Below are 137,620 nucleotides of genomic sequence, written 5' to 3' on the forward strand. Positions count from 1 at the left end.
GAGTAACCTTCTCGCTTTGTAATATAATGTCAACCAAATTAATTGACGCCGTCCAAGAAGCTGCTATCACAACCTCCATCATCGCCGGTATTGGCTGGGTAGGTAAGAAAGTCCTAAAGGAGGACCTTACTGAGGACCCAAGTAAAAACCTGAGTAACTTTGCTAAGATGACCGCTGCCGTATGCGGGGCTATCATGCTAAGAAATTACCTACAGAAGGAAAAGTACCTGCCTACGGTGTAATATATAATGGCTAGTTTAATCGCAGGTGGAGTTATTGCAGCTTTAGCATTCACTGGAGCTAATTATGGCGGTCAGTATTTGGATAGATTAGTCAGAGGCGACAAAAACGGAGATTTGGCCGCCGAAAGAAAGAGACACGACTTAGCGCTGGAGAAATATCAAAGGGACGTGGCAGCTTGGAATGAAAAAAGACAAGCTTACAGGGATTGGTTGGATAAGAACTACCAAGACAAGATGCAGGCGGATAAGAACTTCGAAAACACGGACTACGCCTTTAGACTTTATGCACAGGCACACCCCGACTTTAGGTTAAGAAAGCCCCAGTTCAAGAATTACTACCAGCCTTCTAAGAAACAAAAAGACAATGAATTGGTCTTTGTAGGAGTCGCAGGGCTGGCCGGAGGCGTGGCTTTGGCGTATCTAATATAATGATCGTCTTTTTGGAAAGCGACAAGAATGACTTTACTACTTATCTGAATCCTCCCATCAAAGCCCATAAGGTTCGGCTGGTTAGTTGCTCTTTGTACAATTCTTGGTATAATTTAATTAATGGCTTTGTCATCGGAACTTCCGGCACCAAACCAAAGTTACCAGATTCCCATTACACCCCCATAACACTGGCTAAGGAGCTAGCAAAGCATGGATATACTCTTACCACAGGATTACCCCATGAAATGAAATTCAAGAAAAATAGTGGAAGCGCTAATCTAAAGGACAGTTCATTGGTAGAACTCCTGGGCCTTACTAGTACCACGATAAATAGCGGTAATACATATGATGTGAAATGGAAAGTCGCATCCTCTTACGAAGTCTATTGCGATTTAGTCCATAGTTACAACAATGGAGAAAAGTCTTCTCTTATGTCCAAGTTCCTGCCCAAAGGTAATCCATTCGATCTGGTAGAATACACTCCCATTTCTTTGAGCTATGATTTGTCTAATTTGGTAGAAAGCATAAACATCACCATTAAGGTGGACGGAAAGATGGTGGACTTTAACGGACGTAAGATCAATCTTGTTTTGGAATTCATATAATGGGCCGCGTAGAGGACAAACTTAAAAGGATTTACTACGGGCCTGAAGGCTATTGGAAAGGAGCGTCGGCCATCAAGAAACTCGCGACCGCGGCCAGGGTATCAGAAGAAACGGCTAAGAACTGGCTAAGAAAACAAACCATCTGGCAGGTTTATCTTCCCGTGCCTAAGTACATTCCCAGGCCCAGCTTCACCGTAAATGCCCCCAATGAAGTTCATCAGGCGGATTTGCTTTTCTTACCGCACGATAAGGTGAGAAAAAAGACCTATAGATACGCTTTGACCGTAGTCGATATCGCAAGCAGATACAAGGACGCCGAACCCATAACCAGCAAGGATTCTGGGGAAGTCGCAGAAGCCCTAGGTAGGATTTATAAGCGCGTCTTGAAATGGCCTAAGCTGCTGCAAGTGGATGCGGGGACAGAGTTCATGGGCGTGGTTACTAAGACCCTGAAAGACCACGACACCAAGATTAGGAGAGCCGAAGCTGAGTACCACAGGGGTCAGAGCATCGTCGAAAGATTCAATAAGACCTTGGCCGAGCGTCTCTTTGGGTACCAGTATTGGAAAGAGCTGGAAGATCCCTCCAAACGCAACAGGGAATGGACTCAGAGGCTCCCCCAGGTCGTCGCGGCTTTGAACAACGAGGCGGCCAGGGCTACGGGAATGAAACCCAGGGATGCCATAAAAAAGAAACACGTGGAACACAAGTCCTACGTCAGAAGTTCGAGGGCGGTCGGACTGAAGGAAAAAAAGCTACCCCGCAACATAGTGGTTAGATACCTCTATCAGCCGGGGGAACTCGAAGGTGGCAGTAAGAGAGCCACGGATCCTAACTGGTCTTTGGAAACGTATGAGATTTCGAAGTCCGTCACCAAGGAAGGGCAACCCGTGTTGTATTACCTAAATGGCCCAAGTCGCGGATTTGTCAAGGAAGAGCTGCTCATAGTCCCCAAAGACTCAGAGTAGTGCTGCTCCACGCGCCCGATTACACTCTAGGCATGTCAGTCTTACGTTGCCTCTGCAATGACCGCGCTTGTTGTTGATACGATCCACGGAGAACTGCTGATCGTCATTCGGGTCAAACCTCCATAGTAGCGGTATGTTACATTTGGCACACCTTGCCCCTTTCTTATAGACGTCGTCCACGCATAGGTCGAACGTCATATTTTTTTCTTCGTCGTGCCGCTTGTAGCGAAGGAGTTTCTTAGCAATGTTCTCTTTGGCTACGTCCTCTGGCGTCTTATCGTAACGCAGTTGCGGACCCCAGGCTCTTTTTAACTGTTTGGCATATTCTACGCGGCTTACGGCGGTGTAGATAAGGTTGCTCCAACACAACCGCTGGTCTATGATCCATGAGGTCTCTTTTATGGTAAGTCCCTGCGCGCTATGGACTGTTATGCAATAGCCCAAGCGCCAGTCTGGATGGGAGGTTATTTTTTCCACCTTTGCTATGGGTACCCAGGCTTTATCGTGCGTTACTGCGTTCTGCAGTTGGATGTCGGTACCAGGTACCCAGACGTCTCTTTTTTGCATGCGGGTGTCGTGGGGTTTGTAGCAAACAGGCACCAAATGACTAGGAAAGCGCTCCTGGTGTATTTCGAACAGGTCTTTCTGTATGCGAGACTGTGCCGCGCGCTTACTACTTAGCACCAGATCCTTTGGATGCCATGTGTAAAGGACGTCCTCGTATTTCTTCGCTCGTATGTGCTTACGTAGTATCTTGTTTTGTTCCGCGTCACTAAGGCCCCTTAATTCCGCCTTTAATTTACGTACTTGGTCTTTGCTGCGGTAGTCGGCGTTGATTTCTTCACAGTGGTCTACCATTCCTTTTAACCATTCGTGGGGCATTTCTCCGGCTATTGGAGGAGGTTGGCATGGATCCCCAGCAAATATCACCTGGCATTTCCCTTTTAGGAAGTCTACGAACTCCTGCAGTATTTCCAAGGGAACGGTGCAAATCTCGTCCCAAAGTATTACCGGAGGTATGTCGTGTACTGCCTCCGGTACCCACTTTTGGCCATTCCAGCGAAAGAAGCTGTGGTAGGTTTGCGCGTCGTAACCCATCTCCGTTAATTCCCTTTCCAAACGATGCGTAGGAGTTAACACCTTTATCTTTGGAAAGAGTTCCAAAACCCTGGTGGTCTTACCACTACCACCCGTTCCGTAAAGGTAAGAGAAGCGTTGGTAGGAAATGGGGTCCGTAACTAACGGTAATGGCTCTTCTGTGGGGGTAATGGCGCCTTTTGTGTGTCCACCATGATATTCCACACGTTCTCTCCAGGCTTTTATCTCTTCGTCTTTAACGCGCCATTGACCACTTTCCGCTAACTCGTCTTCGGTGTAGAACTCCTGCATCTTTTCTAACACTTCGGGCTTTACGTACAGGGAATCCGTGGCTACACGTGGTATGTCCTCTTTGTCGAACCGTAGCAGCATCGCAAGAAGGTTAATGTGCGCATAGGCTAACATGCTGGCACGCAGATGATAATACTGCGGTCTGTGATCTTGGTAGTAACACAAAGCGTTCCATTTGTGTAGTTTATCATCTACAATGTAGTCCCATTTCTCTACGGATACCATTGTTCCTTCATCATGTGCGCGCTTTATAAGGAAGCTTAGTTCGCCTTCGTCCGTTATTAGGCGCCGCTGCATATGTTTTTCGCCTTCTTTTGCGCCCTGCGTGAATTTACCTATGACCACCCGCGCTGTGGGGTTGTGCTCTGGGAGCCATTGCGTAAAGGCGCTGTGACAAAGTATGGCTTCATGCGCTGTGTATTTTAAAAGTTTGCGCTCTTCAAAGAACTTCAATAGGGGTATGGGTATCCATTCTTTCTCCTGCAGGTGCTTTCCGTACCACGCATAGATTATTGGATGTAAGTCTTTTGTAAATTTCCAGCTGGTTAACCTTACGAACCCCGTTGCTGGGGCGTCGTAGTGACCATCCAACGCGACACGAAAGAACTGCGAATCTGGATGTCCGTAACGGTCGTAATATTCCTTACAATCTCCTAGACCTTTGAAGCTTGCGGGGTAACAATGTTTCATATCCAGCGACACGTATTCGTCTTCGTCGTACTCCATGTTCCACAGACCACCGTGACCGTGCTCCACGCAAGCTTTAGCTATGTCTTTGAACTCCTCCGGCGTGGATTTCCACCCATTTCTCTTTTTGGCCGCTAAGAAGTCCAAACTGCGACTGCTAAGCACTTCGTCGGAGAAGTCTTCTCCTAAAGTCTCACAGGCGCTTCGAATGCGCAGCTGTTCCACTTCAGGACGATACAAAGTGCCGTCTTGCGTCATAAATTGACTTCCCTCCGCATCCATTAACCAAATAGAATTCTCGTGCATTAGTTCTGCAAGCGGCGACTCCTTGTAAACGCGCGTCTCCTTCTTCTTTGGGAACCTCAACTCCCTCCACGCATGTGCGTTATGCTGGTAGATGACTATAGGCGCACCGCGGCCCCCATATTTGTGTGTTCCGGAGTAAATAAAGCCGTCGGTGATATCTTTCACGTGTATGCGCCTCTCCAGCGCCGTTTCTAACTTCTTGATGTTGTCTATCGACCCTCCGGTCCTATTAGTATCTTTTTCCCATTTCCTGATGGCTTCTCTTCTCCTTAAAGTCAGTTTACCGCCCCGAGAGGAGTCTTCAAAGAACTCTCTTACTAACTTCTCTACGCAGTTACCGGGATGTCGCATCGGTTTCAACTTCTTAACGTCTGGCGTCTTTATCTCGTACGCACCGTAAATGACTACGGTAACCGGGTAAGCAACCTCGTAGAACAGCATGTCTATTCCTACCAATGCTCCCGGGCGTGTGTTTTCGTTTAAGACGAACAGGTCCTTCTTACCAGACGCCCTGATAGGATTGCGCCCCTTTTCTATCATCCACTCGCCGTCTAAATACTTTATGAACGTTAGCTCCAACCGGTAGTTACCTTCGGGTATTAAGTTAATTATTCTTTCAGCCCTTTCTTCGCTCATCGTCTCATCTGTATCTCCCTCCATAAATGTTGTGAAGGCAAAGTCCGCATCCAGGCGATCCAACACCTGAGTTCGCAGTCGGCGCACAGTTTTGTTACGAATGCTCGTGATGGTGTCCATCTATATGTAAGGAATATCTTAACCTCCGTTTACGATTCCCAACACAGCAGCAGTAAGGACTTGTCGCGCGGGTATTTCCCGCTGCCGGCGCGTTCGGAATAACGCGGGTAAAACCCGTGAATATACGACATCGATCGCGAGTCCCCCTTACTGCTGCTGTTATATATCACAATGGACATAAATGACCCCAAAATCGGCAAGGTTAACGTTGGGGCGGGTCGGTAATTTCAAAAATACAAGTGGGACATTTATCAAAGTTGGCAAGAATATCAAGGCTTACCAAATTTTAGTGCTACTAATATGGATATGACGCCATAATGACGTCAACGCATCGTTTTTAATGGTTTTCATTCTGAGCCTAATTCCTGCTTCGTAAAATATGTGTTTTTAGACGATTCTTGAGATAACCAACATGGATTTGAAAACCGTATCCCACCGATTGCTCAAGGCATTCAAAAGTTATAGGAATTTTACAATTACAGTATGACCGCTGACTCCAAACAAGGCCACCTCGACACGAATTTTTGACAAATTATCCAATAGTGTTTGAGTATTTATACGATAGACTAGATTACGAGCCATGTTTTAATATCTTTTCTTCGCGAATTCATCGATTATTTTTAGTACGATTACAAACCACTGCCGTGGAATATCGGCAAATTTTTCATTATAAAAAAAGCTATATAGATTGCAAGCGCAAGCGCCATGACACTTTTTAAGGTTAATACCAATGATCGCTCGTCCCACTCTTCCATTTCCGATTTCCGGTCATTCCCCATTCCCCATTCCTCATTTCCTGCTTTAGTAACGTCCCTGACACTGTTTGATTTTATCACAGTGTTGCTATGCGACAGCACGTTAACTTCGACAACAAAGGTGCCGGCAGTCTTTAAGAAAAAAAAAAGAAAAAAGAAAAAAGAAAAAAGAAAAAAGAAAAAAGAAAAAAGAAAAAAGAAAAAAGGCGCGGAAAGAGATTTGAAATGCATTGATAAAAACTATTGCTTCATTCATCTTTTCGAATCATAACGACGTCGCTCTGAAATTTCTAAGTAAAACTACACTAGTAATAATCTAAGATCGTATCTTGAAAAATAAATGAAAAAAATAAAAATTCCACTCTTAGTTGGATCAAGAGAACATCTCTTGTTGGATGGCACTGAATGATAAAATGAATAGGATTTCTTTATTTTATATTCCTTGGTTTCGGTAGTAGGGTTTTCCAGAGCCCCTGAGTGAGGGCAGGGACGACAACCGAGGAGGATCTGGGAACGAGAATGGCGCAGCACGGATAGTAGTAGCTCCTAGTAACTCATTCATTTTGAAACCTCTACAGGTTTAAAACAGAACTTACTGGGGACATTAATTTAGATTTCTTTTCAAATTCTTTGCCTTGGGATTTTTTTCTCTTGCTCAAGCTAGAGTTCAAGGATATACAAGCCGGATAGTGCGTCACCAAACTAATGATGGGCATGTGTTCCAATAGCGCAGCGCGCTGATTCTAAAAATAGCTTAAAGATTCGGACAAACATTGCATTCTGTTTAACCGCTACGAGGATTATACGAACCGATTTTATCATTTTTACTTAAAGTTACAACAATAACCCATGTAAATTAAGATCAACTGCGATCGGCTATGAAAGTTATCTGCTGAAAGTAAACTTGTAAGTTTGTTTGTCCGAATTTCGCCTTTGTCTTCGTTTTTATGACGTCACGGTTGCGCTGCGCTATTCAAACGCATGACGTCACCATTGACCCACACTGCGCATCTACCGTGACACTGCTGTGCAAACAGAAGAACGATCAAAAGGCTGACAAGGCTAAAAGTATGAGCTAAATGGTGCTTCCATCAGTTTTCTGATTGACTAAAAGCCACCTTTTTCCTTTAATAATTCAGATCTTTTGAAAGCTCGCATTCGTAGTTGTGATTATAAACCTTGTGCTTCATAATTCGAAGCCTCACGCATGTAAATAGCTCCATAAAGCTTGGATGTTTAATAGATCGTCTGAGCGACTAGAGAGACAACAATGAGTTATCCGCCTCAAAACCAAGGTTACCCTCCTCAAAACCAAGGATATCCACAAGCACAGTACCCTCCTCCACAAGGTGTAGCATATCAGCCATCTCCACAGCCACCGTACCAGCCGCAGCAACAGGCCTATTATCAACCAGGCCAACATCAAGGATATGTTCAACCAGGACAACCACAGGTTCGTGTTTGATATAATAATTAGAGCCCTCAATAAACCAAATTTATAAATATATTGATTATGAATTACATTGGTTCACATCCATCCAACTGTAGATTCTGTTGTAAATGTTGTTTGCAAAGATCACAAATAAATGTCAAATGTCGTGTTCATGTTTACATTTGGACATTACGAACTATGTATGTTTTGCCTAAAATACTAAATAACTAATAAATATGTTTATATGACATTGTCTAAAGTTCTTTTGAATTTTTTATTGTGTCCTGAAAATATAGTAATTAATATAAACCTGTACTATTTAAAATCTGTAGTGGCTGAGCTAGCTATTAGGGGTCTAAAAAAAACCCCAAAAATGGGAGGTGGCTAAGTCAATTTTCAACCTAATTTTGTGTATCTATTTATTTGTCCAATGTGTAGCTTTAGACTAAATAAGTATACCTCTCACCTTTATGGTTTGAGTCAACTTAGACCATTCGGGCTTCAGATCTAGCATATTCTTCGATTGCAGGTTACATCATCGCGGCCATGTTGGTATCATTTAACAAAAGATTTCTCATTAGCATCCATTGTTAACAGTACCACAATGGCCGCCATGTTTTTGTCTTATAACTCTCTTGGGAATGCTTGCAACCCATCAATTGCTAAATAGCCGCAATTAAATTCATATAATTTTTTTACATCTAGGCACCAGCTGTATTCGTCCAACCCCAGCCTATTAGATTTGAACAAGCATCAGTCCGATGCCAATGTCCTCATTGCCATGCAGTAGTTGATTCAAAGGTTGAGCGTGAAATAGGAACAACAACGTGCATTCATTGTTTATTCTTCTCTTTTGTTTGGTGGGTATTTAAAAGATTGTTAACGTTCAAAATTTTTAAAATGCATCACACCAAAATATCAACATTTAATGATCGATTACTATTCCTCATAGAGTATCATAAAAGTCAGACATATATCTATCACTTGCTGCAGGAATTACCATTGTTTTTATTTGTATGTATGTTGATTGAGATCAGCTGCTAATGGAGTAGCTGTCTATCAAATCAATCTCTAGAGCATTTGATTTACCTATCACAATTTTAATCTTGATCAGTTTATTTCAATTGAAATGGTGGGATCAAAGGATTTTGTTGAAATACTATCTGTGTAGGACCCACCATAGTGTGGAAAAGCTTGAAAAAAAACAACATACCATTGCACGCTCCGAATATCAATATATTCAGCTGCCATTTTAAAGGCATGTGCAAATTGGAAACATTGCTGAAGTTTTTCTTTTCTTTTCTTTTTCTCTCTTTTCCTAGGTTAATACAGGCTGTCATGTTATTTTTGTACTTTATGTTTATTTTATATTTGCTTTGTTTGTCCTTTGCGATTTCATTAACCATGGCCTAAAAAGGCTCCTAGTTTGCTCTTTTCTCATACTGCTGTGAAGTAATGACAAACATGCTTGTGAGCAAGACCATGGCATGTCTTTTTTTCTTTCTTTTGCATTTCCATGCTACAGTTGATTCAGTAGTACTAGTTTCAACATTGCAGAAATACACTCAATAGACCTTTACCTTCATAATAAGTAAATTGCCCATTTCAAACCATGTGATGTTTACATGATGTTCTTTAGAAAATTGTTCCTTTACTGTATCTTTCTGAAAATTATTCATTCATATTAATGTGGATATGAAAATCTTTGAAAGAACATTTCCCAGAGAACATCATGTAAACAGCACATAGTAGGTGATGTAACAGAAGTAGAAATTACTTTTACTCCTACAACGTCGCTTGCAATATCCCACCATGTGTCTGCACCCTTTTTCGCCATTTGGCAATCCTGGACTTATCAAGGACCAATAGGTCTGTTATCTTTTGGCTTAATTCTGAGATGTGTTGATCCCTGTGAAAAATATCACAGGCAGACATGAACACTAGGCAATTTCAGGCACTAATGTAGACAAACAATGTATTCTTAAATTGATTTGTTTTGGTACCTACCTGGAATACCATGACAGTGATCATTAAATATAGGTCGTGAAAGTAAAGCTTTAAAGGCCTGCCCTTTTGAACATGGACAATTTATTTAATTTTTTCTTTTAATATTCTAAGTATGTTGTTCTTTATTTTTTATTTTAGTTGTTGCTGCTTGCCATTCTTCATGGACTGTTCAAAAGATGCCTCTCACTTTTGTCCAAACTGCAAAAAACATCTTGCTACATTCAAGCAACCTGCGATTCAGTCAGGCGGTGGTGGTGGTGGAGATGGATTTAGACGTCCCAGTCGTGAGGGTCCAGGTCCTGGAGAGGATTAAGGGTTTGGGGGTGGAGGAGATGATTAGACTTTACGCTCAACCATACTTCATCTTTGTAGAGGAGACTTACTTACTTAGTATTATCCTGAAAGGATAGGATTCTGCATATATTTTTTAAATCAGTTTTTCTGTGATCTGTTTTTATTTCCTGAAAATTAGTTGTACCATAGTTTTAAAGGGAACAGGATTCATTATATATCTATGGCCAGAGATAGAGTGAGATTAGAGGGGGTGCTATCTATAGTTTACATTTTTCATGATCCAGGGGCAGATTCAGGGGAGGGGTGCAGGGGGTGTGCACCCCTCCCTGGTTCCACTTTGTGCCCCTACTTTGAAGATAACCAATACTATTTTTCCCTTTGGTTCTAAGGGGTGCACCCCTCCCTGGGTTAAATTTGTGGCCTCCCTGAACAAAATCCTGGATCCACCCCTGTGATCTAAAAAAAAATGAAGGTTAGGGATGCAGCTCCATTGACATATTTTGATATATTCAAGACTTTCTTTTTGGAGGGTTGGAAATGAATATCCCATGTTTTTTCTCAACGGGATCATCTATGTACAGTAGAAGGTCTCAATTTTACTTAGGCTCTGTACCTATATTATCAGAATGATGATTATTACATCTTTGTACTATAGAATGACTGGTTTTTGCAATGAAGAGATACAGCAAAAACAATGCAGTTGCCCACCTACATATATACTGTTGAACATAGGGTCGCATCTATAAACACCTGAAACAACTCAGAAGCATACAAACGCGTAATCACTAAGATCAAATAGCTCACGCTTCTCATAAATTTACTCAAAAACTCAAAGAATTGCTGTACATCAGTTGGCATAAACCCTGGCTCAACCAACAACACGAGCATGTTAATCATAGCTTAGGATAACACACCAGTTCTTTTGTTATTCTTGACCATATGTATAATGGCAGGTTTACCTTTCCTTTTTTCCTCACAACTGATAACATTAATTAAATTGCCGCGAAACATGTCTAGGGAAAAAAATCTAAGGAGTTTTGTACATACTGTTCGAGTAATAACATTGAACTACTTTATAGGCTTAATGCATACACCTAATTGGAAAAACTTAGTCGGGTTCGAGAAGGTCATATCATCGAAGCTAAGACCAAAATGGATTTTGGGTACTCCGAAATGTGTATTACATTTATAGACATGTAAAAATGCACAGTAGAGCAAAGTCGGTCGACCTAGATTAACAACATGCCAAAACCATGATGCATAAAATGTGCACAGGAAGGGAAAATCTGCAATATGCACGAAATTAGCATAATTGTTTGTCTTCCCATGCTCCCCTTTGGTCTTAGCTTTGATGATAACCTTGTTTTGAACCCGACGTTTTTTAATTAGGTGTATAATGCATCCTGATATGCTTATGTCTGTGTCCGACTGGCGAAAGTCATTTAGCATCTCATCTTTAGCATAGTTTAATTGGCATTAAGATATAATGATTAGATTTGGTATTCTTGTTTTTCAGTCTTCCTTTTTAAAATGATTCCAAAGAAGCTACATGTATGCATTCATTACATATATAGTGACATAAATTATTCATCCATAGACCGTTCCCGAGAATTCGCTTGACTGGCATGGTCAGGGACGATGGCGGGTTTTTTCAAGTCGAGGTTAAACTTAATAAGTATTTGCTTCAATCCACTGGTTTGTCGTTATGCAAGGAATTAGTTAACTCATCTTACAGTTCCATGTAGTTTGGAAAGTACGCGCGGGCTGATTGGTCGAAAACTGTGCTTTATTAGTGAACGAAGCACAATGCTGACGCCATTCGCGCGGGCGAAGTGCTGCTAGATGCTGCCGGCCGTCTTCTTTTTTTTTTTTTTTTTTTTTTTTGCGTAAATAGATTCAATACCCTTAAATGATATTAAAAATATTTTACCATTCAACAACTATTCACTTCTTGTAGAAACAATAGTACAAATATAAAATATTGATTTAGGGGTTAAGAAAGGTACTCTAATTTAAAACACCGTGTTCCAGGGTCTGCCCAACCAATTGACTTTTTTCGGTACACGCTATCCAACCAGAAGCTGGGACATCTGTTTTGTAGCGTTCACTATGTCACTTAAATTGCAAAACTACGGGAATATAGAGTATGGTTAATTTGGCTGGTCACGGTAAATGACAATTTTTTTTGATTTTTCGAGTAATGCATACGTAAAACAACAAAAGAGTGAACGGGAACTCGTTCTCAGGAGATCTAGGAAGGTAAATAGTGAAGAGAAATTAAAAGGAAGAAGAATGAAGATTTTTCTCACTTCCACTTTCTTTGCTAGAAACAAAGTTATCACTATTTTGAATTGCAACCCCGTTACGTTTTTTATTTACATTTAGCAAAAACTGAAAAGCAAGACGTTGAAGAAAGTTTACGTTCTTTAACTTGACTGAACTGCGACGTTGTACATTGCACGGATCATATTGACCCTTGGTTGCGTTTAATGGTAGCATTATACAGTCCTTTGACTAAACGTTGTCGTTGATCGGATCATCCCTACGCGCCTAGACCGAAAAGGATGCCGTAGGCATGGTTTCAGCAAATTAAATGGGATCGAAAAAAGCGAGCTCAAGACGTGTTAGATAACATGTGCGGCAAGTAGTAACTGTGAATTAATTATTCCTATGATCCTTTTCGGTCTAGGCGCGTAGGGATGAAGCCGATCAAACGACAACGTTTAGTCAAATGACTGTATACACTGCAATGCTTCACTATAACAAAATCTAAAATCCGATGGACAAACCGCAGACAAAAAATGGCTGCAGTGTGTATATCAATGGCTGATCCAACAGTTAGGCAAGGAAAACAAAAGACTTGTCCACACCTTCCACAACGGCTTACTCTACTGTCATAAAGTTTGCCTCTCATAAATAACCATTAACTAAGAACCAATGACAGCCCAGGCGTGCGAATAACAAGGAAGCATTTTTCTTTTGATGTAAATAATTCAATATCCATAGATTAACCGTATGTACAGAACAAATAACGATGCTATGTGGGACTCTATGGGCCTGTGATGCAATTCAACTATACATAACAAAATCGTAAATTGTAATATAATACATATTATTGTATAAATTTCCCAAATTCACTTGAATGATCACAAGAAGATGACTTCAAGTTGATGTTGGACTTGATCAAGTGCAGTAAACGTATAAACATAAGAAGCCCAGCCTCAAATTGGAGCCATTGTTTTGGGGTCACTCAAGTAAATTGGGAAATAACTATTGGGTGTGAGGTCTAAGCCTTAAGCCTTTTAAGAGAAAATTTCAATCAAATTATTTTGTGGATTTACGGCCGCCATAAAACAAAATAATGTACAATTTGTCCTTTATATCTCATTATATGTTTGGGGTGATTTACAATGTTTTCCTCGCATGTCATATAATGTGCATGGAAACCTATGAATACATTAATGATGCATTCAGAATAAACTTGTGATATTTTATTTTTTGCTTAATTTTTGAAGGAATCGATAAATTAATATTTTTTCAGTGTCCTTTCCCTTCGTTCTTTTGTGACAATTATATCTACCATGACAACCTTTTCACCATAGGTGTAAAAGTGAATAACACATTTCTTCGTGTTAATCTTACTGTTGGTATTGTACGTCCTGTCACTACAAACCAGGCAATGTCATAATGCAATGAGTACTCTGATAGGCCCTTTGCAGTTAACGGTCACGTACCTATATTGGAGGGCAAAATTTTTGTTTTTATATTAAATTGGTGAGTCTTTTTAGCTACTTGTAAAGAACTGAATGAAGAGATGTGTATCCAGTGCGTTACGAAATGCAGTTTTATTACGATCTCTCAAAACAGGTTGTAGAAAGTTTGTTTGCTCTCCAGTAAATTTCACCCATGGGAATCAAAATGTTTATTCATCTGCACTCAGTGAATTAATCAGCACGTGATTGCTTAGCTGCAAAGGGCCTATTGGCTGGTTGAACTATTTCGGATCCGTAAATTTACCATTTTTACAAGCGGGGTTAAAACGTGTGCCTTATATGCCATGCGAAAGACTTTTAAAGCTAAATATTTATCTAGGTAATGTACATTTTAAACTTAAACTGTGTTTGATAAATAAATAATTAGAATTAGAAAACACCTGGGGCTGGAGGATCTTGACCATGTCCCTACGACAGAAAAAAAGAAGAAAAAACATAAGAAAGGATATGTGAGATTTCTTAGCGTTATAAGCTTTAAATCTGTACGTAATTGAAACTGGGTAAAAAAATACAACAAGGGCCCGGTTGTACGAAGCCTAGATAGCGCATCCCACGGATAAATCCTTGTCCAGTGGATAAGTCGATGCTGTTTTCCAATAAATTTATCCACCGGATAAGATTTATCCGTCAGATAGCGCTATCCAGGCTTCGTACAACCGGGCCCAGTTGATTTGAAATCTGGGTGCGCAATGCATTATTTGTCACAGCCAAAATTCTCCAAGTATTTTTTATTAGGTTTTAGTCAAAACGAAGTATTTTCCACCAACAACTATGAAATATGCTATTTCTAAAAGATAATTCTAATAATGATAATCGTCTTTACTTAGGGGGGGGGGGGGGGGGGGCAGACAAGTTACAGTTGCCAACTTAGCAATGATAAACGTGTGGGACATCTCTGCTTCTCGTCTCTAAAGTGAGACAAAATATCCATTTTAAACGGTCATGAAGATTACGGCCAAGGTCTTAAACCATATGCAGATATTTTTATAGCAAAGGAAGCACCTTCTACATAGATATTCTAAGACCCTGAGTGTTAGTACAGCCCTGGAGGTTTGAACTGCCAACCTCCCACATAACAGACTGGTATCCAACCAACTGAGCTGATTAAGGTGGTACCAGATATAAGGTGCCATATTTTTGCACAAATATGTTTATTTACTTTAATTTTGAGTAAAAGCTGTTGTTTACAATTTATTGAGCCAAAAACCTGGAACAAGGAAATATTGAACTACGAACAAAATGTTCGCTGAATGGCTAAGTGGCTTGGGCTGTTAGAAGCAAAATCCCTGTGGTATGGGATGGAACTAAAAGATTACCTTATCAAAAAACAATTAAATCCGCAAGAGTATAATTACACTTACATCATGACTTGATGGCTTGTCTCCTCCTTGTCTTAATCTCTGTGGCCTAAGATGTACAACAAAAGATACATAATCAGAGGCACAGCCAAAATTTTCCGAAGGGGGGCCCGAATTCATAAATCAGCCATTTTGTTTGGCCACTGGAACCCCAAAACAAACAAACAAAAACAAAAAAAAAACTGGCAGTGATTTTATTTTTGCACAATTAAGAAAATTAAAATTACTGTATAAATTCTAAAAGCACTGCCATTGCCCCCTCCCCCTCCCCCCCTGCCTATACCCCCTTGATAATTTGCATATTTCAACTTGAGATTTGCTTTTCAGTCATTCCTTTCCTTTTCCTATTTATTGCATGACCATGGCTTTCTTATGGGGTTTACGTACTCAGCTGATTCAACCCAACTCAGTTTGATGAGGATTAAAATTTATAATGACATCCTTACTAAATGATATTATTTACCTCAACAAGAAAAGAATAAATGCAATGGCAATCCATATCATCACTATAAACAGTGTGGTATTGGTCTCTGGTCCTGTGTCATTGCTCTGTGGTCCAGGTACTACAAATAACAAGAAAATGCATGTTTAAATACATCTGTGAACAATAGAGTTATACTGCTAGAGTTATATTATTAGGTTGTATATGGTTAACTATACCTTTTTAATATACAGGGTTCGTGCTACATTTTCGTTATAAAATTCAAGGACTTTTTAGGCACTTTTCAAGCACTAAAATTCGATTTTCAAGGACAAGGTTTTTTGTATTAGAACATGTTTTTAAACATTGATTCAATGTCACAGTGCAGCTAATTCAGCCGCAGCCACTAATTAAGATAAATAGATCTTTAATATACGCAATCTTACCAGATATTCAGCTAGGCTATTTACGAAATATACGCAAACTCTTCCATCAATTTTATTTGTTATTTATTTTAAAAGAAAAGTTAGAAATAGCATTAAGTTTGCATAAAATTCAAGGAGTCTTCCAGGAGTTTTGGCGTTTTTCCCTATTTTCAAGAGCTTTTCAAGCGCCCTTAAAAACGTGTTTTCAATTCAAGGACTTTTCAAGGATTTCAAGCGCTTTTCAAGTGCCCTTAAAAAAGTGTTTTCAATTCAAGGACTTTTCAAGGATTTCAAGGAGTAGCACGAACCCTGAATATAAGTATTTTTTCATATCTACCATAAATATATATAGATGCTTTGTATATTTGCTGTGGGTGGGCTTGTTTCTTGTAAAGCTTCCACATATTTTCTATTTGTGGTGGCTCTATGGATGCTGTGTGCATTCTTGGTGGGTGTGTGATGTATAGACTATATGATTCAATCGATCTACAGTATTTCACATATTTAACATTAATATTTCTCATAACTACAAATAGGTATTTCACAATATCTTATATATATCACAGTACGTTTGTTTTTTTCTCATTATCTCCCTACAGAACTTAGATATCTTGACTTTGGAAGTTCTTCAATAGCGCCATAAAGATTTACCTATGTACATGATCATGCAGTGCCACATAGTGCTAATGTAACAATGACAAACATTAGAGTTAAATTGCATTTAGGTATATTCTCGATATTTACAACATTTCCTTCAATTATTAATAACAAGTTTAATATCATGGATAAAGAACTTCGCTTATTACAAGAACATCTCAACTTAATCTCTTAGAAGTATGAATGTTTCACATATTTCCTGTGGGTGTGCACGGCTTTTATAAAGCTACTTATATATGTTGTGTGGTGGCTGTATGGGAGTCGCTTTAACCAAAAAAATTGTGTGCTCATATGATTTATGAAGAACATCGTCATTTTCCAATCCTAAGACTTCAACAAAAAGAACTCAGTTAAGCTTTATAAATTTTAACTTATGCAATTCATACATAATTTAACATGCATAATTTAGTAAACATATGGATTTTAAAGTACATGAATTTTTCTTATAATTTTAAATTTCTATTATAATTTGAATTTGTAGTCATCAGTTGCCTTATAGCTGTAATTTTGAATTATTTGAATTTTATTTATTATATTCATATGTAACATAAATACAATTCAACCTATGGGCTGCAGTGTTTTCTGAATAAATCTATCTATCTATCTAATTTATCTAATATTCATATTTATATATTTTTATATTAGATTTTATATCAGCATGAATGTGTTCATGTGACTCATCGTACATCATATTGACGTTAAATAAAGTTATCTATCTATCTAAAATACATCTTTTTTAAACAATGAACTTTTTATTTGTATTGACTACAACTAGAGTTGAAGATTGCCTCTCAGTTCAACCACATTTTACTAACCCAACTGGGGTGCATTATGCCTATAAAAACAATTTATTTCATGAGTAAATAAATGCAAGGCATGTTTAGTCAGTCTCCCGACACTTATGCATATGACTACAGTTTAGTAAAGCACCAAGTGGGAATGAAATTAAGAAGTCAGTTAAATAGTAAGAATATTGCATTAAAAAAGTAGGATGTGTATTTTGTCAAACTAATTGGAATTTCCATTCCTACTTATAATATAATAATTACAAACACAATTTTACTAATACCCTAACAGCCTAGCTATCAGAATACTAACAAAAGGAACAAGGTGAAAATACTAACACAGCTTGTATTTATATTTTTAGAAAAACACGCTTGTATAAATAAAGCTTGTATAAAAATGATTTTGATATTTTAGGAAACTAGTATATTTGTAAAGAGGAAAGCGATAGGATAGTTTTTACTTCACGACGTTTCGGTGTCATCTTGACTCCATTATCAAGTGATAGTGAATTACAAGTGTACAGTAGTTTACGATCAATCAAATTAACATATAATTACTTGTATATTCGAACAGTAACTGGTTTAAAATCTTTTGCTGTCATACCATTTCAGTAAAAAATAGTAATTAAATTTTATTGATTCAAGAAATAAAAGGTCAATTTTGTTTCAATTTTTCTCAACTCTTTTCTAGCTGTATTAATTAAAGGTAAGAATGGAATAAGAGATTGGGAAAAAATCCAGTTCATGTAACTTTGCAATTACTACTTACAGTATAGACAACAAGTATATATGGCTTTTTTGACCCTACATATCAATTAGGAAAGAAGCAAAAGCTCACTGGACATCTTATTCTGTATGAAAACATCCATACAGCTGCAGTCAGTAGACATTCAATTTATGGATGGACAGGCAGACAGACAGACAAGTATACATCAAGGAAATTAAGAGCATACAAGCCAGTAGGTGCAGTTTTGCTTAAAAATAAAAACCAAAAATCCTATGGCAATTATCATGTGTTTACAATATTATATTTTAAGATATATTTTTTAAGTTTCACTCACAAAGCATATTTTGGATCCCATGTTTTTGTTGGAAACTATCTATGATTTGTTTAAGGTCATCATGATTAGGTGTGGTTGATCTTCTTCCTTGTAATGAGATACTAGGCAGAATGCACAGTGAACACTTCATTTATTCATTTATTTATAATAACTTAATTTGCAAACAAATTATAATATAAAAAAAGTAGCAAAAAGGGTGCTGCCAGGGAAGAACTGAATCCTCATATACGGCAGCCCTCACTAACTAATAACAATGAAATCACTGCTAGAAAAGAAAAGAAAAAAAAATTAAAAGAAAAAAAACAAATAAATAAAAAGAAAAAAAAAATTAGCCATGAAATTCCTTTTTAAATAAAGAGTCTCATTTTTTGTCTTATAATTTTAATGCTGAAAATGTCTCAACAAACTTAGCACATAACATTCTAACCAACTGTTGACATCATATCATGGTAAATAAATCTAGGGAATAAGGCATGCTAAACCGACTGAAGTTTGTTGAATAAACGCTTGTAAAACAGTGTTTTAAATATCAAATTGAAATAGCCTTTGCTTGATTCTTAGTTCAACTTAGTAAATTGATTTATACTTTTTCAATTACAACTAGATTGAAAATCTCAGTATGTATATATAATAAACAGAAAACACCATGTAAAATTGCTTTGTACAGCTTTTATATTCACATTTTTTTCGTATCATAAACCTCCATCACTTGGCGACTCACTGACTTTAATTGGTTTCATGATACTTCACAACTTATTCTGTATATAAAGGTATTTGAGTGACGGTAGTCTAGAGCCCTATTTCCCAGTGGCGACTGTTGTCTCAATCAGCCCTAACTTAGCCAAAAAAAAACAGTGGCAATGTTAAAAAATTCAATTAGGCTTTCCGAAATACCTGACGTTAAAGTTCCGTTCACTGACCACAAATAAAAATTCCAAGCCGAGGCTGGAGTTGCCGCTTATGATAAACTGTAGTTTTGCTATGCACAGAAACTCCAGCCTCAACTTGAAACTATCATTTGTGGTCACTGAATGGAACTGTAAACAGGAGCACATATTCTCTCTTATTTTTTGCGACTTTAAGACCCAGTAGGTATTTATTCAAACATGCCCAAACTCGGTAATAGTACTTCTATAGTATGATCTTTTTTGGGATGGGCATCATTTATTAATAGATTAATATTTCCACTTTGCTTCAGTCCCTTTCTCAATGCAAAGACTAATATTCTAGCCACACTGTAGGAAAAATATAAACTCGTAATGATGTTTTCCTACCATTACCAACTTGTTTTAACAATATAAGCTTAGACTTTTAGTAAAATCATGGCACTCGAGTTAAAAAAAAAACATTTAAAGGTCTTGTAAATTATCCTGAAATCATTTGCATTTTAAATAGCAATTTATGATTGATTGTATCTTATTATTATTATTATTTTTAGAGTGCACTAATAATAATAATAATAATGAATTTTTAACATCGTGCAATAGTTTTTTGACATCCAAAAGATCTCTTCGAAAAATCTGGTCTTAGCAATGGAGATTATTTGTAAACCTAAGAAAAAATATTGCGCAAAATATAACTCAGATAAGAAATAAATAAGACATAACAAACTGAGGAAAAAAGTAAGCAGTAGTGAAGCAAGGCCTGTCAAAATTATGATGTCTAGACTTAAAAAGGGAGAAACTTACACTCTTGTAAACACTGATTATCTGTGCAGTAGCTCTGTGAACTTCTTAGCTGAAAGGAAATATAAATTTTCTTGAAGCAAACGTTAGGAACAACGATAACAAACAACACCTTCACTCGCAGCTGTAAACATTGGCTTCCTAAGACAAGTAATTAGAAAGAAATTCGTAAAATAACCTTTGATTAATTGCAATGGCAATGACAAGCGTATAGTAACTTACCAGAGAGATAAGTCTTCGCATAGCTCCATCATAAGTACAGATACATTCACAAGGATCAAAGCCGCCATCACCGGGACCTCCTCCTCCGCCGTCCATCTTCGAAAATTTAACCAAGAAGTCTCGCTTAAAAGCGAGGAATTTCACTGAAAGATGACTTCTTGTGTCCTCAGAAGACTAGAAATAATATAATTAATTATTCTTAGAGCTTTGGACCTTGTTCTTGAGCAGTATTTTAAGGGGAAAACTGAGAAAAGTTAAAATATTTTCGTCTCTCGACACGTACTGTTTATCAACATTTTTTCTCTTCAGCAGAAACATAGGGACCCGGATGAACATTAAGATTGCCGAAGTGGGGGAGGGGACGGGATGGAACGAGCTTTCTGATATGTCGACTCTAGAAAATGGAACTTTACAATGCATCAGATCTCTAAATACCTCGATACGAAACCGCCAAACTCTTTGCCTTCTTCTAAACGAATGAAATACTTTGTTGAATTGTTCATCTAGTTCTCGCCGAGACAACACCTGCCCTCGCTTCAGCTCCAAATTATTCGAGTGTCATGAACGACGGTCACGTGACGATAACATAATGATAATGGGACGGTAGCTCGTGGTGATCGCTGAATGGACGAAATTTCGTGCGAATTCACGTAGCAACTTCTGACGCAATATTTAGGCCCATTTCGGATATAATTTTCAAAAAAAGTTCTTTCAAAAATAGTTCTTTCTAAATCGTATCAATTTATGACTACTTTTTGAACAATTTCGGTTAGCAATATATTTTAGACAGAGTCATTTTTCCTCGTTATATAAGCTTGTATTTTTCCTTCAGACAGATGTTTCATGCAGTAAACATGAGCTGTGTTCGTCACTGCTACCAGCAGTGTGCTGTTTTAATCTATTTTTTGTTTGTTTCCAAGCTTTCAGTTTTTACTCTGCTGGAGAAAAATAACCGTATACAATTATAGCGACTCCGGTTACCTTCGAAGGAATTCAGTGGTCAATAGAAATACTTCTAACACAATAATAGTATATATAAAGGGAAGATTTTATTGATATGAAAACTTAGTGAGGTCACTGATATAAAGTCAACTCTACAAACACGCAATATGATAATGTTGACCATCGTACATTCATGAAAGAAAGAAAGAAAGAAAGAAAGAAAGAAAGAAAGAAAGAAAGAAAGAAAGAAAGAAAGAAAGAAAGAAAGAAAGAAAAAGCCTACTAACATCGCACATGATGGGAAATTAATGATAACCATTGGAAGTTCTTATGTAGCACATAATTACGGTGGCTCACACTGCAAACAAGTAAAACTTGCTGCAAATAAACAAAAGGCCAAGGGCTATTTTAAAAGCAAGAAATACTTATGCGCATTGTCTAGTTTTGGATTATTATTGTATCATTATATCATGTAACTTGTATAATTCATGTAGTGTTTATTTACTTTGTAATCATATTTATTTTATACATGACTCTATTTAAACTAGCCTGTGCTAAATTAGATGTTCCTGTTGAAATATTGAATAAAATAAGATAAACAAATCAAAGCTACTGCAAGTAAATCCAAATTGCTGCAAATTAATAAAAGTTGCTGCAAACCGTAAAAACGTGTGCGCAATATGCGCAGTATCCAAGAAATTGTTGCGAAAGTGTCATCGCCTCGTGAAACGTCGCCTCGTGAAACGTCGCCGTCTCGGGACCACAAAACACACTGTTTCCCTCTGTCCAAATCAATAAGTGTTAATTATTAGCATTCAACAAGTAGACTGGCAAAAATTGTGACCAACTCATAATACTGCTTGGGCTACCTGTAGTTAGAGTGGCAGAACAATAAAAATCTCTTTGCTCTTAAGAATTGAATTATTTCTTATGCAAGACCTCCTGCCATGTAGCATGCCGTCACGTGAATGGCACAAAACCTCTATAAATAATGTGCTATCCCCCACCCTTCGTACAACTGGGCTCAGGTCGATATCAGCTGGACTAGTAATAGTTTTCGAATCTGAGCATGCACACGATACTTTAACAGCGCTCGCGCATCTTGAAAAAGATCGATTGACATTTGTTGCGTCGGCTTTTATGACGTCAATACTGAGTACGCCATTAAGAAATTTTACGTTATATTCAAAGTTGAAAACAATTTGTTTAGGAAATCGCACGGTCTCGAGTACAATTTGGAAATTAATAGACACGAGTAATGTTTTGAAAGTTCTTGTAATTGCACGAGCCTTTAGGCGAGTGCAATTAAAGAACTTTCAAAACATTACGAGTGTCTATTAATTCCAAATTGTACGAGAAGATCGTGCGATTTTTTGTTTATAGTTCACTCAACAAAATTTCAGTAAAAAATGCGAAGCGACGCCATCCATCTTTGTCTATTTGGCGGCCGATTTCCAGTCCATCGTGCAACTGAAATGCATAAAAAAGATCAGTTCTTACGGCTTTTTAAAGTACAAAATGATAGAAAATAATTGTTTTGACATTGTTTTGGCCGTGTTGCCACAGCGACTTAATTCGGTACTCCTACGGAGTACAATTAACGCTATAATTGTACTCCTCTCGACCAATCGGAGTCGAGTAATTTTGTTGAGTGTACTATAAGATCTGAAATGTTGAGGTAGAAATTAATGACGTCCCTGCAAAGCTTAGGTATCATGAAGCGTATTTTGAAAGTTCTCAACTGAATTGGACACGTCTAAAGGCTCGTCCAATTTCGAAAACTTCCAATAAATTTATCTCATAGTCTATAAATTCCGAATTGTACTCGAGATAATGCGATTTCCAATAGTTATTTTTAATTTTATTTTGGTGACCTGGAAATTAAACAATGTAAAGAGCAAAATTGAAAAAGAGAAAACAAAAAACAAACAAACTCAATACTACGAATTTTCTCGATTCTGATCGACAAACAATTTCTCTCAGATCAGCTGGTTATAACGTCAGTAGTGCGTCATAAAAGAAATTTTAAGTGTATAATTCAAACCAGTCGATCTCGCCCTCTAGGAAATTAAAATTTATAAAAACAAAGCAAAAATGCAATGAACCCTGGAGCAACCGATTGGAGCAGCCCAGAGTGGGAGCAACCTAAGAAAATCATAAATATAGAATATTGGTTGCGTCGGCCTTTATGACGTCAGTGTTACGTCATAAACGAATTTAAGTGATTGATTCATTTAAAACCTGGAGCAAGCAAGTCATGAATAACATCTTTGCTGACCGATATCAAGGGTAATTGCATTTATTTAGTTATTTATGTGCACTGCTAGCTTGAATAATTCTCTACTTTATCTAGTTACCGACAATAAGTACGGTAGGCACCTGGGCGGGAAAGGTGAGATTGTTTTAATAACTTGGAATTACTGAACATCAACTCGAAATGGTTTCTAAAAAAAATTTTCCTTCTAAATCTAGAATGCTTTGCTCATTGAATGCAATGTTCATTTTTTTGACTTCGAAAGGAAAATAGAACAAAAAGAAAAGAAAACATGCAAAAAAAAAAAAAAAAAAAAAAACTACAACAACTAAACCAAACAAAGTCTTGTATCACTTCCTGCAAAGCTGCATCTCTCATTTTTTAGTACAGTACTTGCCCAGTGGCTTTAGACAATAGACATTGCACAACATGAACAACTACTGACTAAGGCTCTTTGAAGGTCGTCCTATAACAATTTTTTTCGTGGATCTTTAATCAAACACTTTTTCACGTTATAGATTTCTTGAACTGAATTCAAGAGCTACTGCAGTTGATGAACAAGCAAAGAAACAGGTAAATCAGTGAGTCCATGTGATTTTTAAAGCACATATTGACAGGTTGCCAATCAGTGAAAATTAATATCGGTGTCATAACACAGTATACTGGATCGTGAAGTCCCTCTATATGGTGGTACTTTTTAGTTATCTTTCACGACAAAATCGTAAAGGTTTGAGTGTAGTATAGGTTAAAATAAAATGAACAACCATCAACGATTATGAGGGTGTGAATGGGATTTACCACTGTATGCATTGCTGCACGCCCGCCAACTTCAGTGTTGCGTTTGGCGATCGCGATTGGCGGTTTTCAGCCGTCAATCAAATCAAATCGTCCTAATTACATGGTAATAATTACTAAGTGAGCAATATAACTGACGACACCGTTTTTCATACTTTCATAATACTGTCTAACTGTCTTGCTTTCCCCCGCCGTTTGGGATACTCGACAGAGCCGGTGTTGAAATAAAGCCGTCTTATTTTCTTGACAGATTTATCGCTGACTTTTAGGACAGTTGTGATCTCTCGGCAGCTTGAATTATCTTGAATTAATAAATACACCACTCTCCATCGTAGAGCCGTAGGGTAATTCGCGACCATTTTGCCGTCGTAAACAAAATGGCGCCCCACGTACTCCACAAAGGCTTGATTTGACTGACGGCTGAAAATCGCCAAACGCAACAATGAAGTTGGCGGGCGCGTAGCAATGCATACAGTGGTAACAGTTATCTGACGCTTGGCAGTAGTGCCGGTTGACTGCAGTAGTTGACTAAAGGCCCCGTTTTCAAGAAGAAGGATGCAAACGCACATTTTTTTTACCCGGATAAAAAAAAATCCGTCTTCCTGTAAACGAGGCCTAACACGAATAACCTAAAATTGCTAGTATAACATTTGACATTTAACCGATATTTTAACTATATATATTTTGGTTAATATTATAGTCAGCGCTTGTAAAATTATTCAAGTAATAGTTAACTGACAATTGACCTAACAATTATTAGTTAATTGGCAATCGGGCACCCTCATCTTAACTCCCTATTATCAATGGGGAGGAGTGCGAGGAGCACGCATCACATTCTTTGTCCTTTTTTTCACGAGGGTAGCACTTAATAGCCAGTCGCTAACAAACCTGTGGCCCTCATTCCGTGATCGAATTGGAATTTAGAAGTTGATTTTTGCGGAGGGAGGAAAACCAGAGAACCCGTAGGAAAACCCTCGAAGCACAGAAGAGAACCAACAAACAACTCTACTCATACAACACCGAACCCGGTGGGACTCGAGCTCGGGTCGCATGAGAGGCGAGCGCACACACCTCGTCGCCGCCCACAAATATTCATCTAAAGAAGAAGAAGATAAAAAGGAAAGAAAAAAAATCAACTACAACAACAAAAATAAATAAGTAAATAAAGTGAATCATGCTGTTCCGCAAGGTCCCTGTCTCGGTCCACTCCTGTTCGTCATCTACGCAAGTAAGCTGTTTACCATCTTGACGACGCATCTTCCAGACGTCCACGCATATGCCGACGACACTCAGTTATACATTTCATAAGACCATCCTCTACTACTGAACAAGCTGCCGCTATCATGGCAATGCAAGACTGCATAGCAGACATCAGGAGGTGGATGCAAGCGGATAGATTGAAGCTGAACGATGACAAAACAGAATTCATCGTAATTGGAACAAAGCAACAATTGGCAAAAGTAAGCGTCGAGTCGCTGTGCGTCGGAAATGAAACCAATGCACCATCTGATAAAGTGAAGAACCTTGGCTGTTGGTTCGACACGCACCTGAAAATAGACTCGCACATTCATAACTGCTGTAGAGCAGCTTCCTTCCATTTATTTAACATCAGACGTATCAGGAAATTCCTTAGCTATGATACTGTGCAAACTCTAGCTAATGCTTTAGCTTACTAGTCGACTAGACTATTGTAATAGTCTCCTTTATGCTCTACCGGCCAATCAGTTATGTAAACTTCAACGAGTACAGAATGCTGCGGCCCGACTTATCTGTAATATCAGTAGATTTGATCACATAACTCCTGCTTTGCACAAACTACATTAGACTACCCGTTAGATACAGAATAGACTATAAGATATTACTTTTACCTATAAGGCTATTCATGGGCTATCACCTGAACTATATCACTGAACTCATTAAGTCTAAGGCAGAATCACGATACAATTTAAGATCATCCAAAGAGCTGTTGCTCGAGAGACCAAGAATTAAATCTTTAACCACTCTGGGCGACCGCGCATTTGAAAGTTGCTGCGCCTAAGCTGTGGAACGCTCTCCCAGCAGAAAAAAGCACTGCCATCAGCACGCAATTATCCAAAAAGCTGCTTAAAACGCATTTATTCAATAAGCATTTTGCTGATAAGGTTTATAATTAGATTGAATATATATATATATGTATATATGTATACATACACACCCATGATTATTATTATCCATTGACCCCTTGCAACAACTCTTGTTGGGCGTGATTTGGTGGCAAGAGCAATAGACACTACCTTATGGCCAGTTCGTTGCTTGCCCTCCTGGTTGCGCTGCTTTGGAGTTGATGCAACGGGCCTACATGGTATATGTTCAGATCATAATTTATATTTTTAAATTTCTATATCAGTTTGTAATGCGTGTGTGAGCATCTTCCTATGTAACACGCAATATAAGTATTAAATTATTATTATTATAATTATTATTATTCAGTATTATTATTATTAGATATTAATTACTGATTATTAATCCTTCGACTCAGTCGGCAGTGGCCGGCTTCTTGGAAAGTCTAATAGTAAGATCTTTTTATTTTATCTGAAACTTGATGTTTCTAGGAAATAAGTTCGAGCCAAACCATGTGGATCAGATATATTACTTAGTACGGCGTGCAAGTAGAAATAAAATATAAAATAACCCTCAAAAAAGTAAGCTTCGTTTACATGACGCACGTTTCCTATGTGCAATACTGAGTATGATGTAATGAAATGATTTCGGAAAGATTGACCAAATAGACAGTATTCTTTTAAATCGCCAAAAAGAAAAGAACAATTTCATGTAATTTTATGTTGCTGTCCCAATACTTTTGTTCAGGATCAGGATTGTACGTGTAGCGAAAGTATTTTCGAGAATACTGGGATTTATACCAATAATTATAAGGGGTCAGGAATTTGACAAAGGCTTTACTTTTACTTTTAAAGCATGACAAGGATTACCGAAGTTTCGGGAAATATGACTATAACCCATGGCAAGATATCATTCCAGACAAAACACACCGAATACCTACCCAAGCATCAGATGCAGTTGGTTATGATATTTTGATCAATATGGATAACAAGCTATCCTTTGATGATTTGAAAGAGGATAACATCGTCATGGACCCACTAGAGATAGAGCGCTGTACATACCAATGGAGCAAGCCGCATGCGCAGAAATCCGCTGAGCAAGCGAGCACTGATTCAACTTGCAGTAATAAAGCATCGCAGCTCAATTGGGGAAATAGAGCTAATGAGTTGAGAAGCCAACACGAAGATGCTCTTGCCAGCGGTATCCAAAGCAGAGTTTGTAGAGAACAGGCTTCAGTTGTTTCAACAGACAGGAAAAGAAAAAAGGTCAAAGCCAACGATTATCCTCAATGGACGATTCAAGGCACTACAGTAAGATTATCATTCATTATTCGTCAAGCTATATATATGAAATGTTTCACTTAATTGCAACACAATCCGGCCGACCTACATTTTACATATGGATACAATTAACAAAGAATGTCAAAAATTGGACGCTCAAAGTTGGATTGAGATGGCAGTCAAAGCTCCCGAAACTTGATTGCAGGGTATTCTCTACTTTCCCATAGCGCCATAATGCTTTGCTTCATGGGGTAACCAATAAGAAAAACTGTCCAAATTGAAACGTGCTTCATGATCCAATTGAATATATACTATACTTGCTTTTATCTGTGCAATACTGCATGATTATGAGTATATTCCGAGTCAATTTTGCGCGTACAGAACATCAAGAGGTAAGGTGTTGGTTGGTTTGGTTTGGAGGCTTCTTCAAGCTTATATCTTTTTATGTTATTTTTTTCCACTTGTCCATTATATCAATTTCATATTTGGATATCAAACGAGGTATTTTCAATATTGTCTGATCAAAGCGTTTTTTTTTTTTTTTTTTTTACTCTGGTTATCTCACAAAGCCGCAAAGTATTATGGGTATTGGAAAGTAGAGAATTAAAAAAAGAACGTATGACAGTTTTGAGGTTTTGAGGTGTTGAGTGTCATAGAACGATGAAAGTAGATGTAGTGTGTGGGATTACATGGAAACGTGTTCCGATTAGTGCGGGTTTGAGAACTACAACAATTAGTAGAACTTATATATATAAAAAAAGGAAAAAAAAAGTCACCAATTACGCGTCCAAAATCTAGAAATCTTATCTAAACCGCGAAAGAGGGTGGGGGACTGTCAATATCACCCAGTAAATACTTTTCTATGTCTTAACATCTGTTGTAACAATAATGTTTCAGGATGACGCTGTCCGCGAAAAGAAACAACGCAAAATAAACAAGCATAATGCGAGGGAACACAAACGAAAAGTCAATAGTAAAGAAGATGTTGAAGGCCCGTGTTCACAGTGTAAACGTAAAAATTTGATTAGCATGGATGATGAAGAGGTTTTCACTGATGGTAACCACTGGCTGCCAGCGTAAAAATATCAGTTAACTAGCTGTTGTAAACAGATCGGGTCCAAGCGATGAAATATTAAATAAAGAGTAAAATATATATTAAAAATTATACACTTTTTTTAAAACTTTGATTTTTCGAATTGAAATATAATGCTGATTCCAAATCTGGACAGAAAAATTGGGTGTCCCGAGCTTGTCTTCGACATAATCAGCATTTAATGGAAGCCTACGCGCGAGCTTTTGGAGCAAAACTTGCGCCACCGGAAGTGATTAGGAAAAAAATTAAGATTCATAAGATAATAGTTATTTGCAGATTATATGATTACACGAATCACGGCTAGTCAATCATTCTACAATAATACATGGATATTTTCGACAAAAAGACAAAGAAATACATTGATTTGTCATATTTTGTAGTTTCGGTGCTCTTAAAAAGTCTCATAGAGTCGAACAAAAATCCCTACAAAAATTCATTTTTTCATGTGTTAGAAATATGAACTTTTTCTAAAATATTGATATAACCTATAACCTAACCGCGTATGGTTCTTCAATATTCAGTGGTTTTAGTTGAGCGTGCGCACATCGTGGGCTCAAATCGTAATCCGAAGCTATCCGATGATTAGCCGAACACTTCCGGTTTCCAAAAACAGTTTTGGCGGGCTTTTTGGTCTACGCATTCGGGAAGGAGGAGAAGAGAACAGCAGGTAGGTAAACTCTCTTATTGCTAAAATAAGGCTTTTTACTGCGCAGGAAACTACCAATGATTATAAATGAACTCAAAACAGGCGAAATGCGACTGGGATCGCTTTAATTTTTCGTTGGATGAAAGAATGATGATGAAAACATTCATAAACTGAGCGAAAGGTCTATTAAATAAGTTTTCGTTTGAATAATACGCTCTAGCAATGACAAAGTTTAGGCTTGGGGGCCCTTGTGGGGAGACCTTGTGTCGTTTGTGATATTTATTGTGAGTTCTACATCTTTACATACAGCTAAGGTCAAATCCGACTAAAGTTATCAAATATATTGCAATCACTGATTGAAGCCCAAATATGCAAGTCTAATAGCATCACTGATGTATAAACTTCTAAAGTTATGATTATCATTAACCTCGCATAAATACTTGCGCATACTCAATTGGTGAATAATATCAAACTGGCCAATATAATAGAAAGAAGCAATCAATATAGTATTTAACAATTATTCGCTGAAGGCGAAGTGAATATCGGGGAATATTTACCGAGACGCGATTTGATCTTTATCGATGTTCTTTTACACCAATTAAGTTTAATGTTTAATTCGTCTATGAAGAATACATGGTAGTTTGATTTCCACTTTTTACTGATTTTGAAGGCATTTTTCTTGTCGGAAACTATAATTAACATTTTTCGCTCACATTGAAGTCACCACATCTCTGAACGATCAGGAATCTTATGCTAAAAATAGCTCAGCCTTGCGCGCGGAGCTAAAAATAGATTTTCAAAAAACTTAATTTCATGGTTACAGACCCATGTATGGGAGATGTGCTCTCTTACTTAATATTCTCTTTCGTGCAAATGATTGACCGCCGTGGCGCACACATAGATTCACATGTAAGCACGAGTTCTAGCAAAAGCAGAATAAAGAGAGTTCAGGAAACCATAGTTGAATTACATGATCAAACCAAACAATTTTCTTTCTATAAATCATTGAGTATATGACGTAACTATACAAACAAGACGCTAATTTAATATCACTTAATCACTTTTGTTATCAAGAAAGTGAAATTATAATTTATAGACTTTCACTAAAACGTTAAAAGTTTAGTGGTTTTTGCTGCATGCCTGCTCAGTCACAGGCTTACCCTATCAGACCGAAATACGTGCATTCCTTATGTTTGTTATTGTATTGACCTGATTTTTTTGGCGAATGCTATCTCTCAAGACAATAGATTTTGCGACCTAATAGTTTTCCGAATTAAGTTGCATATATTTTCATTATTTTCGAATGTTTTAATGAAAGAAGTTGTAAGTGCTCTAATTAACAATTAGACTACGATGACGAGTTTTCTATGAGTCTATACGACGGCGACGTCAGCCGGAAAAGTAAAAACAGTATGAAACTGCAATGGAACAGTATGGAAGGCAATGGAATGGAATGGAATGGAATATATTTCGTTTTTTCTTTCTTTTTCCTTTTTGTCCCTCCCCCCCCCCCCCCTTCAATTTTGGTTTCTCATTTCTTTTCATGTTTATATTCTTCATCCTTTTATTTTCTCTTTAAATCTTCATTAGTCGACTACTCTTTGAAGTTTCTGTCTTTGTCAATCAATAATTGGATGTCTTGAAGGCCTTGATAGTTTAACGGCTTCGGTCATGCATCGAGTTCAAGTATGGGAGTATTGAAAGTTAAGATCCTTACACGCTATAATTGAAAAATATCATGAAAGAAATTTCAAATGAAAATGGTTAACTACGCCAACTTTTCACCATGATTTTTGTAACTATGAGAATAATAATAGGAATAGAGATAGAATTGGTTATAAAATATGGATTAGGAAAGACAAGGATATGAATAATGGGATTTACGAAAGGTACGTTGGCGTGCCGCCGCCCTCTTCATTCTACTGACTTGAAATAATTTGGTAGCTCTCTGCGCTCCATGACGACAGTAAAACTTAGGCTTAGGAGTTTGTCAGCAAAAGGCCGTGTGTACGGAGTGGTCTTGGCGAAGGGTTAAGAAGATCAAGGCAACTTTCTTGGTTTCTAATATGGGCTAAAAGGTAATTTGGAGGTCCTTCACCAAACTGTAAATTTAATTGGACAAAATGTTCGCTTTGTATTCTATCTTCATTAAGATATTTAACTCCAAATGGTTTTCGTAGTGGAAACGTATCTACACAGGTACAACGATCTACGGATATATTGAAACGGATTTGCGATTAAACCAGCCTAACGACCAAGAAATGATAATAAATGATATGATTCCATACAATATGATGACCATCTTATTGATAACCGGTTTGTTGCGTATTTTCTTAGCCTTCCTGGCAGGATCAACTCGCTTTAGATTCGAGCGTAAACATTTAATCCATAAATTGTTAGTATTACATCTTTATTTTACTTTTTCATAATTTCCTTTTTCTTAGATGCACCAAAGCGGGCTGACACCTAAGCTTTGTTGCCTTTTAAGTACATGTTTTCATATATATTTCATACTATTTACAATATTAGTGGCGATGTGTGATATACGATCACGAGCCGAAGGCGATGAATAATTTCGATCACTTCACCGATGAATCTCCTTTGTTTTGAACATGTTCGAAATTATAATGCTATTGTGCGGCTTCTTTCCTGCGACATTGGCTAAAAACAACTTGCTAAATGCACAGCATTCGCTTTAAAATTTCGGCTATTAAACTTTTGTAAAAAAACGTTTTTACACCTGTTGTTACGTATAGAAATACCGAAAGATAACAACACAATTTTTTATTCAAGCTTATATTTATATTTATATTTACTCTATTTACGATGGAACCCCTTTCCGAAATCGATATGTCGAAAGAAAGCTCAGAGGAGAATGAAGCCAAAAGAAAGGCAAAAAGTAAAAGAGTTTTTTCGGAAGAGGAAAAACTCTGGAGGCGTGAAAAAGAAAGGCAAAGACGAAAGAATCTCACCAAAGAAAAGCGGCAAGCAGAGAGAGAGAGAAAACGCAAATCCAGGCGGGACTTCGATTATGAACAAGGAGAACTTGATCGTGAAAGAAAATGGAATATGAGGCAAAACTTGACGGATGAACAAAGAGAAAATGAACGTGAAAGACAAAGGAATTCTTGAGGCAAAACTTCACGGATGAACAAAGAGAAAATGAGCGTGAAAGACAGAGGAATTTGAAAGAAAACTACTAGATAAGGCGAATCTCAGATGCACAGAAAAAATCGCTTTAGGGCAAGTTATAGACTTAATACTTTTATATATTCAAAGATGGATTAAGAAGTGTTCTCCAAGAATTCAGGTGTGTGTTGTTTAGCAAACAATCGTATATATATTTTTTTGGCAAGCATTTTTTCTCGACGAATCGACAAATCAAAGACTTTCCCTCAAAACTTTTAATATTTCTGTAGATAAGCTTAATTTATTTTAATGCTGGAGGAAATATAACATGAAGAGCATATTACAACAAATATTCGTCCTTTGTTTAGCTTTGTAAATCATTAACAATTCGGTTGTTTTTAACCAACTATCATATGTTTTTCGTTCAAGAAAAATTCAGCATTGCTTGCCTCCTATCGCGGGTCCCATCGGCAAAACAAAACTGAAGACTTTCATTCAATAATTTTATATCTTTCTACAGATAATTTATTTATGTATTGAATGAAATGTAAAATTACACCAAACATTCAACTGTTTATTAAGTTGTTCGAGCTAGCCATGATTATACAAATGAGCTTATAAATTTGTGTTGTTTAGAGATGATATTGTATAAAGACCTTGTCTTTCACTTTATAACCAAGCTAAAAAATGTTCAAAAACATTTACAGATGCCAATTTACTGACAAAGAAATTAGTCATTTTGTATTTTGCATTATTTTCTTTGTCTCAGTTGTTCGTGTCAAGTTTAATACTGAATGTAAACTTTGCTTTTCGAAAACTTTTGTCGTTCGTGATTTTCATATCTTTCTCACACATGAAAACAGACATGAAAACTGGTAAAATCGAATCTCAAAATTTAGTAAGCTTAGTTTTCAAGCTTAAGTAGTTAAGTAGTTAATTCTCATATGAAAGGAATAAAATTATTTCAATGAAGTAATTAAGAAAACTTTTTCCTTTTAACTGATGACACATTTGGTTTTAAATGTTCAGGGCCTTCATTTCTCAAGTTTAGTTAGTTGATGATCTCCAGGCAATTTTCTCTCTGATGCTACCAAAGCATTTGTTATTTTTTTATTTTCATTGCGGTAAAAATACATTTAATATAAAAACATCAAAATTCTTATGGTTTTAGAAAACATCGTTATGTGAAAGACGCAAGTAAGCTTTAGTTTTTTCTCACCTTTATTACATCCATTTTGAAATCACAAGCAAATCCTGCAATCTGATTGGTTCCCTGCAGCAGTGATTTCAGCATAAATCGCACGATTTTGAGCTCTAAATTGCACGATTTTGCACATCAACTGATATGAACCAATCACAAGAGAGACATGTCATTTTCTAGCCAATTATATCAAGGAATCCATCTGAGTGTTGGGCTCAACGCTTCTTGCGAAAAAAACAGCCACGGCTCAAAAAAATTTTCTAAAGAACGATTTTACCGTCAAAAGTCGTAAAACAAAAACTGAAAAAGCCATAAAAAGGACTTAAAAAGGCCAACTGATCACTTAAAATTGTCAAAAGCATCTTTGTAAAGTAACTGCTTAAGTAAGTTGAAGATATTACAGCGAAAAGCAGTGGGGGAAAATGCAATCGGCATCTTTTGAATGTGACTTCTTGGCGATTGATCGTGGAAAGTGGTTTCCTTTCAATCTGTAAAGCATAACAACACATCGAAAATACAGTCATTAAAAGAAGTTTTTCTTAAGAAGAAGATTTTTGCTGCCTTTAGGACAACCGAAGGACTAAACAACCTTTGAATTTTGCTGTTTTCTCGGCACAAGTGTGATCTTAACATGTTGAACAGAAATCGTAAAAACACAAGCAGTGAGCATTGGCTGTATGGACAACAGCCAGTTCATTACAACCCTTTTGGGCAGGATTGTTTTGCTATTTAATGTAAGTAAACGATTCTTAATACATGTAATGCCTTTTGGTCCTATATAAATTCATTTTAGTTTTGGATTGAAAGTGTTGGTTTTCAAAATGAGAATCATTGCTCGATCAGTATAAACAAGTTCTCTTGACAGCATGTTTGAATCGACTGCTTTTAGATTGTAAGTCATATCGGTTTAACTGGAAAAAACGTCTTTTTCAAAAAAGATTTCAAAATGGATATAATAAAGTGGTAATTGAACTTCGTGTCGTGCAATTTTGGTCTGAAATCAAACTTGCAATTACAAATCGCACTCCCGCTACGCGGTCGTGCGATTTTGTAATCGCGCGTTTGATTTCAGACCAAATTGCACTCCACTCAGTTCAATTACCATTATTAACCAGTTTTCAAGTCTGTTTTATAGTCCTGATTTGTCCTAAAAGAATCGGGAATCTCCAAAATTTCGATTTCAATGAAAGACATCCAAGGTAAATTTCACTAAACCTGATATTTTGTTGGATTGTCTGTAGTTATCTTTCGTTTTTTTAAAGTAAAATTAAAAAGGAATTCAAAGCTTAAAAATGTAGGCCATGAAAAAACTTTGTCGAAGAATCTTCAAAGAACAAAAATAGCCCGTGGGGTGGCTGGTGGTGAGTTGTGTTCAAAATTCCTAAGTGGGATGGTATATCGCGCATAAAAAACAATTAGTGCATTTTGATTCGATTTCAATGCATGGTTTTTATTATGGGATACGTTATCTTCATCTCGAATGAAAATAATTAAAGATTTTTTTTCCCGATCTTAATTTTACCTTTCAGATTCATTCAAATTGGGCTCCCTGGCTCCCTAATTTCGTATCGGGAATTCTGCTTTTAGGCAGTGCCTAAGTATATATATTATTCCAAAAGTTTGGGAATATGTAATTAGAGGCATTGTGCCCTATAATAACAAAGCCCCTATACTATACACTCATTTGAGCATTTGATTTTCTTTCATGATTTATTATGAATCAGAGAAGCCTAATTGCTTTAGCATAAACCTACTAGCTAATAATATAGTATTGAAAACAAAGAATGACACTTAAAACATAACTGAAAACTTAACTGAAAAACAACTATTTGAATCAAAAAATGAGAACGAGCTGAGTAGTGTAATTGTTTTTTCATAAACCTACTAGCCAATATATCCAGCTGTCCGAAAGACTACGCGCGAAAAGGATTGTTGGTAGAAATACGTTTAGCTAACCAAAACAAAAATTATTACTTTAGTTAATACAATAACATATAACTAGTGCGAGTAGAAATTCCTGGCCCGCCCCCCATTCAAGCTTTCGGCATGAAAAACGTTTTTTTCTTTTTCATAAAAATATTCGACTAGAAATAAATATGTTTTGCTAATCAAACCAAATATCATTTTTCTAGCTAATAAAATAATATAAAACTCGTGCGAGTACTTTTTTACATCAATGACGCAGTAGAAATTGCTGGCGGCCTGTCCATTTATAATCTTTTGTTTACGTAACTAATTCGAGTTGTATCAAAAAACAAAAATCGCACTTTAAGTTTCTAATTTAGCTCCAGTTTCTAATTATATTATCTGCTAAGAATACTACCAAATTAAGTTCAAAGTAAGTTGGATTAAGGCACTCTTACCACGAAAACCACATATGTTCAATCTCTTTCAACTCTTCCGTGTTCCGATCTTCCAGATCTCGACGTGCATTTTCTCCTCGTGTTTCGATATAGGTCTCATATTCGTAACACTAAATTCCAATCATACCTAACTCACCAAAAACAAATGTACTGTGCCCATAGGCCCAGCACAAAAATAAGATCGGGGAAAAAATCTTCAATTATTTTTTATTCGAGATAAAGATAATTTCTCTTATACTAAAAACCATGCAGCGAAATCGAATCGAAATGCACTACACTGTTTTTTGTTTGGGAATTTTGTACACAACTCACCACCACCCCCAGGGGCTAGTTTTGTTCTTTGAAGATTCTTCGATAACGTTTTTCAAGGCCGAAAGTTTTTGGGCTTTGATTGAATGTCTTTTACTTAAAAAAAAAACGAAAGATAACTACAGATAATCCAATACAATATTAAGTTTAGTGAAATTTACCTCGGATGTCTTTCATTGAAATCGAAAATCTGGAGATTTAGGACAAATCAAGACCAAAAAACAGACTTGAAAACTGGTTAAGGTGAGCAAAAAATAAGGTTTACTTAATTAGGTCTTTTACAGTTTTCCAAAAGCAAAGCTTACATTCATTTAAACTTGACAAGAACAACTAAGACAAAATAGAAAATAATGCAAAGGGCAATGCAAAATACAAAATGACTAATTTTTTTGTCAGTTAATTGGCGTTTGTAAATGTTTTTGAATATTTTCTAGCTTTTGAAAGTGATAGTCTAGGACTTTATACAATAACATCTCTCAAACACACAATTTTTTAAAATTTAAAAAATTTTTAAAGCCCATTTTTATAACCATACTTGATCGAACAGCTTAATAAACAGTTAAATATTTGGTAAAAATTTACATTTCATTCAATGATTGAATAAATTATCTGCAGAAAGATATAAAATTATTGAATGAAAGTCTTCATTGTTTTGCCGATGGGACCCAGCGATAGGAGGCGAACAAAGCTGCATTTTTCTTGAACGAAAAACATACGATACTTGGTTAAAAACAATCGAACTGTTAAAGATTTAGAAAGTTAAATAAAGGACGAATATTTGTTGTCGTAATATGCTCTCCGTTTTATATTTCCTCCAACATTAAAATAAATTAAGCTTATCTATAGAAATATAAAAAGTTTTGAGAGAAAGTCTTTGATTTGTTGATTCGTCGAGAAAAATGCTTGTCAAAAAAAAAATATATATATATATATATATATATATATATACGATTGTTTGCTAACAAACACGCACCTGATTTGAAGAACACTTTTTGATCCATCTTTGACTACATAAAAGTATTTTTGTGCTGGGCCTTATGGGCACATTACATTTGTTTTTGGTGAGTTAGGTATGATCGGAATTTAGTGTTACGAATATGAGACCTATATCGAGGATGCCATTGGTGGACCTCGTTATGATTGACATTGGTGAAACACGAGGTGAAAATGCACGTCGAGATCTGGAAGATCGGGAAACGGAAGAGTTGAAAGAGATTGAACATATGTGGTTTTCGTGGTAAGAGTGCCTTAATCCAACTTACTTTGAACTTAATTTGGTAGTATTCTAAGCAGATAATTAGAAACTGGAGCTAAATTAGAAACTTAAAGTGCGATTTTTGTTTTTTGATACAACTCGAATTAGTTACGTAAACAAAAGATTATAAATGGACAGGCCGCCAGCAATTTCTACTGCGTCATTGATGTAAAAAAGTACTCGCACGAGTTTTATATTATTTTATTAGCTAGAAAAATGATATTTGGTTTGATTAGCAAAACATATTTATTTCTAGTCGAATATTTTTATGAAAAAGAAAAAAACGTTTTTCATGCCGAAAGCTTGAATGGGGGGCGGGCCAGGAATTATATGTTATTGTATTAACTAAAGTAATGATTTTTGTTTTGGTTAGATAAACGTATTTCTACCAACAATCCTTTTCGCGCGTAGTCTTTCGGACAGCTGGATATATTAGCTAGTAGGTTTATGAAAAAACAATTACACTACTCAGCTCGTTCTCATTTTTTGATTCAAATAGTTGTTTTTCAGTTAAGTTTTCAGTTAAGTTTTAAGTGTCATTCTTTGTTTTCAATACTATATTATTAGCTAGTAGGTTTATGCTAAAGCAATTAGGCTTCTCTGATTCATAATAAATCATGAAAGAAAATCAAATGCTCAAATGAGTGTATAGTATAGGGGCTTTGTTATTATAGGGCACAATGCCTCTAATTACATATTCCCAAACGTTTGGAATAATATATATACTTAGGCACTGCCTAAAAGCAGAATTCCCGATACAAAATTAGGGAGCCAGGGAGCCCAGTTTGAATGAATCTGAAAGGTAAAATTAAGATCGGGAAAAAAAATCTTTAATTATTTTCATTCGAGATGAAGATAACGTATCCCATAATAAAAACCATGCATTGAAATCGAATCAAAATGCACTAATTGTTTTTTATGCGCGATATACCATCCCACTTAGGAATTTTGAACACAACTCACCACCAGCCACCCCACGGGCTATTTTTGTTCTTTGAAGATTCTTCGACAAAGTTTTTTCATGCCCTACATTTTTAAGCTTTGAATTCCTTTTTAATTTTACTTTAAAAAAACGAAAGATAACTACAGACAATCCAACAAAATATCAGGTTTAGTGAAATTTACCTTGGATGTCTTTCATTGAAATCGAAATTTTGGAGATTCCCGATTCTTTTAGGACAAATCAGGACTATAAAACAGACTTGAAAACTGGTTAAGGTGAGAAAAAACTAAAGCTTACTTGCGTCTTTCACATAACGATGTTTTCTAAAACCATAAGAATTTTGATGTTTTTATATTAAATGTATTTTTACCGCAATGAAAATAAAAAAATAACAAATGCTTTGGTAGCATCAGAGAGAAAATTGCCTGGAGATCATCAACTAACTAAACTTGAGAAATGAAGGCCCTGAACATTTAAAACCAAATGTGTCATCAGTTAAAAGGAAAAAGTTTTCTTAATTACTTCATTGAAATAATTTTATTCCTTTCATATGAGAATTAACTACTTAACTACTTAAGCTTGAAAACTAAGCTTACTAAATTTTGAGATTCGATTTTACCAGTTTTCATGTCTGTTTTCATGTGTGAGAAAGATATGAAAATCACGAACGACAAAAGTTTTCGAAAAGCAAAGTTTACATTCAGTATTAAACTTGACACGAACAACTGAGACAAAGAAAATAATGCAAAATACAAAATGACTAATTTCTTTGTCAGTAAATTGGCATCTGTAAATGTTTTTGAACATTTTTTAGCTTGGTTATAAAGTGAAAGACAAGGTCTTTATACAATATCATCTCTAAACAACACAAATTTATAAGCTCATTTGTATAATCATGGCTAGCTCGAACAACTTAATAAACAGTTGAATGTTTGGTGTAATTTTACATTTCATTCAATACATAAATAAATTATCTGTAGAAAGATATAAAATTATTGAATGAAAGTCTTCAGTTTTGTTTTGCCGATGGGACCCGCGATAGGAGGCAAGCAATGCTGAATTTTTCTTGAACGAAAAACATATGATAGTTGGTTAAAAACAACCGAATTGTTAATGATTTACAAAGCTAAACAAAGGACGAATATTTGTTGTAATATGCTCTTCATGTTATATTTCCTCCAGCATTAAAATAAATTAAGCTTATCTACAGAAATATTAAAAGTTTTGAGGGAAAGTCTTTGATTTGTCGATTCGTCGAGAAAAAATGCTTGTCAAAAAATAATAATATACGATTGTTTGCTAAACAACACACACCTGAATTCTTAGAGAACACTTCTTAATCCATCTTTGAATACATGAAAGTTTTTTTAATTGTCTTTGGTCTATAACTTGCCCTAAAGCGATTTTTTCTGTGCATTTGAGATTCGCCTTAGCTAGTAGTTTTCCTTCAAATTCCTTTGTCTTTCACGCAATTTTTCTTTTTTTTCATCCGTGAAGTTTTGCCTCAAGAATTCCTTTGTCTTTCACGTTCATTTTCTCTTTGTTCATCCGTCAAGTTTTGCCTCATATTCCATTTTCTTTCACTATCATGTTCTCCTTGTTCATAATCGAAGTCCCGTCTGTATTTGCGTTTTCTCTCTCTCTCTGCTTGCCGCTTTTCTTTGGTGAGATTCCGTCTTCTTTGCCTTTCTTTTTCACGCCTCCAGAGTTTTTCCTCTTCCGAAAAACTCTATTACTTTTTGCCTTTCTTTTGGCTTCATTCTCCTCTGAGCTTTCTTTCAACCTATTGATTTCGGAAAGGGGTTCCATCGTAAATAGCGTAAATATAAATATAAATATAAATATAAGCTTGAATAAAAAATTGTGTTGTTATCTTTCGGTATTTCTATACGTAATAACAGGTGTAAAAACGATTTTTTACAAAAGTTTAATAGCCGAATTTACCTTTATGTGTACCCGGATGTTGCAACGCGTCGACATTCCCGCCAAAAAAAAAAAAGATAATCTAACCAGCCAATCAGGATTCTTGCGTACACGGACGGACGTACGGACGGAAGTGACGTCAGCCAAGCCATGAAAAATCAATTCGATGGTTTACCATTTCTTCTTAAGTATGGGGCACCGCTCCGCTCGGGAGTTCCGCTAAAAAAATTGAGTTGTTTTATTTATACAAAGTAAACTTCTCAATTCCAATTCGATCTTGGGCTTTCAGGGCTCCATTAAACTAGCTTTTCTAAACTGGATGCTCCTCGATAAATATCGATTCCGTTTGTTTTTTCGAGTCTTTTATATAAATTAGTTCTCAACCCAAAACTATCAACGATTTCACTATTAGCTTAGTTAGCAAGGCTCTAGAATATCGCGCCAGACGTGCCCAGTTCGAGTCACCGGACTTTAGTTACGAATTACACCGAATGTTAGGAAAATAATTAGGTAAGTATACGTAGGTAAATAAAAAAGTAAGACAGGTAAAAAAGGAGAAGGCAGTGGAGAATAAAAGGGAAAAAGAGAGTGAAGTGTAGTGGAAAGAATGGGGAAATACTTTTATGCTGACATCCAATGACCATGAATAGACCATTTCGCAGATCCCGCGGCTTAACCTCGAGGCTGAGTTTGAGTAACGGGATCCGTGAAATGACCTATTTGGATATCTCATCCAAACCCATGGGTTAAGGTATTAGGATACGAAAAATGACGAATTGCTCGAAAAAAAATATTTTTTTTTAATTTCGTAATTTTAAACTTTTATCTTTAATATGCTAGTGAAACTTCTTGCAATTTTTGATTGGAAAAGCCAAAATTTTGGGAAAAATTGAAATCGTGACTTTATCAAGACCGGAAATGTACCGTCGCGTAATATATGCACATCTGTCATGCTCCTTTTTCATTGTAAAAAGATCCTACATTGCGATCGTCCAGAACACCAGATAGTTTGACAAGTGATGACAAAATGGAAGGCTGAAGGTGTTTTGGCCAACACCATCGTGGCTCCCTGCAGCTTCCGGCTCCAAACAAAGAAGTGTGTTTTTCTCGAGTTTTTTTTTTTTTTTTTGCCGCTAAAGCCTCGATTTCAAAAAACTAAAAGTCCCTTGGATTTCATTCGATTTTTTAAAAATTTGGTGAGTTTATAGAGTAGCTCATGATACAAAAAAAAAAAATGTCTCCGAATTTTGAAATTTCTTTACAAAGTTATGACGCTTTTTACTCTAAACAACACTCCAAAAGCGATCGCTGAACTTTGATCAAAAATAGCGAGAGATAGAAAACAGATATAAAAAATCTGTGACACACTTTTGGAGCTTATTATCTCCTGAGTATTTTAAGCCATTTTTCCCAAACATAGCTTAAAATGTACGTGTCCGTTAAGGTTTTCACTTAGGCATAGTCAAATTTCGCTTCGAGGACAATAATGTGAACAACAATAAAAAAATCGTATTTTGAAAATTTTTTCATAAACTATATTTACTCAGCTTTCAGAAAATGTATATTTCGTTTGTGTTATACTATAAATCTAGCGCGTTATTTAAGTTTGCGCGCATAGTGGTCGTAAACGTATCCTAATACCTTAAGGCCCCGTCCACACGTATCCCGAAATTTTTGTGTCCGCATATTATTTTTTACGGATACGAAAATGTTTGCGTCCACACGCAGCGTATTCGAATCGTTTTCACCGTCCACACGTATCCGTTTTCGTAAAATTTGCGGATACGGACAAAAAAATTTGCGGACTCGTGTGGACGCAACCCGTTGAATATTTTACATATTTTCGTCTAGCTTTCTTTTGTATTTTTTTTCATCTAGGTTATTAATAAGTATTAGTTATCAATTGACACGGTTTTCTTTGTTATTCATAAGGCTTTATTTTATTACAACCCTCATAAACAATGGACAAACTTAAAGCCCGGGGAGGGAATTGAAATGCAGCAGGGAAGAGCGGGGCTGATATGAATTAATCTGATTGGCTCATTATGAATCGAAGGTCAATATATAGTTATAAACCTGGTTTATAACTATATATTGACCTTGAATTTATAATGAGCCAATCAGATTAATTCATATCAGCCCCGCTCTTCCCTGCTGCCTGACGAGTAAACTATCTGGGGAATAATACTATTCTACAGAACTTATCTAATTAATGTTTACATTCAAAAAAACTATAGAGATATGTTTTCTAAACATTACATTATCAAATCGTTGCTAGTGCTCATAGTTTATGTGTTAAAGTTTACAACACAGTTTTTAAAATAATAATTCTTACAAACTGGGTTTTGCTTATCCTTTTCACTACATTTCTTCTTGTTTTCCTGCGATGTAGATCAGCATGGGAAACAACGGCAATGTCCCGCTTCGGTTCTTGTATCTCTAACTCATTATTTTTCTCTCCGATGTTGGCTTCTACTTCCAAACAATTTGCATTATCAAACAAAAAATCATGCAACTGCAAATTGAAAATTGGGCTCGAATGCTGAGAAAAGGTATTCGGCGTTATAAAAACTGCCTCTTCGTCACTACTCTCCAACTCCATTGCTATACAGCCACATGTGATTACGAAACCCTAAAATCTATGGTTTTCTATTATCATCTGCACTTTTGTTTAATTAGCATCATAGATTTCCAGAACATTAAAACTATGTGCCACATTACCTCTGTAGGGACTAGAGGGCATTAGTAAATCCCTTTATAATCAACTCACATTGTTCATGCTCTATAGACAACAAGGGAAATATAAAAACAAAGCGGAAAATGTTTACCCTTTTGTATACATTCTAAACTTCCAACTGAACCACGAATATTTTTTAAAATTCTTTTTATTTTCATTATCTTAAAAGTCTAACATCAGAATATTATAGAAAACCTTCTTAATTGATAACTAAAATAGTTAGTTACCTCGAACGTCTGCAATAAGCCATATACATCCCTCGGGCCTGCGGCCCTCGGGATGTATATGGCTTATTACCTCCGTTCTCGGTAACTAACTCTTACATAACAGGATTTCTCGTTCAATTTGGGATAATTTGCACTCGTGAGTTTTTCAAAGAGCTGAAATTGCACTCTACCTACGGTCTTCGAAAAACACACTCGTGTGCAGTTAATCCCAAATTGAGCTCGAAATAAACCGTGTTATTACCTATGCAAATACTTCAAGTTGTCATTCAACCTATTCAAAGCCATGTTTACATTTCGATTATTGGCATCTTGTCAGTTAATTCGCACTTATTTTAGAGTTTTGTCTGTTCTTACCATTTAAGTTCTTCTTGAATACATGTGAATGAGTTGTAGTCCGGAGTTATTTTGTTCGTCTAGGAAATCCCCTTGCAATCGTTCACTTGTAGTCAGTTGTTCAGTCTTAAGATTGCACATAAAAATTTCAGTGAGATCTGAAGGCCGCTTTTTTGTTAAAATTGCCATAGTTACGTTCTAAGTTTTTTATTTATCTGTACCGTCCAAAACCTCCATTCCTTTTTTTGATAGTCTTGTAGTTTCTACTATTTTACCCTCCAGAAGCAAAAATATTGCCAAAAATTGTTATTTTGTACCGAAACGCCTACTTCGGAATATCAGACTTTAGTAAAAGTTTAGTGTCATAAGTTTCGTGTTTTATCAGAGGTTCCAAAACACGGAAAACTAAACGAATATTGCTTTGCTTACCGTTTAGATCAGCTTGCAAACAAAGATCAAAGAAAAGGAATTCCTTGTACTCCATCGTCGTAATGTCTCCATCTCAGAAGTCACAAGAATCTGAATATGTTGAGCCTGGTTTTCTTCATCGTCTATTTCTTACTTGGTGGCTTGGTCTTCTCAAGTTGGTGGCTCAAAGACCGCTCAACCAAGAAGATCTTTATTCACTGCCAGATGAATATAAGGCAGAAAACCTGGTTCCACGACTTGAAGAAACTTGGTCACAAGAACTAAACGACGCAAACAGAGAGGGTAGACTGCCCAAACTATGGAAAGCTCTTCTTCGTGCCTTGCCAATAAAAAACTATTTAAAATCGGCGACCTTGGCACTGGCAAACGTGTTCGCGTCGTATGCGTCAATATTCTTTCTTTGGCTGTTTTTTGAATATCGGCAAGGCGAATCGCATATGGAGAAGTGGCATCTTCCTGTTATTGTATTAGGTATTGGTATTTGCAGCTATCTCAGGGCGTTTACCCTCAACCATAGTATATATGTTTCCTTAAACATTGGCATGCAGCTAAAGGTAGCTGTTATGGGGATCGTTTATAAAACGGTAAGCAAAGAATGAAAAAAAAAAAAAAAAAAAAAAGGAAAATGCTAAAACTTAATATACCAATCCCAGCTTCAAGTTGAGTGACCATCAAAAAATGCAGAACTTCCCAATGAAATATAGAATATTTGACAGACAAGCTCGAATTGAGACGGATTATTTAGTGTATATTGAGTATTTGCTATACCATTAGAATGTATTTATTCTTATACAGACATTAACAATTTTCAGCAATGTCAGCAATCGGTGTTTGTTCCATTATATATCAAAAACGCATTTTTTAATAGCCGGACCGACGCAGTATTAACAGTAACTAGGAACGTGGAACAATGAATTTGGGATTGGTGTATTCTGCCCAGCCCATTCTAAGTTGCTTGTTTCTTTTGAAGAATTTCAGAAAATCTATTTTTATTCCAAGTCCTGCATAAAAAATCGTCAGGATATCAATAAAATTTGATGGTTTTGATGTCAAAAGAGTACAGCATGCAAAAATCTACTCACCCCCCCCCTCCCCCACCCCCATGCAAATAAACAACCTTGTCAAAATGAACATTTTGAACTATATATTAGTAGGGTGGCCGAAGTCATTCAAACAGTTTTTAAATCAACTTTTCTTCTAAGCGTAGTTTGAAAGAAAACAAATTTTGTACGATATTTTACACTCCTTTAAAACGGAAAGTGGAAAAGATGTAGCTTTTAATTTCCCTTACCCTTGCACCACATCGTCAAAAAATAATTAGCGTAATAAAAAAAAGTCGTAAAAGAGTAGATAATGAACTTTGAAAGTGAACCCGTTGCATTCAGAAGCCACACGTGGATATACCGTCAAAAAAGTGCTGTTTTTGCCGTCAATCAAATGCTATGAGCCAATCACGCGCGGCAATTCCTAGCCGATAAAACGGGTTTATATTGGCGATCCGTCTCCCGATTAAGGTATCGAATATCAGGGTACCCCTAGCGACCATTGTGCATTCAACTCTTAATAGCACAAAACCTTTTAATCGAAACCTCAACAAAGTATACATTTTCTGAAAGCTGAATAAATGTAGAAACTATTCCTTTTTTTTTTTTTTTTTTTGCTTTTTGTAAAATAAATTTATCCTTTTAAGCTGGAGCAAATTATTTAAATATTCACCGTGTCACCTTCGCGGAGTTTGATGACAGCCGGTAATGATCGGAAACCACTTGCTTATTACCTTTCCGAGATCACAAGACATCACTTGTCAAAAGTTAGTGTGTCTCCGATTTTTGATTAGTTGCCCCGTTGCTTTTTTATACGCTCTTAAAGTTATGGCGCTGCTATATCACCGGTATGCAAGCCAAAATCCACGATAACTTTGGAAATAAGCAAAAAATAAAAAATCGGAGACATACTTTTGAAGAAGAACTATCCAAGATGACTTTATCAAAATTTCAGTTAAATCAGTCAAATTCCCTTTGACATCGGAGTCAAAATGTACGGTTAACTGAACGCAAAATCACTTCCGAGAAAAACGCAAAAATGTTTCTCAGTGAGCGGAAGCGCCTTTGTTGACACAAACCGTATTTTTTTATTACTCGCTATTAAATAACTATCAAATTTTTTTGGGTGAAAAATCGAAGATTATTACATATTTTATCGCAAAATGTGAAAATGTAAAAATCGATACTATTGAGCAATTTTGGGGTACCCTGATACCTTAAACATATATAGGAGATACGCGATACATAAATATATGTAACTGTAATTTATATTTCCAGATACTTTCAATGACAGACAGTGGTATAAAAAGAGCTACCTCAGGGACGATCATGAACCTAATATCGAATGATGCACAACGGATGGAAGAGCTAATATCGAAATGTTTCTTGTGTGCCAGTGGCTTTTTGTCAATTCTAACTGGATTTCTTCTATTGTGGGCACTAGTTGGTTGGCAGTCTTTATCAGGAACATTGGTTTTAGTTCTATTTGTACTCGTTCAAACTGGTTTACTAAATGCTTATGGAAAATTACGCTACAAGCAAAAACAAGCAACTGACCATCGTCTAGTAGCAGTCAAGGACGTCATCTCAGGAATACGAGCTGTCAAGATGCATGCATTGGAATGGAAGTTCAGCGATAGAATCATGTCTATAAGAAGGTAAAAATGGAATTGTTGTTGATAGCAGTGACTTTTGAAGAGCTGGGTGGAAACCAAATGAGTCCTCAGTTTATTCATTGTATCTTAACAAGTGAATATGAACTCATGAGCACTCTTCAGTGATGCTTGAATGCATGAATACCAGAGTTCCTTCTCTTAGTTCATTTTCTCTTGATGTTAATAGATCGATAAAATGTAAAACAAAAGAAATTCGGTTTATAAATATAAGCCCAAACCCCGTGTCTGCTAAGGCAAATACCTTTCCAGAAGTCCATGACTAGAAGTCGGGTCCATCTTTCGTTATTCAAAACGACCTGTGTGTTTCTGGAGTGAGCTATTTTTAGCTATGCCAAATATGGACATCTTAACCGGAAGCGCGAGCAAGCAAAATATTGTGAACTCTTCCTGGGGTGAGATTTCGCACAGCAGAATAAGATTATAAAATATATACTATATGATGTATGGCAAAATAATGAGACATGACAAGGATGCGGAGCTAGAGAAATAAAACTAAAATGAATGTCCATGAGACGCATGCTAAACGAGAACTTCATTGAATTGCTTCCTGTACGTGCCAAAAGTCATGCACATTTGAGTCGACCAGATCCCAAGTTTCTAGTTTTTTTTTGTTTTTGCTTTGGAAGAAGAGTTTAAAGTATTTATACCACTTTGGCTGAAGCTGGAGCCTTTGGTCCGTCCCAAACTCAAAGCAAATACTACATCGAAACAAAACTGCTGTGCTTAAAAAAGAAGAAGAAGAAGAAGAAGAAGAAGAAGAAAAAGAAGGAAAAAAACCCACTCGTCAATCGTTAAAACTTCGGTTTTGAGACTTCAAGAATCACAACCAAGATGAAAAATGCAACTCTAATAAATAAAATCTAGAAAATACTTTAAATTACTCTGATACTCTACAGGAACGAACGAGAAGCTAGACGTTAGGTTTGCATTTCCACGAGTTTTGCAGTTTTGTATCACGCGCTAAATTTACAGAACCGGATATTATATTCTTGTTCGAGGGGGCATGGTAATTAAATAGATTCTAGCGCATGCTCAAAAAAGAAGCGACAAGTGTTTCGGCAGTCTCCTTCCCTTCTTATCCGTTGAGGAGGTAAAAGACTAGAGAGGTAATAGACTGCGCTCGCAGGGTATGTCGTGGTGGACTATTTCAAATCTCTGAAATGACTTTATTTAATTTGAAAAACCTAATCTTTGAAAAGTTTTTTTTTCATACTGTAAAACAATTCCATGCAGAAATATTTTGATAACGAAGATAACAAGCACAATTAATTTTGTTTTGCTTTTACCGGCTATAAAACATTTCAGACGCCACCATAATACAAGATGGACAATTCTAGTAATTATGGAATTCTACTTTCCAGTTTTAAGGTCCCACAACCACCTTTCCACCCCCCCCCCCCACCCTCCCCCCCCCCCCTTCCTTCCGCCAAGTGGACTCTATTTCCTCCAGGTTGTTCATAAGCCTTCCTCCTATCCACAGAATATAATTGTTTAAGGCTATAAGTCCATCCAAAAATCTTGTAATTGAGTATTGATAAGCAAAGGACTTAACCGGAAATTTACATGGGCCTTTGTCTTTTTTTACAGAAAAGAAATTAATCTTCTTCGTCTTCTTGGTGCATTCTCTGCCCTCCCAGGTTCACAGATCTTCACACTGCCGCTGTTAGCAACGCTTGTATCTATTGCAACTTTGATCTACTCCAGTGTTCATACCAATATCGTCAACGCCTTCACTGTACTTTTACTGTATAATATGTTAGGAATGGATGTTGCCTTTTCGTGTAACTATGATTTAATAGAACTGGTACATAGCTTTACATCCATAAAGAGAATCCAAGAATTTCTTATGATCTTGAGCGATTCGTGGGACCACCAAACTATGGAAGATAATAAAAGGTTGTTGTCCAAGGCAAGCGTAATGAAGTGTCTCCATAACTTTTTCAGTGAGAGCATAGCTCAAAAGCAGTCCAGTACAAGCGCTAAATATTCTTTGTTAACCAATGATCAGAGATATAATAGCAAGGTAGAGGCGCCAAATGATGCCATTGAAGGTATTGCACCAAATGTCACAGTTAAGAAGATGTCAGCAGGCTGGTTTGAAGATTACGAACAGTGTACCTTGCACGATATTTCCTTTAGTACAGAAACAAACCAGTTGCTAATGGTTACAGGACCTGTGGGGAGTGGCAAGTCCACGTTATTAATGGCTATCTTAAGAGAGATTCCTATCAAGTCGGGAAATATCTCTACTCACGGAAAAATCGCTTATGTCAGTCAATATCCCTGGATATTTACTGGCACAGTACGCGATAATATACTCTTTGGACAAAAGTTTGATAAACACAGATATCAAAGAGCCTTAGATGTGTGTGACCTTAATGAAGATATCGGCCGTTTTCCCAACGGAGACATGAGTTTGACTGGGCAGCGAGGCGTCACTTTGAGTGGTGGCCAACGTGTACGTGTTAGTTTAGCACGAGCAGTCTACTCTAATGCTGATGTTTATTTGCTTGATGATCCACTGAGCGCTTTAGATGTCAAGGTCGGTAAATACATCCTGGATGAATGTATCTGTAATCATCTGTCAAGTCGGATACGAATTCTAGTGACGCATCAACTTCAACATCTCTACCGAGCTAACAAGATCTTGTTGATGAAAGAAGGTCGTTTAATGGCTCAGGGTTCGCATAAACAGCTTATCAGTGAGGGTTTGATTGGAGATGATGTGGAATATGATACAAAATCAGAAAACTTGAAAGAAAATGCAGAGGATGAGGTAAACGTGAAGTGCAAGACAATCCTAGAAAACTCTTGTAGAGATATTGAAGAGGAAGATGAAGATAGACAACTGGGAACAGTAACGTGGCAGGTTTATTGGAAGTATCTGAGGTCAGGACTACATCCTGTGCTGTTAACGTGCTTTGCATTGTTTTATCTGGCAGTCCAAGGTAAATAATTTATTCTGTCTTAATTTTTTTTTTGCAAAAATTATATATAGAAATATATATCATAAGTTTTCTAGCTGCAAAGTGTAACTAAAATATACTGTCGCCTATATATCCTTAATGCAAATTATTGATTGCTTACATCTGAGGAAACCCACTCACGCTCGGCTGAACGTTTATAAGGGATTTTTGCCGTTCTCTTGCAAAACAATATGTTGTCCCCAAGTCTGCTTTAAATGTATGTCTATCATTAGTGAATGAAAGATCAAATAATGGCAAAGGTTTTTATTGTTGCAAGGTCTTAGAAAGAAAATTATACACAAATATCATAAAAGTGGCTTTCTTTTAATAGGGGAAGTAGCGCCCCGATTAGTGTCCCCAGAATTTCAATTGCCGTATTTTACTATGACGTCACATCAAAACAATATATTGTTTAAACGCAAAGAATCATGGTCGTCGGAAGGGGTCAAATCAACGCAAATTCACCGAAAGTTGTTCTAAAACCCGTATCAATCCACGAAGAGAAGTAGAATAGCCAGTGAACGCTCAGAATATTTTTTAGTACATATTAACACATATAATATCTGATAACCAGGCCATCGCTAGGAGCAAATTTTGTTGAATTTTCTATTTGATTTGGCGATTCTATCCCCCACATAAACAAGCGGTGACATCATAGTGAAATAGGGCAATTCAATTTGAAGAATAGCCGTGGTAAGCCAGTGGCCGACTTACTTGTTATTATTAAAACTTATCATGACTTTTCTTTTCTTTCTAGGAAGCATACTGGCTCCGCAGTTGTGGCTTTCCCGAATAGTCAAATTACCAAAACATCAACAGAAGGGCTTTGAAGCTCTTGGAATGCTCGCTATACTTGTTACTGTTGCTTTTGTCTTGTGTTATTTAAGAGAGCTGTGGTTCTACAACATCTTAGTCAATGCTTCCAAGAACCTTCATGACAAGATGACTCTGGCAGTTTTGAAGGCTCCTGTCTTGTTCTTCGATACAAACCCTCTAGGACGAATAATCAATCGTTTCTCGAAAGACATTGGTTACATGGATAATTTGATGCCTGAAAAATTTTTATTTTCAACCGCGTTGTGTACAACTGCTGCTGGTGTGGTGGTGCTGTCGTTGATCACCAACATTTGGATTATTTTTGCTGTTGTTCCATTGTGTTGTTTATTATTCTGCATCTGCTATTATTACCTGAGAGTAATTCGTGACTTGAAGAGAATGGAATCAATACAATGCAGCCCAATCTACGCCCATGCTGCTGAAACTATCGCAGGGCTAGCAGTCGTTCGAACATCACACATGCAAGAGAACTTTCTGGAAATAATGTTCAGGTAATTAATTCCTATTAACATTTAGCGTTATAAGGATTTGAGTAAACTTCGAAAAACTGAGGTAGCTTGGGAGTGAAAGGCACAAAGCCACTTCGCAACACCTCATCATAAAGTATAAAATAGTCGGAACACATGAATAGTTACATGATCGGTAAAGCCAACGGTACCATTGTTTTGGTTCACCATCATTTTTGCAAGCTGCACCATAGCTAATGGAGCGGAATGGTTTGGAAACTCCATAGAACAAAGCTATCGTTTTGCGTTTGATGTTGAACAAAAATATAGGACAATAGATTTCGCAACCATTGCGCTTCATTAACTATGGCTGCTAATTTTGTTTTGCGCTGCCGTCAATCAAACCTAATCATTCGGTACCCTCCATATTTTTTGACTGGCGGTAGCGAAAAAATAAAAATTTCAGCGTGCAGTTTCCAGACCAGAAGTCGCATGTTTATGTAAATTGAGTAATGTAAAACTTATTAAGCTCATATGTAAGCGATTACTTTTTCGCGGTGAAGAAGCCAGTCGTTTCTTTCGTTGACGTTCAGCAGTTCTAGGTTCTTCCGATCTTGCAGTATTTTTATATTTCATAATATTGCATGTCTACTTAACTTGAATTTGAAATGCATTAAGCTGTGGACAGAAGAGATGGCAGTACCATTACATTAAGGTGATCGGAACGTCAGTCAATGTGAATATGGCCGGCTTGCTTCAAACACTTCAAATGCCGAAAAGTGACTGGCAAAATAACTATGTTCAGTGAGTTGTAATATTCTAAAGTTTCCAATTCATTCCTGGTGGAGAGATTTTGAGTTGTTTTTTTTTTTTTTTTTTGTTTTTTTTTTGTTTTTAACAGAAAAGACAGGAACACGTGGTGCTTTTAGCCTTGTTGTGAAAAAAGTTTGCAGTACGAAAGTTTCCTTCTTAAAGCTTATGCTGAGTTTTTTTAGGTCTTCTTTCGATGCTTTTCTTGTTTTGCATTCAAATGCATGTTTTACGAAAGACAGGCCTCACTTTCGGTAACAAGTATTTCGATAAACTTTAAACTAAAGCTAAATTCCTTATTTAAAAGATAAACTAAAACCTCTCTTTCTGAGCGACTCAAACATACATGATTTTTGGCACTTGCAAGAAGTTCCCGTTATACATGCGTTTCTCAATTTTTGGAGTTATGGGTGAAAGATGGTAATATGATTTAAAGGGACTCTGAGGTGCCAGACACATCATAGTTTAAAATGTACATCAAACCTTGTTGATTTTGAAAATCGAAATGAAAATTTCATGAAATGCGTTTTTTGGGGTGATATCGTCCGTCAAAGTTGCGAAATAACTTAAGCTGGGCTCCCTGTGGAATAACACGGATTTGATGGCTTGGGATGCCTGGGCTGTGATGACGTCAGATAGTGGAACATGTTGGGTAGCTGGAGTTGAATCAGCCAAATTTCGCTATGGAAGTATGGCTGTTCTTTATCAATTTGAGCCGGAAATTGCTTGAGGAGAAGAATATAATACACCCGATGAAAGTGTGAGCGAGGAAAGTGAGCTAGAAGAAGTGGCGAACGAGGAAAGGCTTCAAGGAATCGATGTGGTGTACGTGTCAGCAGCTTCATCTTCACTTCCATCTTCTTTAAAGCCATTATCTTCCTCATACATTCAGGGAAGGTAGATCTTATCTTAGATACCACGCATGCTGAGATTACTCTTCTGATCTTTTTACTAAGATAACCATGCACTCACCATGTAATTTGGCAATATAAACTAGCACAGCGTAGAGGGCTGAAAAAGCATTTCAGCGAAATGAATATGCATTAAACGCATATTAAATAGAAAATATCGAAAAAAGCTCACTTATTTGGAATATAAGAACGTAATAGAAAATACAGAAAAAACTCACTTATTTGTAATATTTGTTCAATTTGGAATGAGCCTTCTCTGTCATGAAGAGAAACTATTAAACGCAGTCCTGAGCACATATCTCGATTCAGACACAATACTCGTGATGCATGTTATGTCTAAAAATTACGTTGAGTTTAACATCAGAAAATATTGAAATCTTGCTTGATATAAAATGTTTCATTTACTTAACAATATTTTACCTAATAAGCTCATTTAACAACATAAACACATATCAGCTAGCTGGTTCCATCACGACACATTTCTGACTTTAATCGATACCTTGAAGCCTTTTTTTTCGTTCACCACTTCTTCTAGCTCACTTTCCTTGCTCACACTTTCATCGGGTGTATTATATTCTGATCTCCTCAAGCAATTTCCGGCTCAAATTGATAAAGAACAGCCATACTTCCATAGCGAAATTTGGCTGATTCAACTCCAGCTACCCAACATGTTCCACTATCTGACGTCATCACAGCCCAGGCATCCCAAGCCATCAAATCCGTGATATTCCACAGGGAGCCCAGCTTAAGTTATTTCGCAACTTTGACGGACGATATCACCCCAAAAAACGCATTTCATGAAATTTTCATTTCGATTTTCAAAATCAACAAGGTTTGATGTACATTTTAAGCTATGATGTGTCTGGCACCTCAGAGTCCCTTTAAGTACGGGTGTTTCTACTAACGAATTTTCGAGAATAAGTTCTGAGTTCCGGGTGTTGGGTTTGGTTACTGAGGGAATGGAAACCCCTAAGCCAGAATGTTACTCCCTTTTATGTAGACATAGGGTCTAGCTGTACAACGCGATTCGATTTTTTCCCATAACTCACTATTCACTTTATTGGGAGGCATTTTCGCTTGCCAATCATAGAATACTATTGGCATTCTTGTTTTATTTAAGTGTAAGCTGGGGGGCAAGGGAATCTCCGCCCCTGTATTGTTATTATAAGCTCACAGTATGGTATCGTTACGAGTATTAATTAAGGACCGACGAGCTTGGTTATCAGTCCGATTTAAGAAGGCAATTGTTTTGTTTTTTTTTGTTTTTGTTTTCCTGTTTTTTCCTTCGTTCAATAAAACGTTTATAAAATGTTTTAAATTGTAGGCTTCAAGACGAATACTCTAAAATTCTTTATGTGACCATAGCAGCTAAACTGTGGTTTAATATCAACACCGACTTGTTGTTTGCAACACTTCTTACTGCGATTGCTGGAATCGTCTGGGCCACTAACATGGACAAAGGTAAGAGTCAGTAACATATATATGTCATACTCAGGTAGATGAAGGGCTTTTCACATATAATGTGAATTTTTAATCCAAATTAAAAATTAAATGCGAACAGTTTCGTTTTAATTCAACTTTCAGCGAGAGCACACCATTCCAATTACAACCGGCTCCCTCACTATCATGCAATCCTTATGTACTGACGGGCTTTCACATTTTTATCATTAGCTTTGGCTGCAATGTTGCTTAGTCTAGCACTTGGCCTTGAGTCCTCGGTTGCATATGCGCTCATGCAGATTCCTGAGATAGAAAACCAAATGACGTCAGTTGAGAGAGTCTTGAGCTACACCAACTTACCTGAAGAACCAGGATACAACAGGAACGCACAGCCACCTGAGGACTGGCCTACGAACGGGGCTCTGAGTTTACGCAATGTCTCTTTAATCTACTTTGAAGGCGGGCCTCGTGTTCTTAAAGATATCAGCCTCGATGTGAAACCTGCTGACAAAGTAGGCATTGCAGGACGAACAGGAGCGGGCAAGTCGTCCCTCGTGGCATCGTTGTTTCGTATGCCGGATCCTGAAGGTGGGGTGTATATTGACGGCGTTGATCTTGGCACCATTCAAGTACAGGCTGCTCGACGTTCCATGGCTGTCATTACACAAGATCCTGTTTTGTTTATCGGAAGCCTCAGGCAAAACTTGGATCCATTTGACAGCCTGACAGATTTGCAACTGTGGACCGCTCTCGATGAGGTCCAACTAAAGCAAAAAGTGCAAAGTCTAGATGGCCAGTTGGAATACCCAATAGGAGAAGGAGGGTCAGGTCTCAGCGCTGGAGAAAGACAACTCCTATGTCTTGCTCGGGCGCTACTACAGAAGTGTCAAATACTTGTACTGGATGAGGCCACGGCTAATATTGACTATCAAACAGACCAAATGATACAGCAAACCATACGAAACAAGTTTACTAAGTGTACTGTGCTGACTATTGCTCATCGAATCAACACCATTGTAGATTATGACACGGTTGTCGTCCTTGAAGACGGTCAGGTCGTTGAACACAATGATCCCCGGGTACTGACAGTAAAGCAGAACAGTATATTTGCTAAGTTTCTATCAAACAGTCTTGTTGCCGATGATATGTGAACATAAGAAGTGTAGCAACAATGTTTTATTACCGGTAGTGTATATTTCACTATAATTACTATTTATTGCTCAGGCCCGCATTGTTTTCTTTTATGCACTTACTAACCATGTTACAGACCATCATCATCCATAAAGGACACTTCATTAATACTAATATTGCTTTCTACTCAAATTAATATCTATAATGCTTTCAGCAATGTCAGCACACACATTATTAATTTTTCAAAAACGTATGAATGATTAATGAGCATTTTAACCAATTAGAGCGACCAACATGTCACGTGAATAGACCGTTAAAACCAATGAAGGTCTCTTCATTAGTATTCATCTTATAAAGCATACTAATAAGACTTTATATAAAGTCTCATCCTTATCAATATTCTTTATATATAAAGTCTTATCGTCATTAGTAATCTTTATGTAAAAAAATACGACGACCTTATCATGGGGGAGCATCCACGTTTAGATGAAGACTTAGAGCCTCACCATCTAGTGCCCCTGTCCTGAGTTGGGCATGTTGTCTTCAACTTGTGGAAGCCCTTTTTGCACCCTACCCCATGGCAGTGACGTACAAACTTCACTGCGCATGACAATGCAGTACAAACGACTATCAAAAGTATAATAGTAAAGGCTCGCGAAGTATCTCCCTCGTTTGTGTATTATACCTAAGTTTTTGAAGTCGCTCAATAAACTCGCAGAACGTGGTTTATCAGGTCTGAAACCACTCGGCTACGCCTTGTGATTCTAAACCAAATAAAACACTACTGCTCGTTTATTAAACAGTACATAATATTACGTTGAGTAGACAGCAATATTATAAGTAATGCTAAAATAGCCGACCACAGCATTAACAATAATAATAAAAATAACTTGTCGTATGATTTTGCGCTCAGCAATAATCCATGATATATTACAGAGAGAAAACAATAGGCTGGGACATTGAATAGTTAGAATATATATAAATTAGTATATAGTTATTAATCAATCATGTTTTAAAAGGTGTGTTTTGAGTGTTTTCTTAAATAAATCTAGAGAGGTTAAGTGTGTAATGTATTTTGGAAGGTCATTGATCACTTGATGAATCCGGCTTTTTGAAATTAGCTTATGTTCAGATACACTCACTAGCTTTGTTTTGAAATGAGTAAAATGCTATATCGTGATACTATTCCAATTATTTTTTAAGCCCATTATGGCCTGACCTTTTTACAGGTTTCCTGTAAAATTTGAAAATTTTGAAGAATTTGTTTACGTCATTCTTTAATTTATGTCATTCATATGGCTAGAACCATTTTATTTTTCTTATTTTGCCTATATTTACTCAATCCTTACCAAAATTGGAATTGGCACATAACATTATGAGGATGATTATAGGATGAAAATGTTTGAGAAATTTTTGATCCACGCTCCAGTGCATCCAAATCTTTGGACTAAAATGGAGGGACGGTTATAATCTGTACATTAAATGATACGGCACATTTTCACTTTTCCCTGTAAGATGTATATGAATTTGCCCTAACACCTGAACTACCAGTGCTCGTTTATATAGGTCACGTGACCTTGTTCAATCAAACATAGGCAAATATCCCCTAAATGAGCAACGGTAGCTCAGGTGTTAGGGCAGTTCGATATACCCTTTAATAGGAATAAGTAAAATGCAAGTTTTTGTACAGATACGGTCACCCCATTTTAATTTTTTTTTAAATGGGTGCAAGGAATTGAGGATCAAGGTCACCTGACCACATTATCTAAAAAACATTCCTTATGGAACTTTAAGCCCATAAAGTTATGTGGATATGCCGATTTTGACGTAGCCTCCTACGAAGACGTTCTTACTCACCTGTCACAACGTTTCCTACCGTAGGAAACGTTGTGATAGCAAGAACGTCTGCTTACTTGAGCAGAATATTCCTTTCCAATTGTTATCATGGGCCATCGAAAACGGTTTACTTGAGCTTGCTAAGCCGTTCTCGTGCTCCACAGCTCCCAGTTTGTTAATATAACAGTACGGAGACGTGCGCGCGTTTTATATTCCTTAATGTACATTATGCACGAGTTGCAATTTTAGGGAATGCTTTATTATATAGTTAGGATAGTACGCGCGAGCTGATTGGTCGAAAACTGTGCTTTATTAGTGAACGGAGCACAGTGCTGACGCCATCCGCGAGCGTGTTCTTCTCCTTACACTTCTTTCGTGTTTACGCCACTTCCTGCGTGCTTTATTACTGAACGGAACACGGAAAAAGCTGCTTTATTTGTTAAGTACAGAGGATCTTCCTTCATAAATTTGAAACACTATAGAAGAATATTACTAAACTAAGGGGTCGTTTCTTATATAAAAGGAATAAAAACATTTTATCTATGGCCAGGAATAGGATAACTTTTATTTTTAACTCACAATCTACAACTAATATAAAAAAATTCGGAAATATTGCATAGGATTATCTAGATCTGTATACGTAGTTATCTTAATAAAATTAAACAGCAAAAAGTGAAAATCTCGAACATGGAAAACGTTGTCGAAGACTTTACAAGAAAAAAAACTAGCATCCTTAATTTTTTTCACTAATTTTCATTATGGAGGAAATTCTCAATTCGAACAAAAAAAAAAAAAAAAAAAAAAAAGAATGATTCGATCAGTTCTATTTTTTCCCGATTTTATTTTCACCTTGCAGTCGTATCTAAATTGGGCTCACTGTGGATAACAAATTGAAGCTACGCTTTTAGGCAGTGCAGCCATTTAACTTTCTATTTGAAAAGACGCTATCTGTAGTAAGAATGGAATGGGAAAGTGCTCTAGATTGCAAACAATATAACCGCATGAAACATTAGAGTACACGCACTAAACCCGTGAATCAAATACTATTTTTTTAGTACTAAATAGTGGAAATCAAACAATAGAAAACAGGATTCTGTATGAATTACTACTAATTAATGCTAAATATTGTTCACGGATTTAGTGCGTGCACTCTAGTAATACAAAATAGCACAATTTCATGCAAATTCCATTGTTTTCTATTGTTTAATTCGCACAACTTAGTGTTTCACGGATTAATTGTTTGCACTCTATTATTTTAGTAACTATGAGAATGATAATAGGAATAGAGGTAGGATTGGTTATAAAATATGGATTAGGAAAGACAAGGATAGGAATAATGGGATTCACGAAAGGTACGTTGGCGTGCCGCCGCCCTCTTCATTCTACTTAAAATGATTCGGTAGCTCTCTACGCTCCATGACGACAGTAAAACTTAGGCTTAGGAGTTTGTCAGCAAAAGGCCGCGTGTACGGAGTGGTCTTGGTTAGGCTAAGAGTTATGAAGATCAAGGCAACTTTCTTGGTTTCTAATATGGGCGAAAAGGTAATTTGTAGGTCCTTCGTCAAACCATAAATTTATTTGGACAAAATATCCGCTTTATCTTCTATCTCCATTATGATATATAACTCCAAATGGTTTTCGCAGTGGAAACGTATCTAAAAGTACTATCTACGGGTATATTGAAACGGATTTGTTGTTAAACCAGCCAAACGACTAAGAAATGATAATAAATGATATGTTTCCATACAGATGATCATCTTATTGATGACCGGTTTGTTGGGCATTTTTCTAGCCTTCTTTGCAGGATCAACTTGCTTTAGGTTCGAGCGTAAACATTTAATCCATAAATTTTAATTATTACATCTTTATTTTACTTTTTCATTTCCTTTTTCTTAGATGCACCAAAGCGGGCTGACACCTAAGTTTTGTTGTCTTTTAAGTACATGTTTTCATATATATTTCATACTATTTACAATATTAGTGGCGATGTACGATATACGATCACGAGCCGAAGGCGATGAATAATTTCGATCACTTCACTGATGAATTTCCTTTGTTTTGAACATGTTCGAAATTATAATGCTATTGCGTGGCTTTTTTCCTGCGACATTAGATAAAAACGACTTGCTCAATTGCGTAGCATTCGTTTGAAAATTTCGTCACTTAAACTCATCTCATATTTGATGGCTAAAAATTTATACACGGTTTTTGATCGCTAGAAGCGCAGCAAAAATCGCTCAATAACTTACTCAGCTCTTTTTTAGTGTTTACTCTTTTTTAGGAAATTAATTAAAGTTTTAAATACATTAACAGGACTGAAGAAAACAAGAGGAAAGAGGGAGCTAGAGAAGGACTAGAAAGGAAGGAAGGAAACAAATAAATATATGAATATGATACCAGAGGGCGAGGTTGAATACAATGCTTAATAAATCTAGCTAAAAGATTTTTCAAAGGGCCAAACTTTACCGGCTAAATACAAGATCTTTCCATTCTTGTATCGAAAACGAATTTGGACAGTAAACTATATTACGTGTCTACTTTTTTATGGTACGATTTCCAGGGATGGAAACTACCACTTTAATGGCTTGTAGAATCTTGGATGTTGTTTTGATCTTCATGTCGTAGAAATAGTCAATAGTCTAAGGACTTATTTTGACAGGTTTGGCCTAACATCCGCTAGTTGCCCCTCGATCAGTCAACCGCTTGTTTGCCCCAAGTCAACTCCAAAACGTCGCGTGATTGCATTGATAGTAAGCAATGGGAACCTAATTCCCATTTTAGACCAGTTTTATGCATGTGTAGCTATGAATAAATTTTATAATTTAGCAATATTTTTTAATGAATCACCATTTTTTAAATATAGGTTATAAGAATACCTATATTGTCAAGTTCTAGTGAATAACAAGTCATGTTGAATGAATTTTTTGATATTGCTTTATTGTAAGCCTGGTTCTTGAAACTATTGTGTTCTCCTTACCGATCTTCGCTCGTTCAAAAAAAAAAAGCTTTTGCCTATGAAATTCATTGATAATTCTTATAAACATTTCCTTCGAAGTAATCGCTTAGAAGTTGGCTCTAAATCCTTGTTTAAGAGTATTTCTAGTGCGGCTGTCTTGAATTACAGCAGTCAACGAAAAAGAGAATGCCGGCGTAGACATAAATTTACGTCACGTAATCGGCTGGCTCCGCCCTCTCTTAATCACTTGGCAACTGGTGACATTGATTGACAGCTAGTACATGCTTATTGATCGCACTGTAGACCAGAACTCTATAGCAGAAGCCCGCAAAGATCTCTTGGGTAATGTCTTGAAGACCCATGACTACCATTGCGCAACTTGTCTATTTTGTAGGGGAGAAATCAGGATGAAAAATAAAAAACCCTGGAAGCAGGGTAGACCGGTTTACCTGGTTGGGAAGGTTTACTAGTATCTGAGTCTATGAGGAAATAAGTTGCAAAAAATGCAGAGCGTTTATGCCATACTGATCAGACCTAGAATAGCTCAATCTGGAGCTCCGATTCCAATTCCGGTCGTGACTTTGGCAAACGTAATTAGGCAGTCGCAACGAGTTTCACGGACATGTACAATCGCACGGAAATTTTATTACTGGCTTTAAAATCGAAATGCTTCATTTAAAACGTAAATACAGGCTAATATTTGAGCAAGACCTCTCTCAGAATTGCGGAGCACCATACTTAAGAAAAAATGGTAAACCATCGAGTTGATTTTTCATGGCTTGGCTGACGACACTTCCGTCCGTACGTCCGTACGTCCGTCCGTGTACACGACACAGGAATCCCGCTAGTAGTATGTTATGTTGCGCACGATCCGGATTTTGGACGGGCAAGGGACGGGCAAGGGACGGGCAAGGGAAGGGCAAGGGACGGGCAGTGGTGGGCTAGCGGTGGGCTAGTGGTGGGCACATTAATTATTCATCGCATATTAGCATAAAACGACGGGTAGGTATTGTTTCGGGTTACCATGACGACCAATTGACGTCATAAGACTGTTGTTGAACGGTATGAACAAGTCTTTGTTTCGGGAATGGTGGGCCAGTGATGGACACATCCATTGTTTATTAAATCGTTACCATAAAATGACGAGCAGACTATTGTTAGACAAGTTTGGGCAAGACTTTTGTTTAGCAATCCAATTTATAGAGTGCGGGGATTTTGAGTTTTTAACTCCAAAACTCAACCAACCAACCAAGCAAGCAAGCAAGACCTAAAAATTTACTTTTGAGAAACGCAATGGCTACGTTATTCTAGTTAGGCTCTCGAGGATATTACGCTACCGTCAATGAATTCAAAAGACTAATGAAAATAAATGTTTTTTGAAACAATATTATGTGTTGAGCAAATTCATGATAACATCCTTCCATAATTCTTTTAAAAGCAAACACCAAAGTTCAGCAATCAACCAAGTGTATATCTTCCAAACTCATCAAACTCAAGAAATACTTTGAGTATTTGCTGACTTTTGTATCCAACACAATGCACTTAATGACTCATAAACGATAAACAATAAGGCCTACTAAGTTCTTCCTAATTATGCAAAAATCAGCTGAAAATGATTAGTTCTGTTATCTTGTTCTTTATTATATAAACAGCAATCGTTCTATTTCATACTGGACCATAGTACAATGATTCTGAGTTCCCTTGGCATTCAAGCTTATTAATGCTGTCATATCTCTTTCCTTCAATCATTTTTTGTCACGTGATAAATAAGACACGGCATCAAAACAATTTTATGAATGCACAAATCTACAGGAAGCCCATATCCGATTTAGTTATTGAAAAACACAGGAAGCCCATGGCCAATTCGTATTTCCACAGGCAGCCCATCCGATTTAGTTATTGAAAACACAGGAAGCTCATGGCCAAGACCATTTGAAATACCTAAATTAATAACTGATTACATAATGATTTTATATTTGCTTATTTTTTCTATGATTGAGAGTCAGCTATCAGGCTATCAGGCTATCAATAGCTTAGCTATCAGGCTATCAGGCTATCAATAGCTATTAACCCCTCCTCTCCTCCTCCTCCTTCTCCTCCTCTCCTCCTCCTCCGCATCCTCCTCTCCTCCTCCTTTTCCTACTCCTTCTCTGGATGAAATAATAAGCTAGAACTATTAGCTATCAAAGTATCCGGCTAACAATAGCTTAGCTACCCGGCTACACGCTTTAAAATTTCATTCACTCATAGTTCTAGTTTATTATTTCATCCAGACGAGGAGGAGGAAAAGAAGGAGGAGAGGAGGAGAGGAGGAGGAGGAGGGAGAAGGAGGAGAGGAGGAGGAGTGAGGGAGGAGGAGGGAGGAGAGGAGAGGAAGGAGGAGGAGAGGAGGATGCGGAGGAGGAGAGAGGAGGAGGAGAGGAGGATGCGGAGGAGGAGGAGAGGAGGAGAAGGAGGAGGAGGAGAGGAGGGGTTAATAGCTATTGATAGCCTGATAGCCTGATAGCTAAGCTATTGATAGCCTGATAGCCTGATAGCTGACTCTCAATCATAGAAAAAATAAGCAAATATAAAATCATTATGTAATCAGTTATTAATTTAGGTATTTCAAATGGTCTTGGCCATGAGCTTCCTGTGTTTTCAATAACTAAATCGGATGGGCTGCCTGTGGAAATACGAATTGGCCATGGGCTTCCTGTGTTTTTCAATAACTAAATCGGATATGGGCTTCCTGTAGATTTGTGCATTCATAAAATTGTTTTGATGCCGTGTCTTATTTATCACGTGACAAAAAATGATTGAAGGAAAGAGATATGACAGCATTAATAAGCTTGAATGCCAAGGGAACTCAGAATCATTGTACTATGGTCCAGTATGAAATAGAACGATTGCTGTTTATATAATAAAGAACAAGATAACAGAACTAATCATTTTCAGCTGATTTTTGCATAATTAGGAAGAACTTAGTAGGCCTTATTGTTTATCGTTTATGAGTCATTAAGTGCATTGTGTTGGATACAAAAGTCAGCAAATACTCGAAGTATTTCTTGAGTTTGATGAGTTTGGAAGATATACACTTGGTTGATTGCTGAACTTTGGTGTTTGCTTTTAAAAGAATTATGGAAGGATGTTATCATGAATTTGCTCAACACATAATATTGTTTCAAAAAACATTTATTTTCATTAGTCTTTTGAATTCATTGACGGTAGCGTAATATCCTCGAGAGCCTAACTAGAATAACGTAGCCATTGCGTTTCTCAAAAGTAAATTTTTAGGTCTTGCTTGCTTGCTTGGTTGGTTGGTTGGTTGAGTTTTGGAGTTAAAAACTCAAAATCCCCGCACTCTATAAATTGGATTGCTAAACAAAAGTCTTGCCCAAACTTGTCTAACAATAGTCTGCTCGTCATTTTATGGTAACGATTTAATAAACAATGGATGTGTCCATCACTGGCCCACCATTCCCGAAACAAAGACTTGTTCATACCGTTCAACAACAGTCTTATGACGTCAATTGGTCGTCATGGTAACCCGAAACAATACCTACCCGTCGTTTTATGCTAATATGCGATGAATAATTAATGTGCCCACCACTAGCCCACCGCTAGCCCACCACTGCCCGTCCCTTGCCCGTCCCTTGCCCGTCCAAAATCCGGATCGTGCGCAACATAACATACTACTCCCGCTTGGTGTCAAAGCAAAACTACTCACAAATGCGGCTCTCAAATGCACAGAAAAAATCGCTTTAGGACAAGTTATAGACCAAAAACAATTTTAAAAATACTTTCATGTAGTCAAAGATGGATCAAGAAGTGTTCTTCAAGAATTCAGGTTTGGGTTTTTTAGCAAACAATCAGTATATATATATTTCTTTGACAAGCATTTTTGTTTTTGTTTTTGGAAAACTGTAAAAGACCTAATTAAGTAAACCTTGTTTTTTGCTCAGCTTAACCAGTTTTCAAGCCTGTTTTTTGGTCTTGATTTGTCCTAAATCTCCAGAATGTCGATTTCAATGAAAGACATGCGAGGTAAATTTTTCTAAACTTGATATTGTATTGGATTATCTGTAGTTATCTTTCGTTTTTTTAAGTAAAAGAGATTCAAATCCTAACTGTCGGCCTTGGAAAACGTTGTCGAAGAATCTTCCAAGAACAAAACTAGCCCCTGGGAGTGGTGGTGAGTTGTGTACAAAATTCCTAATATGGGAGAGTATACTCGCGCAAAAAGAACAAAAAACAAAAAACTATGTAGTGCATTTCGATTCGATTTCATTGCATGATTTTTATTATGGGAGAAATTATCATCATTTCGAATAAAAAATAATGATTTTTTCCCCGATCGTATTTTTACCTTTCAGTTTCATTCAAATTGTTCTCCCTGTGACTTCCGTATCGGGAGCTCCGCTTTTAGGCAGTGCCTAAATATATGTATATATATATATAAGAAATCTGTGAATCAATTTTCCGTAAAATAGTGCTCAATACATCGATAGAAGTAGAGCAGAATATTTGTAACCTTTGTCTTAAAGAAAAGTTTCTAATAATCTATCGACCGGAACTCTCATCATTAAATAAGCGAAACGAACTTGTATCTTCATGCCGCCACAGAAACAAAGCATTACTACGCAACAGCTAAACTACATCCACTAATTAAGTATGCATCCTTTTTCTATATAAATGATAGTAACGAATATTCTTATCATTAAATCCCCTGAAGAGTGAAGCAATTCACGAAACAGGCTTGTCGGGAAAAATGTTGTCTTGACTTTTTCTTCTCAAACAAATATATATATATATATATATATTAATATATATATATTAATATATATATATTAATATATATATATTAATATATATATATTAATCCATATGCTTTGTGTTTTATCAGAGGCTCCAAAACACCGACGGGAAACTAATTGCGAAGTTTGATTTCTCTTAGATTATTTTGTAAAAAATATCCAAGAAAAGAAATTCCCTATACTCCATCGTCGTAATGTCTCCATCTCAGAAGTCACAATCTGAATATGTTCAACCTGGACTTTTTCATCGTCTATTTTTTACTTGGTGGCTTGGTCTTCTCAAGTTAGTGGCTCAAAGACCTCTAACCCCTGAAGATCTTTATCCACTGCCAGATGAATATAAGGCAGAAAACCTGGTTCAACGACTTGAAAAAACTTGGTCACAAGAACTAAACGACGCAAACACAGATGGCAGACGGCCCAAACTATGGAAAGCTATTCTTCGTGTCTTGCCAATGAAACACTATTTAAAAACGGCGACCTTGGGACTGGCAGAAGTGTTCGCGTTGTATGCGCTAATATTCTTTCTTTGGCTGTTTTTTGAATATCTGCAAGGCGAATCGCATATGGAGAAGTGGCATCCTCCTGTTATTGTATTAGGTATTGGTCTTTGCAGCTATCTCAGGGCGTTTACCTTCCGTCATAGTATATATGTTACCTTAAACATTGGCATGCAGCTAAAGGTAGCTGTAATTGGGATCGTCTACAAAACGGTAAGCAAAAAAAAAAAAAAAAAAAAAAAAAAAAGAATGAATAAAATCTAAATTGATATTGACCATTCATCCAGCTATAAAGCAATACACCAGTCCCAAATTCAAGTTGAGTGACCATCGAATAATGCAGAGTTTTTTCCCAATGAAATATAGAATGTCCGATAATCAAACTTAAATTTAGAAACGATTTTTCAGCTGGTATTGTTTTTTATTTTCTTCTGTACTTTAGAATGTATTTATTCTCGTACAACCATGATAAATTTTCAGAAATCGGTGTTTGTTCTACGTTATATATCAAAAATGCAGTAACTATGGAGTAGAACGATTCATGTGGGATCGGTGTATTCAACCCGTTATAGTCTAAGTTGCTTGCTTCAACAATTTCAATTGTTTCGCAAGTCATAAAAACAGGTCACCAGAGTATCAATACAATAATTTTTTGATGTTTTTGGTGTACCGCATGCAAATGATCAGTGGTTTTTCTTCTTTTTATCCTTTTTTACTGCATACTGTGCGCGTTTCGTCGGTAACCGAATTATTTATTGTTTATAAAAGAAAACATTGTTTCATGTTGGCAAAAGCAAATTGTCTGATGAAAGAACGCCTCTTCTCCTGGTGCATTGAGAAAGGAACATCTTCAGTTCTTCTTGTTTAAAGGGTTTCTAAGTAAATATATGCAAATGTAATTTATGTTTCCAGATTCTTTTAATGACAGACAGTGGTATACAAAGAGCTACCTCAGGGGCGATCATGAACCTAATATCCAACGATGCACAACGAATGGAAGAGCTAATATATACATTTTTATTGACTGTCAGTGGCTTTTTGTCAATTCTAACTGGATTTCTTCTATTGTGGGCACTAGTTGGTTGGCAGTCTTTATCAGGAACATTGGTTTTAGTTCTATTTTTAATCATTCAAACTGGTTTACTAAATGCTTATGGAAAATTACGCTACAAGCAAAAACAAGCAACTGACCATCGTCTAGCAGCAGTCAAGGACGTCATTTCAGGAATACGAGCTGTCAAGATGCATGCATTGGAATGGAAATTCAGCGATAGAATCATGTCTTTGAGAAGGTAAAAATGGAATTGTTGTAGAGCGCAGTTACTTTTGAAGAGGCTGAGTGGAAACCAAATGAGTCCTCAGTTTATTCATTGTATCTTAATAGATCGATAAAATGTATCATAAAATCCTCTCTCCCCTTTCCCCGTCCCTGTCCCCCTCCGGAAAAACGTTTTGCACTTCGTTCTGGACTGTACTTCCTCCCGTTCATAAGATCGCCCGGGATTTTACGGTATAGAAAATTATATATCTTCTAATGAATTTGCTTTACCCGGACCACTACTGACATAGGCCTCTAACTTTTGTTATAGAAACGAAGTTATTCAGCTTCGTCTCCTTGGTGCATTCTCCGCCCTCCCGGGTTCACAGATCTTGACACTGCCGCTGCTGGCAACGCTTGTATCTATTGCAACGTTAATCTACTCCAGTGTTCTTACCAATGTGGTCAATGTCTTCACTGTAGTTTTAATGTATAGTGTAATAGGAATGGATGTTGCCTTCTCGTGTAACTATAATTTAATAGAACTGGCACATAGTTTTACATCTATAAAGAGAATACAAGAATTTCTCATGATCTCGAGAGATTCGTGGAACCACCAGACTATCAAACATCAGAAAACCATATCGCTGAAGGCGGGCCTCATAAATCGTCTCAATGACATTTTCTGTGAGAGGATAGTTCTAAAACAGTCCAATACATGCACAGCGTATTCTTTGTTAAACAATGATGTTAGTTACAATAGCAAGGAAGATGTGCCAAATGATGTCACTGAAGGTATTGCACCAAATGTCACAGTTAAGAAGATGTCAGCAGGCTGGTTTGAAGATGACGAACAGTGTACCTTGCATGATATTTCCTTTAGTACAGAACCAAACCAGTTGCTAATGGTTACAGGACCTGTGGGGAGTGGCAAGTCCACGTTATTAATGGCTATCTTAAGAGAGATTCCTATCAAGTCGGGAAATATCTCTACACACGGAATAATCGCTTATGTCAGTCAATATCCCTGGATATTCACTGGCACAGTACGCGATAATATACTCTTTGGACAAAAGTTTGATAAACACAGATATCAAAGAGCCATAGATGTTTGTGACCTTAATGAAGATATCGGCCATTTTCCCAAAGGAGACATGAGTTTGACTGGGCAGCGAGGCGTCACTTTGAGTGGTGGTCAACGTGTACGTGTTAGTTTAGCACGAGCAGTCTACTATAATGCTGATGTTTATTTGCTTGATGATCCACTGAGCGCTTTAGACGTCAAGGTTGGTAGATACGTCCTGGATGAATGTATCTGTAATCATCTGTCAAGTCGGATACGAATTCTAGTGACGCATCAACTTCAACATCTCCACCGAGCTGACAAAATCTTGTTGATGAAAGAAGGTCGTTTAATGACTCAGGGCTCGCATAAACAGCTTATCAGTGAGGGTTTGATTGGAGATGTTGTGGAATATGATTCAAAAACAGATAACTTGAAAGAAAACACAGGGGAGGAGGTGAAAGTGAAGTTTAACACACTCATACAAAACTCTTGTAGAGATATGGAAGAGGAGGATGAAGATAGACAACTGGGAACAGTAACGTGGCAGGTTTATTGGAAGTATCTGAGGTCAGGACTACATCCTGTGCTGTTAACGTGCTTTGCATTGTTTTATCTGGCAGTCCAAGGTGAATAATATATTCTGTCTTATATTTTTTTAGAAAACTTATATATAGAAATATATACTATAAGTTTGCTAGCTGCAAAGTGTAACTAAAATATACTGTCGCCTATATATCCTTAATGCAAATTATTGATTGCTTACATCTGAGGAAACCCACTCACGCTCGGCTGAACGTTTATAAGGGATTTTTGCCGTTCTCTTGCAAAACAATATGTTGTCCCCAAGTCTGCTTTAAATTTATGTCTATCATTAGTGAATGAAAGATCAAATAATGGCAAAGGTTTTTATTGTTGCAAGGTCTTAGAAAGAAAATTATACACAAATATCATAAAAGTGGCTTTCTTTTAATAGGGGAAGTAGCGCCCCGATTAGTGTCCCCAGAATTTCAATTGCCGTATTTTACTATGACGTCACATCAAAACAATATATTGTTTAAACGCAAAGAATCATGGTCGTCGGAAGGGGTCAAATCAACGCAAATTCACCGAAAGTTGTTCTAAAACCCGTATCAATCCACGAAGAGAAGTAGAATAGCCAGTGAACGCTCAGAATATTTTTTAGTACATATTAACACATATAATATCTGATAACCAGGCCATCGCTAGGAGCAAATTTTGTTGAATTTTCTATTTGATTTGGCGATTCTATCCCCCACATAAACAAGCGGTGACATCATAGTGAAATAGGGCAATTCAATTTGAAGAATAGCCGTGGTAAGCCAGTGGCCGACTTACTTGTTATTATTAAAACTTATCATGACTTTTCTTTTCTTTCTAGGAAGCATACTGGCTCCGCAGTTGTGGCTTTCCCGAATAGTCAAATTACCAAAACATCAACAGAAGGGCTTTGAAGCTCTTGGAATGCTCGCTATACTTGTTACTGTTGCTTTTGTCTTGTGTTATTCAAGACAGCTGTTGCTCTACAACATCTTAGTCAATGCTTCCAAGAACCTTCATGACAAGATGACTCTGGCAGTTTTGAAGGCTCCTGTCTTGTTCTTTGATACAAACCCTCTAGGACGAATAATCAATCGTTTCTCGAAAGACATTGGTTACATGGATAATTTGATGCCTGAAAAATTTTTATTTTCAACCGCGTTGTGTACAACTGCTGCTGGTGTGGTGGTGCTGTCGTTGATCACCAACATTTGGATTATTTTTGCTGTTGTTCCATTGTGTTGTTTATTATTCTGCATCTGCTATTATTACCTGAGAGTAATTCGTGACTTGAAGAGAATGGAATCAATACAATGCAGCCCAATCTACGCCCATGCTGCTGAAACTATCGCAGGGCTAGCAGTCGTTCGAACATCACACATGCAAGAGAACTTCCTGGAAATAATGTTCAGGTAATTAATTTCTATTATCATTTAGTGTTAAAAAGATTTTAGCAAGCTTCGAAAAACTGAGGGAGCTGGGGAGTGGAAGGCACAAAGTCACTTTGCAACACGTGATCATAAAGTATAAAATAGGTAGAACACTTACATAGTTGCATGATCGGTAAAGCCAACGGAACCATTGTTTTGGTTTACCATCATGGACTGCAAAGTATAGTAGTTTTTAATCCTTCTCCAATACTAAGATGGCACATCCTAACTGGATGATCGTCGAGATTAGATAAATTAAATGCTGCTCCGGAGGGTATAAGGTAAAGATTTTCTTTCTTTTTGTCATATCGAGAATTAACTTTGTTTATTTTTTCACTGTCATGTTTTTGATTGGTGAACTAGTTTTCTAGTCTTCAGAGTGGATGATAACTAGTAGAGAACTAGTCTAGTCTTTAGTTTGCCGTTGGTATTTGGGCTTGCGTATTTAAATGTTGACGACGAGCTTGGTTATCCAATTTAGGAGGGCAAATAGTTGCTTTCAATTAAAAAAAATTAGAATGCTTTTAAAACATTTAAATTTAAATTTAAATTAGTACAGTAATTAGTAATTTGTCTGGATCTCTTTTCTGTAGGCTTCAAGACGAATACTCCAAAATTATTTATGTGACCATAGCAACTAAAATGTGGTTTAATATCAACACCGACTTGTTGTTTGCAACACTGCTTACTGCGATTGCTGGAATCTCCTGGGCCACTAACATGGACAAAGGTAAGAGTCATTGTCAGTAACATATATAGATCATACCCAAGTTTAAAGGGCGTTTTACGGTGATGTGTGCGGTTTTTTTTCAAATTCAGTTTAACGTATTCGAGAACTTTTTTGGATTTCGTGACGTACATTTTTGTTGATATTACAAGATTATAATATAATTGTGTGACTATCGGTGAATACTTAACGAGCCTTGAGTCTTCGCGCGGCGAGGTAGATATTCACCATAATCACTGAGCTTGGGGGGAATAATTGATTTAGTATTATTTAGACTTCAATATCAGAGAAAAAACAAAACATACGATTTTAAAAAAACGTTTTAGTATTACTCCCGCTCTGGCAAACATTGGCAACTCATAAATCACCACTGATTATCCTCTCAGAATCACTGGCGTCTTGATCAATCACAGCGCACGAAACTCTATATTCCGGTCTAAAGTCATACTTAATACCATTAATTATTGTTTCAAAGGCCAATAGTTTTGCTATATTTCAAGATTCAACGAGAGTACATCATTGCAACCCAAACCTCCTTACCTGTCATTAACATAGAGCGGCTCGCAGGCTGCACATGTATTTTTTTTCCTAGTCGCTTTTCTTAATCTTTGTTAACCAGCAAGTTCAATACGGTAATCAATTATTAACCTATTATTGATCGTTATTTATCCGACCTTGGTAATGTGTTGGATCTGATGTAATTCCTCCGGTGCCTGCTGTTAGAAACCTTGGCGCATGGTTGATATTCTCAACTCCCTATGCCAACCATACATCAGCAACATCTGTGGTTCACGCAATTTTCTCTCATATACACAAAATTAGACGAATACGTACGTTAGTACTTATTCGTGGATCGTATCGACAACGCTGATACCTGCTCTGATAACAAAGCAGTCGTATTGATTACTGGAACAGTCTGTTGTATGGATTGCCAGTTGCACCATAGTTAATGGAGCTCCATTAACCATTGTTGCACCCGCCGACTAGACCGCTTGGTACTGCTGCTAGACTTAGTATATAGTAGTATTTATCAATATATATTTATCATTCTTATATGTAAATAGTTATATAGTTATATATATTATATTATTATTGTAATGCGCGCATGATCATTGTATGGAATGCGCACACAATAAGTGATTAAATTATTATTATTATTATTATTATTATTATTATTATTATTATTATTCGACTTATTCAGAGTGCCCCAAAGCTAAGTTTTGTAATATTACACCTCTATTTACGTGAGCTGCACTGGCTTCCAATTGCCGGTTTTCACATGACGTCATCAAAACATCAAAATCTAAACTATAGATCGTGTAAAGGCATTTCTCAAGTATGTTTTAGAAATCAATGTTATAAGTCAGATGTTTGGTTCCCGAGTTATGAAGGCTGAGTTTATGTCACGCAAAACCGTCACGTCTAGCTAAATAGCGATGAAAATATTAAAATAATTGACTCTAATTGAAAGAATTTCCCTTAGACACGTTTAAAATATCTATTTCAAGTATGTTTAAGTGAAATATAGTCAAACATATTAAATCATCCATCATTTTAAGCCTTTGGAATTTCGTCCGCCATGATGGTGTACCAACTTGAAACAACAAAATGGCCGCTTCATACATTTTAACCAAAAATTGCTTCATGTTTACTCGCCTATAGTTCCGCAACGAAATGCTTTACAACCTTAAAATTTGGCCAGTATATGTAGTTTGGACCACTTTACAAGATTATGAAACTTGAATTTCATGATAATGCGAATTTACGATTTGAAAACGCCGGCTAGCCGTATTAGTGTGGACGGAGAACATTTCGTACCCGAAATTTTTCGAATATGATGACGTCATGATTGTCATGGGAATACGGCGGGAAGGCTAAAAATTCACCGCGGGCTCAATTTCAGCTTCGATGCACATGCTCAGATGTGCAATAACGCGTTTTGCCGCCTCTGATCGGACTGGTGTGGACGCAAAATATTTTCTCCGTTTTCATGTGTGGACGGAAAACTTTTTTTTCGGTTTCGGTGTGAAACTTGCAGATTCAAATTTATCCAGCATAGTGTGGACGGGGCTAAATATAGCATAATTTTTTTTCCTTTTATCATTGTTATGTATCTTTTTCAATATTGTAAGGCGCAAAATAATAATAACAATAATGATAAAATAATAATAAAATAATAATAATGATAATTATAATGATAATAATAATAATATAATAATAATAGTTGTAGCTTTATCAAAGTGTCGATATATTCATAACTAATTGGTGAAGCATTGGATCATTTTATGCATTTTCAGCAAGATAAGTTATTATATTAAATTCAATTTTAAATTATGCAATCATTTTGTACTGACCGGCTTTTATATATTCATCTTTAGGTTTGGCTGCAATGTTGGTTACTCTAGTCGTTGGCCTTTTGTCCATTGTTACATATGCCTTAACACAGATTCCCGAGATAGAAAGTCAGATGACGTCTGTTGAGAGAGTCTTGAGTTACACCAACTTACCTTCAGAACCAGGCTACGACAGTGACATTCATCCACCAGAGGATTGGCCAACAAATGGGTCACTGAGTTTGCGCAATGTCTCTTTAATCTACTTTGAAGGCGGGCCTCGTGTTCTTAAAGATATCAGCCTCGATGTGAAACCTGCTGACAAAGTAGGCATTGCAGGAAGAACAGGAGCGGGCAAGTCGTCCCTCGTGGCATCGTTGTTTCGTATGCCTGATCCTGAAGGTGGGGTGTATATTGACGGCGTTGATCTTGGCACCATTCAACTACAGGCCGCTCGACGTTCCATGGCTGTCATTACACAAGATCCTGTTTTGTTTATCGGAAGCCTCAGGCAAAACTTGGATCCATTTGACAGCCTGACAGATTTGCAACTGTGGACCGCTCTCGATGAGGTCCAACTAAAACAAAAAGTGCAAAATCTAGATGGCCAATTGGAATACCCGATAGGAGAAGGAGGGTCAGGTCTCAGCGCTGGAGAAAGACAACTCCTATGTCTTGCTCGGGCGCTACTACAGAAATGTCAAATACTTGTACTGGATGAGGCCACGGCTAATATTGACTATCAAACAGACCAAATGATACAGCAAACCATACGAAACAAGTTTACCAAGTGTACTGTGCTGACTATTGCTCATCGAATCAACACCATTGTAGATTATGACACGGTTGTCGTCCTTGAAGACGGTCAGGTCGTTGAACACGATGATCCCCGGGTACTGACTGTAAAACAGAACAGTATATTTGCTAAGTTTCTATCAAACAGTATGTACCGTAAATCCTCTATTTAGTCCCCCCTCTCTTTTTATTCCCCCCTCTCCAATAAGCTCCCCCCCCCCCCTTACTGATTAAAGGTGATTTATTAAAGTCTTGGTTGTTCAGAACATTTCTTTTTAGCTTGCTTTGTTAATGTTACCGTGTTTTAGTTTTGCTATTCACAATAATCGTAAATTATACTTGAGAGACTAACACAGGTAAATCAAATAATAAAAATGCCATGTACATCACTACAGATTATGCGAGACAGTCAATATAAATGCTTCCATTTAATCTTGAGTTACAATCATATTACATACTGCGTTTCGACTAAATCAATAAGCTCCCCCTCTCAATTAAGCCCCCTCTCTCCAATAAGCCCTCCCTCAAACCGTGCCTGAAATAAATTAGCCCCCCGGGGGGCTTAATAGAGGATTTACGGTAATTTGTAATCGTGGGAGTATTTATCTTTTTACTTGGTCGTTCCAGAAAAGGAAAAAAAAAAACTATCTTTAGGCCGAATTGAGACGGTACGATTTTCGCCTACAACTATCGCATGCAACCTGCTCACGTTATACTTACGACATGAGTTATGTCGTGTAATTCTGTCCTTCAACTCACTCAAGTCTGTTGTGTGCGACTACAAAATAGTTGTAGAGTTTTAAAAAGTGACTTAAAATCCTGCGATAGTCGTAGCGAAATTTGCTGAAAATACCCTCCCGTGAGGGAGTCTGTGGGGAAATTTGTGGGGGAGTCCGTGGGGCGATAAAAATTTCGGACAAAACAACAACAACAACAACAACAACAACAACACCGATTTTGCCAACAAAAACAAGCCCACCGAGAGAGATGAAGACAAAAAAGATAAAGTCAATTTTACTAACGAAGAAGTTGATCTTTTAACCGGCCTCTGGAGTAAAGGGAGTGTTTTATTCAACTGTGAACACGCCGATTACAGTTCAAAAAAGATGCAAGACACGTAGGGAGTTGTAGGTAAAATGTGGTAGGCGTGTGGATCTGACCTAAGTCATGTCGTAAGTATGACGTGAGCAGGTTGCATGCGATGGTTGGAGGCGAAAATCGTACCGTCTAATTCGGCCTTTTCACAATTAAATTCTACTTCGAGAGGTAATCGAACAGCGCAACGCGCGCTCGTCCTAAGTGATTAGGCTTAAATACCATCTAGGCCGCGCTCACCAACAAGAGGTCTTGTAGCTCAGTTGGTTAGAGCGTCCGTTTTGCTTGGTTGCAATATCAATAACCTTATTGGTTATTTTATCAACCAATAAGAAATTGGTTGAAATGGCTGTTTCAATTGGTTATAAGTATGTTGGTCGTTTTAACTAAAATAAGTCTGGTAATAACGACCATCTTGATATTGGTCATTTTATCAACCAAATGTGAGGGTCGTTTTAACCAAAATGAATCTGGTAATAACGACCATCTTGATATTGGTCATTTTATCAACCAAATGTGAGGTCGTTTTAACCAAAATGAATCTGGCAATAACGACCATCTTGATATTGGTCATTTTATCAACCAAATGTGAGGTCGTTTTAACCAAAATGAATCTGGTTATAACGACCATCTTGATATTGGTCATTTTATCAACCAAATGTGAGGTCGTTTTAACCAAAATGAATCTGGTAATAACGACCATCTTGATATGGTTCATTTTATCAACCAAATGTGAGGTCGTTTTAACCAAAATGAATCTGATAATAACGACCATCTTGATATTGGTCATTTTATCAACCAAATGTGAGGTCGTTTTAACCAAAATGAATCTGGTAATAACGACCATAACTTGATATTCACCATTTTATCAACCAATATAACAAATTGGTTGTAATAACCACTCACTTTTTTATAATCTTTTTTTTTGGTTGTTTCAACCAGGCAGTTTCACAGTGCAATGGAATTGTACTAAACATTGCATTTGACCGATCATATCACAAACGGAAGTCAAACGACCACGAGTGGGGAAATGAAGGGGGATTTAATTTCTAGTTGAAAACCGCTTTTTGACTCAATTTTGCATTTAATTGTTCTGTTTAAAAAATAAAATAAAATTTGTATACTCAGTTAATTAGTCAGTCAATAAATGATATAAATGATCGAAATAAAGAAATCAATAATTTTATGGTTTTGTATATGAATGTTTTTACAAATGATATAAATGATACAAAAGCAGGTTGTATGAAATTCAATAAATAGAAATATTGAAGAAATAGAAAACGGGTGCGCGGGCTGTGTGCAGTTACAAAGCACGCGGGGGTTTGGCATTTATTAAAGCTATTTTATAATAATCATTCTTACAATTCGTAAGAAAGCACCAACTAAATTGGCGCACGGGTTTCCTTATATGTCACTTGAAACAAATTTAAAAGGTGGTTTTAGCGCATTTTCATATCAGGAGGCCGGAGGGGGTGGGTTTATTGATTTTGGACGGGTAGGGATGGGATGTTGTTTACAAAATATAAGATAGGTGTATATATATTGTCCATAGCATGCCCAACCTATTACCATTCAGCAAATATCCTCCTGACACAAGATATCGTGGTACCCTTTCTATATTCATGTATTCTTCCAGTCTGTAATGGCCAGAAATTGTCTTTAAGCCACCCCACTAGCTAAATAGCGTTCTCAACGGTACGCGCAGAATCGAATTTACAGTCGCGACGAAATAGAGATTAGTGGACGTCAATCAAACTACGTTACAACAAAAAGCAAATGGCACAGGTACATGCCTATGAAATGTTATTTAAAGATTGGACGACGATATCGTTAAAAGGTAAAGCACCTATATTTAACATCGGTACTTCCTTCAGTTGAAATTCAACTGCTATCAATGGAAGCCGACGGTGCGCACTTTACCCCCTCTCTCCATCAGTGCTCTGTTTTAAGAGTATTTAAAGCTGAAGCTACACTGATTAGAGAGAAGTCGAAACAGACGTGGAGAATCCTGAGGATCGAACCGTGGACCTCAAGCTCTGAAGGTCGCGCACTAACCAACTGAGCTACGCCTGCTCCTAAAGCATAGTGCTATTGAGAATGGCCTATTCACGTATATATATATGTTCGTAGAAAGAAAGCGACACACGAACTTGAGGTTGATATGAAAAAATGATATAAAGAGGCTTCTACGCTTTTTCGGTATTTATCCTTCATCCTATGCATCATGCAGCATCGATAATTCAGCTTCCCCATCCTGGTCATTATTTGAGTGCTTCATACGCTGTTGAAGGCTTTGGCAGCAATATATCTTATAATCCTCTGGCCATGTTTCTACTTGCTCTAGTGTTTGCGGCATAGGACTGAAGAGTGTTTCTGGTAACCACAATGCAACCAATCCTGCAGCTATACCCAAGACCCCAAAGATGACCAGTGGCAAAGTTCGATCGATTTGCGGTAGATCGGCCTGGAATCGACAACAAAACATTTGCATTAACGGTTGCTCGTGTTTTCATGACAACAATATCTAGTCGTCTATGTAATTGGCTTACGTCAATCAAAAAATGTCAATCAAGGAATTACTAACTTTGTCAGTCGTAAGTTTGACAAATGAAAGACAAAACGCTGGAAACCCTGCCCCGTTTTCATAGTTTTCCTTTATTTTACTTTACCTTTTAAAAACCTTCTCACCAAGCGCAAATACTCTTTTGTTTTTCTACTACTTGGAATTTTTTGCGATTCTTTTTCAGTAATTTAAAAGAATTTCTTACTGGCAACTGACGTTTCACGTTTGCCGTGAACGTAAATCTAAAACTCTCTATTGAAAGGAAGCACGAGTGGCGTTGCTCGTCTATCAACACGGGGACTAGCTTGCGTTCAGCCGGTTTTTTAAACCGGCTGAACGCAGTCTAATCGCCTTGTTGAGAGACCCGTGTTTGATCGATTCCTGGACTCAATGTCGTAAGTGAGTAGTGCTGCTTCTTGTCCCTTTCCTCGGCCTTTGCTTCGAGGGTTTTTCTCCAGGGTGGGTGGGTGGGTGGTTTTATCATCAAATTGCAGCCCTTTTTCTGGTTCGGTTCGGCAATTCTTGAAGTTTGATAATAAATACTTACAAGTAAGACAAAATATGGAGCCAAGATTCCTCCAGCTCGAGCCATCATTGATGCAACACCAAGACCAACATTTCTGTTGATTAAGGGCAAACCGTCAATACACTAAGCCGCATCTTGCATAATGCAAAAAAAAAAAAAAAAAAAAAATCAACCAATGGCATCCACTGTTATTAATTCAGTCGTTATTAAACGATTATTGGATGAGGTTTTGATGATATTCTTAATTATCAATGTCGAGGCAAGTGTTATTGGTCGAAGGGCCGTAGGCTGAGGCCATTGATAGTTGTCGCGCATGACATTGATCATTCTGGATATCATCAAAGCTGAATTCAATATTTGTTTTTATTAAACACTGTTCAAATAGATTAACTGTTCATAATAATACGAAGATAGGAACTTTATAATAAACTTTATTTTAAAACAGTTGAAAAAACCATAAGTAAAAATCCTAAACTACAGATAACCGCCATCCGCTGTCCTATGCAGGCTCGTTTTTGCAGATAACTGCCTACAGATAACTATCGACCGCTGAAAAATCGGTGGCGCACGCTGATAGGTAGAATTATCGGTAGCTAACTCACAAATCGAATACTGAAACGGCGGTCTAGCTCTGCCCTGATTTAAGGTGGAACCAAACTAATTCAGGGCGAATTTTGGACAATTTTGTTCTCGCTCCCTTCGCAAAACTATTGCGTCAATTTATCTGTATTTTTCATATAATGTGCTTGGATTATCCTGGATTCTAACAGTATATTTTATTTTGATTTTTTTCCCAGGTACGATTTTTCTGAAATTTTCAGAATCTTATCACCTAGTACCATTGCAGCCTGTGTATAAATTTGGATGGAAAGTCTTGGGCAGAAAAAAAGTTATGACGCCGCTTGAAAATTCGATCCAAAATTTCAAGCATATGAAACATCGCGCTTTAGAAACATTACCATTGAATGGATTGCCTTGGAGTTTTCACATACCTATTTCCAAGTATTGCGGATGAGCCTTACGAAAAATCAGCATCAATTCTTAAAAACTCATTGAATGTTTTTTTACTAATTGTCGTTGTAAACCTCAAAAATGAGAGTTTTGCTAAAAATCACATTTTCGCCTTTTTCTTCAAAACGGCTCCAAGTTTTTTCTTTAAACCACCTACATCAATAGACCAGAGCTTTATCTAGATGGTAGTGAAATTTCTACAGCTCGTCCTATCCAAATTTTGGAGAAAAAATTTTTTAAAGTGAGGTGTACCTAAAGAGCTCACCCCGCTAGAAATAATTAATTCAATATCGGTCGACAACAACGCTCTCGGACATTCCACAATGCTAACTTCGGGACAGGTTCGGCAGAATATATGTATAAACACAATGATATTGAAGACGTCGTTAAGCAAATATTCTTCCGATCTTAACCGTACGGAACGACCGAGAGCGTTGTTGTCGACCGACAAGGTGACGGCTAACTCACCGATAGAACCGCCTGAAACGACCTCTAGGCTGATCGAAATCAGGACATGGCTAGCTCAAAGATCAAATACTGAAACAACCTCTGCGCTGATCTAAGTCAGGCAATGGCTTACTCAGAGATCAAACCCTGAAACAACCTCTGGGCTGATCTAAGTCAGGGCATAGCTGACTCACAGATCGAACCCTGAAACAACCTCTGGGCTGATCTAAGTCAGAACATGGCTAACTCAAAGATCAAACACTGAAACAAGCACTATGGTGATATAATAAGTCAGTCCATGGCTGTTTGGTGAAGAGGAGTGCAGAGACTGGAGTATCATTATGAGGTACTCCTATGTTACAAATTAAATTAAGACATGTTACCTTATAACTGTAGGATAAAGCTCTACAGTGAAAACATACACTGCCATGAAGTTGTTACCCACACATAATCTACCAATCATTGCTAAGGTAGTGATGACTGGACGATAAGCTGGTGGAAAAAAAAGTGTGGGCTTAGCAAAAATATTTTGGTCAAGCCAGTAATTTCTCATAACATTGCCGTGATGCCATGAACAAAGAATACTTATAAGTTATATGTATTGCGATGTTGAGCCACCAATGAAGAAATAGAAAACGCGCGCGCGTGCTGTGTGCTGTCATAAAGCACGCGGGGGTTGGCAGAACACGAGGGAAGTGTTAGGTGAAGCACGACGCGTAGCGGAGTGCTTCTGGACACTTTTCGAGTGTTCTGCCAATCCCCAATTAAGTGCTTTATGACTGCACACAGCACAGCAAGTAAGTTTTTTATTTCTTTTATAAAATACAAATTACAATAATAGCTAGGAATGACGCAACGGAAAGTGCGCGCGCGTGCAATATGCTCTGATAAAGCACGCGCTCCAAACCAATCAGAACGCGACATTCATAACAGTTATTTTATAAGATTCCTTATTGGTAACTTAAAATTGCAATAAGTTTTGTATCGCGATTCTCCTATCCCGAGGAAATTCAGGTTTATATTGCGGCTCTCTCCTGATCAACATAAACGCAATACGGGCTGATTCGCATCTTCAGTAGTGACTAACCTTCAGTAGTGGGGAAAGCAAGGACTAGCATGCATGCCACTCCGCCAATGATTTCAAACGAACAATAAGGAAGACGACGACCAAATCTGAAGAAAATAGATATTTTGAAATAAATCGGGATATCGTAAACAATCATCAAGGGGACGACCCACAATCATTGCCAAAATACTTGGCACGATGGCACATTTTGGCTAACACTGAAAATGGCTTTCCTCTGTCGCGCTCTCCCCCTCCCCCCTATACAATGTTTCTGTTGCTTGAAACCGGAAAGTTGTTACCCCTGATCAGACTCGCTAACCCTCTGCCAACTTGCAGGAATCCCAACATCGTACGGGGGGAGGGGGGTTTAGTCCTTGGTAGTGTTTTGCGAAGTACCCTCTAAAATAATAAAATTTGTCAAGCGTGTCAACTAATAATGGCAATGATTGTAGTTAATACACATTAATGTTGGGCTCGCGGGCGCACGAAATCACCGGTTTTAAATGGTAGCAAGTTTTCCATCAATTACCATTGTTTTGTAACCATGGCGGCATAATATTATGGCGTATAAATTGACCTTTTTCAACTTCGGCTTAAAATGTTTTCCCATTTTAGACAGATTTTTTTTTTGAAATGTAACCACATTCATATGTCTTCTCATGTGCAACCATTAAACAAAGACTGAAACGAACTCTAGGGGATCATACGTGGTCTGAAATTGGAAAACATCCATTCTAAATATGGGTATGTTGAAGGTTGAATTGTGCTTTAGGCGAAAAATTAGCAAATCACTTTTCAACACCTCTGTTGCGGCTTCATTAATTTGACATGAAAAAACGGATCTATGGTCTTCGCATTTGTCCGGTAAATAACGCATGCATTTGGGGAATACCAGAGTGAAATATTCATAATACTTTAAATTGACTGAATAATGACTGACCGTCCAAGTAAGTACCAGCACATTAATGCTCCAGGAAGCTCAATGATGCACAGGATGAAGAAGTTCAGGTACAAATCACCGCCAAGGTTTTTAACGTTCAGGTTAATACCGAAGAATACAACAGCATTGACAAACCTAAAAAATTATAAAATACAATCAAAATAAAGAAAAGTAGCAAGCAAGCAAGCAAGCACACAGAGAGCCAATCTGACATTGTTTTCTTATCCAACAAACCTACCAATTAAAAGTACAAATGATGGTTCTTCTACGCAGTTTAGTAGTCTTCACCAAGTCAAGAAGTCCAGGCTTCTTCTGGATTTCCTTCTGGAGCTCGGATCTCTTTGCCTCTCGTATCACGTAGCCCAAGTGATCGTAATCCAAGGGAACGCCGTTCTTCACCGCAAAATGTTGTAGAATGTCATGGGCTTCTTTGAAGCGGTTATTGGCAATCAACCAGCGTGGAGACTCTGGGATAAACCTTGGATCATATACCATAATAAATGATTCATATTGATATGACAGAAATTTGAAGAGAAAGGTATGTTTGAGTTTTATATTGGCGGTGGGGGGATAAACTACTTGTTGCCAGAGGAAAATCTTCTTGCTTCCGAAATAATCAAGATTCAAACATTTCTTCATCATCAATACTTTGTAGGTTTAATTTTTTAAATATATTGATATATATCATATAACTGGTATCCCTACCTCCAGAAAAAGACCAGCGGAGCGGCGGGTAGTGTTACAGCAAGCATCAAGTATCTCCAATCACGGATGAGATAAGCTAACAAAGAAAGAGTCGTGAAACCTAGACTAACAAATATGTTACACAGGAAGCCCGCCGCTGTCCTGTGTTTGGTGGTGACCAGTTCCATGCAGTAGACGTATCGAGCCAGTAGACATCCTGCGTTGGCCATGCCGGCGAAGAAACGAAGGAGAGTGAATAGGGACAAGCAGTCAGCAAAGCCTGACGAAATTCCACAAACAAACTGATAAAAAAATTAAGACAAACAAGAGAAATAAGCAACAATAAGGGCAACAAACGAAACCCAAAACTTTAGACATTCAAACCAGGTACGTCACTCGATGAGACAGATGCGCTTGCGTGGATGAATGGATGGATGGATGGGTGGGTGGATGGATGGATGGATGGAGGGAGGGAGGGAGGGAGGGAGGGAGGGAGGGAGGGAGGGAGGGAGGAAGGGAGGGAGGGAAGTCGTTTTTTACCTTTAACTAGACGCTCTGAGAGTGCGTACTCGGGCTACAATAGAAGTAACTGATACAGACTGTTTTTTGGGACTTCTTTAAAAAAATGGAAGCAAAGCCTGCATGTGACTACTATTATTTTTTTAACCAAACGGCGTCACAGGAGGACCATACAAGCTTTGAGAGCTGGCCCGGCAGTGTATGTCTGACAATGGTCAAATATTTGTAAAGTTACAACAGGTTTTCTTTTTGTGATCACGTGGCTGATGACGTCATATGTCACATGATTGGCATTGTGAGTAAGCAATGTCCGGCAATGTATGTCTGACAGTGGTCAAATTTTTCTAGAGTTATAACAGTTTTTTAAAACTAAAAATAAAATTTAGTCACATGATTGGCACCCGTGTGTAAGCAATGTCCGGCAATGTATGTCTGTCCAAGTTTGACTGACGGTGGTCAAATATTTATAGAGTTATTACAGTTTTTATAGTCACGTGATTGATGACGTCATGTGTTAAGTAGCCACAAAAATGCTTCTTCCTGTCACTTGGCATCGAAGTAATTATAAGAAAAGGCTTCTGGGTAATTTGAAACCACGTGACAGCTCTTCAACTACCTGTAGCAACCACGTGATCGCTGGGCTAGCTGTGATTTCCAAAACGTTGCACGACAGATCGGCAAAAAGGTAAACCTACACTCGGGCTTACCCTGCGAGTAGCCCGAGTAAAAAGGTAGATGCTGTTAAAAAAAAAAAATCAAGCTTACCAAGAGCAAGATGCTGACGAACACGGAGATCCGTCGTCCGAATTTATCCGAGATAATACTGAAGGCCACTGATCCAACCAGTAGACCAGCCATGTAGACGGCTTGTGTCATGGCTTTGAGATGCGATCGATCACAAACAAGATTCCACTAAAACAAATAGCAAAGGACCGGTCAAGTATTCTCGTAATCAGGGAGAGATGATACAAGTTTGCTTTACAAAATTAAATGGCCTTTGAGTTAAGTTGACTTTCGAATTAGCTAAACTGATTGGCAATCAAAGGTAATCGATATAACAATAATAGAGCGTTCGGTTTAATTATACGTTCGATTGTAAATTTGTTGTTGATGCATTGGGGATGTCTGCATTGGGCGTTCTATTTAATGGGCGCACCCCCCTAGTCGAGGATTGAGCTCTTTTATTTCTACGTACATGGACACCCTGAAGATATTTATTTCCTAATTACCCCTGAAGAATTTATTTTTACCTTGCTTTGTACACCCCAACAAAAGAAATTCCAATACCCCTGAAGATTTTTACTTTGCTCTGTCCACCCCTCAAGAATTAACAAAAGAAATTCGATTACCCTTGAATATTTTTATTGTAATTTAATCTGATTAGTTACGGTATATGATACGGGATACACAGCTATGCGTATTTTATAGAGCTACAAAAGTAGTCACGGTGATCAAATGTATTAAACATTGAACCCTTTTATGTAACAGTTGAAATTTTCAATATTAAAAAAATTCTATTATAATTGAACATTTTATCAACTCAAAAACAAACAATTTGTGTTCGATTGATTGTCATCGAACGTTCGTAATTTTTGCAAATTTTACCATTAGTAAACTCACCTCGGTGACAGCACTGGTAAACGTATCTCTAAATTGATAACCAGAACAGTTTAAACAACACTGATTCAGCCCACATGTATTATTATCTCTTGATAGGTGCTGCACACATTGGAAGTCTGGTGTAGCACCATAGAACACTTGAATGAGATTCTGGGCTCCTGTTGGAACAGAGAGCATACACATGAAGGCGTACAGAAATGCCGTGTAGCGTCCAAACCCTCCGACTAGTTCCAACAGATCATCGAATTCATAAGTCTTCTGGCTTGCTGACGTATTTTCTGTGCCTTTTGGGGTATCTTTAGAGACCGCCATGTCAGTGAGTGATACGTACGGACTTTGAACCTTGTATGCTCATGAATGAACAGCTATAGTATATCAATACGGCAATCCTCGGCCTTGGGAATCAATTTAGTTGATATTGAATTTAAAATAAAACAAACGGAATAAATATGAACATGAGTATTAGTTCAAAGGTTTGTTGATCACCATTGCAGTGGTCGTAGCGAGCGGCGTGGTGAAAATTACCATTCTTGAATGGATACGGTTACGAACGGCGATCGAGTCAAAGCTGCCACAAAGCATATTTAATGGGGCGGTACAATCGAAGTGTAAATAAAAGTAATTGTGCTCGAATGAATGATAAACAAGCTGCTGCTCCTCGAGCCATGACCGAAGTCAACGATTTACCGTCACATTATTATATAAGACTCATTAAAAAACAAAGACTACAACTATATTTATATTGTACGTACACCACAGGTAGCCAAGGTTCATAGTTGACAATGGAATAACTGAACCGATCAAGAGACAGACAGACAGACAAAAATAATAGTGGTATTATATGGGTATTTTTGAATCCTCATTTTTCTACTTTAAAATCAATAAAATGAAATAAAACTCTCACTGTGTGTTGTTGCTATATTGAACAGCCCCATGGCTTAATTTAGTGTCATCTAAACCTGAATGAAATGAGCTGATTTTTATTATATGGTCTATGCATTTTCTATGGGCTACCTGTGGAGAATCGAACTAGCACAGGAAGCCCACCCGCAACACAACATTACACACAAGAAACAAAAATGGCGGACAGTCGAGAGTCGATTCACACAAGCAGGACCAGCGATAAAGATCATGAGTCTAGCAAGAAGAAATCAAAAGGTTTTTTCTCACAGTTACTAGCACAGTACAATTATTACCTAAGGACTCGTCCAGTGCTGACAAAATCCATTACCAGGTACTCTGGAAGACGGGTTTTATTTTTATTTTTAGCGCTTGTTTCGCAATAAGATTTGTGCTGCATTTGATGTTGCGAAAAGTGAGTCTTTTTTCTAAAAATTCTAGTGTTTTTTTAGGATAGTTCATGAAATATGTAAGGGAGGGTATTACAATTTAATTTTGTTGGGAAAGTAATAACTCCTTAAGGTTATGCATGTTTTGTTCATTGTCCTCAGATGCGTTCTAGATTCTATTTAGTAATTACAACTTTTATGCCCATCGGCTCTTTGCATAATTACTAAAAACCATACGTGTTCAATTTCATAAATAACTTCTCACTCAATGTCTGATCCCTACCCCCCCCCCCCCCCTTCCCCTCAAACTAAAACACAGGATGACCAACAAATTTCAGCGTTTTATTTTTCTTGTGTGTGCAATATCAGAAATTCGTTTTCTTTCTTAGTGCAATTACATCAGGATTGGGTCAACTTCTCTCCCAGAAGTCAAGGATTAGTCAAGGCAAAGGGGTGGATGTGAGAGCTGTTGCAGCTTTTTCTACCTTTGGGTAAGAGATAAAAATCAGTAAAACAGCATAATTAAAGTAATAAAAATAAATATTGGTTTGCACATACTTCCTTGTCAAGCAAAGACTGCCAATGGTCCCTCTTCCCTGTTTTCCAACTACATGATATATACTTACAGTTTTTTCAACAATTTGCATGAATAATAGACTCCTTGAAGCACTTTGGAATGCATCTCCATCTGGGGGACAAAACAATAGGTTCTAATTCTCATGAGATTAGTATTCTTTTGTTTTGTCCCCAAGATTGAGTTGCTTTTGACGTCACATGCAAGAGGTCTATATTGAGCAAATTTGAAATGCCGAGCACAGAGGGGAAAGTTTTAAACTCATTCTCATTCTCTGTGTATCCAAGATAAAAAAACTAAACTCTATTCAGTCGAGTCTCAAGAGAATGACCTTATAAGGGTGTTAGTCTTGTGCATATGTGAATCATAACAGATACTGTGATATAATCTTGAGACACTTAGTTTTGTGAGTAACCATCCAACATTGAACAGATGGACTGATTCCCAGGGGGTGTACTTGGGTGGGTAACATGACGGGGAGGTCCGACGTATTTTTTTGGGTTGACAATTTTCATTCCCGGTATTTTTTTGGGTCAAGAGACCGAGCCACATATTTTTTTAGGTCTCGAAATGAAACCTGTATTTTTTTGGGTCGTCACTTCTCCAAGTTTCGATTTTTGTATCAGAAAATTATTTGTTTGATTTTTTTGAGTGAGTTCCCAAAAGAAACATACTGATAACAATAAAAGAAAACAATACAACGTTATTTATAATATGTAATGTCGTTTACTTTTCCTTGGTTCCATATTAATTTATTACACGTCAATCGTTCACGTCCCTTTATCACTTCATCATATTACTTATGCACATGTTAAGCCCTTATGCTTAAGAGCTCGCTTGATCTCTTTGGCTTGGATTCTGCTCGTCTTGAATGTGACCTCAACGGGGACATCAATTCCTCCTCCCACACGCCAATGGCTTCGTGGATCATTAGAAGGCTCTCCAGTTTTGAAGTATTTAAGTCTTGTATTTTTTTGGGCCAGAAATTTGGATGTCATGTATTTTTTTGGGTGTAAAATTTCAGGTTTGAGTATTTTTTGGGGGTTGCAATATGAAGCTCTGTTGGAGCCCCCCGTCATGTTACCCACCCGAGTACACCCCCTGGGGACTGATTTAACTTTTAATGTTGCACATATTTTAGGTTTGCTGTAACAGGTCCACTGGTACATTACTTTTACCAATTCCTTGAAGAATACTTACCTAAAGGCACAAGTCACGCTCAAGCAAAAAAATTAGCTCTGGATAGACTAGTTTTTTCTCCTATTTTTTATGTGCTGTTTTTTTACATCATCTCATTACTGGAGGTATGACATGTGCCGCTATTTATTCTGGCTCCACCTCATATTTTTATGCCCATTTTCATAATTAAGGACATTTGCGGGCAAATGAAGTTGTAATCAGAACTTTTTTATACTTGGTGTTCAAAAAATGAAATAATATTTGTGGGTCACCAAATTCGTCTTTTGATAAACGCTGAGGAAATAATGTTGATTTATTGAGGAAAAAACACATATACACTATTGAGTAACCTAAGGAATCGAAGAAACGCTTCGAAAAAAAAACATCTAAGAAATGCAGGAAAAAATTCATGGCCATCAAGTATAGCTTTCTTTGACATTTGTGATTCAAAAGCATGTAAGTAAGAGTTACATCTGTAGTGATAACTTTCAATCCGTGCGATGCAGTCAAAGTGCATGCATACAATTTGATTTCGTTAACATGTTTTTTTGTAAATTTGATGTCATTCATTCCCTGCAATCAGAATTTTTTTCCTTCACATAAAATATGTTGTAGATTTCTGTGGTGTATTTCAATTTTAAGACTTTAAGAAAAATGGGAGTCACCGAATTGGTTTCCGAGATATTTTGCCAAAAAGAAGTGAAAAATAGGTTTTCTTAATAATTTGCCCATCAAAACATTCAAATAACACTCGCACACTAAACTCATGCATAGATAGGCTGCATGCGAACAATGCCCTCAAACGTCCTTAAGTGCCCAACTCAGCCCAAGATTTGGATACTTGGCCTCCATCAAGTAAGATATTACTAACTCAGACTGTTGGATATTTGATTGACAGAAAACAACATTCCAGACATTAACCAGGATTATACATGTAGGCCTAGTGGTTTTGGGTGGCATAATTTAATGAAAATGGGATAAATTTAAGTTTGACAAACCACTCCTGGTCAATTAATTAAATCTCTCTCTAATCATTTCTTATTTCATTTGCAGGGAAAGTCATGTAGTGCAGCAGTCAAGAAAGTTCATGATAATTTCTGGATAGCATTTAAAATGAGTTTAAGAGTTTGGGTTATTGCACAGTATGTGAACTTCAATTATGTTCCAGTAGAGGTAGGTAAAGCAAACTTGCCACTAATTGTAGTAAATAAGCAAACAAAAAGGTAATTTCCTGTGGCAATAGACCCCTTGCATATGACGTCAAAACAGCTCAATCTCGGGGACAAAACAAAGGAATTCTAATCTCCTGAGAATTGGAACCTATTTTTTTGTCCCCCAGATTGAGCTGCATTCCAAAGTGCTACAAGCTAAGGGGTTTATAAAAACCAAGGGACCTTCCTACAATGCAACATAGTTATCTATTCTTCTTCTCTGATGATTCTTTTACAAGATCTCACAGGTGCAAAAATTAGGAAGGAAGAAAGAAAATTAGGGTAGTTTGCTATTAACCTTGGTAAATAAAAGGGAATTACGCATGGAGTTCCTATAAGTTGTGCACTGGACTCTCACTTCTGGGGTCCCCATTCCTAACCACCATTTAATCATAGCCAAAATCATAGCTCATCAACAAAAGGTATAAGGTAAAACACAACACCTTGATTTCCCAGGGTACAGCATAGTCTTTCAGTGAAGTTTGTCCCAGCCAATTAAAAATTATTTACAAATATAGACCCCCTGTAATTGTGAAGTCTGTGTGCTTATAGTCTCCCTCACATCCGTTTTTAGTGTCGGTCGTCACCCGACGCCATTTGTGGGGAGGGTGCGTTGCGTGACGACCGACACTAAAAACTGTTGCGAGGGAAACTAGTGTGCTTATAACATGAAATAATATAATTGTAATCTTTTTTTTTTAATGGTTTATTTTTCAGTATCGGGTTTTGTTTGCCAATGCCATTGCTCTTGGTTGGAATGCTTTTATGGCTTCAAAAAATGCTGAAAAGTAGATCGATCAATGACACTGTAATCTCTAAGAATTATGGTCTTTAGTATGAATTCAAAGATTAGGACAGACACCTGGGATTTTGGACCATGATCTTCCTGGATTTTGATTGGTTATTGTAACACTGAGGGTTAACATCTTTTTGTTAGTTACATATCATTTCAATATCGTTATTATGATAGTGTGGCAATGATGTTTTTATTTTTCGCTGGTGAATTTTCACCACATTCAAGACACCTCAGTCTTGCAGTAACATTATTTCTATGTACATGTAGGTCACTATTCCATATCAACTGGATCCGATGCATCATGAAGCAGTACTCCAAGTCGAGGTTGGACAAGATAAAATAGAGTAAATTTATGAACACATCATGTCGAACCTCAACTTGGAACCATTGTTTCATGGTACTCAAGAAGATTTGAGGAAAAGTCTTCTCCAGACCTATAAAAAGTCCACAAATAAAGACACTCCCTTCTTTCTCTCTCCTAGGAATTGATAAATAGAATTAGAAATACTCCAACACATTTCATACATTAATTGTGTAGTTCCAGAAATAACTGCCCTCCCTGCAGAGGAATTTTGGAATTTCCAAAAGAAGATCTAGAGGTTTGTATGGAAGAAATTAGAATTTCGGGGGTTAAGGGACCTGATGGATAATTTCTGGAACTAAGCATTTTAATATTAAATGTATTCTGAGTAAAAAAATTTTTAATGTCAATAAAAATATACAACATTTCTAAATTTAGTAGCCATTATGATATTATTATGAGTAACAGTGCAGTGTTTCTTCAAACTGTCTCGCTATCATTTTCATCAAAATCATCAACTTCCTCGTCAGGCGCACACTAAAATGAAAGAAAGGGGGAAAATAGTTAATATATAATAGCAGGTGCAAGGCTGAGACTCAGCCATTTGTCGGTGGTAAGGTAGGATCTTTGCTTTAGAAACTGCCAGCCAGGTGACGGTTATAGAGTAACAGTGGGATATCTACCTACAATGACAAACAGTCATTCTACAAGGCATCTGGTAAACAGTTTTTGTGTTTTACCTTTCTCCACATGTAATAATGAAAATGCAATGTTAATTATTTCTTGCTATTAAAAATGCTGCATTTGGAAAATGATTAGCTTATTGTGTATTCAACCGGAAACTAAAAAAAAAAAACTAAATCTTTCTTCTCATATTCATTAATAATTCATGAGGAAACCAGCCAATCAATGGGCTATTTTTGGGTCACATGATGTTACTAGAAACCTGGTAAAGTCATGTGAAGGGACTGAATTCATTCTGTAGTAACTGGAACAAAATTAGTTCAGTCCTAGGACTGAATTAATTTTGTTCCAGTTTCTCCAAGTCGAATAATAATGAGCATGAGAAGTCATTTCAAAGCCTCCAATATCGGACTGGACAGGATTTCAAGTCCACGCAATTAGTTCCAGTCCTCTGACTCAGACTGCAACTAATTACTTGGACTTGAAATCCTGTCTAGTCCTCACTGTCGGCTGTGAAATATTACATACCAATTTTGGAGTACCCTGATATGCCTTAAGGAAGGTATGTTTAGTGATTGAATTTTTGAGTAAATTCATAGATACGATTGCATCTCTTACCAAATATTCTACAAAGCAAACTCGACTGTCTTCATTAATTATCATGTACTGTAAAGACAAAAACCCTCTGTCATCCATTCTTATTGAAATCTTCGAAGATAAGTGCAAGGCTTTTGTGGAAGGCTTCACAAGATTGATTTTGTACCTTTGTGAAAAACAAAAACAGCATCAACGAAATTAAATTTTAAAAAAAGAAAAGAAAAGAAAAGAAATTAAATTGATATAAATAAATTGAAAAAACATTTTTCTTTTTTTGGCTAGGGCAATATTAGTTTGGATGAGAAAGAAATTTGTAATGAATTTGTAGCATTGACCTTCAACGTACTAGCTGTGTGCAGCTATATCATATTGTAGTTGTTTCAATGTCATTTCCTACACATTCAAAAAATACTCCATGAGAGAGTCGTAGCAGAAAAAAGACTATATTTTAACTTTAATGTGGGCACCAAAAAATGCATTGGGTTCAAAGTTTCAAGTTCTAAAAACTGGGAATGTTAAAATTTGAGCATTTCATTATTAAATATCATGGTAAAAGATGGAGCTAATACAGGGACAACTGGAAAATTGAAAATTGAAGAAAAGGTCCTGTCTTGTTGACCACTGACCATTCCTTGGGGAGGGGTGATGTCAAATGGAGATTGTGAGAGAGAAGTATACAGTAAATACCAAAGTCAATATTAAACAGGTGATATTGCTTTACCTATTTGTCTGAGTTTGTTCACATTCAAAGGATTCAACCATGTCCGAATCCTTTGGGAAATCTGACTGTGGCATGAAAAAAATAAGTTGGAATTTATTATGTGTTATTAAAAATCAAAGATAAACAAAATATTAACATACTAAATAAATAGTAATGATAAAAGGGTAAGTTATACACCATGAAAAGATGAAAAAACTGACATTTCGGACGCTAGTTCTTCGCGGAGTAAAAGAGAAAGAGGTGGTAGAAAGGAATGTTTGTATAATGAGAATAAGACAAAAGCAACCAATAAGATCAAGGTGGGCAAGGAAATGAAAAAAAAAAAAAACAATCAAAAGACAAAAGAACTTGTTAGTTAAAAGCAAAGCGTTCATTACCGTCGTTTGCATTGCTACGCGGCCACCCCAGACAAAAATCGCAACGTGCACTTTGCAATAGACTTGCGTCAATCAAATACTTTGACGTCATTTACACGCATTTAGATCGGCCCAGTGAGTGTGGCTCATAATACTTGTAAACAATCGACAAGTTTTGGCACCTTTTGAATCACACGTGTGTAAATGCAGACATCAACGTATTTGATTGATGGCAGTCTATTACAAAGTGCACGTTGCAATTTTTGTCTGGGGTAGCCACCTAGCAATGCAAACGACAGCAATCCCATTGGGACTAAGAGTTAGTCAAATTTTCATCTTCTCACAGTGTATAATTTACCCTTTTATCATTACTGTTTCATTAGAAACATCGACGCAACTCACAGAAACCAACTCAAACTAGTTTTTAGCTACTTATCTCTTCTAGTAAATATATCAATTGAATAATGCATAAATGAACAAACAGAAATAAATATGACCAAGATTCCTTACATGTGTACTGCCTGCATGACCAAAAGTTGAGAGTCGGAAATATGGATTATCAGGAGACATCAATATCTGCAGAACATCACTTGTCATGTCCAGTTCATTAAATGCCTCTCGTAGGCACTCGGACTGGATTATAATAACATTTAAACAAAGTCAAAGTTTGAAATTATCACAGTATTTATTTATAGAAGCCCAAGGACCCCCTTAACAAAAAACTATGAACACACCTTCATAATGATCTTGTTTAGCACATTTGCACTGCTAAAATCAAAGTCTAGAATTTCATCTGGTTCTTCTGTTTGAATGCTGCAGTCAGTCAGAACACCACCCTCTTCAAGCCTAGAAGAGTTTGAAAAAATAATATTGTTTGTTAGATATTTACTTCTCTTTAATGATAATGGTATCTGCCACATCAGAGGTTAGACAGCTACATTTTTGACATTTTTGCGAAAATGCAAACTTGCTGAAAGGCTGGTTTCATCTGCTATTACTAGTTGGAGATTACATAGTCATTTCCTAATTGAGCACAAAATCATTGGGAACATCAACAAAGAACCCTTTGACCGCACTGATCTCTACTTACATGAGCACCAATGGGAAGCCATAGCCCTTGTAGCATAATTTCAATGCTGCGCACATTCCAGAATCTTTAGACATCCCAAAAATATTCAAACATTCCTGGAAAAGAAAAGAAATCAGAATGTAAAATGCTACCAATTCCATCTGTGAGTTACTGTGGACTTTGATCACCCTAGAGAATGTCAAGGGTATCTATAATTTTAGACAAAATATTAACATTGGGTTCCTTACCATTAGAACATTGAGATTCACTCTAAATGTAGCACTCTCTTCCTTGAAGGTGTATTCCTGGAATACACTGGATTGGATAAATGCATTGGCCTGTACACACTTGGCATCCTCCACTGTCATCTTTATACCATTAGAACTAACAAAACATGTTGCACTCTATACTTAAGAAGAAAATGAAAGATACTTTAAAAAAACTTTATATCATAGGTTGTTCGCATAGCCTTTGGACATGGGGGGAGGGGTTGTTAAATGTAACATTTTTCGTTACTTGTTGAATTGTTGGATGGTGCAACTGCATTCCATATGGGCAGGTATTGGGTTTAATTTTTCCATTTTAGACTTATAGGAGAGCCCTTCTTTAAATAAGAGGAACCTTTTGTAAATCTCTTTGGGATGCTTGCTATTCTCAATAAAGATTATTACTATTCCCTAAAGTATAGTTTTTTTTGTTAAACTGTTGTGCATGAAAAGTTACATGGATACAACTAAACTGAAACAGTGGCTAAAATGAATCTATACCTTTAGCTGGAGCGCGAGCAAAAAAAGCTCATATAAGGACTTCAACATAATTTATACATCTATGAATAAATATGGTTATAAATTTATAAATGTGGATTTTTTTATAAATTTAATATATCCTTGCAAAAGTTAACGAAAAAACTTTTAAAGCCCATCCAACTCCTGTACTTTCTTTTTACCTCTTTGAAGTGTATAGCCTTAAGAATATTTGACATATTGCGAGCATTGTCCAACCTGGCCACCAAAATGTACGAACTGTCCTCTCCACTTTGCTGCGATAAAAGAGACATTTTTGCACGCAAAAGTAGACGTCCTTTTCAAATATTATTAATCTAAGTGTCCATAGTAAAGGAAAAATGAAGAAAAAATTAATTTAGAGCGACAAAACTAAAAAATATGAACTGATAGTGAGGGAAGAAAAGAAAAGCGCGCGAAAATCAACAGGCATTCCCTACTATGGTTGTAGCGCGTGGGACTGGGCCAAGGCGAGAAAATATATAGGGGAGGGGGAGGGGGAGAGGGAGGAGGAGAGCGCTTGACCCCTTTTGTTCCCTCTTTCCATCGTAACATATTTTTTTTCTATCAAAAAGTATTGAGAGAAATTATTATATTAATAAAATAATAATAATAATAGTGATGATGATGATGATGATGATATTAAAAAACTTATATAGTGCCCATATCCACAAAAACTTATTCTTTCTTTAAAATAGTGGAAATAACGGTTTAAAGTCTTGCTTTGTTGGTCATGAGCTTACACTTTCAATAATTTGGCAAAGTTTCAAAATGTCCTTTCCGCTCAATTTCCCGCCTTTTTTTAATTACGACGCGCGCGCTACATGTAGGGTGACAGGCAGCCCAACACATGGTTAATATTCTCTTGTTAGTGACTGATCACGTTCAAAGACTTTTCGAAGCGTTGTGCTGTAGGTAAACAGGAATGGGTATACACTATGGCGTATTATAAGTGGAAAAAATATTTATAAGGTCTACATTTATTCGAGAATCTTCAAGGTGATCTGAGGAAAGTGAAGGTTAAAATAAAAACAACAACAACAAAACAAAACAAACAAAAATCAAACAAACAAACAAAAACAAAAACAAAAACAAAACAAAAACAAAAACAAAAACAACAAAAAATATAAAAAAAAAAAAAAAAAAGAAAGAATTTCAAAAACCGAGTTGTGGGTAACTATACATTCAGGTCACCCATCCATGTACTAATCTAACTGAAACGTGCTTGACTCAGTGTTTTGGAAGCCTACGTTTTTTCCATTGGGCCACGATTTCATTTAATTAACACAACAATAGCCATGAACAAGACAGATAGACTAAATTATTTTCCACTTCAAATCAATACCAGTGCGTGGCAGAGTGCAAGGGATTAGCTGTAGATATAGTCTGGGGGTCGACTAGTTTCTCCGGCCTGATGCTTCGGCAAGAACACTATCTTGCGTAATCCGTACACCCAAGGGTAGAGGGCCTTAATTGCCGTCATGTCCGAAGTCCATACTACGACCCACCGAATGTCTCGGGGTATGGCATGAAGGCACTAATTTTTATTCTTCTGTATTTTTCATAACTAAATTACGGGTTCGATTGCCACCATATTCAAAGAACTTTTTTCTACTTCTTCTTCGTTTCATCTAGCCTTAGATATTATATATATATATATATATTCAGTATATATTATTTTTTATAAGCGACTTTTATTAATTCAGCAAAATGAGGATTCTTATTATTTTATTTTATTTTATTTTTTCTTAAGGATGTCTACTGCTTCAGTCTCCATTTGTTCCCCATGGATTTGCCCTTGACCCAAACATCGTTATGTAAAATATTAGAAGTATGAGCTTGAAATTATATATTTTAAACAATGAGAACTCCGCTGTTGGACAGTGCCTAAATCTATATTATTTACACGTGTCTGACATAATCCAGGATTGACAATATGTAATTTTTAAATCTTTATAAGATAATTTACACGACAATAAAATTTGAATAAAACGTCAATTTCATTTTGGAATTATTCAAAAGCAATGATTATAGTATCAACCAGCATCATCTAGTCTGAGCTTTTATACTGGCTCCAGCACCCATTTCATAAATGATGACAGACAGTCACAGAAGCCACCCCAATGCTCATGTCTTAAAATAAAAGGATGGGTGAGCAGCTCGTCAGCAGATAATCGATCTGCAGGATTATATTTCAGTGCTCCGTTGTACAAGAAGTTCATCAAGTCTTCTGAAGCCCTGGATGCAGCCTCATTATCCATTATGGTGTAGCCAGACTTAGCCATGCTCACAAAGCATTGCATGCAGTCAGCAATCCGTAATGGTGGATATCCCTGGAACAACTCCATGGCAACTATACCGAGGCCCCAAATGTCGATCTATGGCAAGAAAATGACAGGTGAAAGGTGAATTGAGGAGTATTTTAGAAACTAAGAATTCCATGGTCAGTAACAACTACGATACTGTTCACATCAAACATTATTGAGTACTGTTCACATCGAAACACTGAGTGCGTCGCTGATGAATGCATATCCACATTACTTGCACGTGGATACATCACTTTTTCCGAATTCCTATTAAACGGCCCGGGTTTAAGTCGAGGTTGGATTCAATGTGTTCATACATTTACTTTCTACAGGTATTTATCAAAGACCCATTAGCACTTACCGTGATGCACCGCGATTGGTTTATTTTGAAATGTGTGTGACCACTGATCGAGCAGGCGCAAATTCGCTATTCGTTGCCTTGGTAAAACCCATAGTAGATTTCTTTTCTTTCCAAAGATTATCTGTGGAATTTCTAAACCACACTTTTACAATATTTTCGTTCCTTGAGGGCAGGCCTCTCTTCGTATGTTTTCGTGCAGTCATATCTCTTGAAGTCGAATAAAGAGTTCACAACAAATGAAAAGAACAGTCTCGAAGTTCTGAGTAAACACTTAAATCTTCCTTAAATCTTCACCTATATTATCTTCTACTATTTCATTAGTGCCACCTATATTATCTTCTACTATTTCATTAGTGCCACGCGGTCCACATACTCTCATACTTAAATCTTCCCTAAAGCCGCAAAACAATGATTTTTGTACCCGATTACTACGAAGGAAAACTATGAATCTTTGGTTTTCATGGACCACGAAAATCATCTGTGACCGCGGTGCATCACGGTAGGTGCTAATAGGCCTTTAAGTCTAACCTCGACTTGAAGCCATTGTTTCGTGGCCACTCAAGCGTAAAATCATCGTCTATGTGAAGTCACCAAATAGAGAAAAGCAGACATAAGTCCGTCACCAGATCCCAGTAGTTCATAGGTTTGATAGCATATAAAATTAACTAAGATAAAAATAACTAACTCCTTACTTCTTTGCCGTATGGCAGCTCATTTGCCATTTCTGGCGATGCATACATTTGCGTGCCTCGGAATCCTGGTTGTATCGGTTGCGTCGTTCTCACCACTAGTCCGAAGTCGGCTATTTTAATCTGCAAACATATTAATAACGTTAGTGCCATCCCTTTTGCTGCAGTCGGTAAAGGGCAATGATTGATTCTTGGCATATATAAGCAGTTTTATGACGTGTTAGTATTTGACGCATTGAAAGAAAAAAAAGTCATTTTTACCTGGCCTGTGTTACTAATCAAGATGTTTTCGGTCTTTATGTCACAATGAATAAATCCAGACTGATGCAAGTGTGCAAGTCCTTGCAGGCATTCTCTCATAATGTGTGATACAATGTACTCTGGTAAACCGTTTGAAAAGTTGGACATCATCGAGTAAAGGCTCATCCCAGCCACATATTCTGTGACGATGTACAAGAATCCATCGGTGAGGTAGCTGTTCGTAAGAGCGAGAATATTTTTGTGCTTGAAGGTAAGCAGGGCCTCGAGCTCCATGAGCAGGCTTCTCTCGTCTGAATGTTCAAGCGAGATGGTCTTGATGCCATATTCTTCGCCCTGATCGCGAAAAAGAAAACCAACATGTTAGGGATAATATTAATCATGATTGATCACTTTTTTGCCAGAGTAGAACTATGACAGGCCGTATACTTGTGTTTCTCACGCTTTCTATCATGAGGTCAGTACCTGTAATATCTGTTTGTGTCTTGCAAGGTAAACCTGTCCGAAAGCTCCTCGACCAATCTCTCTGATGAAGTTATAATGTCTTTCTGGATGGTACAGTCTATCACGATGGAAGTATTTCAGAACGCTCATCTGGTTCCCTTGCGTGTACGTATGTTGCACACTTTTTTGTGAACTTAGCACAATATCAGCAATGGAAACTTGGCTTTGTTCACTAATAAGAACAACATAAGTGAAAATAAGAATACTAGGGAAAAAAGTTTGAGTATATTTTACGCTATATGTGGGAGCTTTTGAATGTGAGAAGGAATTTCTTGCAAACGATTCTCCTATGGATTATGCCAGTCCATTTTTTTGTAAATAAAGAAATCTACCCTTGTACAACTGTTGTGGAGATTGGCCTATAGGCTATAGTTTAACGATGATACTTTAAGGATTACTAAAAAAGGATTTCTAGATTTAGACCGCTGTAAATAGCATTTGGAATCTAGTGTTTGTTATCATGATACAGTGATACAAAAGGCCAAATCATTAGCATGCCTTTATTCACCTTAATTTTCTTTCTTGTAATGGTAGAGATCTTTTGGCGGGAGCCATTGCTTTCAGTGATAGAGATCTTCGGATTTTGTTCGGCTCGGTTTTTGAGTACACAGAGCGCAGTACACGTGCAGCGCCATCCTCCTTGATTTCTTTCGAATTTGTTGTTGTTTTTGGTTTTTCATTTGAAGGACTCTGGTTTGTAGGTTTGCCTGCTGAGCACAGTTTATCATCGCAAGGTACCCGTGCCTTTGTTTGAGGCCTTTCCTCTGCCTGAGGATTCTTTTGTTTGACTTTTTTTAAACAGAAGTTATCTGCAACCATGAAATACTATGGTCAGTTTTTCTGCATAAATTGATAACAAAATCGAATCATAGTAATAATATTGATTAAAGTCTTACTCTTTCGCCTCAAATAGCCTCGGATTTTTTTGTTGAACTTGAATAACTCCTTTTGAAGTTGATCCATAGTAATCTGAAAACAAGAAAACCCAGTAGTAGTTAACAAGTGCATCTATCGACTATATTTTGTTTGTTAAAGTTTTGAGAGGGATTCCGTATATAAGGCTACGTACATTTTATTTAAATCAAGTAATTTAATTATTTTAAAATTTGTTTTGATTTCATAATGTGTAATGAGATTCACTATAAAAATGGCAATGTGACACAAAGGTAAAATGACTTATTGCGCGCAAACCAAATCAATGTCATTTTTGGTGGTGAACTACGCCCTTCAAATCTAAGTGAATCAGACACTTACCGGTTCTGTTTCTTGAACTTTTGGTTTACTGTACGCGCACCCCATCCTTTATGACTGAAATTCGTAACTCAACTTTTGTTAATAAGACTATTTCCTACGTTTTTATCGCAGCGCAGAACAACAGTGTTTCTCGAATGAAGAAAACGATACAAATGAGAAATCGCGGAAGATTTGTGAAGTCATAGTGAGAAACTACGTCTTTGCGCGCGCGGATCTTGACTGGTTCCCAGGTCCTTTCGGCATCATTGTTATTTAGTTAAAAACAGCCTTCGCTATTCACGATAATAATTATTGCAATTTGCTGCATTTTTTTTTTCTAATGAAGAAAGGGATTAAAAAATAAATTATATGAATAAATAGAAGATAATTAGCAGTGGCTCCACCAGGTGTCTTTTCTTTCACTGGATTCCAATATTATTTGTTATTTAGTTTGTTTTGCTGTAGGAGGAGAATGAAATACCGCACAACCGGAGAAAATCCCTGGAAAAAGTTATAATGACTTAACCAACTATTTAACATTTTACAACCATCAATTAGTCCCATCCGGCGATTTTCCGTGAGGTTCCCTCCACACACACTAACCGACTACATTCAACTCACTTATGATCCAGTCTGAGCTGGTGCTCGAACCCAGAACACAGCGGTGAGAGGCGAGCGGTTAACCACTACGCTACAGCAGAGTGCCAACAAATAACGATCCGATCTTAGTTCTATAGTTTACTCATGCAGTGGTAAGTAAATTAGACTGTTCTAAAGTCTGAGGTAAATAATTGCTTGTCAATAGACGCTAACAAATTGATCACGATATTTTTTGATATAACCAGGTTTAAAAATTGTTTTGTCATAGTAAATTATTTTGGGCTGTTTTGTGTTTTGGCTGTTTTTTTGCTGTCTGTCAAACATGCCAAGTCCAGTATTTTCTGACAGCTCATGAAGTGAGCCATGATGACAAATGCAACGTTACTGCGCATGAGAAGACTGATATTTGCAGCAAGAAGGCTTTGCAGCGAATTGTAAGCAGACCATTATTTGTAGGCAGTTAGTATTGGATCTCGTACTCAGAGCCTGCGTTTCTTCTGGCCTGCGGTGAAGAACGTGGTTTCTGCGTTATACATTTTTTGGCGCATATGCATTTTGCCCAAAGTGAAATATAAATAAGCGAAAATCATCATGCTTTAAAACAGAGTTCTGGGTTTACTTCCGATCAAAGTAAAAATTAGGAATCGGGAAAATATGTTTATTATTTTTGGCAAGGCTTTAAAACCATACCATGCGCTCTTATACCGGAAGTCCAAGAAATCCTGGTATCAAAAATGGATTATGCCAGAGCCCTCGTTCTTCGCTGCAGGCTAGAAGAAACGCAGGCTCTGGGTACGAGATTGGTTAGTGTTCTAAACACACGTAAATTTTTATTATATTCACTTGTGTAAGAATACTTCATGCACGTCCAGTCAAAACGAGCATGCACTAAAGGCCTTGCAACCATGACTTTTCAGGTGGTATGGTGGAGACTCGGGGTAGCACTTGGATGCAGAACGCAGGCGTCGCATCGATGAATAGAGCTTTGCCATTCTTGCAGGTAGCTTGATAGCTTTCCATTGAAACGCTTGAAAGTCATTACTATTATCCTGATTTGGGGTGGGGAAGTGAGGCACTGTTTTCGCCATCGTTGCTGTTGCAGTCTGAAAGGTATTCATTTAATTTCTCGTGTTTTTGCAACCCATACAACCTTATGCAACCAATACAAATATAAATATTGGGTGCTGCAAGTCTGACACGTATTCACGTATCTTCACAACTATTACAGTATGCGACTAAGCCGAAGAAAGAATATTCAGGGAAATAATCCTGTAAAATTAAGCAAAATCTCAACATCTAAGCTTTTTTTTACCTCCCATCACAGGGCCGAGCACATGGCATTGAAAAAGTTGGGGCGGGGGGATAGCCTAGAAAAATGTTATTAATGATATATAATTTGGGGTTTTTCTGTATCCTCTTTTTTTGTTCTTTACAAGCGAGGTTGTTTCAATGGCAACCCCTTCAAACATGCCAAACTGATCGTTTTACTATTTCCACCCCTAAAGCAGCCATAAAACGAGTGCGTGCGGAATGTTAGCATGACTTTCTGAGTGTGTTTCCTAGGTGAGAAGCATCATGAATGCCCGCGAGTTGGCAGTTGCCTATTTAGGCGAGAAAAGCCAAGGAGCGTCGACCTCATTTGCTCATCAGGTTCGCGTACCAGTCAGTGCTAGACGGTCTTTTTGTTCCCACCCACCTCTCCTTCGGCGACGCTTGTTCTTGCCGTTTTAAATGGTTTTAAATGATTCCTGATAGTATGCTTATCTATAGAAGATATTACATGGGCGATACGAAATTTATCTTCGAGTGATAAAAGATCTCTCACAAGTGAGCGCAGCGAACGAGTGAAATCTTTTCAACACGAGAAGATAAGATAACTTTCGTATCTCCAAGCGCCCATGTAATATTCTGTTTATTATATCATGATTAATTATCCATAAAATCAACTTAACAAGCTTCTTATCAAACTCATTAATAATTGATGAGGAAAACACAACGGAATTCACGTCCGTGAAGAGTGTTGTAAATCTGATGCAAAACTGTGTTCATTTGCATAAACTTTAAGTTGGATTTTCTTGACCAAATTCACTTTAATTTTGAAAAAATTAGTGAAACACAAAGGAACTAACCTAGACGTTTGATAAGTAATACACAGTATGAGTGGCCGTGTTGTATCAGATATACAATCACTCGGCTATGCCTCGTGGTTGTATACAGTCAATTCAAAAAATGTTGTCGTCGACCAATTCAAGCTTACGCGACTGGACCGAAAGGAACTCTGGGTAGCAATCATTGAAGCCGAGTTGACTCCATAATTTTATCTGACTAGTTATGCCTGGTTTACAGCACGAGCCTTCGTAGGCGAGCGGGAAATATTGAAGGAGATTTTTTTTAATGCCTTCGTATTTTCGGGATTGTGAACTGAATCATAACTACTTTGTTTTTCTTTCCCTAAACCCAAAGACATGCATTTGATGGATTGTTTCTAGAGGGAACAATTTATTCAGAACGAATATTTAACCGCTTCAGTGATTTTTACCCATATTCGCTTTCGGTCCAGTCGCGTAGGCTTGAGCCGGTCGACGACAACGTTTTTTGAATTGACTGTATCTGATACAACACGACCACTCATACTGTATATATTACTTATAAAACTCATGAATAATTAATGAGGAAAACAATAGAAATCATTGTCCGTGGAGGAGGTTGTATATCTGATACAAAATCGTCCTGATTTGCATATACTTTAACTCCAATTTTCTTAGCCAAGATTCAATTTTAGCTTTAAAATTATAGTAGAACATGAATGTATACACCTAGACGTTTCATAAGTAATATACAATATTCGCGTCCATGTTGTATCAGATATACAATCACTCGGCTACGCCTCTATCTGCTACGCCTATATCTGATACAACACACGCCCACTCATATTGTATATATTACATAAACTAATAGCTTAAATATACATGGTAACGATGTTTTCACATGTGAAAATAACATGTTAAAAAATAAAAACGGGGAAAATGCAATTTTAATTTAATTTTTCGTTTTTAATCAAAAGACTATTAAACAGGGGATTGAGGAGCCTAGCTCTGGGCAGTTTTGGTCTGGCACACCTAGCCGCATTGAAACGACTACAACTTCGTCTTGAATAACTCGATCTGCAAGCGCTTTTCACACAATGTCAGGAAAGGATTAAAGGTTTTGATTGACTAGAAAACTGCGATGAAAAGTGCGCATCAAATGTTTACCCCGTCTTCTGCACTATACGTTTTCACAAAATCGCATAAGTCGATTATTACCTTCAAAATGTTCCTTTTAAAACTAGATACAGAGTAAAACTAAATGAGCAATAACTTTTGTGAATATATAGCTCTGAAATATTAATTTCGGCCGTATGAAATCCATTGTTTAGTTTTGAAGTAGATTATGCACTATATTTAAATAATCTCAAATATCTCATTATTAGCTAGATAGATTTTTTCAAAAATCCCCACAAATGGAGGCATCCAGTATATAATTATGTAGTACGAAGCATTTTAATGTTGAACGCTCTGCAAGGCTAAATTTATTTTCTAAACGAAAACAAATATTTCATCATAATCACGTGTTATGACGTCCGATCTCACTAAAAATTGCATCAAATATTAATTCAATCTTTATGTGACTTATGTGCAAAAAAGATTTGCAATCGGATAAAAGACGTTTATGCACTAGCGTTCCAAAAGTGGAAGGTAGCGGTCAAGCGTGAGGGAGTCCAGCCACCTTAAGGCAGTCAAATAAAAATAAGTACGCTCACAACTATTTTCGCTCACGGCTGCTTGTTGGTTATTCACGCTTGTCTTCCGTGTTATATTCCTTGTCGCGTGCTGTTACGGCTGGCGCTGCACCGCCTACGCTTTGCTGAGCTCTTACTTCTATTTTTACCTTTCAGTTTCATTCATCGTTCTCCCTGGTACTTCCGTATCGGGAGCTCCGCTTTTAGGCAGTGCCTAAATATATATATTATATTCAAATGGTCATATCTCAGCTGATATTTGCCCGATTCTCGTCCAATTTGGTGTGAAAAATTCTTTTTTGATTGTCTATAGAAATTAGAGATCGAAAATAATTAAAGTCAAAATGTATTTCTTTGTGACGTCAACTTGAGTACTGTATTGTCAAGTTATTCCCCCAGGGGTGCCCCATACTCCATTGATTCAGATTGCGTGTTAGTAGTCCAGAATGCTCAGCGCAAAGCTATTATCCTGAAAAAAATAATAACAATGGCGCCCTATTCGTGAATAAAGAAAGAACGAGAAAGTTCTGCTAGGATTTAACCACAGAAAGCCGTATCTACAACTACTTCTTACTTATTTATCTTCTCATTGCTTGGTTTTTAAATGAAACGAGCTTAGTTTACACTTATTTGGCGAATTGAGTTCAACATTCGAGGCTGTGTTGAGCCAGTCTTGGGCCTTGGCACTGACTAATAAACAGCCCTGTCGTTTGATCAAAAAAAATATTTGAGCCGTCCTCTCGGGGGAAAACACGGAACTATATATCATGGAACAAGCCATCGAACACCACTGGTAAGTGGGCATGAAACAGCATTTAGGTTTTCGTTATTTGACCAATATATCAGACGTCTATAATTTCTGTACTGTTCTCTGACTTGCGGCATGTTAAAACCATCAAGCTTACTGTGTGATCGTAACTCATCATCATATTCTTTCTCTTCAGGTTCTACATGCTGCTGGATACTTCTAGAATGCTTACTATTATTATTTCAATTCTGCTTATCGTTTATGGTAGTTTTAGGTAAGCTCGATCGTGAGTCAGTAAGCTAATTTTACTTTAAAATAGAGTTAAGCTTACTGTAAGCTTTATTATAGAAGTTAAAATAATATAGACGTCGCATTAGTAAAAATAACCATTTTATAATATTACTTAACGTAAAAGAAATAGTCACAGCTAACTTCTTTTTTAATTCTGAATGTTATGATAAAGAAAGTGACGATCTCAGCTAAGATATGAAGAAGAATTCCAAGCGACAGTTTTGTAGCAAAAACACGCACGCGTGCATCATCATTATTTTAAAAATCTTTTTAATTTTTAATACCACCATCTGGTTTAATGGCTTTTCGATTCTTACAACTGACAAGATACAAAATATTAATATCACAAAATATCAAAGAAGTCTAATTACATGTAAAAGTGTCATTTATGACTTTAGAATGTGGCTAAAAGTTAATACTCCTTTATTAATTAGTTATTGATTTATATATGACATGTGCTTTTTTATTGTTTGTTGTTATTGTTTTTATAAATTTAATTTTTTTCGTCAGCATACACTGTAATAAAACTCAAGTTATTTTTTCCCCCCTACAAATTATTTATATAATAAATCTAATAATATATAAATATAATAAAATTGGTCACAATTTATATTTTATGTTGCTACATGTATATATATTCGCCTACAGTTGAATATAGCAGTGAAGATATTTTTGAAAAATGAGGATGAGCCGGTTCGTCAATAAAACAAAAAATGTTCTCCTGTTTATTAAATTGTGTTAAAAATACTATGCGGGAATATTTAACTTGCCAATTGAAGACTTATGTCTTAGTAAAAATTCCCCAATATTCACTTCGGCTTCAGCAAATAATAATATTGTTAAATATTACTTATATTACTTAATTGAATAAGATAATATTAATTAATAATTGTAATTTTGGGTTGTTTTGCAGTTGCTTTTGCATAACTTTTTACAAACACATGATTTCGATGTTACCTGTAGTTCAGAAATTAACAAGCTGTCTACCAAACTTCCGAACTTCAAAACAAAATTCTTCATAAACATTCTGAACTACCCACCAAAATTATGCACTTGATTTGGTTTGAAGTTTAGCAGTATACTAAAATAAATATATTTCTTCGAAATGTTGAATTTATTTTATGCGAAAGCTACTGTAAAATGTTTTTGCAACAAAACACAGTTTGCATGGAGAAACTCTTTCATGTTTATCCAGTGCACATGTATCATTTATCACATCAGTTGCAAGGGAAGTATTGTTGGTTTGATCTGGCAGGCAAACATAGCTCTAACCAAGGCCTTCTGGAATTTTTTTCTTAGTACAGTTGGTTGTTGGTTTCCTTGTAGCTTTATTTTATTCTTTTCCTCTTGTTTTGTCCAAACACAGAAAAAAAAACTTTTAAGTTTTAATGGGATTGATTGTATTCTGTGGAACTGAAACTGCTGTAATACCACCAGTTACAACACTTCATCTTATATATATATATTAGTGGTTTTCACCTATGTCACCAAAAACTGCCAGGATTTATATGAAATAAAGCTTCCACAGGCCTAAAGAGTGTTCAGTATTTCATTATGACTTTGATAGCTTTTTATTTATTTTGAACCTTATCTTATATTTATCCATCGGTCTATTTTTATGATTGGTATGTTTAACTGCAAATAGGGGTTTATATTGGTGGCTGGGTGTGAGAAGATGTATCCTATACAGGATATGTGTTTTCTTCCAGCTGTGTTAAATGCCAACCTGTATTGGCAATTCAAAATCGTAATAAGTTTGTAATGTGATTCTCCTAGATCGCAAGGTAATTCTGAGCCGGCAATGCAGTTTTAGGCCTCCCCATCTCAATGAAACTTATAGGAGAATGATCATGATACAATCATGTATTCAGTTATCTGAGACAAATTAATATTGGTTTATTGCTTGATCTGTGATTTTCCTATTAAGTCGTTAAAGTTGCAAGTTTACACATTAACTTTTTTTTTCTCAGGGCATTAGGACTTGATAGTGCTTGTAAAACAGAAAACGAGTCCAGTGAAGGGCAAGAACAGGACAAGAATGGTTCTCTACTCAGTGGAGTAATGGATGGTAATGTTAAAGTGCTTATAAGCCTTTTCACAATATTTTCAGAATTGATTCTTTAGATAGTGAATAGTTGATTGTGAAAATAATTCGTCATTTGAATGTTGGGTCTTTAAGATACGAAGGTTTATATTCCCAATATGTTAATGACTATGACGTAACATAAGGGATCATTTAATATACAACACTGCACTCGTTCTGGAATACAGTATTTTAAAAGCATCACCCTTTTACTTGTGACTCACGTAAAGGTTCTTACAAATTTGTTTTCAAAAAACGTCCAGCGTCCAATATTAAAAGTTGCCACAAAATAACTTAAATCCCTTATGTTACGTCATAATCATTAACATATTGGAAATATAAACCTTCTTATCTCAAAGACCCGACATTCAAATGACAAATTATTTTCACAATCAACTATTCATTATTTAAAGAATCAATTCTGAAAATATTGTGTAAAGGCTTATAAGCACTTTAACTATTGTAGCAATGTCACTGCTATATTTATTCCTGAAATTTTATTACTTGCCTCTCATTTCTGGGGTCTCAGGATTTACATGTATTCCTGGAATATTATTATTTGCCTCTCATTCCTGGGGTCTCAGGATTTATTCCTGGACTCACCATCACATGCGAGTACTGCATAACTTTGGTTGTAACTACTGTACTGTAGGTGTCTCCCTAGATTTGAGGGTTTTAATTCTCCTAAGATGCTAAAATACAATTCAATCTGTGAATTAGTTTTACTTCATCAGCCCAGGGTTGTTTTAGGTACTGTCAACAAAATTTGAAGGTTGAAGGGAATCTTTAGCAAAATGTGGCATTGTTATTCTTGCAATTGCAAGCTACTGTATAGTTCTAGTGGTCAAGTAATTTTGAAACCTATCAATCAAAGAAGGGTGGGGAATGGGTAAAGTAGAGTTGAAATCTCTCACCAGTTAATGTGACCCAGGTATAATTGATTTTGAACTCAAAATATAGATTATTTTTAGACAACAGACTGAGCAAAAAATAAATATTGCTCAGTTTTGGGATTTCAGGTGTTGTTTAAAATATACTCAATGAATCTCATTTGTAACTCTTTTTTTCCCACCCATGCAGGTTTCCAAACAATAACAACAGCTCAAGCTATTTTTCTTCCTATTGGAGCATCTTGCTCTCTCCTCATCATGTTTTTCTTCTTTGATACTCTTCAGTTCTTCTTTGCTCTATGTACTGCTGGTAAGTTGTGTACATGTGCACCTCAATTTTCTGAGCATGTACTTAACTTAATGCCAGGCGTGATATAATTATTATTTTTTATTTTACACACTTAATATTGGTATTTACTTATTAAAAACTTTGTGTTACATTGGCATCAATGGTGAATGCCATCTGATGCCATCATCAGAATCAGAATGTTGCTAGTAATAAATACTGTATTACATTAAAAACAGCAAAAAGACTCATTAATTTAAATAATATTTAATATTTGTTAAAAATTTAAAAAATGATGGCGACATTAATTATGTAATATTTATTTCTGTTATCATTTTTTAATATTTCAATTAATTTAAATAATATTTCATATTTGTTAAAAATTTAAAAAATGATGGCAACATTAATTATGTAATATTTATTTCTGTTATCATTTTTTAATATTTCAATGTTTCAATGTTTGTTTTTTCCAGTTCTTGCAACAGTTGCTTTCTCATTTCTACTTCTTCCTGTTTGCCAAGGTCTTTTAAAGCCCTGTGGCAAGAACAACAATCACAAGTAAGCAACAACAACATACTCTCAAATTCCTAACAGGCTAAATACAATAGAGGCACACCTATTACATGCACGTTCCCCAATACTACAGTACTACATGTATATTGTTGCAAGGGATTAAATATCTCAGGTACTACATGTACGTACATCTGTGTAACAAGTATTTTTGCTCATCATTGAGGTATGACTAAGCTAAAGCTAATTTGGCCAGTCATCATGAGGGGCAACTCACCAGCTGTTACATTTGACCCTTTTTTTAGACCAGTTGTGTAATAATCAGGGGCATAGCCAACATTTTACAAAGGGGGGGGGGGGGGGGGGGATAAGAAAATCTGCTATTTTGTTTTGGCCCCCAAAAATACTGAACAGAAAAAAAAGGAGCGACATTGCATTTTACATATCAATTTTGCAATTCTGACCAAAGCAAATGAAAATTAGGAAGTAAATTCCAAAAAGCCATCATTTTGTTTCCACGAGGGGGCGGCATGTTCCCCCTCGCCCCCCTACCTACGCCCTTGGTAATGTCACAATTTGACTCTTTTATATGACCTTGATCGGTCTTTGGGGGGAAAATCAGTACATGTACAGTATATAACTTTATTATATTATAATATTGTATTATCTTCATCAGTCTAGTTTGTTAAATTATTAATTTTATTCTGCTTATTTTCAGGGTATCACTTGGTTTCTGTGGTCGTTTTACATTTGCAGAGTTGATGTCCCTATTATTTTCTGCACTCTTAGTGATGGTGTGGATTTTGACAGGTCACTGGATTCTTATGGATGGTAGGTACACATTAGTTTTTATCACAGCTAGGCCCTGCCAGGAAATTGCTGTATTATTATACAGTGTTTTTCTTTTACCTTCTGTTGTTGCTGCCACTGGTGCTGTTGCTGCAAGGCAACTAGGCAGTGCCATGCAATTCTAGGAGAATAGCGATTAATGGAGTGCATGTTTATAGTGATACTGTACTTTATGTAACATTTTTCTTTGTTGATTATGTTACAATAACATACAAATTTCTCATGTGCTGATTGGCTATCTTTTATCGTAAGAGGACAGAGGACAGACAAATAAGCTGACATCAAGTACATGCTCTTTCTGTTTTTTTTTTTTTTTTTTTTGATTACTAAAAACGTTTTACTAAAAAAGTTTTACTCTTTTTTGTTGTTGTTTTGTTATTGTAAATAATGAATTTACACCAATTTCTTGCTTCTCATTGATGATAAATTTCAACATCACACTGTCAAAGTAGTATGCAAGGCATAGCCGAATGGATGCACACTACAGTACGTTGACAATGTGATGACACAATTTATTGCCGAGAGGACAGACAAATAAAAAACTGTAAATTTGTTAATTTGCCAACTACAGAAAGCATTTGGTTGGTGACACAAAGCCACTCGTGACAAATATTATGTTGCAACTACATTAACCAAGGCCATCCACATTTAAATTTTAAGTCAAATTCACAAACCTTGTTTTTGATGTTGAATAATATGATGGTGTCGAATTATTGAGTTTAAACTGTTTCTTGTTCACTCCTGATCGCACACACACTTACCAAATAAAATATACACTTTTAGAGGGGAAAATATGAGCATTTGTGCAGATCCTATTGCATAATACTCAGTCGTGATTGGCTTTTTTGTTTAGAAAATTTTCTGAGGTGGCCTTGGTTGGTATGGTGGCACTGTAACATCAGCATGTTTTTGCTTGTGAACATGAAGTATTGGTATAGAAACACAAATTGTTGGATGCAAACAGTAATGACAATCGCTATAATTTGTCAGGGCAGATCCAGTGGAACGTCAAACTAAGTTATTACTTCTTACAGCCATTCTCAATCATGTGCTGCTATTATCGTCCACCAAAACCTTCATCACAACTAAAACAATCGCTAGAGGGCGCATGTGAATGAAAATGGCTGTAATGCACTTTCTTCTAAAATAAAATGTTTTTTTCTTCTAGCTTTAGCAATGGGTCTATGTGTCTCGATGATTGCTTATATCAGACTACCAAGTCTAAAAGTCTCAACTCTATTACTCACTGGACTTCTTATCTATGATGTATTCTGGGTAAGCTAAGCAAAATTTATTTGGTTCCCTTGCACACTTTCTTTTATTCAGAAATATGAATTTGAACAAGAAAAAAAATTTGCAAAGTATTTTGGTATTGGTAGTAAGATGACGCCATCATGCAAATGGCCTATTAAGAATAGTTGGGTGCTTAGTTTGAAAAGAAGGAAAAATTCAAGTGTGACATATATTCTGTTTTTCCCACCACAACATCTTTTCTTTTTTCTCGTTTTTTTCTCGCTACTTGGACATAATGTTTTCCCTTTTCAGACCACTTGTCAGACCAGTTCCTAGAGTATCATTTCTTTGTTTAATGGCTGCGCATAACGAGACCTATGAATATAGTTACAACTCAAACAAAGAATCTTATTCTCAAAGGAATAGCAAGTGGTCTGAATAGGGAAACATTACGTCCAAGTGGATCTGGTCAATAGATAGTATTGCTCGTGAAGCCATTTTAAAATTAGCCTATAGGATGGTTTGATATGTAAATACATATTAGATATTTTTTGAAAATATCAACCTTTAATGAGTTGTGGTTTTCGACGGCGTGCAGCTACAAATTTAAAAACATCCGTTAAAAATAAAATAACACTGAACGTGTGAAAAAAATGCTAAATGATTATGTTGTTCCGATGAATTGTCTTATTTTATTGTCTGGGCTCATGAAAGGCTTTGCTTCTTGTCTCAAAAACCAGACCTGATTTCAGGCCAATCAACAAAGGTGTTTGACAAATGTAATATGCACTGTATGTAAACAGACAATAAACCGTCTTCAGTGTGCGTATAGAAAGTAAATATCTCACGTAGATCAAAATTAAAACGACTTTCATAAGCTGCTTGACCCGGTCAGACAGTATATGGAGTAGAAGCAATCCCAAATTGTTTACATCGTTTCCACTACATTATTTATTTATTTATTTATTATATATTGTGTATGTATAATTTTTTTTCTTGGATTGGTTCCATAACTCATGTTACCATCACAAAATAAAAACAACAGTTTGCCATCTCCCCTTCTCCCCCCCCCTTTTTTTTCTTTTTTAAATTACCATTTTTTAAAAATCTATTTGCAGGTATTCTTTTCTGCCTATATTTTTAAAGCCAACGTTATGGTGAAAGTGGCTACCCAGCAGGCCGGCAACCCGGTGAGTAAGCAGTCAATGATTTTCAACGAAATACATGTATATAATGGAGATGTGACACGTCTAGCTTGTCTTGCGAGCGTGAATTTAACTTCATCCCTACACTTCCCCTTCTGCGCGTTTGGAAGGCATGCATTCTACTTTCATCTGGTTTCGACCCACATTAGTCATAAGTATGTCCTGCTTCCCCACTCAAATGACTAAAGAGAATAGAGAATAAAAGAACAGTGGAAAAACGAAGGGGTTGCGCGGTCTCGTCGAAAACCGTCGTCATATCTGTTGAACTAAGATCTATTAAGTGGAGCTTTTAAGGTGTGTCGTCTTTCCTAATCAATATTTGCCAAGATAAATAAAGATTTACCCAGGCCATTATCTAGTATGACACGACCCTATCTATCTGTCTGATCGTCAAGTCTTAGCTAAGATATCAGCTTAACTTTAATTACCTGGAAATGATATAGTTTAGTTCCAGTGACATCATAAATATCGTATCGATGACACAAGCTAATGTATTGCACATGTTCGAAAAATAGAGGAGACAGCCTTAGAACTTTACATGTTATTCTGATTTATGTTTTTTAGGTGGCATTTGTCGCAAATAAACTTAATCTTAATTCCTTTATGAATTCATCTCCGCAAATTTCTCTTCCGGGAAAGCTTGTTTTTCCAAGGTACTGTAGATACTTTAAATAGCCTGTTACTGCAATTTTCATACAATGCCAACTCTTTATCTCTGAGTTGCACGCTGAAATTTGGTTTTTCGCTGCCGCTGGTCAAAAATATGAACGGTACCGTCTGATTAGGTTTGATTGACGGCAGTGGAAAAAAAAAATTTCAGCGTGCAACTCGAAGACACAGAGTTCCCATGTGTATGAAGATGCAATAATATATTTTATATAAGATAACTGTCATAAACCTCGCATTCTAATTGGTTGGGAGCGCGTGCTTTATACAGCACGCACGCGCCCTTTGCATTATATAAAAGAAATAAAAAACTGTGTGGAGTTATAAAGCACTTGGGGATTGGCAGAACACTCGAGAAGCGTCAAGAAGTCCTCCGCTACGCGTCGTACTTCTCCTAACACTTCTCTCGTGTTCTGCCAATCCCCGTGTGCTTTATAACTGCACACAGCACGCGCGCTCGTTTTCTATTTCTTCAATCATATTTCCTTATTAGCCATTAGTCGAGTCCAGTTAGAATTACATACCATGGACTCATATCCAAGATGACAGCTAATTCGTCTCTTAAAACAGTCCCGCATGTATTACTCTTCCAACTGGACCCAGTTTTTTTCCCGCAAGCTTGGATTGGCTAATAGGGAAGTGTCTATGTTAATCCTAGTCGATTTTAAGCCCAATATGAAAGCTTCATTCTTCCTTTAGGTCCCTCCCGCAACCCTACTATTTTATTAAAGTGTGTGGATGGGGGAATGGGAGATAAGGCTTGCCATGATTGGGAGGGCTAGTAAGGATTTTAACTTGCATGCGCTAAGAACTGTAATCCTCTGTCCTATTGTATTTTATTATGAATTTCCTAAACGTAAAAAGCCCTCTCCGACCCTCCCTCCCTTCCTCACATCCCATAGAATTATGTAATTAAGTTAGACTGAGGACTGGGTAAAGACCAATAGACGTGACAGATATTTTATCTTAGAGTTCCAATTTACTCCTTTCCTATGACATTTTTGTTTGCAGTCAAGAACGTGGCAGATTTTCAATGCTGGGTTTAGGAGATATAGTAAGTACATAATTGGACATTTACTGAGCCGTCTGTGTTTATGCTATATTTACGGCGGCTTTGAGGGATGGTTCTCAGATAAGTTAAAAAAGCCATTTTTGAGTCGCCTGTTAATGCACATCGTTGATTAGCAAGAATGCTTAGACCAACAGCCACAAAACCATGGCAACCACATGTACGCTGTGAAGCACGGGTGAAAGCTAATGTGCCTCGGATGCGCCATGATATGTGATGAGGGTTGTGTATTGGTTCTCTTCTGTGCTTAAAGGGTTATCCACTTGATTCTCTGATTTTCCACCCCCAGCGAAACTCAACTTCCAAATTTTAATACGACCTTCAGGATTTCATCTAGACTGGAACCCCCTTATGTTACCATTGTTCCGCTCGCTTTGTGGTACAAAAAGGAAATTAAAGTAAATAGGCCTAATTTATTTGTCTTCATTTCAGATAATTGCCTATAGTGTTATTTATTTGTTTAACGCTTGCGCACGAGAAAAAGCATGAATACTAATATTGAATTTAAGTAAATAGGCCTGATTTATTTGTCCTCATTTCAGATAATAGCCTATAGTAAGATTTATTTTTTTAATGCTTGCCCACGAGAAAACGCATGAATATTGATAGAATTCAAACAAGGCGGACTCACGTGCGCCGTGATTCTTGTTCTCAAGAAAATGACATGTGGTCTGAAATGAGAAAACATTGCACCCAAGCGTAAAAAAGATCCATTAGATCCAAAGATCTCTGTAAGTCATTACTAACTTTGGGTATTGATGATCTGTTTCAGGTAATGCCTGGTCTTTTGCTATGTTTCGTAATGCGTTATGATAAATACAAGAAAATGCAAGCTCAAGCTCCAGAGACGGAGAGCAAAATTACATATTTTCATTGTTCACTTATAGGATATATTGTAGGTAAGTCACCGCCTACCTCGCCGTTTTCTGCACACTTGTAGTTATTTTATAATTGCACCCTGTATTGACCTAGGATAAAGCGAAATCAATAGTCCATTTTCTATATCTGAAGATTCAGACTTCATTGCGAGGCTGTAGTTGTGTGTATGTTGTATGGTACTTGATGTAATGTATAAATACGTGGATCACCAAACACACTTACCTTTCATCAATTATATGAAAATGTTTGTTGTCGTCCTACAAGACCCTAGTAGAGAAGTGGGGTTACCTGCTACTCATCACCTCTGGACGTAAAATCCAGGATTCTGTCATCAAAGTCTCACAAAGCTAAAAGTCAAATCGCAGAAATGAATGTACTGTCTTGCATGTATGACAAGCAACGTATTCGTATATAGAAAAACTCACAACAAAATCTAAATAATATGAGTCAGTACAATTTCTTCTTTGCGTCTACCTTGGATGGCAATATATAGTGGAACAGTAGGCTAATTCTAGATTTGTTATAGGACTTGTGACAGCAACAGTTGCCTCAGAGGTCTACAAAGCTGCCCAGCCTGCTCTTCTTTACCTAGTACCTTTTACTTTATTACCTATCTTAATTATGGCATACATCAAGGTAAATGTATCATTTTATTTATTATTATTATGGGAGCCAGAGCAAATTGAGGTGAAAGGCCCACGCCCCAATGCACCTATCCCTAACCACTACCCCCTCATTTTAGAAGACAGATGTGAGCACTTGAGTGATGTTTAGTGTGATGGTTTGGTTTGTAACTTTAGGAGGGTGATGTGCGCACTCAGTGATGTTTAGTGTGATGGTTTGGTTTGTAACTTTGTGAGAGTGATGTGCGCACTCAGTGATGTTTAGTGTGATAGTTTGGTTTGTAACTTTAGGAGGGTGATGTGCGCGCTCAGTGATGTTTAGTGTGATAGTTTAGTTTGTAATATTGAATTGCGAAATTATTTATTCTTTCTCTTCTCTTCTCTTCTCTTCTGATTCTTAATGCGTTCCAAACTGTGACGTCATCCTAGACAAATAACCAAGAAAAAGTAAAAAACAAAACAAAACAAAACAAAAGCAAAAACAAAAACAAAAAAAACATTTAAAAAAAACGAAAAGTTAAAATAACCAAGCCTAACTTTATCGTTTTGCTTTTTTAAAAAATGGAGGGAGATTGAAAGTATGTGGCAAGATCTTGCACCAGCTTGCAATCGTTTACCTAAATCTACCGATCATCTCTTCATATCCTTTAGGGTGACCTACGAAAGATGTGGCAAGATCCTTTTATAGTAAATGGAGGTATATTAAAGGCAAAGTTTATGGATGTATGAAAGATCCAGTTCCAGTGAAAAAGTAGCGTATATAAAGGAAAATTTCATCCAAAGCAAGAGAATGCATCCAAATGACAGAAGTTTGGGTTAGCTGAGCGTCTGTTTACCCATGCACAAAAAGATCAACATGTCTTTCGCGGATTAATGGCCCCTGAAAGTGCTTCGAAAAATTTGTTTTGCGATTCTCTAATTGCTCGTTGCTGTTCTATTCAGTGCATAGCTTTTGAAAGTGGAGGCTGATTGCGCCTCGGTCGATTTTAGCAAGCTATAAACATTATGAAAATTGTTTTAACTTTCATTACGAATAGGTGTATTGATTATTCTGTGAAGCAATATGTATATATATAAGGGGGAAAAAATGACGTCCCGCGGCTTAAGGTCCCCACTATGTAAATCGTTTGAAGTTTAAGTGATCTATGATATGATAGCTAATCAATCAGAAAGACTGGTTTTTAGGACTTTTTTATTTCTTTTATTTCACCTATTTTTCACTTATTCATTTATTTTCTTTCTTCTTTCTGGTGGCCACACGTTTACCCTCGAAAACAATTGGATTTTTAGCATTTCAGACCCCAGGATTGTCAGAGATATTGACCACTAGTAGCTTAGCCAATCAGAACGCATTTTTTATTGCAGTTTATTAATACCAGTAAAGTATATCAATTACTGTATACAATAAACTGAAACTTCGCCTTTTTGCGAATAGTGCTAGTTGCTGTGATGTAAGCTATCGTTATTACTATGCCGACCATCGATTCGCTGATGAAACTAAGAAACGTGACAAGAACTATTGTGATAATGGGTGGCAAATTAACATCACAGTGCCTATGTCTGTAAACACCAACTATAGCCTGCGTCGCATCCGGAGAAATACCCCGGTAAACTTTACGGGGGTATTTGTCCGAATGTGACGCAGGCTAAACAGCTAGAGGGGTAGGGTCAAATTATTGTATAGCAGAAGTAAATTCACTATTTTTTTGCTTTTTAGTCGAGGCTGTAAGTTATTTTTAATATTACCTTTAAATTAACTTACAGCCAATAAAACAGACCAGTGAAACGATGTATGGAAAGTGTCGGTGGACAGAAAACATAACCTTGTTAAAAATCTACATTCCGATCAATACCATCTATCATTGAATGCTGAAATTTTCTTCGATTCTTTTTGAGATAAACGAAAAATAAAGATATGCTTGATTTAGATGTTTAATACAAAGACTCGATTCATATCGGAGTTACAATCATTGCGTAAGTCCGTATATCACTAGTTAATATTTCTTATATATAGTTAGTCTCTAAATATTCCAATACTTCTAGGATTCAAGTTAATTAATGCTAATCAATATTAATCTCCTAATTATACAGCTTCTCATTAATCCCATAGTAGGTAACTATCCAATTATTTTCTTAATTGGACAGGTCTTGTTGATATGGGATTAACTAGGCAGCTATATAATTAATAGGTAATGGTATTTCATGCTCCCCAATCAAAAAATAATCAGACACGAAAAATTCCTCTGAGTGCCAAATTGGAATCGGCTTACGGCCTCATCCAAATTCGTCAGTCCTTGGAATTTTCCTCGTACCATTGTTTCTTAATTGGAGAGCATGGAGTCCTATTAGTATAGGAAATCGCACGATCTTCTCGTACAATTTGGAAATTAATAGACACGAGTAATGTTTTGAAAGTTCTTGTAATTGCACGAGCCTTTAGGCGAGTGCAATTAAAGAACTTTCAAAGCATTACGAGTGTCTATTAATTCCAAATTGTACGAGAAGATCGTGCGATTTTTTGTTTATAGTTCACTCAACAAAATTTCAGTAAAAAATGCGAAGAGACGCCGTTCATCTTTGTCTATTTGGCGGCCGATTTTCAGTCCATCGCGCAACTGAAATGCATAAAAAAGATTAGTTCTTACGGTTTTAAAATTTTATTTATATGTTTTTTAAGTACAAAATGATAGAAAATAATTGTTTTGGGCGTGTTGCCATAGCGACTTAATTCGGTACTCCTACAGAGTACAATTAACGCTATAATTGTACTCCTCTCGACCAATCAGAGTCGATTAATTTTGTTGAGTGTACTATAACATATACTAATATATTAATAGAAATTAAGTATTATTTAAAAATATCCGCGGAAGCTTTTCCCAACAGCTGAAACATTTGAATAAACCTATTCGAAAAGAAATAGAGTTTTATAATTGTTTATGTTCGAAACCTTCATATCAGTGCTGATGTAAATAGTTCAACCTTGGGATACACGCAAATATTTGTACTCGTGCAGCCATATTAGTTTTCAAAATGCGAGGACGTAAAACTAGTACTGTGATGGCAGAAAATTGTTGATACTTGCTTATGTTTCTACTGTCCTGTGATAATGCAGAAAATTGTCATGTGATCCTTGAAGTACCCCTTTAATTCTTAGTTTCTTGTGTGATTTTTTTATCCCACTGGAAAAACTCAGCTGCTGAGGCAATGTTTAGCTATAGCTCGATATTTTCCAAGTCATAACCATTATAAGAGTAGATTTTGTATGAATGTGGTGAACCGCTCATACGATCACTGTCGTGGCACGAAAACAAAACCATCTGCACAAACCAGTCACAAAGCGATAGTTCCTAGTCTCCCTCACAGCCGTTTTCAGTGTCGTCACGCAACGCTTTCTTCCCTGAATAGCTACTCGGGGGAGAAAGCATTGCGTTACGACACTGAAAGCGGCTGTGGAGTAGACTAGATAGTTCCGTGATGGGGAGCCGAACGGGTTGACGCCGATGAATGGGACTCAAAAACCCGTCCGGCTCTCATCGTTCACGCGCGCTGTATGTATCGATTTTACTGCAGGATTTTCCCGTCTTTTTTTACAACAAAACGTTGGTCAAACTAAAAAATGCTTATTGACAGAGTTAGAGTTAGATTTGACTCTTAGTTAACAGTGTGCATGACCTCGGGCCAAATCGTTTCCCGTCCGACCCTCCCTTTTCAGTCAATAAGTACATAACACACCTGATCATTCCTGATCATTCTGTTGTTTCAATAACATAACATAACAACATAACATAATGGTTTATTCACAATTCCTCACCTTGTATACAGATAATAGAAGAAAAAAAAATAAAGCAAAAAACATGTTCAAATTGAGCCCAAAACAAGCAGAACGATTTTTTACTTTGTTCCGATAAATATAATTGTCTTAAACTTTGAAAAATAATGGGCTATTACCTGTTATTCTGGAAAATAACAACAACAAATATAGAAAGAGAGAGAGAGAGAGAGTCCCGTGCAAAATTTGTGGGTTTTGCCCTCTTGAAGTTCAAAACGTTTTTGATTCTTCAATAAAATCGTGAAGATTATTCAGCGGTTTTTGAGCGCGCGCAAATCGTGGGCTCAAATCGAAAGTTGAAAAGTAGTCAGGCCACCTTAATTAAATATTTGAACTTTCAAAGCAAAGAAGGATTGCTTGTTTGAACTTCAGTATTGAATGCGCGCGGTTTCATGTTTCAACCAAATGATTAAATGTTTGACCTTGTACTGAACCACGTGATTTCATGTTTGATCCACAGAATTGAATATTTTAACTAAATGATCCAGTGTTTGAATTACGGCTTGAACTTACACGTTTGAATTAAAGGATCGAATTTTCAACGAAAAATTTGAATGTTTATTATTTTTTGGATTGAATGTTTGGACCAAAGGATATCACATACCGAAAGGATTGATGCATGTGTTTAAACTCCAAAGAATTGCGGCACGTTTGAACCACATATAATTCAGCAAATATTTGAACTAATTAAAAGATTGAATGTTTGGATGAACAGGATTAAATGTTTGGACCAATGGATTGCAGTGAATGCAATCCATTTTTACCACTGAAAGGGCTGCAGGTTTGAACTAACGCATTGCATATTTAATCGAACCGAATTATTAGACAAAATCACTTCATTTTAATGTGATCGAATTATTGATTGATTGATTGATTGATTTACCTATAAGATAGTCTCCAACTAAAACTATTAAAAATAACAACATCAAACAGGTAACTAATAAATGAATGGCCAAGCCCTACAGTTGAAGCAGCGGCATTTCGTCACCCAAGAACAGGTATTAGTGGTCTCAAAGGAAGACAAAAATTTGTATAGGAAATCGCACGATCTTCTCGTACAATTTGGAAATTAATAGACACGAGTAATGTTTTGAAAGTTCTTGTAAACTTTCAAAACATTACGAGTGTCTATTAATTCCAAATTGTACGAGAAGATCGTGCGATTTTTTGTTTATAGTTCACTCAACAAAATTTCAGTAAAAAATGCGAAGCGACGCCGTTCATCTTTGTCTATTTGGCGGCCGATTTCCAGTCCATCGTGCAACTGAAATGCATAAAAAAGATTAGTTCTTACGGCTTTAAAATTTTATTTATGCTTTTTAAGTACAAAATGTTAGAAAATAATTGTTTTGACATTGTTTTGGCCGTGTTGCCATAGCGACTTAATTCGGTACTCCTACGGAGTACAATTAACGCTATAATTGTACTCCTCTCGACCAATCAGAGTCGAGTAATTTTGTTGAGTGTACTATAAGTCACAACAATGAGTAACAAGTAAGCGCTTGAAGGAATTTGAAGGTGCAGAGATAGCTTGCCTGAACTCAGCCCGCAGATAATTCCATAAGGAAACCACACAACTGAATTAAGATGAAGCAAAGGTCTCAGTCTTAAATTTCAAAAAGTTATAAAGTGGTCCCTTATCTGCTCTCCTTGTACGTTTGGGAGGGTTATAAACGCTCAGATAATTTGACAAGTCTAAATCTTAGACACCCAGTTTGCATCTGAAAAGGAAAAGATGTCTGACAATTCTCTTAGCATGGACAGGGGCAAAAGCTTTGAGGGAAATAAGTCTAGAAATAAGTCAAGTCTAGTCTAGACTAGTCAGCGTCAGAGCGTAGGATATACCTCGTAGCTCTACCTTCAACACCTTCAAGCTCTTAAACAAGATTACGCTCGATGTGAGCAGACCCGACGACTGGGACTCCAAATTCCAACTTGCTTCGAACTAAGGATAATTAAGTAGAGCAATTTCTTGGCAACCAAACGCGCCCTCCAACCACAACTACGTTTAACAAACCCATGCGAACGGTTGCCTTTTTTAAAAAATGATATCAATGTGGTTATTCCACTTAAATTCGTGTGAAACCTCAAAACCAATTAAGATCAGTGTAACCATTTACACTATCAATTTGACCATCACCCATGCAATAGGCATAAGTCACTGGACTAGAAGATAGTAGTATAGGGAATGGGGGTTCCAGCGCAATCTCAACACGGGCAAGACCCGTGTCAAAAATCCACCTACGGAAACAACCCACTCCAAGTGTGGTTGGGGGCAACAGCGCAAATATGTTAGTCTATATATGGAGTGCGAAGATTGTAAAGAGTTTGTTTATGATTTCTGTGTAAAGTGCTTGAAACCCAAGTTTGTACCTACTAAACCAAATAAGTATATTTGTTGTGGTAAGAAAATGCAAATAGAAGACGACACGTCAGCACAGTGTTACGAGTGCGGTAAAAATATTCGTAATGCCGTGCCTTGTGCTACCAGGGAACAATATTATTCCAACGGAGGTCGTAAGAAGACGCCATACAAAAGAATAAAATACTTTAGGGACTGGATGAGTCATATCCAAGGTTATCGACCGGTATATTTAGACAACGAAGTAAAGAAGAAAATCATAGACCATTTAGAAGAGCCAACCCCACAAAGTCTACGGAAAACGCTGAAAAAATTAAAACTAGGGAAATATTACAAAGCTATTCCCTATCTTTTGTCTGAAATTACCGGTAAGTCTATTCCCGAGGTTTCTGATATGACAAAAGCCGAGTGGATGTTTTGTCGGCTGGATAAGGATATTCCTTATTATCCTGACGTAATTTACGAAATATTTTACAAAATAGACCCCAACCACCCCCTGTTAGGATGGATTCCGAGGCGACAATAACATATTACGCGTAATTCGTACGATGAATTTATATTACGCGTAATTTCTAGACTGACGTTCGATATGTAAATAGAATCCCGTCACGCTCTTTTCGAAGCAGATGTTTACTGAGCAAGCTTTCTTTGAAGCTCTTCTTTCGCTTCTTGGTAGATCTTTTTGCGAGATTCCTCGGAAAGATCTTTTACGACTGTTTTTTTATTCCTTATGTCCGTCTTTAGTTTCTCGTATTTGTCTTCTTCGGCTAAGATAAGCGAGAATTCTACGTCGTCTATCTTTCTGTCACGCAAAGCCTTTGAGACAAGGTCGGTAATAGTATTTACTTTAGCCCTAGACATAGCTATTGTCGTGTCATGCTTGGATATTTTCGTGGATAGCTTTTTCATAATACCCGTAGCAACAGCCGAGATAATACCACAGGCTGCCCCAACGCCGGCCAAAGGAACTCCAACGATTATTCCCGGTCCAGTAAGCGAAGTAGCAACGCCGGAGCCCGTTAACACAACAGATATGGATCCTGAAGTTATCGCAATCTTATGTAGCGTACTCCGGGCTCTGACGTACTTTTTTCTAACTTTTTCATAGTGTTTTGTCTGCCCTTCCAAGTAAGCCAGGATTAGATTTGCTTTATTCAGACGAAAGTTTTCAGCGTTTAATTCGTTAGGTTCCTTAGGAAGTTCAGGATAAAGTGGAGGCGCTGATGGTATAACATCCATTATATATACTAATGTACGACGCTTTTGGGAATGATATTGAGGAGCAGCCACATCATGACAACCGGGATTACTGGAATTGGAGAGCATTTAGGAAGATGTTTCCGCATGCAGACCCTAGTAAGTTCGAAAGAAGACCCGATGGGATTTACTTCAACGGCTCCAGAATGTACAGCAATGAGGATTTGAAACCTACGCTGGTCGATCAGATAGACTCTCAACTGAAGAATTCTGGTTATATCGAACATAAGCCCGTGCAAGGTTGGTCAAAGGAATTATTGCTGGGTACCAGTACTTATCCGATACCTGCAGTTTCATTTGATAAACACCCAAGCTTGGACCTAACGCTGAACATGCGGATTTCTAACAAGCATTCCTTTCCGTTAAAGGTGCGAGATATCTTCAAAAACGTGCCCATTATTCATACCACCGCTAAGGAATCTCATGAATGGTTAAGTGGTCCTAACATGCGTTATTGGCCGCAGCAACTAAACTTTGCAGTTTGGTGTGCCACTAGCGGCTGTGGTGTAAGTGCAAACTTAATGAAGAATTCAATATTTATGTTTCATTTTCACTTTACGGTTAGAAGAATACTGCATGAGATGGGCGTTACTGCATTACCAGGAGATGCCACGTTTTACCCAAGAGATAATAAATACAGCGTGCCGGCTTATGACAGACTTTGTAAGGAGTTTGACGTTGTAGGGAAGGATTTCCGATGCACTGCCGGCGCTAACAATGGTCTGGGGCATATTTGGGCTTATTGGGGGATTGGTGGACATGTGCTAAGCGATAAGGAAGTTCATGCGTTGAATCTACGATGGAACACTGGGTATCACAAAGAAACTCACGACAGTAGCACCTTCTTTGAACCAAACGCTAAGACCACTAAGGAAGTCAGAGACGGACCTCTGTTCAAAGACGAGGGTGGTAAGTATGCAGGGGCTAATCCACTGATTATCAAAATTACCAACGACGAGCAAACAAAGCAATATCTTAATTTCATACCCCCAGAAGGTAAAGGACTAACCAAAGCCGGCCTTGCCCGTTTGAACCGCAGCATAGAAGCTTACGTGTATTCCATTTTGGGAGCCCAAGTAAATACCCGATCTAGCATAGTGGGAAATACCGGCGCCGCAGAAGAAACGCGAGCCGAAGCCTTGATCTTATTTGAAAGTTCGATCTTGGAGGGCGACATTAGCAAGGGCGTACAGCGTTACCAACTAGCTATACAAAATTCTAAGGCGAGGTTGGACTATGCAGTAGCCCCGGGTTGTTGGTTAATGCCTAGTAATTTATCTATAAATACTGGTTCTGTAGTAGGATACAACAACAAACTTCAACGAGCTACTAAGGATATGAAGTTTGGGGTGAACGACGTGAACTCTGACACTCTTAGGAACATCCCCCATTTCGTGGAGAAGTCAAAAAAATCGCATGAAACGAAGCTACCCGTAGTTAAGAAACCATCAAAGAAGGCCCTGCCTGCGATACCTGAGGAATATGACCATAACTTACTAAAGGTCGGCTTAACCGCTGCAAGCATTGGTCTGAGCTATTATATATGGCGATGAACAACCCCTACGTAGCTGGAGTAGATTGTGTTTATACGACTTACACAGGCGAGAAAAAATACACCCAGGCATCTTGGGTTGATGTCACGGGCATGTCCGTGAATTTGAACTACTCAGGAAAGAAATTGATATTATGCAGCATTTCTTTGGGGTCCGTTAGCAGTGCGAATGTAGGATTTCGTTTCTGTGACGACAATGGAGTATTACAGCCCATGCGCGCGAAGACAAACAACAGGGAGCCTACGCATTTCTCAGTAGAGCCGCCAACGAATAGCTCTGAGAATCTTTCCGTTTGGACTTTCCACATGGTTGCTGATTGCCACGGGAAGGTAAAGCTGCAGATAAGAGTAGATGACACCGGGAGTGTTTGCATAAATAGCATAGAAAATCAAAGGAATACTGTCTATAACCACATGACCATCAGCACTTTGACGGTAATGAGCCTTTAAATATATGAATCCATACGCGAGGGAAACGCGTTATACCCACCGCTTAGATGAAGAGGGATATGACAACGGCGCCTGGCATGACGTTGGACTGTGGGTTGAGGTTGGGGGCACTGCATTGGTCATTTGCACTATTAGCATTAATGCAAATACGCATGCGAATGTGGGGTTTAGGCTTATCGATGAGAATAATAAGCCCCTGCTTCCTTATCGAACTTCAACGAACACCAGGAAAGTTACCCATTTTTCGATGGAGCCCTACACTAGGTCCGCTGAAGACCTAACGCCAGTAACTTTTCATATGCTAGCCAATTGTAAATATGCTAAGTTGCAAGTCACTTCTGATGACGGCAAGTTTGGGATAAATCGCATAGGTCGCAGGCCTGCTAATGCAGCCTGGAGTCATAAGCCCATTTCTACCATGAGTGTGTTGCCGTTGGCCCCAAATTACCAGGGTGGTGCTAATACTGTCTTTCATTATCCTCAAAGCAGGGCACCGCCCGATGAGAAGGATAAGATCAAGCCTTCATCTTCTTCAGGAGGACCACCCCAATAGCTACAACTAATATCCAAATGTTATTCCCCACGAACTTCAACAGTTCGCCGCCGGCCCTAAGTGCCAGACTAAGAACACTACCAAGCAGCCCAGGAATGCCGGCTGCCATCTTTTTCCCTAAGTCCGTCAGCCCATTGCCTAATTTTTTTACGTCCGCGCCTGTAGCCTTAAGCGCGGATAGGATAACTCCTACTACGCTTGAAATAGCGACCGCGAATGCCAGCGGAACGCCATACTTCAAAAGGGCTCTTTTTACCTTTTCCTTGGTGGTAAGGCCCAACTCCCTTTCCAGGTTGTCCTTTTGCGCTTGTAATTCCGCGACTCTTTCCTGAAGGGCTTCTAATTCCCTTTGAGCTGCTTCCCTTTCCTCTTCGGGACGAGTTTGGTCATTGATTATTTCCTGCTGCCGCTCTATTTGCCCCCCCAGGTCTTCGAGGGCCTGATCTCTTTGCCGGATTTGTTCTTCCTTAGTGTTAATTTCGGCAACCAACTGCCGCCGTTCCTCTAAAGAGCCGGTTATGGTGATATGCAAGTTTTTAGCTTCTTCCTTGCTCATATCCAGGTCTTTTAGAGCAAGATTGAAGGCGTGTCGGGCTTGGTCTCTTTCGTCTAAAGCCGTTTCAGCTTCTCGCTTGAATTGCAGTATGACTTCGTTCTTGCCCTTGATTTCTTTCTTTTGAGCATCGGTTAGCTGCCGTATTTGTCTTTCGTACTTTGCTTCCTTTTCTTTCAACGTTTCTTGTAGTTTCTTGGCGTGTTTTTCTAGTGCGACCCGTTCATTCAGGGCTCCCAACCTTTCTAACGCACTTCTGGTAGCTAGTTGAAAGCCTCTTAATCTTGCCACGTTAACCATGACCGAGCCATTTTCGTCGAAGAGGATTTGTGGTTTGGTCCAGCGGTTTTTGTCGGGATATCTCATGTCTTGGACGCTTATGAGGACTTTGTTTCCGCGTTCTGTGAGCCTTACGTCGTCGGCCTCGAAGTGGGAATAGCGCTGCGTTAGCTCTTGCGTTGCCCACTCTACGGTTTCCCGCGCGGTTGCTCCCTGCTCACCCATGTTTCGAAGTTCTATGTACTCGGGGGCAGACTTACCCGGGTTCTTTTCGTGCCACATGCGATTCAAGGCTGCCTTGAAGCTTTTCCACCTACTACCGTACGTGTTTTCTAGAGCCATGTCGTAGATTAGGGGGTCGGTTTCCGCGCCTTTAGTCCATGCGTCGTATTCTTCGTCGTTAATGTCGACTTGACCTTCTTCGGTGGTGGGGTCAAAATCCGTTCCTTCTACTTCCATTATATATGATAAGCTCAAAGTTAAACCCCAGCATATTACCTAAGCAGGTTGGCGGACTGAAAGCAGAACGCACCTTTCACCGTGTCACCTTTACCCCCAGCAGCGCTAAGCCAGGGGAAACCCTGTACGTAGGCGTGCCCCGCCTAACGGATAACCTAGTGTTGGTTCCTGGCACCCTAGCGCTAAGGTTTAACCTAGCAATACAGCCAGATACCGCAGACGCGCGTTACGTCGTCAATAATGCGGGTAGAAACCTCGTTTACAAAATGCGTGTAAAGTTCGCCGGGGAATCCCTCTTGGACTTAAACAGGTATGATTTGTATACCACGTACAAAGACTTATGGTTGACTGCATTTGACCGCGCGCAAAGGATAGAGCAGGGAATCGCCAGTGAAGCCATACGCAAGGTAAGAAGCGCAACCGACAGCGCCTCGGGAGAAGACGAAATAAAGACGGCTTATGGTACTAAATATGTCGTTCCATTAGATTTCGAAGTTATCACGAACCACGGTGCATACTACCCAAGGCAGCTAAGCGAGCTGCAGTTCGAAGTAACCCTAGCAGACACTACGAACATCCTACAGGGAAAGGACGTAAGTTCATCAGCCGTGGATCCTTATTTCATCAAGAACTTGGAGCTGCAGTATGAGACGGTATACAGCGAAGACTTAGCACGTAGCGCCGGTATGGAATACAGCGCCGGGAAGGCTTTCCTTTACGACCACGTCGTGATGTACAAGACGTTCAGCTTTACAAATAACGTCGAAGAGGTCATCAACCAAAGCATTAACCTTCCCAGGCGCAGCCTCACAGGGATAATGTTGCTGTTCGCGAAGACATACACGGCAGGATTGCGTGACTCCGAGGCGTTCTTTAATCCTAACATTACCAACGTAGGTGTTAGCATCAACGGAGTGCCTAATAAGGTTTACTCACAAGGGATAAAGCCCGCGGATATGTACCGGGAAGTCGCACGTAAGTTTGGCGACCAAATTGACCCAAAGAAATTCTTTAAGGATAAGTACGCGCTGTGGATCGACATGCGCACGACGAACGACGAAGACCTACATGGACAGGGATTGCGGCTGGTAAATACCCAGGACGGCATTACGTTGGAGATCAAGCGCACCAAAGACGCCAGCGACGCTACTAAGATCAACGCATATATCTTCGTAGTCTCAGACGCGCAACTGAGTGTAGAAATGAATCAGCTAAAGAGCGTTGCATATTAAGATAAAAATATTGCTGGTATATAATGCTTCGCGTATTCGAAAACGACGACACCAAACTGCAATGCATAGTGCAAGGCGATAAACTGTACTTCAAAGCAAAGGAAGTGGCCTTGGTGTTGGGTTACGTTAACTCTAGGGACGCAGCTAGAGCACACGTCTCAGAGGAAAACAAGGTAACTTTGAGGTCTATAAAGGGTGTCAGTCTGACCGACACCCTTAACGCACAACCCAATACTGTGTATTTGACGGAGGAAGGTCTTTATGAACTGATATTCGGATCCGAAAAGGTCGAAGCAAAAAAGTTCAGGAAATGGGTGTTGGGTGACGTTCTACCTACGCTAAGGAAGACAGGTAAATACGATATGGAGAAGCGATTCAATGGTTCAAATCCAATGACATTCAAGATAGAAACGGAGACAGACATACACGATAGAACCGTACACAGGGTGCGTAGGTTCTACCCGCACGTAATCATAGTTCCAGGTCTTGGAGAACTGCAGGACACCGCAAGTAAGCGCATTAAAAGCTGGCGGAAAGGCTACCAGGCAGGTCAACCTGATCTGCTGATCCTTAACAACCATAATAAATACAATGGATTATGCATAGAATTGAAGACACCCAAAGGCACCGGCGTATTGTCCGAGAAACAAAAGGTAATGTTGGAACGATATGAAGAAAATGGATATTTAACCATCGTAAGCAATGATTATGATCTACTTTGCAGGGAAATAGATGAATATGTTGCTGGCATTCGCATTCCTTGTCCTTGGTGCATTAAGGCATTCAAAGGTCAAGACACTTTAAGCACGCACATTAAAATATTTCATAGGTATAATGATTCTTAAACAAACATACTGGCGAGATCTGCTGCAAGGCGTTTCATACCGAATAAAAAACTACGTCGCATTCGAAGACATCGACCGTTTGAGGTTGGTCTTAGAACGCGATGGTCAGGAATACAGCCTTTGGGCGCCTGACTGTGTGAGATACATACTGCAGGGTGAAGAATATACACACCTACGCAGTCATGGTAAGGTAAACGGCCGATGGAAGTTTGACATCGAACGTCGAGCGGAGGATAATCCGTTGTGCGACTAATCCTCTTCATGGGCGGATAAGTAGTCATCTGCTGTGTCTGCCCTCTTTTTTTCTCCTATGTAATTTGCAATGTAAATCAAAGCTCCGCCTGTGAATGCAGCTATGTAAGGTAGCATATATCTTATTCATTTTCTTCCTCTGCGGTAATGCAGCTACCACAAACATAACCCATGGTCATGGTAACCACCACTCCAATGCAAAATACGATATCTTACTATTTTTGCAAGGGCTTTCAAAATAGGGGTTTCAAATGTTGACGTTTAAGTTAACTTTTTGTTAAGACAGTATGAAATATGTCCTTCATCTTCTCTGGCGCATTTACAGCTATAACATTCATCTGTCCAATACTTTCTGTTAGTCCAGGGAACTCCTTCAGAGCCTTCAAAGAAAGGAAATAACCGTAAGAGATGTTTATAATTATCTATACAACCTTTAAGGTATTCTTCTTTATGAATGCAATCATTTAAAGGTCCGAGGCATATCTTACAATCTACGTCCTGGAGACTATATTCCTTTGAAAGGCGCATATAGGATATCTCATGCCTTCTTTTATGCGTTTGGAGTCGTTGTATGCTACTGAATACTTTCTCACAGAAACTACATTGACGGCTATTAATACATACACCTCTCTTTAAATGCTCATGCAATCCTGTAGGAAATACCCCACCACAATTATCGCAGGTAATACAAATGCGCTTCTTTACATGTTGCTGCATCTTTTGCTGTGTGCTGAATTCCTTAAGGCAATCCTTACAGATCCTAGGAACGGTTTCCTTCTTACATACAGCATTATTTACGTGGTATTCTAACCTCTGCCTACTGCTAAATGTCTTCTTACAATCTTTGCAACTCATATATTTAACAATTATCTTAACCTTTTTGTCAACATTTCATACCCCTATTTTGAAGACCCATGCAAATTTAGTAATCCTAGGGTATGTTTTCAGTCTTCTTCACTGGAACTTTCATAGAATCAGCTTGGGGTCCGTGTGACAATAGTGACCCTCAAAGTCATCGCACGCATACACCTTGTTACAACTAAGGCAACGATACTTACCGGGTGACGTTGCTTCTTTCACAGGCTTGGAGGGGGCTTTATCGATAGGTTCTTCTGGAACGACAATAATGCAGTCAGCAGGTGCTTCACACGTAATACAGTCCATATATCTATGGAGGGTATCGCATGAAGTCCTTAATGGACTCCTTAGCCCACGTCGCAATCGTCAACAAGGCGCCAAACCGTTCCGCACGCTTCAGACCGCACATTTCATCGTACAATTCCTGTACGCGCTCTTTTAACCGGTCTATCTCTTCCCTTTGCATTTCTATGGTGTCTCTTTTATCTTTTGCGTCGGCGGCAATCCTTCTTACTGCTTCCACTGGTTCCATCTATATATAAATGGGGTTCATTAGATATAAATGAACCCGAATCACATACCTTGTAACGCTCTGATAGTAGGACCCACCGGCTGCGGAAAGACCCAGTTCATCGTGGAGCAGCTATTAGGATCCTTTAGATACCGCTTTGACTATATCGTGCTGCTTTGTCCCACCTACGTGAATAACCGCACCTGGGAAGGCATAGGAGTGAAAGATGACGAATTCTTCGTAGATATCTTAGATCCTAACGAGTTATCCAGCCATTTGAAGTTCTGGCACAAGCAATTCCCTAAAGATACACAGACGCTCCTCATATTGGATGACATTGCCTGTGGGGACGACGTAAAAAGGCGCACCTCCGAATTAGTGAAGCTCGCTTTCAGCGGCAGACACGACAATATCAGCGTTTGGTTGCTTTCCCAGCAGCTTACCAGTGTCTCTAAACCCTTTAGGGAAAACATAGGCTCTCTCGTAGTATTTTATACACCCAGTAAGTCTGATCTGGAAACCATCTTAAGCGACTACGGTGGTGAGATAAGCAAGGAACAGTTGCATGAATACATGCGGCACCTAAAAACGCACCAACATTCCAAGATGATTTTCTCTTTGAGGTTTCCGTATGACGTTAACATATATGGACATTGAGCAGCTCATAGATGAAGCCCCCACACAGTTAGATGAAAGTAATCTCAAGGAACAACTTAACATTCTTGTGTCTTCTGGGAAGTGTAAAGAAATGGTAGGCCAGGACCTTACCCATGAGCAGGTTAATAAGCTGTCAGAGGAGGAAGTAAAGAAGTTCCATAAAAGGTACGAGGCCGCCCTTGCAAGTAAGACCACGGACGCCGTAGCAGATTCCGCTATTCGACTTGCGACTAAATTGCTTGGACTTGCGCTGCCCATAGACGACGTGGAGCAACTACAGAAGGACATAAGAGATGACTATGTCATATCCCAAGAACTTAAGATAACCTGTGGGTGGTTGTCTTTGAAGTGCGGTAAGTTAATGGCAGTCGCCTCTGCGGCTTTGCACGTAGCTCAGCATGTCGACTTGAAGGAGGTACTAGGTTCCTTAGGAACATCTTGGAAGGACTTCAAGAAGGACAGAGAAGTCGAAAAGGTCTTCCAGGCGGCACTTGCTGAGGTACCTGATCAAGCCGCCTCAAGTACCTAGTCAAGTCGTTGTCAAGTCACCTCAAGTACTTAGTCAAGTCGTCCTTAAGTCATTCTCAAGTACTTAGTCAAGTACTTAGTCAAGTCGTCCTTAAGTCATTCTCAAGTACTTAGTCAAGTCGTTGTCAAGTCATTGCCAAGTCATTGTCAAGTCGTCATCAAGTTACTTGTCAAGTCCTTCAAGTCCCTTAATATAAGATGAGTGACACCGAAGAACAACCACCCGTAGAAGATACCAAGATTACCAAGGCTAAATCTCCGGGCAGAGTCGCTGCCGGAAAGAAGCTCGCGGAGATGAATAAAAAGAACAAAGCAAAGAAGGAGGAAAAGGTGGAGGAAAGAGAAGAGGAATCCTTTATCAATCCTGGGTACGTCATTGGCGCGATAGGAATTGCTATAGCAGCAGGCAGCCTCTACTTACAATGGCGGGCTACGAAGCCAGAAGTAAAGTGGGAGGCCCCAACATATCGCGCACCTGTGGAGGTTAGAAAAAGCAAAATCCCTGAAATGGAGTAATAACCTTCTCGCTTTGTAATATAATGTCGACCGCGTTGTTGAAAACTGTTGAAGAGGCAGCTATCATTACTTCTATTGTTGCGGGTATTGGTTGGGTAGGTAAGAAAGTGCTCAAAGAAGACTTTACTGAAGACCCAAGCAAGAGCTTCGCTAATTTTGCTAAGATGACCGCTGCCGTAGGCGGGGCTATCATGGTAAAGGATTACCTACGGAAGGAAAAGTACCTACCTAATGTATAATGGTTAGCTTAGTCGCAGGTGGAGTCATTGCAGCTTTAGCATTTACAGGGGCTAATTATGGTGGTCAATATTTGGATAGATTAGTTAGAGGCGACAAAAGCGGTGCCGCCGAAAGAAAGAGACACGACTTAGCGCTGGAGAAATATCAGCGGGACGTGGCAGCTTGGAATGAAAAAAGACAAGCTTACAGGGATTGGTTGGATAAGAACTACCAAGACAAGATGCAGGCAGACAAGAACTTCGAAAACACAGACTACGCCTTCAAACTTTATGCGCAAGCACACCCCGACTTTAGAATGAAAAAGCCTCAGTTCAAGAATTACTACCAGCCTTCTAAGAAACAAAAAGACAATGAGCTGGTATTTGTAGGAGTTGCAGGGCTGGCCGGAGGCGTGGCTTTGGCGTATCTAATATAATGATCGTCTTTTTGGAAAGCGACAAGAATGACTTTACCACGTATTTGAATCCTCCCATCCGCGCGGAAAGGGTTCGGTTGGTTAGTTGCTCTTTGTACAATTCTTGGTATAATTTAATTAATGGCTTTGTCATCGGAACTTCCGGCACCAAACCAAAAATACCAGATTCCCATTACACCCCTATAACACTGGCTAAGGAGCTAGCAAAGCACGGATATACTCTTACCACAGGATTACCCCATGAAATGAAATTCAAGAAAAATAGTGGAAGCGCTAATTTAATGGGCAGTCCATTGGTAGAACTCCTAGGTCTTACTAGTACCACGATAAATAGCGGCAGTACATATGATGTGAAATGGAAAGTCGCATCCTCTTACGAAGTCTATTGCGATTTAGTCCATAGTTACAACAATGGAGAAAAGTCTTCTCTTATGTCCAAGTTTCTGCCCAAAGGTAATCCATTTGACCCAGTAGAATACACTCCCATTTCTTTAAGCTATGACTTGTCCAATTTGGTAGAAAGCATAAACATCGCCATTAAGGTGGACGGAAAGACGGTGGATTTTAACGGACGTAAGATCAATCTCGTTTTGGAATTCATATAATGGGCCGCGTAGAGGACAAACTCAAAAGGATTTACTATGGGCCTGAAGGCTATTGGAAAGGAGCGTCGGCCATCAAGAAACTCGCGACCGCGGCCAGGGCATCAGAAGAAACGGTTAAGAACTGGCTAAGAAAACAAACCCTCTGGCAGGTTTATCTTCCCGTGCCCAAGTACATTCCCAGGCCCAGCTTTACCGTAAATACCCCCAATGAAGTTCATCAGGCGGATTTGCTCTTCTTACCACATGACAAGGTGAGAAGAAAGACCTATAGGTACGCTTTGACCGTAGTTGATATCGCAAGCAGATATAAGGACGCCGAACCCATAACCAGCAAGGATTCTGGGGAAGTCGCAGAAGCCCTAGGTAGGATTTATAAGCGCGTTTTGAAATGGCCTAAGCTGCTGCAGGTGGATGCGGGGACAGAGTTCATGGGCGTGGTTACTAAGACCCTGAAAGACCACAGCACTAAAATTAGGAGAGCTGAAGCAGAGTACCACAGGGGTCAGAGCATCGTCGAAAGATTCAATAAGACCCTGGCCGAGCGTCTCTTTGGATACCAGTATTGGAAAGAGCTGGAAGATCCCTCCAAACGCAACAGGGAATGGACTCAGAGGCTCCCCCAGGTCGTCGCGGCTTTGAACAACGAGGTGGCCAGGGCTACGGGAATGAAACCCAGGGATGCCATAAAAAAGAAACACGTGGAACACAAGTCCTTCATCAGAAGTTCGAGGGCAGTCTTCCCCCAGGAAAAGAAATTAGGTAATGTCACGGTTCGATATCTCTATGAGCCGGGTGAATTAGAAGGAGGATCCAAAAGAGCTACGGATCCTAATTGGTCTTTGGAAACTTACCAGATCCGAAGCGTAATAGCTAAGAAGGGTCAGCCCATCTCGTATTATCTTCACGATGGTCCCACGCGTGGGTTCGTCAAAGAAGAACTGCTTATCGTGTGATGTCCGAATGCTATCGTATGCACTCCGTCATCACACATCCATCGCTTACCGTCAAATGCAGACAGTGACACCTTCTCCTGCGTGACGTTATGTATCTGATGACCATAGCTGCGCAGGCTGTTCATCTTATGCCGCTGTTCCTTGCGTGTTCGTAATACGTTGAGGTAGGACTCGTGCGTAATGTCCTTCTTAACCACGTATTTTTTTACGCCTTTAGCTTTCTTTTCTACGCCGTCTAACTTTAGCACGCTGTACATCTTTGGTTTCAGACCCACGTATTCCACGATGGGTTTTCCTAACATTTCGTCTTTCATCTTCCCAATTACCTTCTTATTCTTCGCAGAGTAAAGGAAGTGCTCCTTCGGGTAACCGCTGGTGTCGTACTCGTCTATGTCGGGGAGGCAGTCTTTGTAAACGTCTTCCGTTTGCACTTCTAGAATTAGGGAGTCGGTGTCTGTGTACAGGAGGCGACAGCGGTCTCCGTACTTTGGCTTAAGCTTATCGTAGTAGAACTCGTACATAAGCAGCTTCGATAGATCCAGCACCGTAAAGCCTGTGTAAACGGGCTTGTTTAGTAAGAGGTTTGCCCTTTTCATGTGAATCACGTAGAAGTTCAGCATTTCTACGTATCTAACGAAGCCTGGCTGTGACACGTATGCTTCTGCTTCCTCTTTGGTGCTGACTATTTTTACGCTTACGCGCTTGCGGATGTTCTCCATTGTCTTTCCGAACACGCTGTTGTTCATCAGTTTGAAGAGGTTTTACTCGAAGTCATTTTTCGCTGCGGTACGCTTTTGCGTGTTAAAGTCAATGTAGGGGCGCATCCAGGGTTCCTGCGTGAATTTTAGGACTCTGTGGATCTTCTCTACGCGCATTCCGTGTCGCACGTAGAACTGCAGGTTGCGGTAATGTACCACATACTTCTTCTTATCCATCAGGTTCATAGTTAGTTTCCTGTACGGTTTGTAACCAGGGCACATTTGCTTTTGCAGCGGACTTAGCTGCTTAAATGGTATCTCTATCGCTTCTGGTGCTAAGGGGAACTCATTGTGTTCGTCGTGCAGGCGCTCTGGGTACTCCAGATCCACTTCTAAGACGTAACCCTTGTCTTCCTCCTTTCCTACCTGCATGTAGAAGTCTATCGGCTTCACTGGATCCCATTCGAAGTCTCTCACAGGTAGGTACTGTGACATTGCCCAACCATAAAGGTTATTCGCATCCAGGTAGTAAATGTATGTGGTTGGTTTCTCTGGGTCGTGCTCTACTAAGGGGTTGTTTGCGCGGGCGTAACGTCGGCTGGGTCCGCATACGCCGCCACGAATACCGTCTTCCATAAACCGATACATGTCGTACTCCGTTAGGAGATCCAACTGCGCATTTGTCTTCTTTAACAAAGCACTCCAGCTGAGCCCAGGAGCCGTGTAGAAATTAGCGGGATCCAATCCGTAATATTCCATAGCCATCTTTCTGAAGCTTTGGAAAACATCTGCGAGCAGCACTACGTCAGACCTTAGGTAGATGTCGTGGTAGTCGCCCATGTTCTCACAGGAGTACTTTTCCCACACGTCTAACGCATGCTGGTACTCCTCATCCTTTATACCAGACTCGTTTAGGGTGCTGTAGAAGCGATCTTTGGGTGGTAGGGGTTCTTTGAATCGATCCCAGGAGTCCATGTATTCGTATGGGTAGACTCCTTTCCTTTCCGCGCCGTATTGACTGGAAATGGGAAAGTTGGTGTTATACTTTACGAGGTTTGCTAAGGAGTCCGCCATAAACTGCTGCGAATCTAAGAACTTTAGCTTACCCACAGTTACGGACATGTAGCGCTCTTTGTTGTTGGGTATGCATTTGACGTCGGAGCCGTCTGTTCCTTGTAGTAGCAAATGGGAGTCGTAACCGCGGAGGTTGTGAAAGAACACCGGAATCTCCATGTCTGGATTTACTTTGAAGTTTATATTGCATTTCCAATGAGCCGCTCCTCTGTATTTACCCGTGATGTGGCAGTGATCCCTAACCTTATCCACATAGAAATCCTCAACAAATGCTTTGTGGCAGTGAATGCAGTGCGTGGAGGGCTTTCCCGGCTTCTCACCTTTCTTAGCATACTTCCCGCATTTAAAATGAGCTTCTCCTAGATACTTTCCATCTTCATCCCACGCTTTCTTGGCTCGTCTTCCAAACTGAAGAAGCGTATGTTGGCAAATGTGGCATTTTTTTGCCTTGTTAAAAGCCTCCTGGTTCTCTTTGGTAAATTCCATCTTCTTTGGACGTCTTAATTGTTCTCTAATCTCTCCCTCCTCTTCTCGCAATGCTTCTAGAAACTCATTAGCTGCGTTCTTACCTCGGTAAATCACAGGAGGGTTTGCTTTACCATCTGATCTGACTACTATGTAACCAAAGGAGCAGATCTCGTGTAATCCTACCTTATTCGTGGCGCCACGTTTCTGCTCTTCCTTAGTTATCAACGCTTCGAAGTCTGCATATATCACGTAAGGCACTTGCATCTGCTTTTGATGGTCTGCGTATGAAAGCTCTTTGTTGGTGGGCATCTGGATCCGTTGCGCCACTTCTTCGACTCCGCGGCAGATCTCATCGTGTTTCTTTAGGGTATTTAAGGATGTAAATGACAGCAAGCAGCAGTCACAGAAGTACTTTTTGCCTTTGTGCTTAGTATGTCTGTAGAATAGTCTGCTAATGTGTTTAACCCATGAGTAGTGTCCGCCGTGGTAGAATAAATGTACGCGCTCTCCTTTACTTTTTGACAGAACTAACGGTACTATCGTCTGCTCTCTGACTCCGTAAGCGTTAATTGCTAGATCGTTTATTTCCTCAAATATGGGGATGTCTATCAACTGCATGGGAAATTCCACACCATCCCACTCTAAATCATCTGTGGGATACTTACTTGTCCTACAGGGATCCTTCTCTGCTGGATACAGTGCAGACCTGATTGCCCACATAAAGCATCGATTGTCTTCATTCTTCACGTTTACAATAGCCTTCTTCCTTTCTACCCACGTTGGTAGCGGTACGTAACTCCCCCCTCGTATGGGTACCTACCTGGCTATACTTATCTCTATTCCTTCAACCTCCTCTACTGTCCAACCCGATCCTTCTTTCGTGTAGTTAGACAGCGACTCCATTATTGCTTCTAAGGCTTCACTGAGTGACCTATCCAGATTCGTGGATTCTAATATCACTAACGACTTTGATCGCAACATTGCTGTCGTCATTACCTCGTCTTTTGACAAACTTACTTCTACCATTATGCTCGCTTTCAGGGCTCCTAATTCTTCTATACCTTTTCGGAGAGTCCTTTTAACCTTCCTTTCTGACTGACGCCAAAACTGTCTAACGTCAATCTCACCGTTACCGGGTATTGACACCGTGCTGAAGTTGCTTTGGGATTCCATCTATATAATAGGAAATATTTTATACCTAATACCAAGCACTTTTTAAGTCGTCGTAGTCGTACTCACAGTCCTGACAATGCCAAAACAATTTAACCTTAGTCTCAAACTTCTTACCACATCCACAATCATAACTGCTCATACACTTCGTCTTCATTTTCAAATGCTTTTTCAAATCCGCTTCTTTCTTAAAAGTTCTCTTACATTCTTCGCACTCCATATATAGACTAACATATTTGCGCTGTTGTCCCCAACCACACTTGGAGTGGGTTGTTTCCGTAGGTGGATTTTTGACACGGGTCTTGCCCGTGTTGAGATTGCGCTGGAACCCCCATTCCCTATACTACTGAAGATCGAGTTATGCGCATGATCGACTTACACATCTTGGAGTTAAAAGACATCCCCCACGAATCACCCCATTCCTCTATTGCTGAGATATCATGTTCAAAATTAAGACAATCCTCTAAAGTGGTGATTTC

The 137,620-nt window shown here is 37.9% G+C and overlaps 8 protein-coding genes and 1 long non-coding RNA gene across 11 annotated transcripts; 6 read left to right on the plus strand and 3 right to left on the minus strand.

Annotated features, from left to right (window-relative positions):
- Positions 1 to 7,148: 7,148 nt before the first annotated feature.
- On the plus strand, positions 7,149 to 10,565 carry LOC116289268 (uncharacterized). 2 transcript variants are annotated; one of them, XM_031696165.2, is made up of 4 exons: positions 7,149 to 7,205; positions 7,277 to 7,590; positions 8,275 to 8,429; positions 9,715 to 10,565. In XM_031696165.2, the coding sequence occupies exons 2-4, from the start codon at positions 7,408 to 7,410 to the stop codon at positions 9,887 to 9,889; spliced, it is 513 nt and encodes a 170-aa protein (XP_031552025.1). In that variant the 5' UTR covers positions 7,149 to 7,205; positions 7,277 to 7,407; the 3' UTR covers positions 9,890 to 10,565. The 2 variants fall into 2 exon arrangements, with proteins under 2 accessions (XP_031552025.1, XP_031552024.1); XM_031696164.2 differs by having other exon boundaries at positions 7,155 to 7,590.
- A 1,649-nt stretch (positions 10,566 to 12,214) lies between these two features.
- Positions 12,215 to 20,839, minus strand: LOC116289267 (small integral membrane protein 14). 2 transcript variants are annotated; one of them, XM_031696162.2, is made up of 6 exons: positions 20,693 to 20,839; positions 20,258 to 20,431; positions 20,039 to 20,087; positions 15,465 to 15,564; positions 15,005 to 15,050; positions 12,215 to 14,051 (listed from the first exon to the last, which is right to left on the minus strand). In XM_031696162.2, exons 2-6 carry the CDS (start codon positions 20,351 to 20,353, stop codon positions 14,013 to 14,015), a joined length of 330 nt encoding a protein of 109 aa, XP_031552022.1. In that variant the 5' UTR covers positions 20,354 to 20,431; positions 20,693 to 20,839; the 3' UTR covers positions 12,215 to 14,012. The 2 variants fall into 2 exon arrangements, with proteins under 2 accessions (XP_031552022.1, XP_031552023.1); XM_031696163.2 differs by lacking the exon at positions 20,693 to 20,839 and having other exon boundaries at positions 20,258 to 20,560.
- Positions 20,840 to 31,355: 10,516 nt separating this feature from the next.
- LOC116294237 (ATP-binding cassette sub-family C member 4) lies at positions 31,356 to 56,527 on the plus strand. Its single transcript, XM_089033324.1, has 7 exons — positions 31,356 to 31,445; positions 44,224 to 44,800; positions 46,538 to 46,917; positions 48,523 to 49,883; positions 50,659 to 51,229; positions 54,230 to 54,366; positions 54,577 to 56,527. The coding sequence occupies exons 2-7, from the start codon at positions 44,279 to 44,281 to the stop codon at positions 55,494 to 55,496; spliced, it is 3,891 nt and encodes a 1,296-aa protein (XP_088889450.1). The 5' UTR covers positions 31,356 to 31,445; positions 44,224 to 44,278; the 3' UTR covers positions 55,497 to 56,527.
- Positions 56,528 to 58,743: 2,216 nt separating this feature from the next.
- Positions 58,744 to 60,143, plus strand: LOC116294249 (uncharacterized). The gene is made up of 2 exons (XR_004196904.2): positions 58,744 to 58,854; positions 59,626 to 60,143. It is a non-coding gene; the product is annotated as an uncharacterized LOC116294249 (long non-coding RNA).
- A 5,071-nt stretch (positions 60,144 to 65,214) lies between these two features.
- On the plus strand, positions 65,215 to 73,921 carry LOC116294239 (ATP-binding cassette sub-family C member 4). Its single transcript, XM_089032139.1, has 6 exons — positions 65,215 to 65,777; positions 66,477 to 66,856; positions 67,154 to 68,514; positions 69,288 to 69,858; positions 70,470 to 70,606; positions 72,982 to 73,921. The coding sequence occupies exons 1-6, from the start codon at positions 65,259 to 65,261 to the stop codon at positions 73,902 to 73,904; spliced, it is 3,891 nt and encodes a 1,296-aa protein (XP_088888265.1). The 5' UTR covers positions 65,215 to 65,258; the 3' UTR covers positions 73,905 to 73,921.
- A 2,144-nt stretch (positions 73,922 to 76,065) lies between these two features.
- LOC116294248 (organic cation transporter protein-like) lies at positions 76,066 to 84,841 on the minus strand. The gene is made up of 9 exons (XM_031701808.2): positions 84,203 to 84,841; positions 83,348 to 83,494; positions 82,085 to 82,365; positions 81,618 to 81,857; positions 81,380 to 81,514; positions 80,461 to 80,546; positions 79,757 to 79,865; positions 77,937 to 78,009; positions 76,066 to 77,290 (listed from the first exon to the last, which is right to left on the minus strand). The coding sequence occupies exons 1-9, from the start codon at positions 84,512 to 84,514 to the stop codon at positions 77,042 to 77,044; spliced, it is 1,632 nt and encodes a 543-aa protein (XP_031557668.1). The 5' UTR covers positions 84,515 to 84,841; the 3' UTR covers positions 76,066 to 77,041.
- Positions 84,842 to 85,275: 434 nt separating this feature from the next.
- LOC116294247 (peroxisomal membrane protein 2) lies at positions 85,276 to 89,985 on the plus strand. Its single transcript, XM_031701807.2, has 5 exons — positions 85,276 to 85,436; positions 85,881 to 85,982; positions 87,207 to 87,369; positions 88,298 to 88,417; positions 89,173 to 89,985. The coding sequence occupies exons 1-5, from the start codon at positions 85,282 to 85,284 to the stop codon at positions 89,245 to 89,247; spliced, it is 615 nt and encodes a 204-aa protein (XP_031557667.1). The 5' UTR covers positions 85,276 to 85,281; the 3' UTR covers positions 89,248 to 89,985.
- LOC116294246 (cell cycle checkpoint protein RAD1) lies at positions 89,935 to 94,186 on the minus strand. Its single transcript, XM_031701806.2, has 8 exons — positions 93,926 to 94,186; positions 93,228 to 93,383; positions 93,001 to 93,095; positions 92,645 to 92,756; positions 92,421 to 92,543; positions 91,555 to 91,619; positions 90,855 to 90,999; positions 89,935 to 90,089 (listed from the first exon to the last, which is right to left on the minus strand). The coding sequence occupies exons 1-8, from the start codon at positions 94,034 to 94,036 to the stop codon at positions 90,033 to 90,035; spliced, it is 864 nt and encodes a 287-aa protein (XP_031557666.1). The 5' UTR covers positions 94,037 to 94,186; the 3' UTR covers positions 89,935 to 90,032.
- Positions 94,187 to 103,953: 9,767 nt separating this feature from the next.
- Positions 103,954 to 117,742, plus strand: LOC116294244 (signal peptide peptidase-like 3). Its single transcript, XM_031701799.2, has 13 exons — positions 103,954 to 104,286; positions 104,438 to 104,515; positions 106,503 to 106,600; positions 107,696 to 107,815; positions 108,265 to 108,349; positions 109,020 to 109,132; positions 110,319 to 110,425; positions 111,502 to 111,573; positions 112,153 to 112,241; positions 113,266 to 113,308; positions 114,096 to 114,222; positions 114,729 to 114,838; positions 115,477 to 117,742. Exons 1-13 carry the CDS (start codon positions 104,261 to 104,263, stop codon positions 115,552 to 115,554), a joined length of 1,146 nt encoding a protein of 381 aa, XP_031557659.1. The 5' UTR covers positions 103,954 to 104,260; the 3' UTR covers positions 115,555 to 117,742.
- Positions 117,743 to 137,620: the final 19,878 nt, after the last annotated feature.

The sequence above is a fragment of the Actinia tenebrosa genome, unplaced genomic scaffold (genome assembly GCF_029948245.1).
Source record: "Actinia tenebrosa isolate PJP-AT-01 unplaced genomic scaffold, QUT_ActTen_1.0 PGA_scaffold1__47_contigs__length_23844297, whole genome shotgun sequence".
NCBI lineage: Eukaryota > Metazoa > Cnidaria > Anthozoa > Actiniaria > Actiniidae > Actinia > Actinia tenebrosa.

What these genes read in the sequence shown, in the direction of transcription:
- LOC116289268 (XM_031696165.2), top strand. Translation starts at nt 7,408, where the DNA reads ATGAGTTATCCGCCTCAAAACCAAGGTTACCCTCCTCAAAACCAAGGA. An exon ending in TTCAACCAGGACAACCACAG is followed by an intron (nt 7,591 to 8,274) that starts GTTCGTGTTTGA and finishes TTTTACATCTAG; the next exon opens with GCACCAGCTGTATTCGTCCA. An exon ending in TTATTCTTCTCTTTTGTTTG is followed by an intron (nt 8,430 to 9,714) that starts GTGGGTATTTAA and finishes TTTTTATTTTAG; the next exon opens with TTGTTGCTGCTTGCCATTCT.
- LOC116289267 (XM_031696162.2), bottom strand. Translation starts at nt 20,353, where the DNA reads ATGGACGGCGGAGGAGGAGGTCCCGGTGATGGCGGCTTTGATCCTTGT. An exon ending in TGCGAAGACTTATCTCTCTG is followed by an intron (nt 20,088 to 20,257) that starts GTAAGTTACTAT and finishes ATTTCCTTTCAG; the next exon opens with CTAAGAAGTTCACAGAGCTA. An exon ending in TTTATTCTTTTCTTGTTGAG is followed by an intron (nt 15,051 to 15,464) that starts GTAAATAATATC and finishes TGTACATCTTAG; the next exon opens with GCCACAGAGATTAAGACAAG.
- LOC116294237 (XM_089033324.1), top strand. Translation starts at nt 44,279, where the DNA reads ATGTCTCCATCTCAGAAGTCACAAGAATCTGAATATGTTGAGCCTGGT. An exon ending in TTTCTGGAAATAATGTTCAG is followed by an intron (nt 51,230 to 54,229) that starts GTAATTAATTCC and finishes TTTAAATTGTAG; the next exon opens with GCTTCAAGACGAATACTCTA. An exon ending in GGCCACTAACATGGACAAAG is followed by an intron (nt 54,367 to 54,576) that starts GTAAGAGTCAGT and finishes TTTTATCATTAG; the next exon opens with CTTTGGCTGCAATGTTGCTT.
- LOC116294239 (XM_089032139.1), top strand. Translation starts at nt 65,259, where the DNA reads ATGTCTCCATCTCAGAAGTCACAATCTGAATATGTTCAACCTGGACTT. An exon ending in TTGGGATCGTCTACAAAACG is followed by an intron (nt 65,778 to 66,476) that starts GTAAGCAAAAAA and finishes TTATGTTTCCAG; the next exon opens with ATTCTTTTAATGACAGACAG. An exon ending in GGCCACTAACATGGACAAAG is followed by an intron (nt 70,607 to 72,981) that starts GTAAGAGTCATT and finishes ATTCATCTTTAG; the next exon opens with GTTTGGCTGCAATGTTGGTT.
- LOC116294248 (XM_031701808.2), bottom strand. Translation starts at nt 84,514, where the DNA reads ATGGCGGTCTCTAAAGATACCCCAAAAGGCACAGAAAATACGTCAGCA. An exon ending in CCGCTGGTCTTTTTCTGGAG is followed by an intron (nt 81,858 to 82,084) that starts GTAGGGATACCA and finishes ATATGATCCAAG; the next exon opens with GTTTATCCCAGAGTCTCCAC. An exon ending in ATCATTTGTACTTTTAATTG is followed by an intron (nt 81,515 to 81,617) that starts GTAGGTTTGTTG and finishes ATAATTTTTTAG; the next exon opens with GTTTGTCAATGCTGTTGTAT.
- LOC116294247 (XM_031701807.2), top strand. Translation starts at nt 85,282, where the DNA reads ATGGCGGACAGTCGAGAGTCGATTCACACAAGCAGGACCAGCGATAAA. An exon ending in CTGACAAAATCCATTACCAG is followed by an intron (nt 85,437 to 85,880) that starts GTACTCTGGAAG and finishes TTTCTTTCTTAG; the next exon opens with TGCAATTACATCAGGATTGG. An exon ending in GCAGCTTTTTCTACCTTTGG is followed by an intron (nt 85,983 to 87,206) that starts GTAAGAGATAAA and finishes CACATATTTTAG; the next exon opens with GTTTGCTGTAACAGGTCCAC.
- LOC116294246 (XM_031701806.2), bottom strand. Translation starts at nt 94,036, where the DNA reads ATGTCTCTTTTATCGCAGCAAAGTGGAGAGGACAGTTCGTACATTTTG. An exon ending in TGAATCTCAATGTTCTAATG is followed by an intron (nt 93,096 to 93,227) that starts GTAAGGAACCCA and finishes TTTCTTTTCCAG; the next exon opens with GAATGTTTGAATATTTTTGG. An exon ending in TAAACAAGATCATTATGAAG is followed by an intron (nt 92,544 to 92,644) that starts GTGTGTTCATAG and finishes ATTATAATCCAG; the next exon opens with TCCGAGTGCCTACGAGAGGC.
- LOC116294244 (XM_031701799.2), top strand. Translation starts at nt 104,261, where the DNA reads ATGGAACAAGCCATCGAACACCACTG. An exon ending in ATCGTTTATGGTAGTTTTAG is followed by an intron (nt 104,516 to 106,502) that starts GTAAGCTCGATC and finishes TTTTTTTCTCAG; the next exon opens with GGCATTAGGACTTGATAGTG. An exon ending in ACTTATAGGATATATTGTAG is followed by an intron (nt 114,223 to 114,728) that starts GTAAGTCACCGC and finishes GATTTGTTATAG; the next exon opens with GACTTGTGACAGCAACAGTT.